This window comes from Erinaceus europaeus, chromosome 2 (assembly GCF_950295315.1).
Source record: "Erinaceus europaeus chromosome 2, mEriEur2.1, whole genome shotgun sequence".
Lineage (NCBI taxonomy): Eukaryota > Metazoa > Chordata > Mammalia > Eulipotyphla > Erinaceidae > Erinaceus > Erinaceus europaeus.
Genome location: NC_080163.1, coordinates 120,899,816 through 121,042,589, shown reverse-complemented (window position 1 = coordinate 121,042,589; position 142,774 = coordinate 120,899,816). Strand labels below are relative to the sequence as shown.

General features: G+C 47.5%; 3 protein-coding genes across 19 annotated transcripts in view; 1 reads left to right on the top strand and 2 right to left on the bottom strand.

Annotated features, from left to right (window-relative positions):
* Positions 1-22,182, top strand: part of GSE1 (Gse1 coiled-coil protein) — a 392,245-nt gene extending 370,063 nt beyond the window's left edge. For 14 of the 15 annotated variants that reach the window (XM_060185067.1, XM_060185066.1, XM_060185065.1 and 11 more), the window contains 13 exons: positions 2,064-2,236; positions 2,469-2,666; positions 2,919-3,110; positions 3,364-3,698; positions 4,833-5,160; positions 7,573-8,186; positions 9,019-9,131; positions 9,354-9,624; positions 11,542-11,655; positions 12,418-12,789; positions 14,309-14,593; positions 17,983-18,086; positions 18,545-22,182. In XM_060185067.1, coding sequence (XP_060041050.1) covers positions 2,064-2,236; positions 2,469-2,666; positions 2,919-3,110; positions 3,364-3,698; positions 4,833-5,160; positions 7,573-8,186; positions 9,019-9,131; positions 9,354-9,624; positions 11,542-11,655; positions 12,418-12,789; positions 14,309-14,593; positions 17,983-18,086; positions 18,545-18,679 — 3,234 coding nt within the window. In that variant the 3' untranslated portion in view covers positions 18,680-22,182. The remainder of the gene's footprint in view (positions 1-2,063; positions 2,237-2,468; positions 2,667-2,918; positions 3,111-3,363; positions 3,699-4,832; positions 5,161-7,572; positions 8,187-9,018; positions 9,132-9,353; positions 9,625-11,541; positions 11,656-12,417; positions 12,790-14,308; positions 14,594-17,982; positions 18,087-18,544) is intronic. The other variant, XM_060185063.1, reaches the window with a different exon arrangement.
* Positions 22,183-24,571: 2,389 nt separating this feature from the next.
* Positions 24,572-47,133, bottom strand: GINS2 (GINS complex subunit 2). The gene is made up of 5 exons (XM_007531569.3): positions 46,997-47,133; positions 46,736-46,850; positions 40,812-40,911; positions 25,293-25,419; positions 24,572-25,090 (listed from the first exon to the last, which is right to left on the bottom strand). The coding sequence occupies exons 1-5, from the start codon at positions 47,084-47,086 to the stop codon at positions 24,965-24,967; spliced, it is 558 nt and encodes a 185-aa protein (XP_007531631.1). The 5' UTR covers positions 47,087-47,133; the 3' UTR covers positions 24,572-24,964.
* Positions 47,134-60,410: 13,277 nt separating this feature from the next.
* Positions 60,411-117,196, bottom strand: C2H16orf74 (chromosome 2 C16orf74 homolog). 3 transcript variants are annotated; one of them, XM_060185059.1, is made up of 4 exons: positions 116,934-117,185; positions 92,716-92,765; positions 63,429-63,572; positions 60,411-60,932 (listed from the first exon to the last, which is right to left on the bottom strand). In XM_060185059.1, exons 2-4 carry the CDS (start codon positions 92,741-92,743, stop codon positions 60,874-60,876), a joined length of 231 nt encoding a protein of 76 aa, XP_060041042.1. In that variant the 5' UTR covers positions 92,744-92,765; positions 116,934-117,185; the 3' UTR covers positions 60,411-60,873. The 3 variants fall into 3 exon arrangements, 2 of the variants coding, with proteins under 2 accessions (XP_060041042.1, XP_060041044.1); XR_009548240.1 differs by having other exon boundaries at positions 60,919-60,932; positions 63,429-63,550; positions 116,934-117,196; XM_060185061.1 differs by lacking the exon at positions 92,716-92,765 and having other exon boundaries at positions 116,934-117,192.
* Positions 117,197-142,774: the final 25,578 nt, after the last annotated feature.

Here is a 142,774-nt window from a genome sequence, read left to right as displayed (position 1 = left end):
CCTCCAGCCTGAGGTGGAAGCAGCCCCTGGGGGGTGGGGGGCAGTGTGATGGCTGAGCTGGTTCTGGGGTTGACATGTTTGACAGGTGGGCAGACTGAGACATCAGACAGTTATGGGGCAGGTCTAGGATCTCCAGACATGTCTCTTGAACCTCGATGGGAAGCCACTCTGTCGTCCACTGGTGTCTTCCCTTGTAGAGAAGTATCTGGAGGAGCAGGGAGGTAGCTCACCTTGTAGAGAGCCCTTTACTAAGCAGGAGTAGCCCCTGACGCCATGTGGGAGGCGCACCATGCACTGTTAATATTTTTTAGATTTAAAAAATGCAGAGCCAGGGCCCAGGAGGTGACACAGTGGATAAAGCATTGGATTCTCAGCCATGAGGTTTCAAGTTCGATCCCCGGCAGCACATGTACCAGAATGATGTCTTGTTCTTTCTCTCCTCCTATCTTTCTCATGAATAAATAAATACTTTCAAAAAAAAATAGAGTCCTCCAGGAGAGGTAGAATCATGAAAATGCTCTCTCACCTCTCCTGCACACATAGCAAAAGTAGAAGTTTCTGGAATGCTGGAAGCTGGGGTGGGGGGGTTGTTCTTGGGCTCCAGCTGTGCCCAGGTCCTTGCTGTGTATCTCGCCACTTGCCAGGAATGTCCCCTTTGGGAAGGGCAAGATGGGGTGGTAACCTAGCCCACTCACCTCCTGAGTTCACCCCCTGCACCCCAGGAGTGGGTAGCAGATGCTGCTTCTGGAGGAACAGGTGGTGAACCATAAGTCATCCCCCCAAAAAAGCCACACATGAAAGAAGTTGGGGTGCTATATGCCCCCTGCATTTTCTTCTCTTAGTACTTTTTAATGCTGCAGGGGCCTTGTGCCTGCATGATTCCACTGCTCCCGGTGGACTTTCATTTTTCTTTCAAGCTTAGATAGAAAAGGAAGGAGAGTACCCCCCATCCATAGCATAACTCCCTTGTTTGTGGACACCACACACACACGGTCCTCAGGTTCCTGGTTAGGTGTGTGCTCTACAGGCTAAGCTATCTCTTGGGCCCCTGCTCTGTTTGGGGGTGCTTGGCACTATGTGGCAGGTGGAAAGGCTGTGGGTTTTGGGCAGGCAGGCTGATCAGGTCTGAGTGCCACATGATTTCTCCCTGCTTCAGCTTCCCGTAGGTTGCCTGCCCTGGGCTGGGCTCGGGGTCACCCTGTGGGTGTGTCACAGTGAAGGTGCCTCCAGGCTCCTCAGGAAGCACTGGGTCAGGCTGGGTGGTGTCCTCACTGTAGACCAGAAGGGCTGTTACAGTGACAGACTCACACACACACACACACACACACACACCACCACCACCACCACCACCACCACCACCACCACCACCACCACCACCACCACCACCACCACCACCAGTCGCGAGCCCTCCCAGCACTGTAAACCTGTCTGGATCTGAAGCACATCACCCAAGGGCTGGGAGTGGGGACCTGCCCCCTCCTGTCTTGAGGGAGCCCCAAGCAATGCTGCTTTCCAAGGATCTACCTACCCTTGACTGCTTTGAGGAGGCCCATCCTGTGTGTGGAGGGCTCCCTATGAGTGCTACCTGTCTGCATCATAGCTGCTTGCTGCTGGTCAGGCTCTCCCCAGGGCCTTGCCCTTCCTCCTCCAGGAGCCCCCATGTCAGTAGTGGGGGTGGGTTGGGGCTGGGCACAGCTGACACCTTCACCCCCCACCCTCACCCCCTAGGACACAACTGCCCAGCAAGGGTAGAGACCTGCTTCACCCTGCTTCATTGGAGCTCTCCTTCCGGGAGGAGTAGAGCTGACCTGGCTCCTGCACCCCAAATGTGGAGCTATGCCACTCTGTGTCCCCACACTGGCACAGGTCTTGATGACCGAAGCATACCTGGTTGGAAGGGTGGGGTTTAAGGCCCAGGGCAGAGAGGAGGCTCTGTGTGCTCCCAAGATGTCAGGGAGGCTGATTCTAGGGCATGGCGGGAATCTGGAGTCTATGGGAGCACCACCCCCAACTGTGCCCGCCCCTCCTGCTGCCCCCTGACCCCCACACTGTCATTCCCACAGGATGCCGGCTCTCGGGGCAGCAGTGGTGGGCGAGAGCGTCTCATCGTGGAGCCCCCACTGCCCCAGGAGAAGGCCGGGGCCCCAGCCATCCCCTCCCACCTGCTCAGCACCCCCTACCCCTTCGGCATCACCCCTAGCTCAGTCGTGCAGGACTCCCGCTTCCCACCACTGAAGTAAGTCGGAGGAGGGGGTGGGGGAGACCATTCAGGGGCAAAGTCTCCCCTGAGGCTTGGTGGCCATGCCTACCGGCCTGCCTCGATCTGGTCAAGGCTGGGAGACCCACGGGTCTGGAGGCCCTGCTTCTCCTCCCTCAACCTCACCTTGGCTTCCCGGGCCTCCTGTTGGGATTGACCCCTTGCCCAGCTCTGCTCATTTGCCAAAACTCCCCACTCACCTCACCCACAGCCTCCAGCGGCCTGTGCACCATGTGGTGCCCCCCAGCACAGTGACCGAGGACTACCTGAGGAGCTTCCGGCCCTACCACACCGCAGATGAGCTCCGCATGTCCTCCCTGCCTCCTCTGGGCCTGGACCCAGCCACCGCTGCCGCCTACTACCACCCCGGCTACCTGGCCCCACACCCCTTCCCCCACCCAGCCTTCAGGTGAGTCGTACCTGTCCCTGCCACAACCCCCACCCCAGCCTCCCAGAAGGGCCGAAAGAAGCATCCCTGGTTGGGAGATCCCCCTCCATCATGTCTGAGCTGTCCCACCTTCTGTTCTGCTGGTGGCCCAGAGCTGCTGGGAGACAGGCCTGTGAATTTCCAGGGGCAGTTGGTGGGGCCTGGCTCCACCTCACCCTACTGTCTCCTCTTCCCTCTTCCATCTGAGTTGATGGCCCCATCTTCTCTGTATAGGATGGATGACTCCTACTGTTTGTCTGCCCTGCGGTCACCCTTCTACCCCCTGCCTACTCCTGGCTCCCTGCCCCCACTGCACCCGTCAGCCATGCACCTGCACCTGTCGGGCGTGCGCTACCCACCCGAGCTCGCCCACTCGTCCCTGGCCGCGCTGCACTCGGAGCGCATGTCCAGCCTCAGCTCCGAGAGGTGAGTGTCAGCCAGGAGGTCGGGTGGGGTGGGCTCTGTCTCATCTCCCCATCTCAGGATGGACTGGATGTGGACACAAACTTGTGCGTGGGTGGAACACATAGTTCACACGTACTGCGGCCCTCATTCCCCCTGGGTCCTGGAAGCACCTGTGCCTCTTGTACCTCTGCTGAGATGCGAGCACAGCTGGTCCCCACAAGCTAGGGCCTGCCGTGCCTGCCACTTGGGCTACCCCTCGCTCCCTTCCCCCCAGACTGCAGATGGATGAAGAGCTGAGGCGGGAGCGTGAGCGTGAGCGTGAGCGCGAGAGGGAGCGGGAAGCCGACCGGGAGCGTGAGCGGGAGAAGGAGCGAGAACGGGAAAAGGAGCGTGAGCGTGAGCGGGAAAAGGAGTTGGAGCGTGAGCGTGAGAAGGAGCGGGAACGAGAGCTGGAGCGGCAGCGGGAGCAGCGGGCCCGCGAGAAGGAGCTGCTGGCCGCCAAGGCGCTGGAACCAGCATTCCTGCCTGCAGCAGAGCTGCATGGGCTGCGCACCCATGCCCCAGATGAGCGGGTGAAGCCCGCAGAGCAGCTGACCCCCACGAGAGCAGGTACATGGGTGGGAGGTGTCAGCTGCCCCGGGGGGAAAGGCCTGACAATCAGGTGCATGGTGAGACAGATTTCATGGTGATACCCACCCAGATTACCTGGGTGGAGGCCACCTCGGGACACTCAGTTGGTCAGGCAGGTAGCTCAGTGATAGAACACATGTACAGGGCCCTCATTCCCAGCACTCCGAAAGACAGCGTACACAGTATTAGAGTATAGCCAAAGTGTTAACACTCTTTGTGCACAGCATTAGAGTGTCTATCTGTGAACCGTGAGTAATGTATTCAGAAGCGCTGAGGTTTGAGTGAGTCTTCACCTCTGTTGGAACCTGTCTTGGGTCTCCGTGACAGCTCAGTCTGAAATCTTATTGCCTGCAGCACCCCACTGGTACAAGAGCAGAGCCTACCAGCATGTCACTGTGACAACAGGGATGAGATATGCTCCCCCCCACCAAAGCTTCTGCAGGCCCCTTTTTTAAATTCACTGAAGAGTAAACCTCATGCATGGGTAGTGCTGCTGAATGACTGCCTTGAGCCAGACATTTGATATACAGGTGAGAGGGAGGGAGGGAGGGAGAGACCTGCAGCACTGCTCCACTGCTCTTGAGGCATCCCCCATGAAGATCTGAAACTGGGTCATTGTGCATGGTAATGTGTGGGTGCTACCACGTGAACCACCACCCAGCCCTCAATTTTTTACTATCTATACTTGGAGAAGGGAGCACACTTAAGCACCACTCTGTATCATGGTTGCTCCCATGTGATGCCAGGGCTCAAACCCAGGATCTTAGATAAGACAATCCTTGCTCTACCCACTGAGCCATCTCCCTTGCACATTTCTTCTGTGGCAGCAGGGAATGAACCCAGAGCTTAGCACTGTATGATACTATCAGCATGCAGCTGATTTTCACTGCTTCAGAGGAGGGGACAGGGCAGAGGAGAGACTACAGTACAACTCCACCATTCAGGGAGCTCCCCCTGGTGCTGTCCATAGTGCTCCCATGTTGGTACTGGGGCCTCATCACAGTAGAGAGTTTGCCAGGAGAGGTACCTCCCAGCCTCCCCTAGGGCAGCCTGGGCAGGAGGAGCTGGGCCCAGGTGTCAAGGTCCTGACCTGACAGCCTTTCTCCCCCACAGAGAAGCTAAAGGACACCTCAGGTCTACAGGCTCCCAAGCCCGTGCAGCATCCCCTGCACCCGGCGCCCACGCCCCACCACGCAGTTCACGGCCTCCTCTCCAACCATGGGCTCTTCTCACTGCCAGGCAGCAGCGCTGCCACAGCCCTGCTCATCCAGCGCACCAACGAGGAGGAGAAGTGGCTGGCACGGCAGCGGCGGCTGCGGCAAGAGAAGGAGGACCGGCAATCGCAGGTGTCCGAGTTCCGGCAGCAGGTGCTGGAGCAGCACCTGGACATGGGCCGCCCGCCCGTGCCTGCGGAGCCCGAGCACAGGCCTGAGAGTGCCAGGTAGGGGGGGGTGCAGGGTGCAGCGGGGCGGGGGGCTTAAATCCCGCCAGCCTTGAAGATGGTGGGTGCTGGCTGCTCTGCTTCCCAGGCGGGCAGGTGTGTGGGCTGTCCCCCCAGCTTGTATCTGTGGAGTGCCCTAGGTTAGCACGTGTGTCTGGGGCAGAAGCCTTGCTTTCTTACTCTTCTTAAATTTTATTACTGTTTTTATTAGGTTTCTGTTTGTTTTTATATTTATTTGTTTTTCCCTTTTGTTGCCCTTGTTTTTTATTGTTGTAGTTATTGTTGTTGTTATTGATGTTGTTGTTAGATAGGACAGAGAAAAATGGAGAGAGATGGGGAAGACGGGGAGAGAAAGACACCTGCAGACTTGCTTCACCACCTGTGAAGTGACTCCCCTGCAGGTGGGGAGCCCTGTGGAGCCGGGGGCTCAAACTGGCATCCTTATGACGGTCCTTGTGCTTTGTGCCATGTGCTTAACCCGCTGTGCTACTGCCCGACTCCCACTGTTTTTATTGTTATTGTTGGGGCTTCTCCACTTTGGAAATGATACATATGGTTTTAGTTTAGTCTTGTGTTTTTTTTTTTTTTTAGTTTAGTCTTGTGAGTGTTGTGTGTATGTGTGTGTGTGTACAGTTCATCCCTTCCACCTCCAGAGTCCCCAATACTTATCCCCCATCACCCTTCTTTGTGTCCACTGATGACCATCAGTGGCTTCCACAGGCAGTTGTGGCTTTTTGCTTTGCAAATTTGTCCGCTGTCTATTCCATTCACATGTGAAACCATCCAGTAATTGTCTTTCATTTCCTTGTGTCAGAGCGTCATTGTCTCCACCTAGGAGGCAAAAGTCTTAAAGCTGCAGTCTGTCTCTGACCTCCCAACTTTTGGCTGACCACTGGCCTTTTCTCTTGCTGCCCCTCCCCCTCCCATTACACCCTCTCCCCCAAAACAGGGTGCCCTGTGCTGAGTGGCAGTGCAGGTTAGCTCAGCTCAGCAGCCTAACCGGGGTAACTAGCCCAGGCCCCAGCATGCTCTCCCCATAGCTTGCTGGGCCACACACAGCCTGACTTGCTTCCCTCTGCTCCACTGCCTCACTCTCCACTCCAGTCCACTCTGAAGCCACCCTAAGGCTCAGCTTTGTCTGCTGGGAAGGTATTCTCTCTGCCCCACTATACTCATCCCTGCACACCTAGGGGGCTGGGCAAGCAGCCAGCATGTCTTAGGTCCTACTGATAAAATCTCTGGGCACAGACTCCTAGGTGACTGGGTTGGGGGGGGGGGAGATTCTTCCTCTGGGATCCCAAGGCAGCCTCCAGGATCTGAGTTTGGGGTGGCCTTGCCACAGCACCTCACAGCCCTCTAATGCCTGGTTTTGGGGCTGGGATATGCCCTGGCTCCCAGCGGCAGCCGGTGGTGCACTCGACCCATGGCAGTGTGAACTTGATGTTCTAGCAGGCCCTTGTGCTCCAAGGGAGAAAGCCATGTGGCAATTGGCTGCAGTGCATGAAGTATTTATTCTGCTAACAGGTATCATGCCTGGTTGTTGACTCATGGACACAAAGCTTCTCCACAGGGGCCCCTTTTTCATCTGCCAGAGGCACAAGGGCATGAGCTTGTCTCCCCGCCTTGGACTGGGGCATAGCTCAGAGCAGCCATGGCAGCTGTGTCCAGTATCGTCACTCCTCCACCCCACCCCACCCACCCACTTCTCGCTTCTCCTAAAATAATAGACCAATCAGCTTTTTTTTTGGGGGGTGGGGGGGCAGATAATCTTTGGAAGGTGTGATTGGTTGGTTTGACCTGTGGTGGGGCCTCTTGTCTGGTGGATGTCTGCCCAGCTCCCTGCCTTCTTGCAGGTGAGAGGAACCCAGCCGTGGCGTAGTCTGGGCTAGACTTTGAACCCCTTTGGGTGTAGCTGCTGCTTTGGAGCCACATGGCATCCAGGGCCCCCTAGGGGTCAATCCTCATCTTGCTGGGCTGGGCAGGCACCAGAAGCGAGGTCACAGTGACACGAGCACTCCTTACTAGGAGCCCTGCCTTTCCCCCCACCCCCCCCACCCCACCCTCCCCCCCGGGATAGGCCTACTGCCTGAGGAAAACAGGACCCTTGTCCTTACAAAAGCTCTAAGCATCCAGGAAAACATTCCCACTTTGGCGGTGGGTGGTAGAGCCAGAGGGGTTTGGAGGTGAGAGAGAAGGTGGAAGGAAGGCAGGTCTGCTCCCCACACCCTGGAGCAGGCTCACACTTGCCTGTCCAGTTAGTTGGTTGGAGAAGTGGCATCACTTGAGTGGGCATTCTTTGTGTCCCTCCGGTCCTGACTTCTAGGATTCTGTGTGAGCTCCATTGCACCAGACAGGCTGTGGTATTCAGGTACCCGCTCGCAAGTCTGATGACCTGGTCTGCTCTTTCCCCAGGCCAGGACCCACGCGTCACGAGCCTGGCAGCCGAGACCCCCCACAGCACTTTGGTGGGCCACCGCCCCTCATCTCACCCAAACCCCAGCACCACTCAGTGTCCACGGCCCTCTGGAACCCCGTGTCCCTAATGGACACCCCCCTGGAGCCGCGAAGAGCCCCAGAAAGCCACCCCTTGCACAGCCACCCCGCCCCATTTGAGCCCAGCCGGCCCGCAGCTGTCCCACTGGTGAAGGTGGAGCGGGTCTACTGCCCAGAAAAGGCAGACGAGGGGTCCCGGAAGCGTGAGGCCACCCCTCTGGACAAGTACCAACCACCGCCCCGGGAGGCAGGGACCCTGGAACACCCGGCCTTTCCCCATGGGCCTGGGCCCTTCCTGGCGGAGCTGGAGAAATCCACCCAGACCCTGCTGGGCCAGCAGCGGGCCTCCCTGACGCAGCCAACCACCTTCGGGGAGCTCACGGCCCCCCTGAAGCCCGGCTCGCCCTACCGGCCCCCAGCACCGCGAGGCCCTGATCCCGCCTACATCTATGATGAGTTCCTGCAGCAGCGCCGGAGGCTGGTCAGCAAGCTGGATTTGGAGGAACGCCGCAGGCGGGAAGCCCAGGAAAAAGGTGGGTTCCAGTTGCCTTCCTCATCTCCCTCGGCTGCCTCCTGCCCTGGAGCCCTGGCCACTCCTGGGAGCAGGCCCCCAGGTTCCCTCAGATACCTCCTACAGCTGCTGAGATAGAACTAGGGCCCCAACCCACCCTGCTGCAATGCCATTTGTCCCCAAAAACCAAATCAAAGCTTGTCTGCGAGACACACATGATTAATAAATGATGAACTGAGGCTAATAAGATAGTTTTAAATATTAATAGCGCAGTAGCATGAGGAGAGCTGGCCTGGGCCCAGCAGGGGTCCACACACACTGCTGTCTTCAGTAGGGGTGGGGGAGTACCTATCAGCAGCTCCCCAGAGAGCCGAGGCTCCAGACCAACTTGCTTTCTGGACTCCTTCCTCCCAGAAATGGGGCCAAGGCTGGGTCTTCCTGGGTTATTGGTCTCCACGAGCTGTAGTTCTCAAGGATTTTTCTCTGTTCCTAGCCTGTGAGTTTGCGTGCCTCTTAGAAGACCAGGACCTGACTTTACCTGTCCCCTCCAGGGTGATGGGCCCAGATGGTCACAGTGGGGGGGGGGGGGAATGGATGTGCAACACATAGCCTGTGGTTGCTGTGGATGCAGGCCCAGGCCTGTGTTGACAGGTCCCTTGGCAGAGGACCAGTATCAGCCTGGGAATTGCCTTGCTGTATAGGGTCATTTGGTCTAGGCAGGCCTGCTGCCAGCCCTGAAAGGCCTGGGGATCAGGACTCTTGCTCTCCCCACTTGGGTTGAAAGAAACCAGGTTTGAGGGTGCTCAGGACTCTTCCCTCACACATCCACTGAGTCAGCCCATTCTTGCCGGCAGGGTACTACTATGACCTGGATGACTCTTACGACGAGAGTGACGAAGAAGAGGTCAGGGCCCATCTGCGCTGTGTGGCTGAGCAGCCGCCCCTCAAGCTGGACACATCCTCTGAGGTATCTGGGCGTGACTGGCACTGTGGGACTGCAGGCCAGGCTTTGGGGCTGGCTGTTTGGCTTTTGTGCAGTGCCAATTGCAAATACACTTGCTGTGCAGCCACACTTACTATCCAGACCCCTTTGGCACCCTGAGCGCCTCGGGAGGGTCCACCAGGGACAGTGGAAGCATGCCGCCGCCGCCAGTGGTTTCAAACCCATTTGTTTTCTTTCCCAATCTAGAAGCTAGAGTTTTTGCAACTTTTTGGCTTGACCACCCAACAGCAGAAGGAGGAGTTGCTGATCCAGAAGCGGAGGAAGCGGCGGCGGATGCTGAGAGAGAGGAGCCCGTCGCCCCCGACGATACAGACCAAGCGGCAGACGCCTTCCCCGCGCCTGGCACTGTCCACCCGCTACAGCCCTGACGAGATGAACAACAGCCCCAACTTCGAAGAGAAGAAGAAGTTCCTGACCATCTTCAACCTGACCCACATCAGCGCTGAGAAGAGGAAAGGTATGCCCCCAGCACGGGCCAGGCAGGGGCGGGGTTCTCACAAGGATGACTCAAAGCTTCAGAAGCATCTGGGCATGAACGGGAGCCAGACCTCAGGCAGGATCTGGAGAACCAGCAGTGGGATTCTCTATAATTCTCTGGGATCTCCAGGCAAGCAGCACTGAGGACAGGAAAAGAGTCTATGGACGGAGTGTGTGTGCCTTGTCATGTGTGAGGCCCTAGGTTTGAGCACCAAGGGAGTTCCATGGATGGTAGGACAATGTGCTGATCTCTCTCTCTCTCTCTCTCTGCCACTAGGGTTATCTGAGTCTCGAAGCCTATACAACGAATCTATTGCTCCATTTTAATAAGACAGAAACAGAAAGGGAGGGGAAGAGACACTTACAACCCCGCTTCACTGCTCTTGAAGCTTCCCCTCTACAGTGGGGAGTAGGGACTTGAACCTGGGTCCTTGTGCATGGTGGCGTGTGCAGTCAACTGGGTCCCTTCTAACCGGAGCACTGGTCAGCTCTGGCTTCTGGATGGTACTGGAGATTGAACCTGGGCCTTTGGATCCTCGGGCATGAAAGTCTTTTATATAACCACTGTGCTATCTCCCCCTTCCTCATTCTGAGTGCACAGAACTAAAAATTGGGCTGGGGAGGCCACTCCAACAGCACTGCGTTTCTTGATAAAGGAAGGCACTCTTCTGTTTTCAAGACCTTGTCCCTGTTCTGTTCACCACTTCAGCTTTCCACCCCACACCAGTTGTCTTTTGTGGAGTCCCAGGTGGAAATGAAGGCTGGCCAGTGTCAACTCTGAGTGTTGCATGTACCTCGGCCTGTCAGCTGTTCTAGTCATTTGTAGGGTCTCCTTGTGCTGGAGGAGGTGGGTATGGTGACTCCCTGGCACAAGCCTATATAGTGGGAGGTGCTTTCTCTTGGTAGTCCACCCACGTTCCTGCTCTAAAGGAAGAAGGGGCAACAATCTGAAGCCCCACCCCCCTACTCCCCAGCACTGTGTGAGCGGGTGGCTTGTGAATAGTGCTTCTGGTTTGGTCAGACTACATAGGGGCAGGCACATTGGGTTGAGTCTGGGGCAGGAATCCATCATGCCGAAGAGCAGTACTCTTGGAATTCATTTCCTTGGTCTGTTGTCATTCCCCCCCCCCACACAGGCTGAGTTTTGGGGTGGTGGCATAAGTGAGGACCTGCCCCATCTGGATGCTCATCTATACATGCTTCTAAGTCCCCCTCCTGCCCTGTGGCTGCTTGTCTCAGGAAACGAGTCAAAAGTGAAAGTGTCCGTAGGTTGCTTAGATGTTTCTGCCCCTTCCACCACTCAGGCATCATGCCAGGTTGCTTTTTCTGACTGGTGAACTCAGATTCTTGCCCTGCCTTTAAAGGACTGTGATGTGGATAGCTACCCTGGACGTGGTTGTTTGCGAAGGACATCTCTGTGTCTCACTGAAATATCTAGAGGAAGCCACCAGTGGCATGACCACTTCAGTCCCAGTCCTTTAGTGCCACTGCAACAGCCAGCGGTGGCATGTGTTCCTTCTTGGCAAATGACAGCCGTGGTGGGAACTGTGCTCAGGTGTTGGAGCCCACACTGAGATGCACCTGTGTGTACAGGTGGTGTCGGATCTGTGGGGCGGTTTAACCCGTATGGAAGCCAGTTTCTTCTGTCTCCTGATTAAGATCTCACCTGGAAGGGTTTGCAGATGCCCCTCATCTTCTGTTAAGGTGTGGCCATTGTAGGCAAAAGCAGAGAGAGGAACCTGGGCTATCTGTGAAACACAGAGCCCTTACTCTGAGCACCACCTGTTCCTGTGTCCACATCTCCCTTGGGTAGAAGGGCTTGCACCTGCATCCTGCCCTCCTTCCCTCCGGGAAGCCATGCAGCTGCGCTGGTAACCTCGGGCTGCTTTTCTCATAGAGAAAGAGAGGCTTGTTGAAATGCTCCGTGCCCTGAAGCAGAAAGCACTATCGGCAACAGTGGCAGACTCACTCAGGAGCTCTCCGAGGGACAGTCCTGCTGCCTCCCTGAGTGGTAAGGCCCAGGGTGGGACGGACAACCCCACCCGCCACTGCCCGGGACGGTCCTGTGGGCTTCTTGGATGTGAGGTGACCACTCAAGGCCTTCTTCATCCTGGATCTTTGCTCTTGGAAACGGCACTTCTCCCCATCCTGCTTGTTCAGCTTCCCCTGCACTATGGGGAAGGTTATCTTCAGGAGACTCACAGGAGTTCAGTCAGGGCTCAGAGTTGGGGTGGGGTCCTGGCTTCCACAGGGCTGTCTAGCAGTCATCGTTCCAGCGCTGCCGCCTGCTCTGCCTCTGCCTCACGCTTCTCTCTGGCATCTTCTGTTTTGCTCTTTTTTTTTTTTTTTCTGCCTTCTGGGTCTCTGACACACGCTTTCTTTCACACCTTGTCTCTGTGATGGCTCTGGTCCCACCTTGCTATGCTGCTCAACAGTGCAGGCACTCCTGGTCCTTATCCCTGACTCCTAATTTGGGCTTTCTTGTGGGGTTGGGCTACCCAGCTTTCCTGCCTTTCTGGTGGCCTGAAGTCACTTGCTTCATCTTTAGCTTCTTTTTCTTCCTAGCTGCCTGCCTGAGGGCACCTTTCAAGGATGGACTTGCTGCTAAAACACACCCGCCTGCAGACCTCACAGCACACACTGACATTTAATTAACTGTCCTTTGAGTCTTGGTTCTTTGTACTAGCTCTTTGTGAAGTGGGAGCTCTGGAGGTCAGGATCTGCCTGTTCGCTTGCAGTGCTTAATGCTCCCTTTGCTTTATGTCTCTCAAAGAGCCTGCCACGCAGCCAGCCCCTCTGGACACAGAGAAACCTGTGGGAATTGCTGCTTCTTTGTCTGACACCCCGAAGGCCACAGAGCCTGGGAGACTAGAACATCTCCGGCCCCAGGAGCTCTCTCGGGTGCAGGAGCCGGCTCCTGCCAGCAGCGAGAAGGCCAGGCTGAGCGAGGCTCCCGGGGGCAAGAAGAGTCTGAGTATGCTTCATTACATCCAGGGCCCAGCGCCCAAGGACGTCCCTGTGCCGCTGTCCCACAGCATCAATGGGAAGAGCAAGCCGTGGGAGCCTTTCATGGCAGAGGAGTTTGCACATCAGTTCCACGAATCGGTGCTGCAGTCCACCCAGAAGGCCTTGCAGAAGCATAAAGGTAGGGAGGCGGGGGCTCATACTCCTGTCCTGTCCCACAGTGTAGCACTGACTTCACCCCTCTGCCACCACCATGTGCACCAGGCTCCTGGCGGCTAGTTAGAGGCAGGTTAGACTCAGGGGGGGGCCTGAGACTCTACATCTCAGTCCGGTTCCTGGGTGATACTGATGCTACCAGTTGGCAAACACTTCCAACCAGCAGAAGCACTTCTCTAGTTAGGTCAGGTGAGTGAGGTGCCGCTCCAGCAGACACAGGATTTACACTTTCTACAGATGAGTCATACGCACACACCCCAAGAAACCTTTTCATGCAGGTGTGTGTGTGTGTGTGTGTGTGTGTGTGTGGCGGGGAGGGGGCTTTAACCCAGAACCCTGCACATGTGCAGTATCACTGAGCAGCCATCCCCCATCTTACCCTGAGTCAGTTCTTTTACTTTATTTTTTTTTTTTTGAGAGGAATTAGAGAGGGGGGAAAACACCACAGTACAGCTTTCCATCCACAGGGCTCCCATATAGTTCTCAAACCCAGGACCATAAGGTAGGTGAGCTATCTTCCACACCCTAGCAAACCCCTGATGACAACAGTTGCTCCAGTTCCACCCTGAGCCCCCAATTCCATTGCCCTCTTGCATTTTAGTGGGAGGTCACTAGAAGCTGGAGGATGTTACATTTCATGCCAGCTGAGTCAGGAGTTGGAAACTGATTAGAAAACAATCCTCGTCTTAATTACTGAGTTAAATTACTGGCCAACAGCCAGAGCACAATTGTACCAAAGCCACTAAAATATCTAAAAGCTAGAAGAGCTGGGTAATGTTTACTGAAGCAGGTATCTTTCACGGAGGTGAGTGCTATAGCAGAAATGAAAGGGGAGTAGGATTTTATAGTACTTGAACAATCCCCTCCCCTATCAGGAGTACTCTTGACACAAGAAGTTAGGTGTTACCACTAGATGACAAGGCTTCACCCACCTTGCATGCCTTTTCTGCGGCTCTAGACCACATTTTCCCTGTCTTGTTTCATTTTTATCCCTTTTCTGGCATTCCCATGGGACTGCAAGGTCACCCTGCCTGTACCAACCTGAGAGGTACAAAGCAACAAATTGAAAGATAGGCTATTGGGCTCCCCCAGAGGCTGTGGTCTACACAGGGAGTCGGTGTGCTTCAGCTAGAACACTTCTGGCAGCCCCCAGAGACAGCAGACACTGAGAGGGGACCAGTAGAACTTCTGAGAGCAGCTGCTAGATCAAACTCAACCGGTGATTTTACAGAACCAGATGTGGAGGCTCAGAGATTAATTTAGCTGCGATCACACACGGGATAGATTAGAAGCGATGGGCTTTTCTCGCCATTCCTCACGATGCCATCTTTCATCTCTGAATCAGGCCTGGCCCAGAGCTTCTCAGCAGCTCTGCCCTCTCCCTAGTCTTTTCCTCTGACCTGCTGCAAGCCTTGACTCTCACCAAAGACAGGGCAAGCCAGTCCTTGCAGGCCCTGTGACCAGCTGGTGCTCTCTCCCCATAGGGAACGTGGCCGTGCTGTCTGCGGAGCAGAACCACAAAGTGGATGCATCTGTCCACTACAACATTCCTGAGCTGCAGTCCTCCAGCCGGCCACCTCTGCCCCAGCACAATGGGCAGCAGGAGCCCACTGCTGTGAGGAAGGGCCCCCCGGCACCTGAGCTGGACCAGGACTCAGAGGAAGAGGAGGAAGACGACGAGGATGACGACGATGAGGAGGAGGAGCCCCCCAGGCGCAAGTGGCAAGGGATTGAGGCAATCTTTGAAGCGTACCAGGAGCATATAGAAGGTACAAAGGGGAAGGGCTGGGCTGATTTAAAAAAAAAAAAAAAAAAGGACAGGACTTCCCTTGCCAGTTGTGGCGTTGCTTCTGAGTGACCATACTAGTGCTCAGATTTCCTGGGGTGCAACCAGGCGCAAAGACCAGAAGATAAGTGTTATTCAGCAACTGTTCACCCAGGGCTTATGTACAAATGGAAATTCCTTGTAAACAAACCTGAGGCCTTCTCAGTGGAGGAATTCAGGTGCCTGTGCTTAGCAGTGCTGTGACTGGCACATTTTATTCCCTACTCCAAGTGCACAGACTTCCTCCCTGTGAGAGAGGCAAAGCCTGGGGACCAGCAGGCTTCTGGCCTCATCAGGCTGCTTCCAGACACCATCTTTTCTTCTGTGAGGGCTTCCTATACTATAGAGGCCGCCTCCTGGCCATGACAGAAACTGCGTTGCCACCCTTGGATTTCTTGTGGGAGAGGTTGGAGTGCCCAGCCTTTGCCTCTAGTGAAACAGGCAGAGGAACTTCCCACAAGAGCCTCTTGGGAGCAGAATGGTGACAGAGGCTCTTCTCTTGAGCTCCTGGCTCTCTGTCACTGCCAACTGAGAGCCCTCTACACTCCCCATTTCATGAGTTGGCAGCAAGGCAACAGCTTTTAACTGAAGTAGGAAGTGCCAGGCACAGCTAGCAAAACCCAGGCCAGCACCTCCTAATTCTCTCATTCATTACCAGGTCACAAAGGAGTTTTAATTTCTGTTATTACCATGTTATAAAAATATCAAGAGCTGAATACATCATTTACACATAATACTTTGTAACACGCACTCTAAAAACCAGAGGAGTTTAGATGGAGGAAAGAAGTGCCCATTTAAGCAATGCACAGCATTATTTCTTTTTAATGGAGTGAAACATTGCCATCTTTTCTGCGTGGTTTTTGGTGGCTTGTTTTAGAGTTTCTTCTCTCCCATAAGAACTTAATGACGCTCCTTGGCATTTCCTTCTGCAAGTCTTTCAGTTCTGCTTCTGACCAGAATTCAGTCTACAGAGTGAGGTGGCGGTTGAACACCCAGAAGAGCTAATAACGGGGCAATCCGCTCTTGTTTCCCTTCTGGATTTCAGAATCACCTTGTTAGTTCCATCCAAAGGTTTCATAAGAAATTTCAGCTCCAGGAGTCAGGCGGTAGCGTAGTGGGTTAAGCGCCAGGAATGGCGTAAGGATCCCAGTTTGAGCCCCGGCTCCCCACCTGCAGAGGAGTCCCTTCATAGGCGGTGAAGCAGGTCTGCAGGTGTCTATCTTTCTCTTCCCCCTCTGTCCTATCTAACAACAATGACATCAATAACAATAATAATAAATAAATATCAAACCATTTTCAAAAAAAGAAATTTCAATTCCATCCAATATACAGATTGGGGGGGTGGGGAATTCACCTCTTTGATAGTGATTGTTTAAGACTGATTTAGTAACATGAGAGAGAGCACTACTCAGGCCTAAGCTAAGCACCCGGGGTAAAACTGAGCCTCCCATGCAAGTCTGGCACTCCGTCTACTACAGAATTTCCAGGAATGCTTTGAGAGTGACATTATTCCCTTTATGAACATGGCCTAAAACCATAAAATAGTTTTGCTTTTTAAGTTTTGCTAATCGTACATGGCCAGATCTTTTACAAGTTTGGTTCTTCTGGGGTTTTTGTTTTAAATATTTATTCCCTTTTGTTGCACTTGTTTTATTGTGGTTATTGAATAGGAGAGAGGAGGGGAAGACAGAAGGGGAGAGAAAGATAGACACACCTGCAGACCTGCTTCACCGCCTGTGAAACAGCTCCCTAGCAGGTGGGGAGCTGGGGGCTGGAATCCTTACTCCGGTCCTTGTGCTTCATGCCACGTGCGCTTAACCCACTGCATTACTGCCCGACTCCCTCTTTTGAGTTTTTACACTTTTTAAAAAATTTATTTATTTATTCCCTTTTGTTGCCCTTGTTTTTCATCGTTGTTGGACAGGACAGAGAGAAATGGCGAGAGGAGGGGAAGACAGAAGGGGAGAGAAAGATAGACAGCTGCAGACCTGCTTCACCACCTGTGAAGCGACTCCCCTGCAGGTGGGGAGCCGGGGGCTCGAACCGGGATCCTTATGCCGGTCCTTGTGCTTTGCGTCACATGCACTTAACCCACCGGACTCCCTGTTTTTACCCTTCTTGTTCTACCTTGCCGGGACATCTAGTGCCATTAAAGAGGTGCACTAATGGGACTCTAGTCAGGTTTGTGAGACTTGTGAAGCATCTACTAAAGGATGAAGTTTTTCCTGTGCTGATTTTGAGGTTATGATGCATGATCTTTGGAAGTTAATTTCTAAAGATTTTATTTATTTATGAGAAAGATGGGAAGGAGAGAGAAAGAACCAGACTCAAGATCTCAGGCATGAGAGTCCAGTGCTTTATCCACTGAGCCACCTTCCAGACCACAGAAGTTGATTTCTCATACCAGTTGCAGTGAAGACCTTTTCAGTGTTTGGCAATGGCTCCTCACTAAACTTCACTTCCCAATATGTTCAGTCTTTGTTCTTTTGCTGTTAGGGTTGCTGCATAAAAAACAAAAATTCTAAGTGTGCTCTGATTTTGTATGCAGCTTTCAATAGTTGGCAAGCCTTAACCCTATTAGAAAACTGCATTTTGAAGCTCTAGGGTTACAGAAAAGGCAGTAATTAGGTATAAATTTAAATTGTTTTTCCTTCCTAGACCCTTTTTCATATCTCCTAGTATAATTTAAAGGCTGGCAACACTAAATAGAACAGAAATACCAAGGCCTGTGGCCCCAATGTTCAAAACAATACTCAACATTGGTCTGGAGAAAATAGCTGGGTATTGTAACACAGGACTGAGACACGCACCTGCCCCCTCCCTCCCAAATTAGGTTCAATCCTCAGCACTACCATTTGCCAGAGCAGAGTTCTTGCGTCTCCTCAGAAAAAAAAAAATTAATTACTTTTATTAGAGACAGATATTGAGGAGGGGGACATATGGAAAGAGACAGATACCCGCAGCCCTACTTCACCACTCATGAAGCTTTACCCCTGCAGGTGGGAACCTGGGTCCTTGTGCACTGTATTGTGTGTGCTTAACTAGGTGTGCCACCACCTGGCCCCTGAATTTTTTTTTTTTTATATTTATTCCCTTTTGTTGCCCTTGTTTTATTGTAGTTATTGATGTTGTTGTTGTTGGATAGGACAGAGAGAGGAAGAGGAGAGAGAGACAGACACCTGCAGACCTGCTTCACCGCCTGTGAAGCGACTCCCCTACAGGTGGGGAGCTGGGGGCTCAAACCAGGATTCTTACGCCAGCCCTTGCACCATCTGCGCTACCAACCAACTCCTGAAATTTTGTTTTTTAATACCCAACATCACTTCTTTTCAGAGCAAAATGTGGAACGGCAGGTGTTGCAGACACAGTGCAGAAGACTGGAGGCCCAGCATTACAGCCTCAGTCTCACAGCAGAACAGCTCTCTCACAGCATGGCGGTGAGTTGGGGTCCTTACTGACTTGAACTTGAGTTTGGGTTTAAGAGCACCCATACAAATGTAGGGGGGAGGAGTTGGCTCACTTGTTACCATGTGCGAGGACTAGGTTCAGGTACCCCCAACTACAGAGGTTAATTACACACTGATGGTACCTAGTCTTGATGCTAGAGTATGGATTCAGAAAAGGGAAAGAAGGTACTTGTCTATCCCTATGGTGTAGTTATTACATATATTGTCTCTATCGGCCTTTGCCAGCTAAGGAGGAAGGGTCTTGAGACAAACCAGACTATCTCCTGCCTACCTGTGGCCCAGACCCACATGATTAGCCCCAGTGGCTCTGTCTCAGCCTCCCCCAAAGCAGACACTGGTTCTAAGAGATAAAGAGAATGGGTTTTTAGAGAATCTAGGCATGGAATGAGTTTGGTTTGTTTTTACATGGGTCTCTCTCCTCTCTCTAGGAGCTGAGGAGCCAGAAACAGAAGATTGTTTCAGAAAGGGAGCGCCTCCAGGCGGAACTGGATCACTTACGGAAGTGCCTTGCGTTGCCTGCAATGCATTGGCCTAGGGGTTACTTTAAGGGATATCCTAGGTGACGGTTTCCCTTGCACTAGGCCGAACCTATAGTATAGAAATATTATCTATTTTATTACAATGAATATTTAATATTTTTCACTGGGAGGTTTGAAGCTTAAAATTAATGAGAATGTGCCACATGAAGCAAAGGATTCCAGGCTCCAGAAAAAGAAAGAAAACAAAAAACAAAAAAAAACTCACTTTGACTTCAATGCAATTGATCACCTTTGTCATTCAGCGAGCAACCGTGTAGGACACCCATAGTTTCTATTTTTAAAGGTGGTTTTGTTCTCTCTTCCCCCCCTCCCCACCTCATCATTACTTTTGAACCCTGAAACTGAAGGCTCCATTACCAACACTAAAACTCGGTCACTTGTAGCCCCTGAGTGTGTAAGTTGGATCAGACCCTCTGTTCTGTTTGTTGGTTGCCGTGTTACTTACTGTGCCTCAAGAACTATGCCTGTGGGTGGGGCTGGCCGTAGTCCTCCCCAGGAGGGAGTGAGACCTGCCTCCTCTGAATGAAGGTTGGGAGCATTAAGTAAAGGGCTTGTTTCAGTTACTTTTCTTCAAAGCAACAGGTCCTAGGAGCACACACAAAGCAACAGGACTGAAGCCTCATCCAAAGGCTTTTCCCTGCAAAAGCGCTTAAAGAGGAAAAAAAAAAAAAAAAAAAAAGCAAAAAGCAACAAACTGAAGGTACCTTTTTATTACTTCATGGGGGGAAAAATGTACAGAGCTCTATATATACATATATTCACACCCACCAAATTGTTACTGCTGTGGGTGGTGGTTTCATACAAACGTAAAATTTTGAGAGAAAAGTCAAAGGTGCTTCAGCCTTGTACTGTGTATATATATTAAAAAAACAAAGTTTTGTATGTTTTTATTACTTTAATTATTGTTATAAAAAGCCTGCCATTTTTAATATGTGGTTTTGGGGGGATTTTTTTGTTGTTGTTGTTCGTTTGTTTTCTTGTTTGGGGTTTTGTTTTGTTTTTCTTGGGCAAAAAAAAAAACTTGCTTTTAGTGTTTGTACTGCTGCTGGTCAGGACATTAAAAATACTGAAGTGTTTTTTTTTTTCTTTTAATTAAAAGAAGAAATGTAAAAGAGCTTACCACTGGCGCCTATGCGATCACTTCATTTTTGAGTTGCACCAGGAAGCAATGTAGAAAGCCATGCATTACTTACCTCCTCTGCTCCCTCTCTCCCCAGCTTCTGGACAAGCTGACAGCAAACCTAACTCAGCCATTGCTATTAAGTGAGGAGGGGCTAGCCTCTGGTGGGAACAAGGTAGCTAGATACTATGTGTGCGTCTCCACACACAGACCTACACGGGGCTTTTTCTTTTTTTTCTTTTCCCCCCTTTGGAAAGAACCTTTCAGGAAAGTGAGCGATTTCTGTGCTAGAATTCTAAGGTGTCTTACAGCGGTCTGATGAGAGCAGGTGCAAAGTAGAAATTTAGAGGCTTTATTTAGATGCAAAGCTTGGCAAGAGCCTAAAGTAGGGTAAAATGACGTCTGAGCTGAACTTCTCTCCTCCTCTTGAACTTACTGTGACAAACACCGGAGCTAGAAATTGGCATGCAAAGCAATAGGGGACGTGTCTCCTTCTTGATCCAGTTCCTGCTCATTCAGGCAGGGTTTAATGTAGATTAAGAAGGGACTCTTGCCCCAAAGGGCCCTCATTAGAGGCCAAAGCAGCTAGGGGCTCTGAGGGGAAAGGGGGCAACTCCTCACCATGCCCCCCACCTTTGCCAGGGAGGGGCTAGTTGACCTTTGCATAGGCTCCTCACTGTGAGTGGGGGCTGTGCCCTCAGCCCCAGACCTTAGCTGTGCAGAACAGCTTGCTGGCAGATGGCATTGTGTCGCTTTATCTGTTCCCACACAGTTTGCTTTGTCTGTCTGCCAAGAATCTTCCAGTTATTAGCAAACTCTGACAAAAAGTGCCACCAGTATTATCAGCAGTCAACAAGCCGCCTTCCTCTCCCCAGAAATGACCTGTAAAGAACTAAGGGCTGCTCTGGGGGCCTCGTCAACAGCCAAGGCGAAGTGTCACTGAGTTCCTGTCTAAAATCTACTTGCTCTTTCTGGTCTAAAGGCTTAAGTTACATCTTAGCCCTTCACTCCCTGTCCTCCTCCACGGAAGAGGTGTGGGTGTTCTGGGTACTAGCCTGGGCAAGTTGATGGGAAAGAACTCGGCCCATTCCCTGGCCATCAAAGGGGGGTGGGGGGGGCTCCTGTGGGAGGAGTTTTGGCTACAGGAGGATGACGACACTGGGCAGGTCTCTGCTGGGCAGCAGTTGTGTCGCAGTATCAGTAATAACTGCTTTCTCCTTCCCCTGCCTGCCAAGATCACTCAGTACTCTTGGGCTCAAGAAGTAATATGACAATCAGAATATAATGTAGACCGGTTAGACGGCATGAGTAAGCCAACAGTCAAAAAGCACTTGCTGAAAACACAAGTGTACCACTAAGGCATAGTGCCCAATAATGGCTTATCCCCAGTAGTTTTGAAACACTTATTTAAAGAGGATTCAGAAAGAATACAGTAGCATCTGAGTCTTGGTCAGTTTGGGCTTAACAAAAATTGACATGGGCATTCTCTGAAGTCTTTTGTTCAGCTGTTTCACCTTGAGGGCAAAAAGACCAAGTCAACAAATACACCAAAATGTGCTCTAAGATTGACTCTGCAACCTGTGTGTCAGTATTTCTATGAAGATGTAGGGCTTCCTGGCCTCGTGGCTGCCTTCCAGAACTGAATGTGTGGCTCCGCCAGAAACCAGAGCTCCTGCTGCATGCCCCCCCCCCAGACTTGGCACTTTACAAATATGATATTTGCAAAGAGCTGTCTTTGTCTCATATTCAGAGCCTAAAGGACATGATCAAACACCAAGAACAAAAACATTCTAATAAACTGCCCCCAAGGACGCTAAAAAGGAGCCCACACCTTCACCAGTAAAGAATCACAACACAGAGCGCCTTAAGTTTATACTCAGAGTGGTATTGTCCCTCGGGTAGTTCACAACAGCTGCCATGTTTCAAAAGCTGGGGTAGATACCCTCTTCCCCTCTTAAGTCATGTTTTCAAAAGATAAGCAATTCCCAGAAGCCACCACCAGAGGGAGATAGTAAGCCCAAGCCAATTCTGTCTTTAAAATAGTGTGACTTAACCACTTAGCAAACCCTCCACACTCTTTCAAGGACCCAGTGAGTATCCAGACTCCATGACTCTGCCTTGACCTGGGAAAGATTCTGCTCATTGGTTGTGTCACTCTGTATGTGCCCTGTGCTTACTTACTAGAACAGTGAACCGTTCATGGGAGGGAGGAGAATGGTGCCTCGGTCACTCTAGGGGCAGTTTAGATGCTGTGAAATTAAACCTGTTCTTAAGTGTACTTGTTTGAATTAATTGTATTGTAATATTATTTGTTGAATGTAGTAATTAGGTATTTATGAATATATTGCTGTAATTTCTGACAACATCCAAAAAAAAATAAAACCTTGCTAAATCGTATTAAAGAGAATGTGTTTCATTTGTTAGATGGGGGCACCAGCCATGGTGGTGGTGCGCCCAGGAGAGTACACATATCACCATGCACAAGGACCTGGGGCCTGGTCTCCACCTGTTGTGTGTGTGTGTGTGGGGGGGGGGGGTTTCAAAAGCAGTAGAAGCAGCATAGGTGTCTCACTCTGTCCAAAAGAAAGAAAATGGCGGGGGTGGCACAGTGGGTTAAGCGCACATGGCACCAAGCGCAAGAAGCGGCATAAGGATCCCAGTTCAAGCCCCCGGCTCCCCACCTGCAGGGGAGTCGCTTCACAAGCGGTGAAGCAGGTCTGCAGGTGTCTTTCTCTCCCCGTCTTCTCTGCCTCCATTTCTCTGTCCTATCCAACAACAACGATAACAACAAGGGCAACAAAAGGGAAAAAATGGCCTCCAGGAGCCATGGATTCAGAGTGCAGGCACCAAGCCCCAGTAATAACCCTGGAGGCAAAATAATAATAGTAATAAGAAAAGACTAAAAAAATAAAAGTAAATGGCTGCTGGGAAAGGTGGAGAACTTGTGCGGGCTCTAAGTCCCAGCAATAACCCTGGTGGCTAAAGAAAAAAGGTGGAGGGACAGTCAGTCTACATTTACAGATAAAACAGATTCAACGGCACCTGTACCGGGTTTTACTAGAGTATCAAGGTATTAAGGAGAGAGATCTGAACTCCTTAACCCGCACAAGAATGTGTGGGTTTATTCTAAAATATTCTTCTGATTGGGGGCTGGGTGGTGGCGCACCCAGTTAAGCACACACAGTACTATGTGCAAGGACCCAGGTCTGAACCCACTCCCCACCTGCAGTGAAGACATTTCACAAGTGGTGAAGCAGGTCTCCAGGTGTCTTACCTTTGTCCCTATCTCCCCCTCCCCTGTCATTTTTTCTCTGTCCTACCAAATAAGATGGAGGGGAAACTAGGAAAAAATGGCCACCAGGAACAGTGGGTTCAGAGCCAGCACCAAGCTTCAGTGATAACCCTGAAGGCAAAAAAAAAAAAAAAAAAAGATCCTTCTGATTAAACCTGAAGGACTGTGAGAGAGGGATAGAAAGCCAAGTCCTGGCATCTGAAAACCAATCCTCTACAAAGTGGCATATGAGCTGGGAACCCTTTCACAATTCAAACACTGGTCATTGGCCCCTTGTTGGAAGGGCAATGTGGAAAACAGTGCCGGGGTGTCCGGGTGTCCGGGTGTGTGTGTGTGTGTGTGTGTGTGTGTCAGGCGGTGGTGCATACCAGGTTAAGCGCACATAGCACAAGTGCAAAGACCTGCAGAAGGATCCCAGTTTGAGGGGTCCCTTCACAGGCTGGTGAAGCAGGTCTACAACTGTTTAGCTTTCTCTTTCCCTGTCCTCCCCTCTTAATTTCTCTGTCCTATCCAAAAAATCAAAAAAAAAAAAAAAAAAGGCCACAGGGGCAGTGGATTCATTATTCAGGCACCAAGACCCAGCAATAGCCCTGGAGGCAAAAAAAAAAAAAAAAACAGTGCCCAGTTAACTCTAAGTTTGGGTTTTAAACACTGAAGGGTAGACACCAGAAATACTCAAAATACTGAAGCTCAGCTGATTACATCTTCTTGAAAAAATCTCGAGGGACTGAGAGATGGCTGGCCCAACTGAGTGTACACTTTGTCATGAATAAGGACCCTGGTTTGAGCCCCCAACCACCACATGAAAGCACCATGCAAAGGAAAAGCTTCATAAGTAGTGCTGTGGTGCTATTCCTGGGTCTTGGGTCTTGGGTCTTTCACCTGCTATGGTGGGCAGAGAGGGAGTCCTGCAGGCATGAAGCCCTGTCAAAGCCCTAGTTGGAGGTGGGGGCAAGCTTGATAGCAGGCTACTGCTGATTACAGAACAGTGAACAGAACACTGACTCAAGGTAGGCATTTCCTCTCCTGATGTAATTTCTACAAAGAGCCTAGAATTTACAAAATGCTACAGCTGATTTTTTTTTTCCTTCCCCCTTATATGAACTGCTGTTACCTCTAACAAAGGATCTGTTCCCTTATGTCACCAAGTCGCCTTCTGCATCCTGTTCTATCTTCAGTCACTCACCAACTAACTCTGGGCTGACAAGCAATTCTTCTGCCCTTAACCAGAAGCCACCAAGACTCACCCCGGCTCCTGGTCTGAAGCCCGTCACTGCCCACTGTCCTAGCCTACTGGTATGGTCTATTAGACCACTTTAGCCATGCACCTTACTCCTTTGATTTGGGGACTCTTACAGGAAGAAGAACCCAAAAGATTGGGGCTGGTTCCATCTTTATTATGTATCAAGGCTTAGGTGGTCAACAGGCCAGCTTCACTAGCCATTTACTTGCTTTCTGAGTATGAACAGCATCTGATTCTAAATGTGGCCCAAGAATAAGATCCAGAAGGGACTCTTAGCACTCCTCCCCTCTACCTTTTAAAAGGAACACCTGACAGTAGGGAACACTAGTCTGCACCACAGTCAATATAAGACCTGGGGCTCTGCTAAAGAAAATCACTTGTTTTGCCTAAGGTCTTTTCTTTCCCCCATAAAAGAACAACTGGTTTTTAGAAAGAGATGTGGAATTAAAGAATGTCCCGAAGAATTGCTCAGCACATATCTGTAGCTTTCCGAAACTGCAGGAACGCATTCGTTGCTTCATGACAGGAATGTAAAGTTCACAGATGGTTTTAGAACTGAGTGCCTTGCTCCTGTCCTAAGCACTCGCACACCAGCCGGCAAGCCTCCTGCCCCTGGACCGCAAGGTCACTGACAGATCAAGCAAAGGTCTTTTTCTAGAAGTCCTGAGACTGGGTGCTCTGGGAAGGCTGCAGGTTTGTGCGGAGTTTGTACATGTGATTGAGCGCTTGTGTGAGGAAAGCCCCACTGGTGTTGATCTCCATCAGGGTCAAGTTATCCAGCTAAAACACAAGAGAAAATAGACGGGGTTGGCTTGGCAAGTTGGGCTTTTGAGAAAACAGTGAGGCGACTGAGTGAAAACAAGCCAGCGAGTTGGGGAGGGAGGGAGAGCGCATGCATTCATGGCACAGCGAGTGTGGCCCCTACTCCGTCAGCCTGGGCGCACTGAGCATGTGCAGGTGTGGGAGTCGCGTCAGGACCCACCTTGGCGTGAGCCTCCTGTTGCCGCACAAAGCTGTCAGCAGACACCCGGAGTTTGGCTATGCGAGTGTCCCACATATCCTTGACCAGCGTCCGGATCTCATCTGCCTTCGGGATGTTGTCTGAAGCGCTAAAGGAAACAAGAGGCGAAAATAAATAAGGAGGTACTTCTCAACTATAGCACCGTCCAGCCAGAAGGAGCTGTGCCTTTCTTCCATTTTTCTTTTTCTAAAATCTTATTTTTTGGATGAACTTTAGCTTATGGTGGTGTTGGGGATTGAACCTGGGGACAACAGAGCCTCAGGCATGAAAGTCTATTTCATAAACTACTGTGCTTGCTCTTCCCCTCTCTCCAGTTCTGTTTTTTCAAAGATTTATTTATGGCAGCTGGGGAGGTGGTACAATGCTAGAGCCCTGGACTTGCATAGTTTGATCTCTAGCACTGTGTTTGTCAGAGTGCTGCCCTGGTCTCTAGCTCATGAAATATTTTAGTTATTTATTAACAAATCTAGTTAGTTTTGAATTTTCTTTCTGCTTTTCTTTTGCTAGAACACTATTCAGCTCTTTCTTACGGTGTTGCCAAGGACTGAGCATGAGACTTTGGGAGTTTTAGGCATGAAAATCTAGTTGCATACCATTCTGCTATCTCCTTGGCCCTTTTTCTGTTTTTGTTTGCTTGTTTTGTTTTGTCTTTGTTTTTTTTTTTTCCATGTAGTACCAGAGAATAAACCCTGGGCTCCCACATATGCAATCTCACTGACCTTCCTGGCCCATTTTTTAAAAAATTTTTAAAAAAATATTTATTCCCTTTTGTTGCCCTTGTTTAATTGCTGTAGTTATTATTGCTGTTGTTACTGATGTCATTGTTGTTGGATAGGACAGAGAGAAATAGAGAGAGGAGGGGAAGACAGAGAGGGGAAGAAAGACACCTGCAGACTTGCTTCGCCGCTTGTGAAGCAACTCCCCTGTAGGTGGGGAGCCGGGGGCTGGAACCCAGACCCTTATGCTGGTCCTTGCGCCTTGTGCCACATGCGCTTAACCCGCTGCGCTACCACCCGACTCCCCCCTTTTTTTTTTATTGCAACTGGGGCTCAGTGCCTTTGTGACAAATTCACCATTCCTGGTGGCCACTTTTTTCTTTTGATAAGGCAGAGAAATTGAGAAGGAAGGAGGAGATGAAAGAGAGAGAGAACTGTAGCACTGCTCCATCACTCGTGAAGTTTCACCCCTGCAGATGGGAACCAGGAGCTTGAACCCAGATCTGTGCACATGGTAACTATGCTCGACCAGTCACACTACACCACTGTTCAGGCTTGTGGCCCAAACTTTTTTTTTTTTTTTTTGCTTCCAGCGTTATCACGGGGGCTCGGTGCCTGCACCACAAATCCACTGCTCCAGGAGGCTTTCTTTCTCCCTTTTGTTGCCATTGTTGTTTCATCATTGTTGTGGTTATTGTTGTTGTTATTGATGTTGTTGTCGTTGAATAGGACAGAGAGAAATCGAGAGAAGAAAGAGACGGGGAGAGAAAGATAGATACCTGCAGACCTGTTTCACTGCTTATGAAGCAACCCCCCCCTGCAGGTGGGGAGCTGGGGGCTCGAACCAGGATGCTTATACCAGTCTTTGTGCTTTGTGCCATGCACACGTAACCCACTGCAACACTGCCCGACCCCCTGGCCTAAACTTCTTACATGTTTAGAGAGAAGAGGGATGCCATAGCACCACTCCACCATCTGTGGTGTTCCCTTGATGCCATCAATGGTACTCCCATGTGGTGCCAGGGTTTGAGCCTAGTGAGAAGCTCATGCATGGGAAAGTGTGCAATTTACGTGCTGAGCTATCTCCTGTGTCCCTGGTTTTCAGCTTTAAAATGTAAAAAAAAAAAAAAAAAAAAAGTAGTAGTTTACAGTTTGGTGACAGGGGAACAGGGCAGTGGCAAATTCAGTTAAGCACACATGTTACCATTTGTACGGACCCAGGTTCAAGCCCCTAGTCCCCACCTGCTGGGGGGACATTTCACAAGTGGAGAAGCAGGTTGCAGATGTCTCTCTATTATCTCCCCCTCCCCTCTCAATTTCTCTGCCCTATCAAGGAAAAAGAAAAGGAAAGAGAAGAAAAGAGAAAAAAGAAGAGAAAGAAAAAATCTGGGGCAGAGGGTAGATAGCATAATGGTTATGCAAACAGACTCTCATGCCTGAGGCTCCAAAGTCCCAGGTTCAATCCACCCCACCACCACCATAAACCAGAGCTGAGCAGTGTGCTCTGGTTAAAAAAAAAGAAGATGATTTCCGGAGGCGGAGCTACGAGCAGCAGATCGCTTTCTCTCCTCTCCTCTCCTCTCCCGGATCAACTAGGAATACCAAAGGAGACCACCCGGACCGAAACAAGACAGGACTAGAATGACCACAGGAACCCAGTAAATCACCCGTGAGTACAAACACGCGTGGCTGGTGACAGAGAGGAGAGAGGGGCCTAAGGAGAGATTAAGTGACTGCTAACAGTTCAGCAGTTTATCAGTTGAGACACCACCTCCAGTCTGCACCACCAACAAGGGGACAGCTGAAGGGAGGAAAGGACTCCCCAGAGACTCACCAAGTGCAACTCTGAGTCTCCATTGCTACTACCCTCAGAATCTGGAGCAGCAACAGGGAGGGACACCAGGGGACAGAGATCTAACCGGAAAACTCAGGAGAAGACCTATACCTCGGTGGCATAGCTGAGGGGCTGTGAAAGTCTCTTTGCATAACCACTGGATTATCTCTGCCACACCCTGCTTTATCTCTTGGTCAGGAGTCAGTGATTAAGCTAAGAAGCCTATTGATAGTTTAAAAGCCCTCAGGCTCCCATAGCCTACAGGGAAGAAAAAAAAAAAAGAGGCTTTTACACCACTGAGCTCCAACTCAGGGATTGAAAAAACTGTTAACATATATAAAATGGTTAAAACAACAAGAAAAAATATTGGAGACTCGAACCAGGACAAGAGTCCAGCTAAAAGTCCTCCAGAGGGTGAAGCACAAAACAACGAGTTCAACATCCAAACATTAGCTAAGGAAATAATAATAGGAGTGAGTAAAGAATTTGAAAAAATTGTAATCAGAAATGCAGGAACAACAAATGAGAAAATGGAAGAAAATTCTAATTATCTCATGGTTATTAGAGAGCTGAAAGCTGAAATTGCTGAGCTAAGAAGGCAACTAGCTGGACAAGCTAAAACAGTATCAGAGCAGGGCAACAAAATAGATGAACTCCAGAAAACAGTAGAGGGCAGAGAGAATAGAATCTATGAGGCTGAAAACAGAATTAGCAAGATTGAGGATGAATTAGAGACAACTAAAAAAGAAGTAAGAGATCTCAAAAAGAGATTAAGAGATGCTAAAAACAACAACAGAGTCCTATGGGATGACTTCAAAAGAAACAATATACGCATTATTGGCTTACCAGAGGAAGAAAGAGAAGGGGAGGAAGAAAGCGTTCTCCAGGCCATAATAGCTGAAAATTTCTCTAGTCTAGACAACACCAAAGACATAAAGATTCAAGAAGCCCAGAGGGTCCCAAACAGAATTAACCCAGACCTAAAGACACCAAGACATGTCATACTTAGATTGGAAAGGAATAAGGATAAAGAAAGGATCCTCAAGGCTGCAAGAGAAAAACAAAGAGTCACCTACAAAGGAAAAATCCATAAGATTAGCAGCAGACTTCTCCATACAAACACTACAGGCCAGAAGAGAATGGCAAGATATCTATCGAGTGCTCAATGAGAAAGGCTTTCAGCCAAGAATACTACATCCTGCTAGACTGTCATTCAGACAAGATGGAAGCATCAAAACCTTCTCAGACAAGCAACAGTTGAAGTAAGCAACCATCACCAAGCCTGCCCTGAAAGAAGTTCTGAAAGGTCTCCTATAAACAACCAGACCACCACAAATAGGACATATATCAAAACACTCTAAAACTCTACAAGAATGGCGTTAAAATATCTTCAATCTTTGATATCAATAAATGTCAATGGCCTGAATTCACCTATTAAAAGACAAAGAGTAGGAAGATGGATCAGAAAACACAACCCAACAATATGTTGTCTACAGGAAACTCACCTAACTCAACAAGACAAACACAGACTTAAAGTGAAAGGATGGAAAACTATCATTCAAGCCAATGGCCCACAAAAAAGGGCAGGAACAGCTATTCTCATATCTGACATGATAGACTTTAAAATAGATAAGATTAAAAAAGATAGGAATGGACACTACTTAATGCTCAGAGGATCAGTCAATCAAGAGGACTTAACAATTATTAATATCTATGCACCCAATGAGAAGCCATCTAAATACATCAAACTTCTACTGAAAGAGCTACAGCAATATATTTACAGTAACACAATCATAGTAGGAGACTTCAACACCCCACTATCTCAACTTGACAGATCATCCAGGCAGAAAATCAGTAAAGACATAAGGGAGCTAAATGAAGAGATAGATAAACTAGAACTATTGGACATTTTCAGAGTCATTCATCCCAAGAAACTGGAATACACATTTTACTCAAATCCACATGGGTCATTCTCAAGGATAGACCATATGTTAGGCTACAGAGACAGCATCAGCCAATTCAAGAGCACTGAAATCATCCCAAGCATCTTCTCAGACCACAGTGGAATTAAACTAACACTTAACAATCAACAAAAGATTAGTAACAGTGCCAAAATGTGGAAGCTCAACAGTACACTTCTTAACAACTTCTGGGTCAAAGAGGAAATCAAGGAAGAAATCAAAATGTTTTGAGAGTTCAATGAAAATGAAGACACAAGCTATCAAAATATTTGGGACACAGCTAAAGCAGTCCTAAGAGGGAAGTTCATAGCTATACAAGCACACATTAGGAAACAAGAAAAGGCACAAATAAACAGCCTGATTGCACATCTTAAAGACCTAGAAGAAGAACAACAACAAAGGAATCCTAAAGCAACCAGAAGGACAGAAATCTCTAAAGTTAGGGCAGAAATAAATAACACTGAGAATAGGAAAACCATACAAAAGATCAATGAAAGTAAATGTTGGTTCTTCGAAAGAGTAAACAAAATCGACAAACCTTTAGCCAGACTCACAAAACAAAAAAGGGAGAAGACCCAAATAAATCGGATAGTAAATGAAAGAGGAGATATCACAACAGACACTGCAGAAATTCAACATATCATGCGAGGCTTCTATGAACAACTATATGCCACCAAGCTAGAGAACCTGGAAGAAATGAATGATTTCCTAGATACCTACCAACTTCCAAAACTAAGTCAAGAGGAAGTGGATAACATGAACAGGCCCATCACAGCTAATGAAATTGAAACAGTTATCAAAAATCTTCCCAAAAATAAAAGTCCTGGGCCAGATGGTTTTACAAATGAATTCTACAAAACTTTCAAAGAAGAACTAATACCTCTACTTTTAAAAGTCTTCCAGAAGATTGAAGACACTGGAATACTCCCTGCCAGCTTCTATGAAGCCAACATCACCCTGATACCAAAAGCAGACAGGGACACAACCAAAAAAGAAAACTACAGACCAATATCTCTGATGAACATAGATGCGAAAATATTGAACAAAATTCTAGCCAACCGGATACAGCAGTATATCAAAAAGATTGTTCATCATGACCAAGTGGGGTTTATCCCAGGCATGCAAGGTTGGTTTAATATATGTAAATCAATCAATGTGATCCACCACATCAACAAAAGCAAGACCAAAAACCACATGGTCATATCAATAGATGCAGAGAAAGCCTTTGACAAAATACAACATCCCTTTATGATCAAAACACTACAAAAAATGGGAATAGATGGAAAATTCCTGAAGATAGTGGAGTCTCTATATAGCAGACCTACAGCCAACATCATACTCAATGGTGAAAAACTGGAAGCATTTCCACTCAGATCAGGTATTAGACAGGGCTGCCCACTATCACCATTACTATTCAGCATAGTGTTGGAAGTTCTTGCCATAGCAATCAGGCAGGAGCAAGGAATTAAAGGCATACAGATTGGAAGAGAAGAAGTCAAACTCTCCTTATTTGCAGATGACATGGTAGTATACATGGAAAAACCTAAGGAATCCAGCAAGAAGCTTTTGGATATCATCAGGCAATACAGTAAGGTGTCAGGCTATAAAATTAACATTCAAAAGTCAGTGGCATTCCTCTATGCAAACACTAAGTTAGAAGAAATTGAAATCCAGAAATCAGTTCCTTTTTCTATAGCAACAAAAACAATAAAATATCTAGGAGTAAACTTAACCAAAGAAGTGAAAGACTTGTATACTGAAAATTATGAGTCACTACTCAAAGAAATTGAAAGAGACACAAAGAAGTGGAAAGATATTCCATGTTCATGGGTTGGAAGAATTAACATCATCAAAATGAATATATTACCCAGAGCCATCTACAAATTTAATGCTATCCCCATCAAGATCCCAAGCACATTTTTTAGGAGAATAGAAAAAATGCTACAAATGTTTATCTGGAACCAGAAAAGATCTAAAATTGCCAAAACAATCTTGAGAAAAAAGAACAGAACCGGAGGCATCACACTCCCAGATCTCAAACTGTATTATAGGGCCACTGTCATCAAAACTGCTTGGTATTGGAACATGAACAGACACACTGACCAGTGGAATAGAATTGAGAGCCCAGAAATGAGGCCCCACACGTATGGACATCTAATCTTTGACAAAGGGGCCCAGACTATTACATGGGGAAAGCAGAGTCTCTTCAACAAATGGTATTGGAAACAATGGGTTGAAACATACAGAAGAATGAAACTGAATCACTGTATTTCACCAAATACAAAAGTAAATTCCAAGTGGATCAAGGACTTGGATGTTAGACCAGAAACTATCAGATACTTAGAGGAAAATATTGGCAGAACTTTTTTCCGCATAAATTTTAAAGACATTTTCAATGAAACGAATCCAATTACAAAGAAGACTAAGGCAAGTATAAACCTATGGGACTACATCAAATTAAAAAGCTTCTTCACAGCAAAAGAAACCACTACCCAAACCAAGAGACCCCTCACAGAATGGGAGAAGATCTTTACATGCCATATATCAGATAAGAGTTTAATAACCAATATATATAAAGAGCTTGCCAGACTCAACAACAAGACAACAAATAACCCCATCCAAAAATGGGGGGAGGACTTGGACAGAATATTCACCACAGAAGAGATCCAAAAGGCAGAGAAACACATGAAAAAATGTTCCAAGTCTCTGACTGTCAGAGAAATGCAAATCAAGACAACAATGAGATATCACTTCACTCCTCTGAGAATGTCATACATCAGAAAAGGTAACAGCAGCAAATGCTGGAGAGGGTGTGGGGTCAAAGGAACCCTCCTGCACTGCTGGTGGGAATGTCAATTGGTCCAACCTCTGTGGAGAACAGTCTGGAGAACTCTCAGAAGGCTAGAAATGGACCTACCCTATGACCCTGCACTCCCCTCCTGGGGATATATCCTAAGGAACCCAACACATCCATCCAAAAAGATGTGTGTACACATATATTCTTGGCAGCACAATTTGTAATAGCCAAAACCTGGAAGCAACCCAGGTGTCCAACAACAGATGAGTGGCTGAGCAAGTTGTGGTATATATACACAATGGAATACTACTCAGCTGTAAAAAATGGTGATGTCACCGTTTTCAGCCGATCTTGGATGGACCTTGAAAAAATCATGTTGAGTGAAATAAGTCAGAAACAGAAGGATGAATATGGGATGATCTCACTCTCAGGCCGAAGTTGAAAAACAAGACCAGAAAAGAAAACACAAGTCGAACCTGAAATGGAATTGGAGTATTACACCAAAATAAAAGACTCTGGGGTGGGTGGGAAGAATACAGGTCCATGAAAAATGATGAATGAAATAGTGGGGGTTGTATTTTTAAATGGGAATCTGGGGGATGTTATGCATGTACAAACTATTGTATTTACTGTTGAATGTAAAGCATTAATTCCCCAATAAAGAAATAAATTATTTAAAAAAAAAAGAAGAAGAAAAAAATCTGGCCACTGGGAACACTGGATTCGTTGTACAGGCATTGTGCCCCAGTAATAACCCTAGCAGCAATAAAAAAAAAAAAAATGATGGCAACAGAATTCTGCTATAAGCCCTTCTCTTCACCCAAAATGCTAGGTATCTGAAGGTAAGCTCTAGGTGGTATAAGGGTCTCAGGACAGATGAGTGTTCTGGGCTTCACTGGACTGAATTTCTCAAGGACTGTCACAAGGACACTTTTTTTTTAAAAGATTTTATTTATTTATTAATGAGAAACATAGGAGGAGAGAGAAAGATCCAGACATCACTCTGGTACATGTGCTGCTGGGGATTGAACTCAGGACTTCATGCTTGAGAGTCCTGTGCTTTATCCACTGTGCCACCTCCTGGACCACAGGTTACGATTTTTTTTTTAAATTTATTCATTTACTTATTCCCTTTTGTTGCCCTTGTTGTTTTATTGTTGTAGTTATTATTGTTATTATTGATGTCATTGTTGTTGGATAGGACAGAGAGAAATGGAGAGAGGAGGGGAAGACAGAGAGGGGGAGAGAAGGACAGACACCTGCAGTTCTGCTTCAGGGCCTGTGAAGCGACTCCCCTGCAGGTGGGGAGCCGGGGGCTTGAACCGGGATCCTTATGCTGGTCCTTGGGCTTCACACCACGTGCGCTAAACCCACTGGGCTACCGCCCGACTCCCAGGTTATGACTTTTGTGACTCATGCTCCACCGTTTATTCAAAGGCTTATGAACTACCAAGGAAAGAAGATGACAGTTCTACTGGGCACTGCTCTGCGCCTCTACCCTCAACAAAGCCCTGAAGGACAGGTGATGTCCCACTGCGTAGACGAAGCAAAAACACATTTACATAAATCGCAGAACAAATTACAAAACTGCATGAACTAAGCGTATCAAAATCAGTTAAGTCTAAAACGGGTGAGAATGAGAGGCAGTAAGAACCTTCATATGGGAGACAAGTTTTCAACTAACCTTTGATGGAAGACAAACTAGAAGATAAAAGCCAAAGCCCTATCATGCATTGCCAGGTATTCCAGGGCAAGCTGACAGTTGTCCCTATGCTAAAATTAGCTCGTGATTCCTCAATGGAAAAATAGTGGTATAAAATGTAGCTAGTGGATTTCATTTCAGGCCCAAACATTTGGATCTAACACTCTGAACAGCACAGTCAACAACAAAGGACCCCAGCTTCATGTTAACTGAACTGTAGAACAAAGGTGAAATTAGACCCTTTGGCTCACTGAATTATAAAGAATTAAAAAACTAGGTTTTCAGTAGGAACTGCATACATAATGACTGAGCTTCCAAAGCAAAAGATGGGCCCTCACCTCTGCTTCTAGATTCTCCCCACCGCCTTCCATCCAGCAGGCTCTCAGTTCCAGCAGCTGACACTCCCAACCTGAACACCTTCCACAGAATCCCTCACATCCTCCTCTGTGTGCTCAGTCAGCTCTGCCAGACACCTCGCAGTGCTGTCACACCTCCACGCGTTCTCCAGACCCAGTCCACTCCCCTAGTCACATTCCCCCTTCGCTTTTGGAGACAGGGATCCACCAGGCACTAGGGCTGCATCCTGTGTATTTGAAACAACATTTTCCACACTGCAGCAGAACCACTACTGGTTATCAAGATCGTGTCGCACCTCTACAGGGAAATGGGAGCTCAAGTCTATGTGGCTTCTCCAGTGAAACGCCCTGTGCACTGGAAACTGCAGCCTCAGAGCATCTTAAGGATAAGGCCATGTTCTGTGCCCCAGATTGTCTCTTGAAACTAGCAGTACCCACCCTTGAGTCAGTCTTGGCCTATCCTATCCTCTCCAATAGACAGTAGGGATCCTCCCAATTTTATTGTAGCTATGCTCTTGAATCCATCAATTAAACAGTGTTCAGGGGGTCAGGAGTTGGTTCATCAAGTACAGGAGACACGTTACAATGGACTAGAACCCAGGTTTCAGGCCCTGATGCACCACATAAGATAAGTATGTCGACGGGCAGTGGGGAGGGAAGCTTCACTTGTGGTGGTGCAGTGCTGTGGTATCTCTCAGTTTCTCTTCTCTATCAAAAAGAAAAAAAAGGAGGTTGCCAGGAGTGGTGAAATTATGCAGGCAATAATCCCCAATGATAACCTTAGTAGAAAAAAAAATTCAGGGAAAAAAAAAAATCACACAGGAGATGGCTCACCCAACAGAGAACACACTTAACCATGCATGCGAGCCCCCAGTACCACATGGGAACACCAAGAAGGGGGAAGCGTCACAACAGTAGAGCTGCGCTGTGGTGTCTCTATTTCTTTCTCTCACCCTCTATATTGGGGCGGGGGGAGTATCAGGTACAGTGGGATCACACAGGCAAGAAGCTTCAGCAAAAACAAACAAACAAAAAACCCCACAGTAACAAAATGGGGGCTGGGAGGTAGCCAGTGAGAGAGCATAATGGCTATACAGAGACCTTCACGCCTGGGGTTCCAGGGTGCAGTTCAATCTCTGTTACCACGAGAAGACATAACCAAGCAGTGCTCTTGATATAAGGGGCAGGGGGGAGTGTTCAGGGACCATGGGTGGGAGAAGGGTTGGTGAAGCAGTGATAGGGTACATGTGTAAGGCTCTGAGTTCAACCCCTATCAGAGCACCAAAAAAGCATAAGGGCTGAAGAGACAGCACAGGATAACAGAGCACAGGATCTGCATGCCTGACGTCCCAGGTTTGATTCCTGGCACTGTGTATGCCCAAGATGAGCAGTGCTCTGGTTTCTCTCTGTGTCATAAAAAATAAATGAGGGGGGAGTGAGGCGGTAGCGCAGCGGGTTAAGCACACGTGGCGCAAAGCGCAAGGACCGGCATAAGGATCCCAGTTCGAATCAGGCTCCCCACCTGCAGGGAGATCGCTTCACAGGCAGTAAAGCAGGTCTGCAGGTGTCTGTCTTTCTCTCCCCGTCTTCCCCTCCTCTCTCCATTTCTCTCTGTCCTATCCAACGACGACATCAATGACAACAACAATAATAACTACAACAGTAAGACAAGGGCAACAAAAGGGAATAAATATACAAAAAAGAAATTTAAAAAATTGTTGGTATGCATGAGACCCCTTCTGTTTCATTTGGTTTAAATCCCCCCTGCTTAACACTATTCTATTTACATAACCACTTCATTCTATTTATATAACCGCTGTTAACAAGCACCTCCCTCCAGGGCATTGGTTCAATCCCCACTGTTTCATGATATGTTTTTGCTCCACCCCCCCTCCTTGTCACACCCTGATCCCCTCCTTGTCACACTCTGATTTTTACCAGTCACTTTTCTCTCCACCCTCTCTATGTCACATCCTGTTTCCACCCTACTTGGCAAGTATATATAAAGACAGCATTGTGAGTTTTAGAGTACTTTACCTTGAGTTTAGCTTAGCTCGTCTTAGATTGTGCTGCGTCCTGCATGAATAAAGATACTGCCTACAGCTCAACTATGAGTCCCTGGTCGTCTGTTACCTGCCCGTGAAGCCAGCCCGGAGAAAACAACATAACCCATCGAAAACAACAAAAAATAAATAAATAAATGAGGGGTCTAAGAGGTGGTGCAGTGAATAAAGCACTGAACTCTCAAACCTGACAGTCCTAAGTTAGAGCTCCAGGGTCAAGTGTGTGCCAGAGTAGTGCTCTGGTTCTCCTTCCCCTACTCTCACTAATAAATTAGTCAAAACAACATACATCTTAAATTAAACACAGCCTTGGAAGTGGTGCAGCAGGCAGCAAGATGGGAATCCTCAACTCTATCTCTGGCACAGACTGATGCTCTGGTTCTCTCCTTCTCTAGCAATAAAAATATAAATGAGGGGCTAGGAGAAAGCTCACCTAGTAAAGCACCCACTTTACCACACACAAGGACCTGGGTTTGAGTCCTTGGCCACCACACTGCAGTACCTGCATGGGGAAAAGCTTCACAAGTGGTGGAGCAATGCTGTGGGATCTCTCATTTCTCTGTCCCTCTCTTCCTGCCTCTCACACTGAGAGAGAGAGAGATTGAGATCACCAGGAGTGAAATCAGGCAGACAGAGGCTCAGCAATAGCACTAATGGCAAAGAAAAAAAAAAAACTTTTAAAATTTTGGATACTTTGCACATTACATTGTAAGTATCCAAACAAAGTTGTTTTTTTTTTTTTGGGGGGGGGAATATTTTATTATTTTATTTATAAGATGGAAACATTGACAAGTCCATAGGATAAGAGGGATACAACTCCACACAATTCCCACTACCAGAATTCATATCCCATTCCCTCCCAATAGCTTCCCTAGTTTTGTTTTGTTTTTTTGCCTCCAGGGCTATTGTTGGGGCTGGGTGTCTGACCATGAATCCACTGCTCCTGGAGGCTTTTTTTTTTTTTTCCCTTTTGTTGCTCTAGCTTTTTTATCCTTGTTGTGGTTATTATTGTTGTTGTTATTGATGTTGTTGGATAGGACAGAGAGAAATGGAGAGAGGAGGGAAAGACAGAGAGGGGGAGAGAAAGATAGACACCTGCAGACCTGCTTCACTGCCTGTGAAGCAACCCCCCTACATGTGGGGAGCTGGGGCTTGAACTGGGATCCTTACGTTGGTCCTTGTGCTTTTGCGCCACATGCACTTAACCCGCTGCGCTACCACCTGACCCCCTTTACTATTCTTTAACCCTCTGGGAGTATGGACCCAGGGTCATTTTGGGGTGCAGAAGGTGGGAGGTCTGGCTTCTATAGTTGCTCCAAGAAAAGTTCTTATCCACACCTATCTGCTTCCTGCACTGACTTCATCATTCATTCAGCAAACATCTGAGTCCAGGCACTATGCTAGTGCACACAAGACAGTCCCTGCCAGTCAGGGCAGGCAGCAGGGGGTCAGGAGGAAGAACAGAGGCAGACAAGTGATCAGAAAACTACAACTGACAAATACTGTGAAGGTATAGAGGTAGCAAAAGGACAGATACCCTTTGGTGGGAGAGCAGCAGCCCTGCTGAACCAAAGGAGAGATCAGGAAACCCCGAGGAATGTGCTAAATGTGAAGACTTAAAGGAGGCCTGCGTGAGCCTAGGACAAGAGAGTCAGAGGGATGCATAGTGAGAGAGCTGAGAGAAAAGAGGGGGAAACCAGGCTGTGCAGTGCTTTGAATTCCACGCTCAACACTTCAGACTGAACCCTGGAAAGGTTCCAAGGAGCAAGAAATCCCAAGTTAGCTTTATCTTGAAAAGACCACTCCTGCTGAAGGACAGGGATGAATAAGCAGCTGCAAGGGACCTAGACTGGATAGAGAGAGACAGGAAGTCACTATGCTTTTGCCATGAGTGGGCTTTTCCTATGGCTTAAAGTCAGAGGTATAAGAAAGGCAGAGGAGGGGGTCGGGCGGTGGCGCAGTGGGTTAAGCGCATGTGGCGCAAAGCGCAGGGACCGGCATAAGGATCCCGGTTCGAGCCCCCGGCTCCCCACCTGCAGGGGAGTCACCTCACAGGCGGTGAAGCAGGTCTGCAGGTGTCTATCTTTCTCTCCCCCTCTGTCTTCCCCTCCTCTCTCCATTTCTCTCTGTCCTATATAACAACGAACAACATCAACAATGGCAATAATAATAACCACAGTGAGGCTACAACAACAAGGGGAACAAAAGGGGGAATAAATGGCCTCCAGGAGCAGTGGATTCATGGTGCAGGCACCGAGCCCAGCAATAACCCTGGAGGGAAAAAAAATTAAAATTAAAATTAAAAAAAAAAAAAAAAGGCAGAGGCAAGAACTACAGTGCACACAGACTCAGAGAAGGGAAAGGGGTTAAGCCATCCTAATAGAACATTTGCAATTAAGAAAAAGAATAGAGAGGCCAGATTGTGGGTAACTCACCTAGCAGAACACATGTTATCATTTGTTAGGGCCCAGAAACTTCGAAAGTGATAGACCAGTGCTACAGGTGTCTTTTTATCTCTCTCCTTCTCTATCAAAAAGCAAAAGGAAGGAAATAATGGACACTGGGAGCAGTGTAGTCAGGCAGGCACTGAGCTCCAGTGTTTTGTTGCTAACTCTGGTGGCAACAGGAGGGAGAGGGAGAGGGAGAAAGGGAGGGAGAGAGAGAGAGAGAGAGAGAGAGAGAGAGAGAGAGAAAGGAAAACTATGCAGTGATCCAGAAGGTGGCACAGTGGATCCAATGTTGGACTCACAGATATGAGGTCCCAAGTTTGATCCCTGGAAATACAGGTACCAGAGTAATACTTCATTTCTCTCTCCCTTTCTCTCATAAACAAATACATCAAAGGGAAGAGGAGGGGAGGAGAAAAAAAGAGAAGAGGAGAAGAGAGGGGAGGGGAGGGGAGGAGAAAAAAGAGGAGAGAAGAGAAGAGAAGAGAAGAGAAGAGAAGAGAAGAGAAGAGAAGAGAAGAGAAGAGAGGGGAGGGGAGGGGAGGGGAGGGGAGGGGAGAGGAGAGGAACAGCAGCTGGGGAAATGACTCAACTGGTAGAGTGTCAAACCTTCATGCCTGAGGTTCCAGTTTAGTCCCTGGCACCACATATACCAGAGTGATGCTTTCTTTCTCACTCTTATATGTAGTAAATCTGTATTTTATTATTTTAATAAGAGAGATAGAGACCAGAGCACTGCTCAGCTCTGGATTATGGAGGTATTGCGGAATTGAACCTGAGACCTCAGAGCCTCAGACATGAAAGTCTTTTGCATAACCATTAGCCTGTCTCCCCAACTGTAATAAATAAATCTTCAAAAAAAAAAAAAGGGGGGGGAATACTAGTTAAGCATACACCATGGGGAAGCGTCCAGGTTAGAGCCCCGCTCCCCATTTGTAGGTGGGACACTTCACGATCAGTGAAGCAGGTCTTCAGGTGTCTATCTTTCTGTCTTCCTCTCCTCTCAATTTCTCTGTCATATTCAATTTAAAAAAAAAAAAAAGAAAAGAAAAAAATGTTTTTAAAGATTTTTATTTATTTATGAGAGACACAGGAGAGAGAAAGAACCAGACATCACTCTAGCACATGTGCTGCCGGGGATCGAACTCAGGACCTCATGCTTGACAGTCCAAAGCTTAATCACTGAGCCACCTCCCGGACCACAGAAAAAAAATTTTAAAAAGGCTGGAAGCAGTAGATTCATAGTACTGGCACTGAGCACCAGCGATAACCTTGGAGGCAGAAAAAAAAAGGAGACAGTTGGAGATGATGGCAGAGGCTCACACTGGACTCCAGTGGCAAGTGATAGACAAGAGAGCAAATGAAAAGAATCTGATTTATTTTAGGGGTGGGGAGCATAAGGAGAGCAAACGAAAAATGAGAGGATATGTCAGGCACATGTTTGTGTGCACACCGAGGGTTGTCAGATTGCCAATCTGAGAGACCAAATGGCCAGGGTACCCTCTATCCCTGTTATGGCCATAGAACGAAAAAGGGTCAAGGTACTGGGAGTGAATCGGGAGTTTGCTCTTACACATGCGCATTAAGAAGTGAACTGTACTTACTGATTTAACAGGAGTTTCGTAAGTTCCATGTAATAAGGGCTGGGCATTGGGGTGAAAGTTTCCTCCTTCCGCTCATGATCCCTAATCTTCTCCAACTTTTCTGAAATTTATAAGTGAATATGTTTTACCATCACCGAAACTAAAATGCTTTTTCAAATTATCCAAGTTTATCAAGTGGCTACAATTGCCTATTCAATCAACTAGCAAATACATAGGAAGACAAAAACAGAGCAACAGATGATTCTGGTGACCTGGGAGGGTGGTAGTGGCAGTGTATAGGATTTGCAAGCACAGAGTCCTGGCTCCAGATATGCCAAGTGGTGCTCTGGTTCTCTGTCATTCTTAAACATTAGAGGTCTGGGATGTTGCATTCTTTCTCAATTTCTGTCTCTATCAACAACAAAAATGTGGCCACCGGCACAGGAAGCAGTAGATTTGTCATGGCATCAAGCCCCAGCTATATCTAGTGGTAAAAAAAAAAAAAAAAAAAAAATCAATGTTTATTAGGGGGTGGCTGGTGGCTCAACCCATAGAGCACACATTGCCATGTGCAAAGACCCAGATTCAAGTCTCAGGCCACCACATGAGAGAACCTGCTGGGGAGGGGTGGGGGGGTCATGGACTGGTACTGCGTACCAGTCTGCCTGTCTCCCTTCCTGTCTCCCTTCTGCCTGTCTCCCTTCCTCTTCTGCCTGTCTCCCTTCCTCTTTATCCCACTGTGGTTTGTTTGTTTGTTTGTTTGTCTGTTTACCAGAGCACTGCTCAGTATTAAGCTCAAGGAACTGTGCAAGGGCCTGGGTTTGAGCTGCTGTTCCCTACCTGCAGGGGGTGGGGGTGGAAGGGTCAGACACTTCACAAGCGGTAAGGTAGGTCCGCAGGTGCCTATCTTTCATTCTCCCTTTATTTTTGGGGGGGAGTCGGGCGGTAGCGCAGTGCTCTCCCTTTCTGTCACCCCCTTCCTTCTCAATTTCTCTCTGTCCTATCAAATAAAAAATGGAAATAAAAAAAAATGGAAAAATGGCCACCAGGAGGTGTGAATTCATAGTGTCAGCACTGAGCCCCAGCAACTGGAGGCAAAACAAACTGCAGTATTTAAACAAAAACAGGCAGTTAGACCAATGGAACAGAGTAGAGATTCCCAGAAGCAAGCCAAAACTATTCTAATGGGGGAAAAGAAAGGAAAGGAAAGCCTCTTTGGACAGGGGGTGGGGGGTGGGGAATGGGGGGATGGTGTCTGGGCAGTAGCACAGTGGGTTAAGCATACATGGCACGAAGCGCAAGGACTGACACAAGGATCCTGGTTTGAGCCCCTGTCCCCTGCTCCCCACCTGCAGGAGCATCACCTCACAAGCGGTGAAGCAGGTGTCTATCTTTCTCTCCCCGTCTTCCTGTTCTCTCTACCCAACAACAATGACAACAATAATAAACAAGGGCAACAAAAGGGAAAAAATAGCCTCCAGGAGCAGTGAATTCACAGTGTACACACTGAGCCCCAGCAATAACCCTGGAGGCAAAAAAAAAAAAAAAAGCCTCTTCAATAAATGGTGCTGGAAAAACTGACAACCATGTATAAAAGAATGAGACCAGATCATCACTTAACACCATCCATCAAAATTAACTTGAGGCCCAGGAAGTACCAAAGTGGATAAAGTATTGGAGCCTCAGGCATGAGGTCCTGGGTTTAATCCCTGATATTGCATGTGCCAGAGTGTTGCTCTGGTTCTCTCTCCTCTATCATAAATGGATAAATCTCTTAAAAATAAACTCAGGGGGGCCAGGTGGTGGTGCACCTGGTAGAATGCACATATTCCCATACATAAGGACCTGGGTTCAAGTCACTGGTCCCCACCTACAGGGGTGAAGCTTCATGAGCAGTGAAGCAGTGCTGCAGATGTCTCTTTCTCTTTCCCTGCTCCCCCTTTCCATCTCAATGTCTGTCCCTATCAAATAAATAAGTATTTTTTTAAAAAAATGAACTCAGATTGGATAAAAAGACTTAGATACTGAACCTGAAACTATAAAACACAGGTTAAATACTTCAGAACCTTAACAGCAAAGATGTATTTTAAGACTCAACCCCGTGGGAAATAGAAACTAAAGAGAGAACAAATAAATGGAACTACATCAGATTTAAAAGCTTCTACATGTCAAAAGAAACTTCCACAAAGATACAAAGGCAACCAAGCAGTGGCAGAATACATTTGCATATCACACATCTGACAAAGGATTGACATAAAAAAATGTATAAAGAAATCATGCAGCTCAACAACAACAAAAGCAAGCATCCCAGTTGCTTAGACAGTCAGGTGACCCACAGACATATGAAAAAAAGTGTTCCACAGAACACTAGAGAAATGCAAATTAAAACCACAATGAGATACTGCCTTATACCTTTCAGAACGCTACACCAACAAAACAGGAAATAACAAGTGTTGGTGAGAATGCAGAGAAAAAGGAACTCGGATACACTATTGGGGATGCAAACTACTGTAGCTCCTACAGAAAACAGTCGGGACAGTCCTTAAATCAAAATGGAAATATCAAGTAAGCTAACAGTATCACCCCTAAGCATATAGCCAAAGGTCCTATAGGCAAAGAGCGGAAGCAACCTAAATGCCCATCAACAAATGACTGAATAAAGAAGCTATGGGAGAGGCCGGGTGGTGGTGCACCTGGTTGAGCATACATGTTACAATGTGCAAGGACCCAGGTTCAAGCCTCCGGTCCCCACCTGCAGGGGGAAAGCTTTGCGAGTGGTGAAGCAGGAAAGAAGCTATAGGATATATATTCAATAGAATACAACTCTTCAGTAGTCAGGCAGTAGTGCACGGGGTTAAGGGCACATGGCGCAAAGCACAAGGACCAGAATAAGGATCCCGGTTCAAGCCCCCAGCGCCCCATCTGCAGGGGTGTCACTTCACAGGTGGTGAAGCAGGTCTGCAGGTGTCTATCTTTCTCTCCCCCGTCTTCCCCTCCTCTCTCCATTTCTCTGTCTTATCCAACGACGATATCAATAGGGAAAATAAGTATTTTTTTAAAAAGAATACAACTCTTCAATAAAAATAAAAACATGAGATTGGGGCTGGGGAGACAAAATAATGGTTATGCAAAAGACTTTCATGCCTGAGTCTCCAAGGTCCCAGATTCAATCCTCAGAGCCATAAGCCAGAGCTGAGCAGTGCTCTATTCCCTATGTCTCTCTCTGTATCTTATTAGGGGAAATTATATACATGATGAAATTGTATCATCTGGGATAAAATGGAACTGTAGGTGATTATGTTCGGTGAAATAAAATAAAACGTGAAGGACAACTACAACTACCAAATGGTCCCACTCATATATGGAATACAGAGGACTAAAGCAATGAACTTGCAAAAAAAAAAAAAAAAGTAACCAAATTGTCTACTGGACTTTGTGAGAACTATGATGGTAAGGGGCACAGACCTTTGGTGAAGGGTGTGGGAATTTTCACTGAACATGTGTGGGTATGAAGTTGTACCCCCTAAAATCTTAATAATTTTATGAAACACTTAAGTCACTAATAAAAATAAAGTAAGTAATTCACTATTTTCTAACAACAACAAAAGTACAATTCAGGACCCATGGGGTAGCGACATAGTGGCAGAACACAGGACTCGTAGACATGTGGTCCTGAGCATAATCACCAATATCACATGTTCCCAAGTAATGCTAGCTCTCATTAGTAAAGACTTTTTTTTTTTTTTTAGGTAGATACCTGCAGACCTACTTCACTGCATATAAAGCTTTCCCTCTGCAGGTGTTTTTTGTTTTTTGTTTTTTTGCCTCCAAGGTTATCACTGGGACTTGATGCCTGCACCACAAACCCACTGCTCCTGGAGACTATTTTTTCCCTTTTGTTGCCCTTGTTGTTTATTATTGTTGTTATTATTGTGGTTGTTACTGCTATCATTGTTGGATATGACAGAGAGAAACCAAGAGAGGAGAAGACAGAGAGGGGGAAAGAAAGACACCTGCAGACCTGCTTCACCACCTGTGAGACGACACCCCCCCTTGCAGGTGGAAAGTTGAGGGCTTGAACTGGGATCCTTAGGCTGGTCCTTGTGCTTCATGCCACGTGCACTTAACCTGCTGCTGCGCCACCACCCAACCCCTGCAGATGGGTTTTTAAAAATATTTTTTTTATTTATTTATGACAAAGATAGGAGAAGAAAAAGAATTAGATATCACTCTGGTACATGTGCTGCGGGGGACAGAACTCAGGACTTCACGCTTGAGAGTCCAGTGCTTTATCCACTGTGCCACCTCCCAGATCACCATTTTTTTTTTTACATGCACTAGTCGGTTTTTAGTATATTCAGAGCTGTACAACTATCACTTTATCTCCCAAGAAAGGAACCCCATGATCTCTCTGCCATCTCCTAAACCTCCATCCCTAGGCAACCACTAAACCACTATGTCTGCGGGTGTGCTTGCCCTGTCTGTTCAGAATGATACATCATGTAGCCTCTATTATCTGGCTTATTTCAGTCAACAGTGTCATCAAGACCCATCCATGTTGTAGTATGATCAAAACTTCATGCATTTTACCAGGTGTGCTACCACTTGCACCCCAAGAAGGCTCGCTCTTTCTTCCTTTCTTTCTTTCTTCCTTTCTTTCTTCTTCTTTTTTTTTTTTTTTTTGACTCCAGGGTTATTGCTGGGGCTTGGTGCCTGCACTACAAATCCACTGGAGGCCATACCACTTTTGTTGCCCTTGTTATTATCGCTGTCATTGTTGCTGCTGTTGTCGGACAGGACAGAAAGAAATCAAGAGGAGGGGAAGACAGGGGGAGAGAAAGATAGATACCTGCAGACCTGCCTCACCACTTGTGAAGCAAACTCCCGGCCCCTTGCAGGTGGGGAGCCAGGTGCTTGAACCAGTGTGCTTGAACTGGGGTCCTTAGGCCAGTTCTTGTGCTTGGCAGCCATGTGCGCTTAACCTGCTGCTATTGCCCGCCCCACCCCCAATGGTTTTTTGGGATACAAGCCTGCCGCCTTCTCAGGAGAAGCTACCCACCTGATTAAAAACTGTTTTTCTTGCATCAGTCCTGGATGCTTGACTTAATTGGCCCTTTGGGCAATGAGCAGGGACCTTTCATAACAAATTCCCCATGGAAGAAAGGAGAAATGAGCCACCACAGCACTGACCCACCACTAGTAGGGCCTCCCCAGTACAGGTGTTCATAGACCAGAGGGCTCAAACTTGAGCCCTTGGACATGTTAAAGTACATGCTCTACCAGTGACTCATCTCATGAACTCCCCCTCACTTTTTCTTTTCTTTTCTTTTTGGAGGGGGCGGGTACATGAAAACAAATACCTCTAGTGTGGTTGGAAAAACAGCTCAACTGGTAATGCACAGGACATGCCAGTCTGAACACTCCTGGTTGGATCCCAAACATATGTACCAGAGTAGTGGTTTGGTTTTTCTGTCTCACATGTGAAATTCTTTATGAAAAACTCTCTCTCTCAGGGTCAGAACCGTGGCACACCAGGTTAAGTGCACACATTACAGTGCACAAGGACCCAGGTTCAAGCCCCTTGTCCCCACCTCCTGTTGGAAAGCTTCTCAGCCTCTTTTCCTTTCTATCTTCTCCTTCCCCCTCTCAATTTCTTTCTGTCTCTATCCAGTAAATAAATAAAGCATACAGTGAATATAAAGGAAGGAAGGAGGAAAAGAGGAAGGAAAAAAGGAGAAATTCCCTCCTATGCAGCTCTCAGGATGCAAGCCTGCACAAACACTCCCCCCCACACACACACACACCTTACACACCTAAGTCACCTTCATCGTCACGTGACCTCAGCTGCAGTGGCTGCTGCCTGAGAAGCGACACTAGAATCACCCAGTTTGTAGAGCGCAGAGGGAAGCCAAACGGAGCGCTTATCCAGGCGCCCCCAGACTTACCCACATCCATCCAGTCGGGAGGCAGGAGCCGGCACTTCTGTCTCTGCTTCAGGTTGATGGCCAGCCAAAGAGGCACCTGCACCGGGAGCCCGGGGTTGAAGGGGCCCAGGTCTCCCTGCCCAGGAGAAAGGGTCAGGTCAGAGGAGCGGCGGCAACAGCACCGCGCGGAGCCTCCCCGCGCCTACCTGTGAGCACCTGCGCCGCCCACGGACACACAGATTTGCCCCACCCGCCCACCTGGGCGCTCACTCCAGAGCTCACCCCGATGAGGTAGATCTTGTCCAGACTGAAGTTCGGGATAATGGTCACCAGCTCCTTCTCAGCCAAAAATTCCACTTCTGCCGCGTCCATAGTCCCAGGACAAGACACCAGAGCTACTTTCCCGCCACCAGTTTGAGGCCCGCCCCCAGCCGGAAGGAGCCACGGCAAACCTATCGGAGAGCGGAGCTCTCGTAGGGCGCCTTACGGCCGCTGAGAAAAGCTCGCGGATTGGCAGACTGCCGCAGCCAGCCGGTCCCTCCCCTTCCCACGAGCCGGGTTCTTTCCCCTAGTGTCGGGGCTCCGCCCCTCCCGTGCGCCCGCCTATCCCGCCCCGCCCCTCTCGGGCACAGACCCTGGCTCCGCCCCACTGCCCCGCCCCCATGGGGCCGCGCACCTGAGTCTGAGGGGCCTAGCTATCTATCATAATACATTCATGTCCTTTTCTCTTGCCCCAGGAGGAGCGTACCCGTCAACACCCAGAATCAAGCTGAGGGTGGGGATCAGAACCATCTATACAGGTGTTCCTCACCAAGCAGGAGTGAATTATGCATCTATTGAAACAAGTGATCTAGTTAGATAAAAGGGGACCCTGTGGAGAAAGGAAGCATAGTGCCCTTTATTTCCCTTTAATTTCACACTTTCCTCTGTACTGTGTTTATTGCTTTAAAATGCATAAGAAGGGCGGAGGGTAGATAGCATAATTGTTATGCAAACAGACTCCCATGCCTGAGGCTCCAAAGTCCCAAGTTCAATTCCCCACACCACCATAAGCCAAAGCTGAACAGTGCTCTGGTTAAAAAATAAAAATAAATAAATAAATAAATAAATAAGAAACAGACCTCAATTGTGGTCTGGGGCGCAGTGATAAAGCTTTGGACTCTCAAGCATGAGGTCCCCAATTCGATACCTGGCAGCACATGTGCCAGAGAGATGTCTGGTTCTTTCTCTCTCCTCCTATCTTTCTCATAATTAAATAAAATCTTAAGAAAGAAAGAAAGAAGGAAAGAAAGAAAGAAAAAGGAAGGAAGAAAGAGACCTCAATCAAGAAACTACAGGAGGAGGTCCAGTTTGGGGGGCTTTACAATGAACCCTGGTGAGATGTATGATGGGGAGTTTGCAGGGATGTCAGGAGAATGTTCAGGTATGTTCACCCAATGGGGATAGCAATGCTTTCCAGACATTCAGCTCCTTAAGAATTGCCACAGCAGTGGTTCTCACACTCCCTTGTTTCAGAACTCCCTCTGGAAGATTCTATATAGATTTCACTCTTGGAGAATTGTGATTCTGATCCAACACGGAGTACGGGAGCTGAGCAGTAACTAGGCCCAGGTGATTTGATGGAATGGTGACTGACCTGAAAAAACTTCTTGGGAGGTGAAGCAGCTAGTAAAGTGCAGGTGTAGAGGACAGACAAGAGGTCAAACTCAGATTTGAAGCCCTGCTCATTAGGCCTTAAGAAAGAGTGGGGGGAAGGGGGGCAGGAAGATTGCAGGGTTCTGTATCCCAACAGGGAAGCTGCCACATCTCTGATCAGCCCAGGCTTCCTCTCCTCCCCCACCCCCTTTAAACCTGCCCTGGTAGGGATTTTTGGAGATGACACAAAGCCATAATTAAGTTCATCCAACTCACATAATATGGAACATGATGTCTGTTGTTTATTTGCACTGGACAGAGTCATTTATAGATCAGGAAGTCACCTTCTTTGGATGTCTATCATTAAGACAAATACTAACCCCCTTCCCCATCTTCCTGCCAGGGCTTTGCTGGGGTTTCAGGTCTGCATGATTTCACCACTCTCAGTAGACTGTTTCTCTTTTTTTCAGGTAGAAGGTGAAAGCCAGAGAAGGAGAGAGAAAGAGGAGAGACACCACACCATTGCTTCACAGCTTGTGAAATTTCCCCTCTAATTGGTGTTCCCACGTGATAATCAGTGGCTCAAACCTGGGTCCTTCCTTGCACATGATAGAGTATGTGCTGTACCAGGTGAGCTATCTTTTGACCCTTAAGACAACTGCTTTTAAAGAAAATAAATAAAGAATGGTCTAGGAGGTGGCACAGTGGATAAAGCAAGTACTGGGCTCTCAAGCATGAGGTCCTGAGTTCAGTCCCTGGCAGCACATGTACCAGAGTGATTCTAATTCTTTCTCTCTCTCCTCCTATATTTCTCATTAATAAATAAAATATATTTAAGAAAAGAAAAGAAGTGGTCCGGAAGGTGGCACAGTGATAAAGCTTTGGACTCTCAAGCATGAGGTCCTGAGTTCGATCCCCGGCAGCACATGTGCCAGAGTGATGTCTGGTTCTTTCTCTCTCTACCTATCTTTCTCATTAATAAATAAATCAAATCTTAAAAAAAAAAAAAAGAAGAAGAAGAAAAGAAGTAAAGGGTCTCACCAGATGCTCTGTGACTGAGGTCAGGGAACCACTCTGAACTTCAGACTCTCCACCTACCATGCAAGGTGGGAAGAGCAGAAGCCCAGTGTTTGGGGAAGAGGGGAAGCTGGGGCCACCTGGCCCCTCCTAAAATAGAAGTTCCCTCAGGCATCTGTGGAGAGTATATGCCAACTTGTCTGGGGTTTGATTGATGGAGAAGTGTTTTCCTGACTGGCAAATATTTGTGTTGCAAAGTTGGCAAGTCTTCCCTCTCTGATTTCCACAGCCTGGAAAAGAGCAAGGGAGAAGAGCTGGAGGGAAAACTGAAGCTCAGACAAGCTGCTTGGATGAGCAGGAGAACAAGCAGAGCCTGGAGGCCATATCACCCGAGTGCCCTCATCTGAACAGGGGACAGTGTTGCTGCCCTCTGTACTGGGTTGTGGGGAGGACAAGTGACAGCTTAAAACACTGCATCGTGGAGGCAGCAAAGGCTCAGACTCCAAAAGGTAGACACCACCTAAATATCCCTCAGTGGAAAGATGCGTAGACCACAGTGGAAGAGTATTCTATCCTAAGCAGAAATGAAGCACTGGATCATACTAGAACATTGATGAACTTTGAAAATAAGATGCTACTGTAGGGAGCCAGGCAGTGGTATACCTAGTTGAACACACACTTTACCATGCACAAGGACCCAGGTTCGAGCCCCTGCTCCTCACTTGCGAGGGGGGGAGAGAGGACACTTCACAAGCAGTGAAGCAGACCTGTAAGTGTCGATCTCTCCTTATCTCCCCTCCCCTCTCAATTTCTCTCTGTCCTAGAAAATAAAATAGAAAGAAAATAAATGGCTGCCAGAAGTGGTAGATTTGTAGTTCAAGCACCAAACCCCAGCAATAACCCTGGCAGCAATTTAGAAAATAAAAATATCATGGGCTGGGAGGTAGTTCAGTGCATAAAGCATTGGACTCCCAAGAATGACATCCTGAGTTCTATACCCAGTTCTGCATATGCCAGAGTAATGCTCTGGTTCTCTCTTATTAATAAATAATAAAAGAAATGTTTTCAAAATATATGATGTGGGAGTCGGGTGATAGCGCAGCGGGTTAAGCACATGCGGTGCAAAGCACAAGGATTGGCGTAAGGATCCTGGTTGGAGCCCCCAGCTTCCCACCTGCAGGGGAGCCGCTTCACAGGCGGTGAAGCAGGTCTGCAGGTGTCTATATTTCTCTACCCCTCTCTGTCTTCCCTCCTCTCTCCATTTCTCTCCTAACACCGATGACATCAATAACAACAATAATAACTACAACAATAAAACAACAAGGGCAACAAAATGGAATAAATAAATATTTTAAAAATTAAAATATATATGTGTGTGTGTGTGTGTGTGGTCCAGGAGGTGGCAGAGTGGATAAAGCATTGGATTCTTAATCATGAGGTCCTGAGTTTGATTCCCAGCAGCACATATACCAGAGTGATGCCTGGTTCTTTCTCTCCTATCTTTCTCATGAATAAATAAATAAATTCTTTAATACATACATATATATGATGCCAGGGGCTAGGTGGTGTTACGCTTATTTGAACACATGTTACCATACACAAGGACCCAGGTTCCAGCCCCTATTCTCTAGGTATAGGTAGGAAGCTTCCCAAGCAGTGCTGCTGGTCTCTCTCTATATATATATCTCTAACTACTCCCCCCCCAATTTCTCTCTCCTATCAAATAAAAATAAAAATAATAAAAAATTTAAATGATGCTATGGGGAAGAAGCCTGTTACCAAAAACCATATATGATTTCCTTTCTACAAAATGTCTATGATAACTAAATCCATACAGATAGAAATGAGATTAGTGGGAGATGGGGCTGGAGGAAAGGGAGTAGCTCCTGATGAGGAGTTTCTTTTAGGAGTGATGAAAATGTTCTGGAATTAGTTAATAGTGATTGGGGGGCTGGGTGGTGGCGCACATGGTTGAGCACACATGTTACAATGCGCAAGAACCCAGATTTGAGCCTCTGGTCCCCACCTGCAGAGAAAAGCTTTATGAATGGTGACGCAGGTCTATAGGTATCTGTCTCTCTCCCTCTCTATCTCTACCCTTTTGATTTCTGACTGTCTCTAAACAATATAAAATAATAAAAGAGTGGTCTGGGAGGTGACGCAGTGGATAAAGCATTGGGCCCTCAAGCATGAGGTCCCAAGTTCAATCCCCAAGCAGCACATGTACCAGAGTGATGTCTGGTTCTTTCTCTCTCTCCTCCAATTTTTCTCATAAGTAAATAAAATAAAATAAAAGGAAAAAAGAAAAGAAAAATAAAGATAGTAGTGGTTGTACACCTCTATAAATATACTAAAAGCACTGAAAGGGATAGGGAGATAGTTCAGCCTGTTCGAGCACAGAACTTGTATGCCTGCAATCACAAAAGCTGCAGGTTCAATCCTCAGCACCACCTTATGCCAGAGTTGGGCAGCACTCTGGTTCTCTCTCCTTTATCATTCTTTTTCTCTAATAATAAGTAAATATAAAAATCCTTTAAAAAAAAATGAATTGCAGTCCTAGGTTCAATCCCCCACACCACCATTAACCAGAGCTGAGCAGTGCTCTGGTAAACAAAACAAACAGGCAAAAGAAAAAAATGAATTGCACACTTTTATTTTTTTTAATTTTTTTATTAGATAGAGACAGCCAGAAATCGAGAGGGAAAGGGGTGTTAGAGAGACAGAGACACCTGCAGCACTGCTTCACCACTCGTGAAGCTTTTCCCCTGCAGGTGGGGACCAGGGGCTCAAACCTGGGTCCTTGCACATTGTAACATGTGTGGTCAACCAGGTGCACCACCACTAGGCCCACTTTATTATTTCTAATGTATTTATTAATGACAGAGAAGAGAAAGAGCCAGAGCATAATCCCGTCGTATGCAATGCCAGGGGCCAAACTCATGCTTGTAAGACACTCCTGCCACAGTGCCACCCCCAGACCACTTTTAAATTATTTATTTATTTATTATTCTTTTAAAATATTTATTTATTCCCTTTTGTTGCCCTTGTTTTATTGTTGTAGTTATTATTGTTGTTGTTATTGATGTCATCGTTGTTGGATAGGACAGAGAGAAATGGAGAGAGGAGGGGAAGACAGAGAGGAGGGAGAGAAAGACAGACACCTGCAGACCTGCTTCACTGCTTGTAAAGCTTCTCGCCTACAGGTGGGGAGCCGGGGACTCAAACCGGGTTCCTTACACTGGTCCTTGTGCCAGTCCTTGCACTTTGTGCCACCTGCACTAAACCACTGTGCTACTGCCTGACTCCTTATTTATTTTTCTTGCGTGCATTTGATAGGAGTGAAATGGGTGAGAGGGGGAGCAAGCGGAAGAGAAAGGGGAGGGGGAACGGGAGAGGAGAGGGGAGGAGGAGAAGAAAAAAAAGCGAAATGCAGACCTGGTGGTGGAGCACCCAGCTAAGCACATATAGTAGGAAGTGCAGGGACTTGTAGAAGGATCCTGGTTCAAGCCCCCGGCTCCCCACCTGCAGGGGAGTCACTTCACAGGCGGTGAAGCAGGTCTGCAGGTGTCTTTCTCTCCCCCTCTCTTTCTTTACCTCCCCTCTCAATTTCTCTCTGTCCTATTCAATAAAAAGGAGGGGAAAAAAGGCCTCCAGGAGCAGTGGTACTGACCGAGCCCCAGCAATAACCCTGGAGGCAAAAAAAAATTTTTTTAATTAAAAAATAAAAGGTACACTTGGATAGTGTGTTAAATTACCATGTGAGCAACCCAGGTTCAAGTCCAGCCCCCACTACATTGAAGGAAGCTTCAGTGCTGTCCTTGCTCTCTCTCTCTCTCTAACTGAAAAATAGATAGATAGATAGATAGATAGATAGATAGATAGATAGATAGATACCTCCCCTAGGAGACTGGAATGACCACACAAATTCAAGGTGCCAAACAGAATTGGTTTTTGTTTGTTTGTTTGTTTTTTAACAGCCAGAGAGCCAGCTCCTGGGAAGATGATGAATTATAGAAAGGAAGAGGCTGAGAGCCACTACTCTGACCAAATGACAGCCCAGGCTCCCTCCTGCATCTCTGGGGACTTGGGACCAGCAGTAACTTACAGCTGGTAGTGTCACCTAGCCAAGGAGACACTGGGATCACAATCACAGAGGCTGAACAGAGATACCGAATGGAAGACACCAGTTATGCAAAGAGACTCGCAATTGAACAGCAGGTGGCTGAGGTCCCAGCACTGGGCACTGCCCAGTCCAGCAGCTGCAGTTGAGGATGACCTGGAGCATGAGCCGCGGCCAGTGCGGAAGAGGGGGTTCCAAAGTCCCAGGTTCAATCTCCCAAATCACCATAAACCAGAGCTGAACCGTACTACTCTGGTAAATCATACATACATACATACATACATGCATGCATGCATGCATGCATGCATGCATGCATACATACATAAATAAGGAAAACATTTTCTCCAGGTAACCCTTATCTCAGCTGATACAAATCAGAGGAGAGGTCAGCAGAAGTTTTCATAGCAAAACAGATGGCTGGGATAGGAAGCAGCTCACTGGGTAGAGCATGCCCCTTAGCATGCACAAAGCCCTGACACCATGTGGCGGGAGCACCATGAAGGGTGGAATGCTTCTTCCTTCCTGTCCCTCTTTAAAGATATAGAATATATATACATAAAAAAATGGTGTTGCACCAAAGTAAAAGTCTGGGGGGGGTATGGGGGGAAGGTCCTGGAAAAGGATGACAGAGGACCTAGTGGGGGTTGTATTGTTATGTGGAAAACTGCAAAATGCTATGCATGTACAAACTATTATAATGTAAAACATTAATCCCCAATAAAGAAATTTTAAAAAGAAAAAATGAGGCCAAGGAGGTCACTCCCTTTGTTATTTTGTATGTACAAGATTTTGTATATACATGGAGTTCAAAAACAAAACAAAACAAAAACAAAATAACAGCAGGCAGGGAAATTATCTCAGCTGGTAGAGCACAGGACTTGTGTGCCTGAGGCTCATGGCTCACTCCCTAGAATCACATATGCCAGATAAGTGCTCTGGTTTCTCTAAGGGGAATCAGGAGATAGCATAATGGTTATGCAAAAGACAAAAGTTCCTGAGGCTCAGAGGGCCTAGATTATATCTCCCCCTCCAGTCTCCAGCCCTCCTGCACCAGCTGAGTCAGAGCTGAGCAATGCTGGGAAGAAACAAAAGATCACTTCCCTAACTGGACCCTGAGAGTGGCCCTGGAAGCCTGGACCCCAGTTCCTATTGGGCCTGAACCCTACCTGCACTTGTCCCTGAGGTGAGAGTTACAATATGACCTCCCCCAAGGCTAACCTGGGATGAGGTCTCTGGTTGGGCAGGAAGCTCTAATAGGCAGGGCCTCTACCCACACACACCACCACCCCACCCCACCCCCACACACCCACAGTTCCCTTCCTGCAGCGGTAGCTCCATCTTCAGCTGTTCTCCTGGTGTTTTCAAGGCCTGGGGGCTGAGCAGGCACAGCTCTCAGCTACATGAGGCACAGCTATGCTCAGGTTATGCTTTGAGAAGCAGCAGCAATTTTGTTCCCACGACATCCCCACGAGGTGTCAGCTCCCTCCACTGAGTGTGCTGACAAGTGAGGCGAGACAGACAAGCAGGGCCAGCTCTCTAGGGTCTGCTTGGTAAGCTGCTTACAAGAGCTCGGCTATGCTCCCCAGTGCAGTGGAAGCCCGTGTCAGGGATGCAGGGCTCAGAATGATGTATCTAGGTTTGCATTTTGGAAAAAGACACAGGGGGATAGGATGCCCAAGAGACTCACCTGCAGGCTGGAAGTCCAAGTGAGTGATTCCACAGGCCTGGGCAGGGGCCGCAGCTATGGGAACAGGAGGAGAGACTGCCTAGACCTGGAGTTACCAGCTTGTGTCCAAAACACCCAGCACAGGAGTGCTTTCAGACCCCAACCAGGTAGCCATGGGTACTTTCCCAACCTCTCCGTGGCTCTGAGACCTGACAGTGCACCTACCTGCCTCCCTACAGCTCTGGCTTCAGGGCTGGGGGTGGGGGGCATCACATCCCTGTCCCCCGCACACCATGGCTGAGCTGAGTGCTCTCAAATGGCTCCGACATGGTGCGAATACACTCTTGTGTCTTTTTGCCATCTGCTGCTGTCATTAAAAAATTACATTTCCATCTGTTTTCACACTTTCCTTCCCTCCCAGCCTCCCCTCCTGGAGCCTGACAGCACGAATCCCCAGTTGTAGACCGGAATGTTCTCTCACCTCTTGGAAGCTGGGAACGGCTGGGGACACCCCAGAGTCAGGGTTAAGGTGCTCTGTGGCCACCAGAGCTGTTAGCAGCTCTCCTCCTACATCATGCATGGTGGCCTCCTGTCCCCCTCCCCCACATACACTTTGTAGGAGCCACTTACAAAGCTTTTTGTTGTTGGTTTTAATCAGTATGAGTGACTTTGGCTTTAAAAATAAATGGAAAATACAACACAGACTTTCACAACCATCAGTTCTCCACCCCAGGGGGAAAACAAGACTCAAGGACCAGGGAGCTATGTAGTGGGTTCAAAATAAATTGTCATTCTAGCCTAGTCCCAGAGAAGCTCCCACTCTCACTTATAGAGTAGTCCCACCTTTAAGGCTCAGGCCTACATAGAACTCAACATCCCCTCAAGGTCAATCAGGTGGATCTTCTCAAACACAGCTTGGCAATATGAGCATCATGGCTGACATTCTAGAGGAATCTATACCCTAAGCCAGGCCTTATTCTAAGTTTCATGAATGAGATCATTCACTTGCTATTTCCAGCCAACTATTACCCCTAGTAATAGTTTGAAAACTGAGTCTGAGAGAGGCAAAGTAACTTCTTCAAGGTCACCCAGCTTATACAGGGGGTGGAGGGACAGGGATGAGGATGAGGAAACAGAACCAAGAAAAGCTTCAAGAGAAAGTGGTTTCTTCCAGGGTAATCCCAGGGAGCTTCAGGAAGGGATATATCCTGAAGATACCTCATTCCAAAGCAGACAAGTCTACAAAGCCTTGGGTCCGGGGATCAGCAGCATCAGATCCTATAGGTGGAGGAATGAATCTAAGACCTCATGCATGTGTGACACACAGAGCAGCCTCTCTGGATCAATTGTTTTATTCTATAGTCTTAGCAGAGGGGGGAGGTGGTTGGAGAAGACAGACACAGAAAAGACAGGTCACAGCACTACTTCTCATTCCTCATTCGTGGAGCTCGCCCAGTGCCATATGTGTTGCAGGGACTTGAAAATGGCAATGCATGTGCTCTACCCACTGAACTATCACCCAACCCCCAGAATCTGCATTTTTTTAAGTTTTCTTTTTTTGCCTCCATGGTTATTGTTGGGGCTCAGTGCCTGTACCATGAATCCACTGCTCCTGGAGGCTATTTTTTCCCCCTTGCTTTTTTTTTTTTAATTGTTGTTGTGGTTATTATTATCATTGCTATTGATGTCATTGTTGTTGGATAAGATAGAGAGAAATGGAGAGAGATGGGGAAGGCAAAGAGGGGGAGAGAAAGATAGATACCTGCAGATTTTCTCCACAACTTGTGAAGCAACCCCCCTGCAGGTGGGGAGCTGGGGGCTCAAACCCAGATCTTTACAACGGTCCTTGTGCTTTGTGCCATGTACGCTTAACCCACTGCACTACCACCTGCCCCCCCCCACCTGCCAGAATCTGCATTTGAATCAGATGCCTCCCTAAAGCAAAGGGAAGTTTGAGAAGGGTTTATTCTCCAGAGAGGCCTCACCACCAACAACAACCACAAGGGACAACACAGTGGAGTGATTGTCTACTAACTTCCACCCATGATGAAGGAGAGGGTGAGGGATTCCCAGAGGTGTCAACTCCCTGGTACTTTCAACCAGCCTATGAGCCCCCACCCACCTGGCCCTGCACAAAGAAAACCCTTGAAAAGAGGATGCAGGGGCCTGTGGCAGGTAGCATGCACTTGCTACACAAATAGGGGTGCGAAGTAGCACCCACTGCAGTCTGATCCTAGTGGTCAGTTCAGAGCCACTGCTTAGTTTCCCATCCCACATCCTTCCCCTCAAGTCCACAGACTCCTCAGGTCCCTGTGGCATGGTCCTTAATCCCCAGAGGAGCAAACAGAGGTCCAGGGAGTCTGGTGACTTGCCCATCACAGCCACACCATCTGTGCTAGGGACCCTGTCAGTTTGCATAGATTTGTTTTTTTTTACTTCAATGGGCTCCTGTGGGGTCAGCCCTGCTTTTGTTCTGTTTTTGTTTTTCTTCTAGGGCATGAAGCTGGGGCTTCATGCCTGCATAATTCCACTGCTTCTGGAGACATTTTTCCCTTTTTGCCACCTGGTTTATCATTGGGGCATAGTGTCTTTTTTTTTTCCCCTCATCTCTCTCTTTTTTTTTTCAAACAGTACAGAGAGAAATAGAAGAGAGAGGGGAAGAGATAGACATGTGCTGCACTGCTCTACTGCTTGTGAAGCTTCCCCCTTGCAGAAGGGGACTGGTGGTTTGAACCCAGGTCCTCTCACAGGATAAGATGTGTACTCTATTGGATGCACCAATGCCCACTTCTTTTAAGAGGGTGAGAGACAAAGGGAGACTCATAGAGAGACCATAGCACTGTTCCACTGCTCATGAAACTTTCCATGTGCATAATGCTCCTATGTGGTAGGTGGGGGCTCAGATCTGGGTCCTCACACACAGTAACGTGCACGCTCTGCGGGCTGAGCCATCTCCCGGCTCCCATCAGTCTTGTTCCTATGCTCACTTTCTGGGTGAAGGGAAGGTTCAGAGGGGTTGAATGACTTATCAAGGGCACACAGCACGATGGGGCTTTGTCTGACACCAAAGCCCTTGCTCATACCCATTTCCTCTCTTCTTTCGCACAGCTCCAAAGAGAAGCACTGGGGCTATAGTAGGGTGCTCTGCACTCCACTTTCATGACCTCCTTGGGCCAGAGCTTGCACTGAGCAAGCACCCTGCCCCCAAGCCACCCTGTGGGGAGATGGAAGTTCAGATACAGGTGCTGGCTGGTGAGCAGCATCTTGGGGGCTCTGCTGCTTGGGGTACACCAGGTGCTGTCTCCCTCCCCTCAGTCAGCACACCACTCTTGAGTGACACCACATTCTTGCTGGCATCACCAGGGATGAGACTACAGTTGCAGGAACTTCAAAGTCCAGGGCTAGTTTGGACGCTGGGGCTCCAGGAGGTTCTCAGGAGAGCAAAGGAGCTCACGGGGGTCCCGCGATAGTGTAGCAGGTTAAGCACACATGGTGCAAAGCACAAGGACTGGTGGAACTCCCATAGCCCTGAGAGCAGGCAGCAGAGTTGCTGGTGTGTGGCTCACAGCGGGGGACCTAGTTGCCATGGGCACTAAAAGCCAAGGATAGAATGGTGATTAGTCTTGCTGGGTTGCTGAGAGTGCTGAAGGCCTCAAAGCAGGGTCCAGGGAGAGGAGGGAGCCCCTACCCTGACCTGAAGCAGGGAGGGATTCAAGACAGTCACCCAGCCCCAGCTCTGATTGGGGTTACTATCCAGCAACCCCCTGGCTTCTGGGAGGCGTAGGACTGGGACAAAGAGTCAAATGTCACTTCAAGCAGACATGAGGGGCTCTGAGAAAGCTGGAGCTAAGGGCTGGTTTATTTCTCACAGAAATGTGCTCTGGAAGAGTGCATGCCTTGCACATGTGAGGCCCTGGGTTTGATCCTTGGCATCACAGGGGAGCGTCATGGATGATGGAACACTACTGTGATGTTTCTCATGTCTCTCTTCTTTCTCTGTACCACTCTCTCTAAAATAAAGAATAAAAAAAGATTTGACCCTGGGAGGCTGTTCAGTGGTGATATAGCACAAGCATAAGCACAAGCATAAGCATAAGGCTCTGGGTTTATTCCCTAGTGTTGCCAAAAAAAGAAAGAGGGTCAAGCAGTAGTATATCCAGTAAAGCACATATGCTACCATGCACAAGGACTTGGGTTCAAGCCCCCGTGCCCATCTGTAGGGAAGAAGTTTCACAAGTGCTGGAGTAGTGTTGCAGATGTCTCTCTCCCTCTCTCTCTTGCTCTCTATTTCTCCCTGTCTCCTGTCCTTTATCAGAAAGAAAGGGGGAGGGCACCTGGGATGTTAGAGCCATGCAGGTGCTCATCCCATTCTCAAGGCTTTAGCATGTGACTTAACCACATCCCCAGTGGTGCACCTGGCTGAGTGCATATGTCACCATAAATAAGCATCTGGGTTCAAGCCCCTGGTCCCCACCTGCAGGGGTAGGAAGGGAAGCTTCATGAATGGTGAAGCAGGTATCTCTTTCTGTCCCTTTCTACATCTCCATCCCCTCTCAATTCTCTCTTCCTGAAAATAATAATAATGATAATAATAATAGTAATAAAACACAAACAGGCACCTGCACATAGTAGAGCTATGGAGATGAGGTGTGAGGGAGCTGGGGGACAGCTGCCCTCCAGCTGCGAGGCTGAACATGGAAGAATAATTCTGGCAGAAGGGCAACTAGCATTTGTCAAGGTCTCAAGGTTGAGGAACTGCAGGGAGGAGGTACCGGTTGTAGCTGAAGAAATGGCAGCAGCAACCCCCAACCTTCATGCAGACCCTTCTGACAACAAGCCTCTGACATGGTCCCCATAGTGAAGCCCTGCTGCCTCAGAGTAAGATTTCATGGGCAGGGAGACAGCTCAGGCTTAGCTCCTTGGATTTCTGTAAGTGAGGCCCCAAGGGTCCCAGACTGTCATACTGTAGAGCTGAACAATACTCTCTTCTCACTCCGAAAAATAGATACATCTCAAAAATATACAAATAAAATGAAGAAAAGATTATTTCAGATAGCAGGGGCTAGGCAGTGGCAGACCCAGTGGAGTATACATGTTACCATGTGCAAGGACCCACTTTCCACTTGCAGGGGGATGCTTCAGGTGACTCTAGAGCCCCGCCCTGGGCTCTCACATATTTCTGCAAACTGAGGGGCCCAGGCCCTGCCGGCTGACGCCTCCTTTCCTCCCACCACCAGCCCAAGGACCAGGGCTTGCCATTCATTACAGAGGATCTTTATTTAAAATGCAAAAAAGGAAATTATAAACTGCTTTTGAGACAGTTTCCATATCTGTAAGACAACATATAAAAAATGCTTTGCAAGAAGTTCTCAGGTGTGCTGGCCTCCTGATACCTGTCTGTAGAGCCCAGGATTCCTGCTAGGAGGGTTTGTCCATCCAGAAGAGAGCCTCCCCCTGGCACCCTGAAAACCACTGCCAGGACCCTGGGGGGCTGAAAGGATGTGTCAGAGGTCCCATCCACTCACTGGGCCTGGGGAGCGATGTTCTGGACTCAGCCAGATTGATTCCTTACTCATCTAGCCTGGTGGAGCACTGAAATCTTCATCCTCCCATCTCACGTCCTCAGCACATCTGTCCCAGGCAGTTGGACCCATGAACACATGGAGGGAGACGTGGCCCGAGCAGGTACGGCGGAAGAAATAGCTATCCTGTACCTCCTCCTTAGGCTTCAGGGTCAATTTCTCCATCCTCAGGACATGACCCCGTCTCATCCAGCCAGGCTAGGAGGAAGAAGAAGGAAGAAGAAGCATGATGATCTGGGGCCCTGTCCCCTGCAGACCCGTTATGGGAGCTCCAAGGCTGGGGGACTCTACTTCCCCTGCTGTGTGGACAGTGGTGTCTACCAATGCTGAAGGAGGACCCCAAGGCAGTCCCTTGGCACCCCTGCCTATGCTCAAGTGCAGAGTGCCCTGGCTATCTGGTAGAGGTCGCTGGGATTGGACTGCCTGGGTCCCCCCCTCCCTCATATCTATGTTAGAGATAGAAGTTAAGACCCAGTCTGGAGGCCCAGTTTACAAGCAGTAAAGCAGTGCTGCAGTGTTTCTCTTCTCTACCTCCCTTTCCTTCTCAATTTCTCTGTCTCTAACCAAATTAGGAGAGAAAAAAAAAAGCTGCTATGGCTTACAAAGACATCACCCCAGGGATAGGTGGGGGGGAGGTCGCATAATGGTTATGCAAAAGGCTTTCATGCCTGAAGTTCTGAGGTATCAGGTTAAATTCCCATGGCATGTCACATCATCTATCCCTTTGCCAGTGGCCGGGGTGTAGGGGGGCGCCTAATGGCTAGCACTGGGTGGGCTCACCAAATGAGTGACAGATATGTCACCCCTGTAGCCAGGGAAGCTGCTCCATCTTGCCAGCCACAGCCTCAGCTAGACAGCACAGGCTGGCAAATGCAGCCCTGGACAGGTGGGCCTCCTGGACGCAGCTGGCTGCAAGGAGGGGATGGAACTGTTCCTAGAGAAAGGGCAGGAGGGACAGGCCCACTCAGGTCTCCCCAGCTGCCCCTTCCAGGGTAGAATGGGAGTGGTGGGACGTATTGTTTGTTCATTCATTAGGTAGATTCCCTGAGTCAGGCCTGGGCTTGGTGCCTGGCGCCCAGGCTGTTGTGCATGTTAGTAGCCTCTCTGACGGAGCCTGTCCTTAGTAGCCAGAGCCCTCAGAAGGGACCTGCTTTCATCCCTGTCTGGTGGGTAGATGGGGGCCAGGTGGTGACATACCTGGTAGAGCTCACGTTACCTACTGAGTGGGTGGGTAAACTGAGGTTCAGAGAAGTTGGGATGCTTGTCATATGGCTGAAGACAGAGTTGACATTCAGATCCAGGCTGTGTGGTCTGAGCTCTCCATGTCCCCCCTACACACATTCCAGGCCTCATCCCTGAGCCCCCAACGAGGTGCATTCCATGGGGGCGGTCCATCAATCAGTCCTTGTAATGTGTGATGTGTGCCTCTGGAGGCTCTTGCTGGGGACACAGGTGCACAGAGCAGATGGGGGCGCATGGTGGGAAGTCTCTTCCAGAAGAGCTGAGTTTGGATCTCAGCTGGCTCAGCAGAGTGAGTCCCCTAGAGAAGGCCACTGGATCCCTGTGGACTGTGCTCTGCTGGGCCTGGACGCTGCTCCTGATGACACTCTCCACCCGCGTGCCAGAGGGCCGAGTGCTTCTCAGCATCTACTTATCACTTTACCTTTTGGGCCATGAGCACTGTCCTTAGCAGTTGTTTACAGATGGGGAGACTGAGGTTTAGAGAGCTGGTGACTCACCCAAGAGCACACAGCAAGGTAGCAGAGGAGCTGGGTGTCCTGTCAGAGAACTCACTGTGGCACCTTCCCTGCTGCTGGGCCAGGGTGGGGACAAGAGACCCATGGCTTCTCTAGCCTCTCAGAACCAATTTTTCACTTTTTATTTTAGGAGAGAGGGAGAGACACAGAGAAAGGAGAGGCACTGCCGCACTACTCTACCACCCACAGTGCTCCCATGTGGTGGCAGGGATAGAACCCAGGACTTAGTGCCAGGTCATGTATGTGCTCTAACTGGTGAACTATCTCCTAATATTTATTCTTTTGTTTGTTTATTTGATAGAGATAGAAATCAAGAGGGGAAGGGGAGACAGAGAGGGAAAGAAAGACATTTGCCGGGAGTCGGGCTGTAGCGCAGAGGGTTAAGTGCAGGTGGCTCAAAGTGCAGGGACCAATTTAAGGATCCCGGTTCAAGCCCTGTCTCCCCACCTGCAGGGGGTTGCCTCACAAGCGGTGAGGCAGGTCTGCAGGTGTCTATCTTTCTCAGGAGTCGGGCAGTAGTGCAGCGGGTTAAGTGCACGTGGCTCAGGTGTCTATCTTTCTCTTCCCCTCTCTTCTTCCCCTCCTCTCTCCATTTCTCTCTGTCCTATCCAACAACTACAACAAAAAACAACAAGGGCAACAAAAGGGAATAAATAAATCAATTAAATTAAATAAAAAAGAAAGACACTTGCACCACTCATGAAACTTCCCTCCTACAGGCAGAACCAGGGACTTGAACCCAGGTCCATGCACATTGTATCATGTATGCTCAAACTAGGGGCACCACTGCCTGCCCCTCCCTACCAGCATATATTTCTAATTAAGCTGTAGGGGAGGAAGGGACCCAAACTGAGATCCACAGCATGGGAGGAGGTCTCTCCTGTGAGCTGTCCTGGCCAGACCACCACCCCAGACCCAAGGGGCTAGGTAGCCTTACCTGTCCGCCGGGAGTCACGGGGCAGCATCATGCCAGTGGGGGTTGGAGGGGTGATGATGATGTTGGGTACATCCAGGTGCTTGTCATTCAGGACAGGGGCCTCATCGTGGCTGCTGCCACTGCTGCTGACACACATTTTAAGGCCTGAGAGGGCCGGCCGCACCATACACACATACACACAACAAAGAGAGGAGCATGAGAGGCTGCTACCATGGCTGGGGGTCCCAACAACTTTCAGAAAACAGGTGGGACTGCATCCCCACTTCTCAGATGGAAGCACTAAGGCATGGGACTGTCTGGTAACCCGCAGAGCTTACCCAGCCTGCTGAAGGCAGTGAGAGTTGTCTGTGATGTCTCTTAATCTTTTTATTATTTTTTTTTTTTTTGCCTCCAGGGTTAGCACTGGGGCTTGGTATTGGCACTACGAATCCACTGCTCCTGGCAGCTTTTTTTTGGATAGGACAAAGAGAAATTGAGAGGGGAGGGGGAAATAGAGAGGGGAGAAAGACATCTGCAGACCTGCTTTGCTACTTGTGAAGTGTCTCCCCTACAGGCGGTGAGCTGAGGGCTCAGACCCCAACCCTTGCACATGTGCTTCGGACCATGGTGTGCCACTGCCCAGCCCCTATGTCCTCTCATCTCAAATGAGGGCCCAGGATACAGACACACAGTAGATCCTCCACACAGAACTCTAGATGGTTGGCAGCAAACTGGCCCCATACAGTTTTCTAGAAGTTTCTATGAGATGGGTGCTGCTTCAGTGTTCGATTGAATGCATCAGTGTAACTGTGGACCTAGTATTTTTATCTTATTTATTATTTTTTTTAATTTAATTTAATTTAATTTATTTATTCCCTTTTGTTGCCCTTGTTGTTTTATTGTTGTAGTTATTATTGTTGTTGTCGTCGTTGTTGGATAGGACAGAGAGAAATGGAGAGAGGGAGGGGAAGACAGAGAGGGGGAGAGAAAGACAGACACCTGCAGACCTGCTTCACCGCCTGTGAAGCGACTCCCCTGCAGGTGGGGAGCCGGGGTTCGAACCGGGATCCTTATGCCGGTCCTTGTGCTTTGCGCCACCTGCGCTTAACCCGCTGCGCTACAGCCCGATTCCCGGACCTAGTATTTTCTTTCTGCAAAGAGGGTGGATTACAAATTCAATTTCTTTCCAAGACCTGGGGCCACTCAGATTTTCTGTTTCTTCTGGGATCAGTCTAAACAAGGGATACTTTTCAAACAAGGAAGATTTTCTTCCTTCTCTCTCTCCCCATCTCTATCTCTTTTCTTTCTCTCTATCTTTTCTTTCTTTCTACCCTTCTGAATATGACACCGGGGAATACATGATAGCTTGTATATGCACGATACCTCCACTGAGTCATCTCCTAGGACCAATTTTTTTCATTCTTATTTTGGTCATCGCTGGGGCTTCACCATTCCAAGCCAACTTTTCCTTACTTTTCTTTCTCAGATAGAAAGATGGTAACAGAAAAGATGATATTGTGTCCTTTGAGATAAAGTGGATGGAATTGGAGACGATTATACTTAGTGAAGCAAGTAAGGAGGTGAAGGACAACTACAGAATCAGTTTACTCATATGTAGAATATAGAGAATTGAGTATAGGAATGTGGGAAAAAAAAAAAAAACTTATTTCCAAGACTGGGGGAACTATAGTGGTTATCTATGGGGGTAGGGATGGGGACACAGACCTTTGGTGATGGGAGTGGTAAACAAACAAACAAACAAACAAACAAAACCAAAAAAAGCCAGAAACAGTGATAGAGTAAAAGACACCACAGCACTGAAGGTCCCCTCAGTATAGCGAGGGGCAGACTTGAGCCTAGGTGGTACCCACGACTTAGCAAGTGAACTACCAAAGTGAGCTATTTTGGTGTCCTCCCCCAAAGCATTTATTGATTCACTAATGAGAAAGAGCTAGGAAGAGAGAACCAGAGCATCATTCTGGTGGCTGAGGGTCCAACACTTTATCCACTAAACCACTTACTGAGGCCACGTTTTCCATTTTTAAATATATATATTTTTAATTTTTAAAAAATATTGATTTATTTATTCCCTTTTGTTGCCCTTGTTTTTTATTGTTGTAATTATTATTGTTATTGATGTTGTCATTGTTGGATAAGACACAGAGAAATAGAGAGAGGAGGGGAAGACAGAGAGGAGGAGAGAAAGATGGACACTTACAGACCTGCTTCACCACCTGTGAAGTGACTCCCCTGAAGGTGGGGAGCTGGGGGCTTGAACCGGGATCCTTTTGCCGGTCCTTGTGCTTTGCCCCACTTGCGCTTCACCCACTGTACTACAGCCCGACTCCCTTTAAATATTTATTTATGTGTTTGTTTATTAATTTATAAGAGAAGAAGGAGGAGGAGGACAGAGAGTCAGAGGAAGATGGGATGCCAGGGATAGAACTTGGCACTCCACATGGATCCAGATCAGATCAAATCGATGGGGTTTACAGTCAACAATATTTATACACCTTTCCCATATTTGGGAGCTACTCTCTTCCTAGATACAGCTTTCTAGTCCTTTTTCCAGCCATGACATCATCTCCCCAGACAATAACTAGGATCCACCTGCACATCAGATTTCAGGCTCAGGGAAAAAAAAAAAAAAACTAGTATAGCCACAGGCCCTTTGGAATATAACTAAAATATGCTGCCTACTAAAAAAAAATAAATAAAAATAAAATATGCCTACTAGCCATCTACAGAATGGAGACCCCCCCCACCTGCAGGGGAGTCACTTCACAGGCAGTGAAGCAGGTCTGCAGGTGTCTATCTTTCTCTCCCCCTCTGTATTCCCCTTCTCTCTCCATTTCTCTCTGTCCTATCCAACAACAATGGCATCAATAATAATCACAACAACAAAAAACAACAAGGGCAACAAAAGGGAATAAATAAATAAATAAATATTTTAAAAATAGGAAAGCTATGAAGGGAGGGTATGGGATACAGAGTTCTGGTGGTGGGAATTGTATGGAATTGTACCCCTCTTATCTTATGGTTTTGTCAGTGTTTCTTTTTTATTAAAAAAAAATAAGAACTTGACACTTCAACACTCCATGCTTAAAAGTCCAACACTATCAACTGTACCACCTTCTGGGGCCATTTTTAAAAAACTGTTTATCTAGGGGGGAAAGAAAGTGAGAGAGAGAGATATGAAGAGACATGGCAGGGAGGCTGGCACAGCAAGTTAAGCACACATGGCATAAAGTGCAAGGGCCAGCAACTATCCTGGTTTGAGTCCCCAGCTCCCTACCTGCAGGAGTGGGTGGGAGGAGGGAGGAGAGAGCTCACTTCACAAGTGGTGAAGCAGGTCTTCAGGTGTCTATTTGTCTTCCCCTCCTCTATTTCTCTTGTCCTATCTAACAACAAGGGCAACAAAATGGGAAAAAAAGGCCTCTACGAGCAGTGGATTCGCAGTGAAGGCACTGAGCCCCAGTGATATAACCCTGGAGGCAAAAGAGGGAAGGAGGGAGGGAGAGAGGGGGAGAGAGAGAGAGAGAGAGAGAGAGAGAGAGAGAAGCACTGCTTTATTAACCATGACATTCCTATATGCTGCTGGTGCTTTTAAACCCAGGGTTTTGTGCACAGCAAGGTACATCCTCTACTGGGTGAGCTATCTCCTAGCCTCCAACTTTGTTTCTTCGAAGCTATTCAGTCCACCATGTTGCTGTTCCCATGCACTAACTGCAGGAGCCAGAGTCCAGCTCAGTGACAGATCTTTGCTGATTCTAAAAGACCCACAGCAGCAGCTCCACCGAATCCCTTCCTTCATTTCCCCAGCTGAGTCAAAGATATCGCCTGCCATCTGCTGGAAACCAGAGCACTTAGAATTCCTCCATTACACACACACACACACACACACACACACACACACACACACACACACACACACTACAACAGATATAATTAATCATGGATACATGAACTCTACTCTTCCTGCACCTTCACTGATACCCTCCAGCCAGAAGCCAGAAATTGCCATACCCCCTGGTCACCTCTTGAACCTGCTTATAACACTCACAGTTCTGGACAAGGATCTGAAAACAGCAATTCCCAAAGTGTGTCCCATGGAACACTGGCCTCCTAGGGATCCCTTAGGAAGGAGAGTCTATGGTCAAATAAGATCGGGGATCCCAGCAGAAAAGACCTAGAATTGCCAAAACACTCTTGAGAAAAAAGAACAGAACCGGAGGCATCACACGCCCATATCTCAAATTGTATTACAGGGCCATTGTCATCAAAACTGCTTGGTACTGGAACATGAATAGACACACTGACCAGTGGAATAGAATTGAGAGCCCAGAAGTGAGCCCCCACACCTATGGACATCTAATATTTGACAAAGGGGCCCAGACTATTAAATAGGGAAAGCAGAGTCTCTTCAACAAATGGTGTTGGAAACAATGGGTTGAAACATGCAGAAGAATGAAACTGAACCACTGTATTTCACCAAATACAAAAGTAAGTTCCAAGTGGATCAAGGAATTGGATGTTAGGCCACAAACTATCAGATACTTAGAGGAAAATATTGGCAGAACTCTTTTCCGCATAAATTTTAAAGACATCTTCAATGAAACGAATCCAATTATAAAGAAGACTAAGGCAAGTATAAACCTATGGGACTACATCAAATTAAAAAGCTTCTTCACAGCAAAAGAAACCACTACCCAAACCAAGAGACCCCTCACAGAATGGGAGAAGATCTTTACATGCCATACATCAGACAAGAGTTTAATAACCAACATATATAAAGAGCTTGCCAAACTCAACAAGACAACAAATAACCCCATCCAAAAATGGGGAGAGGACATGGACAGAATATTCACCACAGATGAGATCCAAAAGGCAGAAAAAAACATGAAAAAATGCTCCAAGTCTCTGATTGTCAGAGAAATACAAATAAAGACAACAATGAGATATCACTTCACTCCTGTGAGAATGTCAGACATCAGAAAAGGGGACAGCAGCAAATGCTGGAGAGGGTGTGGGGTCAAAGGAACCCTCCTACACTGCTGGTGGGAATGTCAATTGGTCCAACCTCTATGGAGAACCTACCCTATGACCCTGCAGTTCCTCTCCTGGGGATATATCCTAAGGAAGCCAACATATCCATCCAAAAAGATCTGTGTACACATATGTTCTTGGCAGCATAATTTGTAATAGCCAAAAGCTGGAAGCAACCCAGGTGTCCAACAACAGATGAGTGGCTGAGCAAGTTGTGGTATATATACACAATGGAATACTACTCAGCTATAAAAAATGGTGACTTCACTGTTTTCAGCCAATCTTGGATGGAGTTTGAAGAAATCATGTTAAGTGAAATAAGTCAGAAACAGAAGGATAAATATGGGATGATCTCACTCTCCGGCAGAACTTGAAAAACAAGATCAGAAAAGAAAACACCAGTAGAACCTGAAATGGAATTGGCGCATCGCACCAAAGTAAAAGACTCTGGAGTGGGGAGAATACAGGTCCATGAAAGATGACAGAGGAGGTTGGGGGGTTGTAGGTTAGTGGGGGTTGTATTGTTATATGGGAAACTGGGGAATGTTATGCATGTACAAACTATTGTACTTACTATTGAATGTAAAACATTAATTCCCCGATAAAGAAATTAAAAAAAAAGATTGGGGATCCCTCATGCTCAATCTTTCTCCTGGACATTCCTGCGTATGTTAGGCAAATAAGCCTTTTAGGTATCTGCACTAAGAAAGCTGCTCTTGTGCCTAGTCCCAGGCTTCTTAAACTTTGAGAAACTTGGGTCTTGGGGGGCTAGGCGGTGGCACACTGGGATAAGTGCACATAGTATGAAGTGTAAGGACCTATGCAAGGATCCTGGTATTCCCACCTACAGGGGTGTCACTTTACAAGAAGTGAAGCAGGTCTGCAGGTGTTTATCTTTCTCTCTCCCTCTCTATCTTCCCTTCCCCTCTCAATTTTTCTCTGTCTTATCCAAAAAGTCAGAAAAAATGGCCACCAAGAGCAGTGGATTCATAGTGTAGGTACCTAGCACCTGCGATAACTCTGGAGACAGAGAGAGAGAGAGGGAAAGATAGGGAGAGAAAGAGAGAGAGAGAAACTTGGGTATGTTTTTGGAGGCACTCCTTTTAACAACTCACAGAACTATGAGTCATCAGCTGCATTTCAGAAAGTGCTGATCACAGACAAGAGTCAGTCTCTTAGCCCAGATTCAATTCAGTCTGACCCAAACTACCTGCAGGCTCATCCCCCACTATCTGCCCACACTCCCCAAACACAGGATCTCCCACCCCTTCCTTCCTTGTTTAAAAAATAAAGAACACAGTGGTCCGGGAGGTGGCGCAGTGGTAAAGTTTTGGACTCTTAAGCATGAGGTCCCGAGTTCGGTCCCCGGCGGCACATGTGCCAGAGTGATGTCTGGTTCTTTCTCTCTCCTCCTCCTCTCTTTCTCATAAATAAATAAAATCTTTAAGCAAAAAAAAAAAAAAATGCAAATGAGAGACAGAATCAAGAGACAGAGAAGCCAGAGCATCACTCCAGCATGTGTAATGCTGGGGATCAAACAGGAACCGTAGGCATATAAGCTCAGTGTTGTACCAGGAGAGCCCTTTCCCCAGTTTCTCCCCATCTTTCTTTCTAGGCTTTCTTCATTTGGCAGGGCAATGAGTTCCTATGCACCTTCAAAGCCCACACAATGGGCAGCAAATCTGATGACACCTTCCTCTGTCCATCCACCCTCATCCATTCCTAGTCTGTCCTCAGGTGCCTACCACACTGGGTAGAAATGACTGGCTTTTAATTCTCTAAAGTCAGTCTCCCTTTACTGTGTAGTCTGGAGGGCAGCCAGACTCTATCTCATCTATGTTTCTGCTGAGCTGAATTTAGTACCTGGGGCAGAAGAGGAAAAAAGCTTTACATTTTAAATGAAACAACCTTAGAAGCCATGGAAGTGGTGTTAGCATTCTCTAAAGGTCTCTCTGTAGCACCACTATTGGTTCCTCTCCCCACCCCACCCCCACCCCCCATGGACAATAGCAAGAGGGATACAGGGACAAGGCAGACCTACAGGGTCGGTGGACAGTTCTCAGAGAGTCTGCAGGGCTGAAGTCTGTCCCTGGCCCTTCTGTACAAGATAGACTTAAGAGTGTGATCTACAGTACAGACTGCTTAGAATGGAAATAAAAACACTGCAGGGGCGTGGTCTAGGAAGTGGCACAATGGATAAAGCACTAGACTCTCAAGCTTGAGGTCATGAGTTTGATCCCTGGCAGCACATGTACCAGAGTGATATCTGGTTCTTTCTCTCCTCCTATCTTTCTCATAAATAAATAAATAAAATCTTTAAAAAAAAAGACACTGCAGGAGCCAGGTGGTGGCACACCTAGTTGAGCGCACATGTTAAAATGCCCAAGAACCAGGGGCTGGGTGGTAGTGCAACAGGTTAAGCACATGTGGCATGAATCGCAAGGACAGGCATAAGTATCCCAGTTTGAGTAAAAGCAGGTCTGTAGGTGTCTACCTTTCTCTCCCTCCTCTGTCTTCTCCTCCCTCCTCTCTCCATTTCTCTCTGTCCTATCCAACAACAATGACATCAATAATAATAATAACTACAACAACAATAATAAAACCAAGGGCAACAAAAGGGAAAATAAATATTTAAAATAAACTATCTCTCTCTGTCCTATCCAACAACAACAACAGCAATGACAACAACAAAAAAAATAAGGGCAACAAAAGGGAAAAAATAGCCTCCAGGAGCAGTGGATTCCTAGTGCAGGCACCGAGCCCCAGTGATAACTCTGGAGACAAAAAAAAAAAAAAAAAAAAAAAATTCAAACCCCATTGCAGAGGCTGAGCTTTGCAAGTGATGAAACAATGCTGCAGCGCTACCTCTCCCTCTCTCTCTCTTTCTCTCTCTCCCCTTTCCCTCTAGATTTCTAGCTGTTTCTATACCAAAAATAGATAGCATAATGGTTATGCAAACAGACTCTCATGCCTGAGGCTCCAAAGTCCCAGGTTCAGTCCCCCATACCACCATAAGCCAGAGCTAAACAGTACTCTGGTAGAAAAAAACAAACAAAAAAAGTCACTGCAACTTTCTCCTGTAGTCTTGGCTCCCTGGCTCTGAGCCTCCTAGGGAGCCAACCTCAGGTGGGTGGCCTTAGGCCTCCCACCCACAGCCGGGTGTAAACAGGTCCCTAGCCCACTCAAACCTTAGGATGAAACCACAGCCCCTGGCTGACAGCTTAAATGTATCTTCACATAAGACTCTGCACCAAGCCCTCCCTCAGGCCAGGCCATTCCTGACCCACAGACACTGTGAGAGAATCAAATTCTCAGCTACTGAATCGTAGTGCTACTTGTCACACAGCAGTAGCTCCTCATTACTATAGATCCACACAGCTTCTCATCCTAGGAACCCCAACCTGCTTCCCTGGGAAGCACCAGGGTTCCTGAATGTGCCATACTGGTTAGTTCTGCAAGAGGGGACCAACTCTCTCCGCACAGAAGCACCCACCAAGGCAGCCGCCACCTTGGAGGAAAGCAGTGGTTTCTACCTCAAATGCAGCACAGCTGTCGTTCCTGTCATCATGCACAGGGAAGCCAGTACGTACAGCAAGTTAAAGGAAGCCACTGGCAGGTAGCCTCCATGATCACTCCTAACAGCCAGTGCTTGGCAGCATCGTCTCCTTGAACTCTGCTTCTGGAGAGAGGCCCTATCTCCAGAAGCAGAGTCTAAGAATTTGCACACAAGGGCTGAGGAGAGAGCACAGTGCTTACGCTAAAGACTGCTATGCCTGAGACTTTGAGGTCCCAGGTTCAGTCCCTGCATCATCATAAGCCAGAGATGAGCAGTGATCTGAAAAGAAAAAGTCTTTCTTTTTCTATCTCTTCCAGTCATTAAAAAATAAACAACAACAACAACAACAATAATAAAAAGAACATGCACATGATTGAGCAGTATGTATGTGAGAGAGGAGAGAGACCCAGAATCTGAGCGTGAGCCCAAATCACTCCAATTCCCAAAGGCAGTGCTTCCTATACCTTCAGTTCTATAACCAGAAAAACATTCTGAAAAGGGCCAGGTGGTAAGTTTTTTTTATATTTATTTATTTATTCCCTTTTGTTGCCCTTGTTTTGATGTTGTAGTTATTATTGTTGTCATCATTGTTGGATAGGACAGAGAGAAATGGAGAGAGGAGAGGGAGACAGAGAGGGGGAAAGATAGACACCTGCAGACCTGCTTCACCACTTGTGAAGCGACTCCCCTGCAGGTGGGGAGCCAAGGGCTCGAACCAGGATCCTTACTCTGGTCCTTGTGCTTTGCGCCACTTGTGCTTAACCCTCTGTGCTACCACCCAACTTCCCAGTAAGTATTTTTGAACTTGTGGGCCATGTAGTTTCCTTTATTTATTTTTATAACGTTTTTTAATATTTATTTATTCCCTTTTGTTGCCCTTGTTTTTATTGTTGTAGTTATTGTTGTTATTGATGTCGTTGTTGTTGGATAGGACAGAGAGAAATGGAGAGAGGAGAGTAAGACAGAGAGGGGGAGAGAAAGATAGACACCTGCAGACCTGCTTCACCACCTGTGAAGCGACTCCCCTGCTGGTGGGGAGCCAGAGGCTTGAACCGGGATCCTTATGCCGGTCCTTGCACTTCATGCCACCTGCACTTAACCCGCTGTGCTACCACCCGACTCCCAATTTATTTATTTATTTTAATATATATATTTACTTATTATTGGATAGAGGCAGAGAGAAATTGAGAGGGATGGGGGAGATAGAAACAGAGAGACACCTGTAGTCCTGCTTCACCACTTTAACTTTCCCCCTGCAGGTGGGGACCAGGGGCTTGAACCTAGAACCTTGTACACTATAATGTGCACACTTAACCAGGTGCACCATCACCTGGCCCCTGGCCATGTGGTCTCTATTGCAACCACTCAACTCTCCCACCATGATGTGAAAGGGGTCAGTGGATGGGGGGGCTAGGGTGGGAGTGGGTTGTGTGCTAAGGAAACATTGACAACAGGCAACAGAGGGCTGGGTCTGGGCCCAGGAATGTAGCTTGCCAGTCCTGCTCTCCAACATCCAGGAAGAGAGGAGCCATATGTGCTAGCAGATGGTGAACAGAACCTTAAAAGCTGGAGGCTCGTTAGTGCCCACCACAAAACCCAAATTCCAAACCTGGGTACTGTTGCACTGTGGTTGTACCTGCCTGGAATGGCTGTGGGCGCCAGGAAAGGAGCAAAGTCACACAAAGCTCTTTGCCCAGTGCTCAATTCCTGGAGCCAGCATGCCGGCTTTCTCTGTAATCAGCCATAAAGAGCCTGTCGCTGGGCATCCAACAAAAGGAAGCTCTGATTATCCTTATCTCTAACAGGCGGGATCCTCCCAGCTCAGTCAGCAAGGCCCTGCCTCCTGGGTGAAGATTCCAAAGTTCTATAATAAAATGCTAATAGAGAAAAGCCACACTTCTCCCAGGGCCCCCGCATTTGCATTTTAACATGTTCTGGGAGCTGGCGACATAGCCCATACCCTTAATCGGGAAGCATCAGGTTCACTGAGTGGGCCCAGGAGAGAAGATGATGGTGGAGGAAAGGAGCGGGGAGGGGTGCAGGAGGAGAAGGTGGAGGGTGGGAAGGGGCACTCCAGCGCCTCTCCAATCTCCCTGGGGGTGCCTGGCCTGGAGCAGAGGTGGCTGGGTAGAGGCAAAGGCTCTCAGGAGATAAAGCTGACTGTGGGGATTAAAAACAAATGCCAAGCCTGCCCCAGACAAGGAGCTCATTTGTGCTAACGCCAGGATTGTTATTTGTTAATTATGTGCCTGCCTCGGGCCATTAAAAGCCGATTTCCTGAGGGGACGAGCTTGGCTGGGATTCCAGGGGGCCAGGCCCCAATGAGAGAGGGGAGCAGGGAGCCATCTCAGCATCCCAGAGATTTCAGGGTGACCCAGGGAACTGGTATGGGAAATCTTTGGGGGTAGTGGCTGTCCCCTGGGCCTTGAATGAGCTCTGCTGGGGACACACTGTTCCTGGAACTGGAGACACAGAAGTCAGACAGCAGAACTCAGCCTCCAGGGCAGGGTAAGTGGGAAGCTGTCAGATGAGGTCAGACTTCCTCTCAAGCCTGGTCCTGCCCCTTCCAGCTCCAGGGTGGTAGTTTTCCATCTTGGTTGCCCCTTCCAACTGTTTGAGATGTTTAAAAAGTACCATCACTGGGAGTCGGGCGGTAGCACAGCCCGTTAAGTGCATGTGGCGCAAAGTGCAAGGACCAGCGTAAGGATCCCAGTTCCCCCTGCAAAGGAGTCGCTTTACAAGCGGTGAAGCAGGTCTGCAGGTGTCTGTCTTCCCCTCCTCTCTCCATTTCTCTCTGTCCTATCTAACAATGACGACATCAGTAATAACTACAACGACAATGAAAAACAGGGACAACAAAAAGGGAAAATAAATAAATATAAAAAAAGTGTTTTAAGAAAAAAAGTACTATCACGGTTGGGTGGTGGTGCACCTGGCAGAGCACAGACATTACTATGTGCAAGGATCTGGGCTCAAGCCCACCTGTAGGGAGGAAGCTTCACAGGTGATGGAGCAGTGCTACAGCTGTCTCTCTTCTCTCCCCGCCCCATCCCCATCTCTCCCTCTCTCGTAACCTTTATCAAAATAAAGGCCCCTGGGAACAGTAGAGTTGTGCAGGCACTATGCCACAGCAATAACCCTGGTGGCAAAAAATACAATAAAAACTATCATGGGACATCCACTCCCTCCTCCCCCTAGAGGGCCCACACTCACTGCTCTATGAGGTCACCAGGATTTCCACAAGTTTCAATCTGGGACCTCCACACTAGAGTGACTCTGAGAGCATGTGGTTTTATCCCAGCTGTAAAAAGGATGAAGTTCCCAGTGATGGTCACAGGACTTTCAGGTGTGGGGGCAACGATCAGGGGCAAGTCAGCCAGCTGGAGACATGAGGGGTGGTGAGAACCATTGCTGTTACCCTGTGAGCCCAATGGTCCTAGTAAGCAGCCCCCTGGAGGCTCTGAGCTGCCCACTATTGTATCAATCCAAGCAGCATCCTCTGGAGTAGAGACTAGGATGCTGGCCATGCTCCAGATGAGAGGTGATGTGTCTGAGAACAGGTGGAGGAGGGGACAGGGGAGGGGACACAGGCTTGAGTGCCTGCGTGGCTCTGCTGGTATCAGCCACTATGTCTCACCTTCCAGAAGCCCTGAGTCGCTAAGGTCTGTCCTCTGCTCAGTATGCCCCAGACCCCTGGGAATCAAGCACCATTCACTGTGCCAGCTCTCAGCCACCTGGGTTGAAGCCAAGCTGGTGCCCAGGTTTAAGGCTCATAGCTGATGGGCGCCCTCTGCTGATTCTTTTAAAAATTTTCTAAAACCTAAAAGGGAGCAAGCACTAGTTTTCTTTCATTTATTTGTTCATTTATTGCCACCAAAATCATCCCTGGGTCTCGATGCCTGTGTGACCCATTGCTTCTGGCAGCCATTTTTTTTCCTTTATTTTTCCTTTTTTCTTTTAATTTGACAGGACAGAGAGAAATTGAGAGGGGAGGGGGAGATGGTGGAGAAAGAAAGATACCTACAGACCTGCTTCACCACTTGTGAAAGCTCCCCCCTATAGGTGTGAGAGGGAGGATTCAAACTTGGATCCTTGCACGTGGTAACCAGGTGTGCCACTGCCTGGCTATGGCCCCCTTTTCTCTTTTGCCTTTTCTGTTGCTTCTTTTTCTTTTTTTCCTCTAGGGTTACTGCTGGGACTTGGTGCCTGCACTACGAATCCACTGCTCCTAGAGGCCATTTTTCCTATTTTTGTTGCCCTTTTTTAAAAAATATTTATTTATTTATTCCCTTTTGTTGCCCTTGTTTCATTATTTTTAAAATTTTTTTATATTTATTTATTTATCTTCCCTTTTGTTGCCCTTGTTGTAGTTATTATTGTTATTGATGTCGTCATTGTTGGATAGGACAGAAAGAAATGGAGAGAGGAGGGGAAGACAGAGGGGGAGAGAACGACAGACACCTGCAGACCTGCTTCACCACTTGTGAAGCGACTCCCCTGCAGGTGGGGAGCCGGGGCTCGAACCGGGATCCTTATGCTGGTCCTTGCGCTTTGCGCCACATGCGCTTAACCTGCTGGCTACCGCCTGACTCCCGTTATTGTTGTTATTGATGTCATCGTTGTTGGATAGGACAGAGAGAAATGGAGAGAGGAGGGGAAGACAGAGAGGCGGAGAGAAAGACAGACACCTCCAGACCTGCTTCACCGCTTGTGTGTCCCCTGCAGGTGGGGAGTGGGGGGAGGCTTGAACCGGGATCCTTATGCGGGTCCTTGCCATTTGTGCCATCCATGTGCGCTTAACCGGCTGCGCTACCACATGACTCCCGTTTATTTTTTTATTATTATTTTGCTACTAGAGTTATTATTGGGCTCTGTGCTTGTGTGATTCCACCACACCCAGCAGACCTTATTTTAAAAAGTGAGAGAGAATGAGGGGGAGGGGACAATAGCATTGCTTAATTCCACTATTAATGAAACTTGCCCATAGCAGGTGCTCCTTTGTGGGAACCAAGGCCTTAAAGCCTGGTCTTGAGTCTAAGAATATGTGCTCTACTGGGTGAGTAATCTCTCTGCCCCTCTACTGGTTCTTTCTAAATAGCTCTTGAGGTTACTGACAATCTTACTCAGAAGTGTAACTTAAGAAACAAAGGAAAGGAAGCACAGGGTGACACAGAAACTGGTTATGGCCCACTGCAGAAAAGCCAAGGACAAGAGTCAAGGCAGGAGGACTTGGGAGGGTGTTAGGGACCCAGTGCACAGTGACACAGGAAGACATCATTTGGTGGTGGGTGTGGTGTGCGGACACCTATTATGGGGTTGAGGAATAAGAAATTGTACTCCTGCAAACCATTATTCTTTCAATAAAGTGATTTGCAAAACAAAGCCAGGAGCCAGCTCTGAGGGCTGGGCTAGTGCTGAACCCCGGGACTCTTCTGCAAGGCACAGCTACATACCCAGGGGCCCCACTGGCAACCAGAATGGAGAGATGAGCCTCTATCCACCTGGGCAGTGGCTCCCCAACTCTCGGGCTTTCCTCACTTGCACCTAAATAATAGCACCTCCTAAAGGAGGGGTGGAGAGAACTGGGGGAGAGGCACCCATCCTCACTCCAACCCAGGTGGGCACAGTCATGGCAGTGAGCTGGGCTTGCAATGCATGCCAGATGATTCAAATCTCAGCTTGGACCACCAACACAGCCCACTGGGCTCAACAGCTGCTCCTCTACCCGCTCCCACCCCCAAATACTTCACTGCACTCCACCTCCCACTCCTGCCCCAAGAGCAAATAAAGGCTCCAGAGATTTCTGGGCTGTCTGGGAATAAAGAAGTTCTCCCAATGACCCTAGTTCTCTGTAAGGAGGAGACCACAGGAGGCAAGGGCTTCCAAGGATGCTGTCACTGCCAAATGCCCACCTTCCAGATGGGTACACTGAGGCACAGGGCAGCCATGGGCCTGTTCTAGGGCCCATGAAGCTTAATTTGACAAGAAACCTGTCCTCCTGAGGACCAGGAAGCACATTAGATGGTCCCCTCACCTGCTCAGGAGTAAGAGGAGCAAGGGGCAGAAGGTGGGGGAAGTAAGAATAAACCACAGGGCACATACAAAGGCCCTGGGGCAGGGAAAAACCTGGGTGCTGGGGCTGGGGCTGGGGAAGGCTAGCCACACAGATTCCTGAGATGACTGGGCATTTGGCTTTAGTGCATGTCTTTCAAAAAAAAACAGACCGACAAATGCAGCTGAGGATTCAGATGCACTTAATCTTTTTTTTTTTTTAATTCCAATTAAGGGGAAAGCTCTGCATTATTGTGGATGAGGCCAGGGCAGTCAGGCGTTTTTACCTTTTCCAGGCAGCCAGGGGCCCGATGGAGCTGGCAGTGGATGTTTTAAATCTCTTTTTAATTAAGGAAAAAGCCCATTTGCGTCAGGGATGAGAGCTGGGGAGAAGCTAAGGGAGGAGCCAGTGAGGAGATGCTCCAGGGTGGGGGCATGGGGGGGTCTATCCTCCTTCCTTCACACACATACATTCCCCATAAGATGGGCAGTGCCTGCCACCCCGCCTGTGCTGCCCCCTGCCCCAGTGCTGTCCTCTGAGGGCTCAGGGCTGAGCCCCTATCAAGACTGACCTCTCCCTAAGAAGCTTCCTGTGGGATGGAGGTCGGGGAGGGGTCTGTTTTGGGACATGGTTTACAGAGACACTGGTTCTGAGGTGGGGAGATGGCTCAGAGGTAAAGCACACGACTTGCCTGGGTAAGTCTTGGGGTTCAGTCTTTAGCACCAATTATATCAGAGTGACACTCTGGTTTTCTCTCTCTCTGTTCATCTTGCTAAGAAATTAATCTTTGTGGTCTGAGAGGTGGCACAGCGGACAAAGTGCTGGGCTCTCAAACATGAGGTCCTGAGTTCAATCCCCAGTATATGCATCAGAGTGATATCTGGTTCTTTCTCCTATGTCTCTCATTAATAAACAGAATCTTTTTAAAAAATAAATTAATCTTTGTTTTTAATTTTCTTTTGCCACCAGGGCTTTCCTGGGGCTACAGAGATGTATAATACCACTGTTCTTGGCATATTTTTTTTTTGGCCATATAGTGGGTAAAAGTCAGAGAGGGAGAGACAGAGAGGAGACATAGTACAGACCACTGCACTGGACATGAAACTTTCCCTTTGAGTGGTGCTCTCGTGCTGGTTCAGGGGCTCAAATCTGGGTCTTCACAGGTGGTAAAGTGTGTGCTATGAGTGCTATGTCTGCTGGGTGAGCTAGTTCCCAGGTCCAAATTAGTAATAAATACATTGAAAGTTTCAGAGACTCCTTCCCCAGCTGCCAGAAACAGGCATGTGCCTCGATCCCCTTGTCCATCTCACTTCTACCCAACTGTACCCCACCCACACTCCACAGACAGCCCCCCCCAGCCAACAAAATGGGTGGGCACAAGGTCTGCCCCATCTAGGACAGTCTATAAGTTCCCCATTCCAGGGCTTTTATCACCAGCCCAGCTTTCCCCACAGTGGATGAGGGTGCAGGCCCAGGGAAGGCTAAGAACAGCGGGCTGCTTGTGTGCTGGGCTCGCAGCCCAGTTGGTAAGTGGCCTCCTGGCTGTCATTGGGATCTTTCACTATGGCTCAGGCCACTGGAGGTTTAGCCCACACTGCAGAGACTTCAAATGGGAATTGAGATTGTCGTTGCAACCTAGCATGGCTATGGGCCTCAAAGTGGTTTCTTCTTTATTTTTAAATTTATTTATTTATTTATTCATGAGAGAGGTAGGAGGAGAGAAAAAACCAGACATCACTCTGGTACATGTGCTGCTGGGGATCAAACTCAGGACCTCAAGGTTGAGCATCCAATGCTTTATCCACTGCACCACCTCCCGGACCTGGTTTCTATGCATGCTGCCTCCTGGTCCCACTGCCAGTTTCCTTCACCCCAAGTGCCTGGGGCCCACACAGGGCAGCACCATCTCCAGAAAGCACTGGATCCCTCAGTAGGCTTGCACACACTCAGTCCCTCCATGAGGCTCTCACGCCGTGTTACAGGCCCAGCTGAGGCCACAAAGCTGGAAACAAACTAGAGGGGATATAGCAGCACATCTGTAGGCACCCTGGAAATAGGATGGGGCTGGGGGTGCAGGATTGCTGGGTGGCTGGGAGGTGGTGGTTCAGCCTGACAGTGTGGTCCTGAAAGGTGTGAAGCCAGGGGGCCCCTCCTGGGAAGCAGGAACAAGACTGTGAGTCCTGGCCTCTCTACCCCCTGTGCCCACCCCATAAAGGGCAATCCAGCTGTCACTCACTACACAGACACTTCTGGAATGCTTGCCCATGCCAGATGCAGAGCGAACTGTGAACTGAAGAAGGAGTGGGGTGGTGATAGAGGGTGTGTGTGTGTGTGTGTGTGTGTGTGTGTGTGTGTGTGTGTGTGTCTGTGTGTGTGTCTTTCTCTTTCTAGGCTTCTTGGTCAGCTCCAGGCCCTCCAGTTCAGCCCCATCCTGTATTTTCTTCTTTTTCTTAATTATCTTTATTTATTTATTATATAGAAACAGGCAGAAATTGAAAGGTAAGGGGGTGATAGAGAGGGAAAGAGACAAAGAGATACCTGCAGCCCTGCCTCACCATTCCTGAAGCTTTCCCCCTGCAGGTGGGGACCCAGGGCTTAACGTGCGCTCAACCAGGTGCGCCACCACACGGCCCCCTATTTTCTTCTTTTTCTAAGATGGGTAGGGGAGATAGAGAGGGAGAGATAAAGAGAGATACCTGCAGCATTTCTTCACAGTTCAGTCATGAAGCTTCCCTCCTGCAGGTGGGGACTAGGGTCTTGAACTAGGGTCTTTATGCATTGTAACATGTATATTCAACCAGGCTGGCTACCACACAGCCTCTGCCACTAGAATGGGGCAGAGGACCAGCACCTGTGCCTCAGTTTCTTCATCAGCAAAATGAGGGTGAGGAGAAGCTCTCCGGGGGGCCTTGCTGAGCAAATTGCAGGGACCCAGCAGGCAGGACACCTGGCTCCCCTCCTCTCTCCCCTTGGGGGGAGCTGTGTGGGCAGTGTTTGGCTAATCCCCAGAGGCAGGGGGTAGTGAGGGGAGGCCTCCACACCTGGGCCAGAGTTCAGAGCATCCTGCACACAGTAACTGCCCCACCCGGGTGTGTAGCTTCAGGGTAGGGTGAGTTCACAGCATGATTCTTGGACCCCATGGGAGCAGAGCATGAAGAGGAGGCAGAGGATCATGGGAACAGCAGGTCTAGTCCTGCCTGAGACCAGCTGGGCCACTAAGGCCGGGTGAGAGGCCACCTCCCCTCCCACAGCTGGAACCCTACATGCTGCTGTGCCCCCCACACCCAGTTTTCGGGGAACAGCAGGTGCTGGAGTTTAGCTTAAGCACCACAGGAGATAAATCCTTGTAGTGTGCTAGGAGGGTGGCCACTGTCCCTGGGGGTTGGTGGGGACAAATAAAGCCATCTGCTAATAGGCTCTGGTTCTCACCATCCCAGGAACAAGCTGGGGGCTCCCAGATAGGCTAAGCAGTCCCCTGCTACCATGGCAGGCCAGTGCACATGTCAGGCCACAGCTGAAAAGGACAGTGGCTCTCACCCAAGCTGCAACCAGGAGTCACCTGGAAAGATTCACAGACACATGGCCTGCATTGAAGGAAGTTTTGGTGCTGTAGTCTCTTTCACTCAGACACAAAGCCTCTCCCTGCCTGTCTCTATTTTTAAAAAGATTAATGAGAAAGAACTGAAGAACCACTGGGGGTCACCCAGTAGAGTAAACATATTACTATGAACAAGGACCTAGGTTCAAGTCCCCAGTCCTCACCTTCAGGGCAGGAAACTTCATGAGTAATGAAGCAAGGCTGCAATTGTCTGTCTCTCTTTCTTCCTGCTGATTTTTTCCCTTCCCTCTCAATTTCTCTGTCTCTATTGAGAGAGAGAGAGAGAGAGGAGAGGACAAAGGAGAGAAGAGGGCAGAGGAGAGGAGAGGAGAGGAGAGGACAAAGGAGAGGAGAGAAGGGGAAAGAAGGGAAGGGGGGAGGGAAGGGAGGGAAGGGAAATGGCTACCAAGAGTGATAGGATTCATTATGCAGACACTGAGCCCCAGTATAACCCTGATGGAAAAAAAAAGAAGGAAGGAAAGAAAGAGTGCAAGGAAGAACTAGATACACCTCAGCTCCTAGCCCTGCTTGCTCCAGAGACCTCAGCATCGTTGCTCAACTCTATATTGCCAACATTGTCTCTGACTCCCCAAACTTGTTCCTGCCTCCAGGCCTTTGCATCTGCTGTTCCCTCTTCCTGAAACACTCTTCCCCACATTTCTGGGCCAGCTCAGAGGCCTCCACTGCAGAGAGGCTGATCCCTGGCTCATCCTCTAATGCACTGCCTTAGCTCAATTTCTCCTGCAGTTCACAGTCAGTCCGTGTTCACACACCTGTTTCTGTCTCCCCACGGGGGGTGGAAGCTCTGGGCCCATCCCTGGGCCTAGCTCCATGCCAGGCAAGTGGCAGGTACAAAAGGCCTGTCCACCCAATGAGAGGCTCCCCAGCAACACAGCCCCTCCATCCCCACAGAACACTGGGCTCTGCTCTAGTAGGTGTAGGTGAGCAGGATGGGCAAAGCTCCCTGTTCTTGGGCAAAGGTCAGGGTCCTCCCCCAGCGGCTCTGTGGTGGGAAGTTCACAGAAGGGAGTCTTAACTCTGGTAATTAAGACATTTAACCTTGACTGCTACCATTTGGTGTGTTCTACCAGGTGTGTAACCTCCCTTCATGCGTTTTGAAAACTCACAATGAATCAGACCCTTTTCCTGGGGTTTCAGTCCCCGTTGGTGTAAACCCCCAACTCCCTGTCCTCCCACCTGTGTCTTTTCATTGCTTTACCCAACATGGCTCCTTTCTGTGGCCTGGCCTTTGCCCCAGTGCACCACCTCTCCCCACTCTTTCCATGCTGACTCTCCCAGGAGCCATCTGCAACCTGTGTAGGCCTAGCTGCAGGTTTCACCCTGGCCTACAGTTCTGCTTAACCCAGTCCCACCTCCCCTCACATTTAATGGTAAGCCGTGTTGCTGGCCTGGATGGGCATCCCATAGGGAAGCAGCAATGTGTGTGAAATGATCCATCTCTGCTTCCAGCCTGGGTGCCACTGACTGGCAGCTGGGACCAAGTGTTTCCACGAGAAAGGGTTAAACAGAAGGACCTGCTTTCTTTTATTATTATTTTTTCTAATGTTTATTTATTCTCTTTTGTTGCCCTTGTTGTAGTTATTATTGTTGTTGTTATTAATGTTGTCGTTGTTGGATAGGGCAGAGAGAAATGGAGAGAGGAGGGGAAGACAGAGAGGGGGAGAGAAAGATAGACACCTGCAGACCTGCTTAACCACTTGTGAAGAGACTCCCCTGCAGGTGGGGAACCTGGGGCTTGAATCAGGATCCTTAAGCGAGGCCCTTGCGCTTTGCGCCACCTGCACTTAACCCGCTGCAATACCGCCCGACTCCCAGGACTTGCTTTCTAAGTGTCCCAAGACTCCAAATAGTAGTTAGAAAAGAAGGTGTCGGGGATCTGGGCGGTGGCGCAGCGGGTTAAGCGCACATGGTGCAAAGCGCACGGACTGGCATCAGGATCCTGGTTAGAGCCCCAGGCTCCCCACCTGCAGGGGGTTTGCTTCACAGGCTGTGAAAACAAGTCTGCAGGTATCTATCTTTCTCTCCCCCCTCTCTCAATTTCTCTCTGCCCTATCCAAGAACAATGACAGTAATAACAACAACAATAAACAAGGGCAGCAAAAAGGGGGAAAAATAGAGGGAGTTGGGCGGTAGCACAGCAGGTTAAGTGCACATGGTGTAAAGTGCACGGACCGGGATCAGAATCCCGGTTCGAGCCCCGGCTCCCCACCTGCAGGGGAGTCACTTCACAAGTGGTATAAGCAGATCTGTAGGTGTCTATCTTTCTCTCCCCCTCTCTGCCTTCCCCTCCTCTCTCCATTTCTCTCTGTCCTATCCAACTACGACAACAATAAGAACTACAACAATAAAAAACAGCAAGGGCAACAAAAGGGGATAAATATATATAAAAGAAAAGTAGGTGTCATGCAAGGACCAGCGTAAGAATCCTGGTTCAAGCCCCTGGCTCCCCACCTGTAAGGGAGTCACTTCATAGGCGGTGAGCAGGTCTGCAGGTATCTTTCCCCCTCTCTCTCTTCCCCTCCTCTCTCCATTTCTCTCTGTTCTATCCAACAATGATGACATTAATAACAATAACAATAATAACTACAACAATAAAACAAGGGCAACAAAAGGGAATAAATAAATAAATAAAATAAAATATTAAAAAAAAAAAGACTTCTCAAGTAGGCTGCTCAGTGGTATCATGCAAGTGTGAGGCCCTGGGCCCACTCCCTGGCACTGCATTAAACACACACTCACACCACCCATCTAGGACAAGGTCTTTGCCTCTGGGCCTTTCTCACCTGGCCCAGGCTGCCCCAGGGGTCAGTCTGCTGGCATCAGCTCCATCCATCCTGGAATCCCATCTCCATGGTGATGCTGGAGTGGGGAGGGGTTGGCATTGTCCTCATAGCCCCAGAAATGGGTCAAGCAAGATAGTTCACTTGCTTTGTCATGGTATGACCTTGGTTTGAGACCAGTTCCCACTATACTGAAGGAAACTTCGGTGTTGTGGTATATGTTTATCTCTCTATGTCTGTCTTTATCTTTTTATTTTATTTATTTATTATTAGATAGAGACAAAAGAAAAATTGAGGAGGGGATGATATAGAGGGAAAGAAATGGAGAGACACCTGCAGTCTGAACCCAGGTCCCTGAACCCTGTAATGGGTGCTCTTAGCCAGGTGTGCCACCACCTGGACCATATATCTGTCTTTTTCTACCAAGGGGAAAAAAAGTTGGTTTGCAACAGTAAAGTCCCAGTGGTAACCAGAAAAAAGAAAGAAAGAAAGAAAGAAAGAAAGAAAGAAAGAAAGAAAGAAACCCTGGCATTTACACAGGCCCCAGGTGGCCCCATGGGGACCCCCCAGCTTGAGTTTAATTTGCCTTGGGGTTACCTACACATACCTGAAGCTACCACAGAGCAGGAACATACACATGCCAGGGTGGATGGAATATTCTGTTGACTGGGCACCCACCTTCAGATAATTTTCAAAATCAAGCTCACAAGATGTCCCTGTTCACCATTCTGGGTGAGAGGTGGGGAAACTGAGGCTTGGACATTTGATTTACCCAAGATTGCCATTATTGAGGGGGGTGGGGCTGGAATCTAACCTCTGGTCTGCTCTGACCCCAAAGTCACAGCATCACTGCTTCTTGAAGCAGCCACTAGAATCCTAGGAGGTTCATTAAAAACAAAACAAAACAAAACAAACAAAAAAACCAGTCTAATCACACATAGTATGAAGTACAAGGATCCTGGTTCTAGCCCCCAGCTCTTCACCTACAGTGGAGTTGCTTCATAAGTGGTGAATCAGGTCTGCAGGTGTCTATCTTTCTCTCCCTCTCTCTGTCTTCCCCTCCTCTCTCCATTTCTCTCTGTCCTAGCCAACAACAACAGCAACAGCAACAGCAATGGAAAAAAGATGGCCACCAGGAGCAGTGGATTCTTAGTGCAGGCACCAAACCCCAAGATAACCCTGGAGGAAAAAAAAAAAGGTGGGGTAGATAGCATAATGGTTATGCAAAGAGACTCATGCCTGAGGCTCTGAGCTCCCAGGTTCAATCCCCTCTCCCCAACCCCACACACACACCACCACCATAAACCAGAGCTAAGTAGTGCTCTGGTAAAAAAAAAAAAAAAAAACACTTCTGGAGGCTAAGTGGTTCACCCAGCAGAATGCTCACATTACCATATGTGAGGATCTGGGTTCAAGGCCCCAGTCTCCACCTTGGAGGGGAGCTTTGCTGTAAGTACAGCTTTGCTGTAAGTGGAGCAGTGCTGTAAGCATCTCTCCTCTCTGTCTCTGTTTTTTTAAAAAATACCAATAGAGTTCTGGACCCCTGGTGATATGACGCTGGAGTCCCCTGAGCCACACACAGTTCTATTATGTGGTTTCCTGGTAATAACACTCACTACTGGCAGAGACAGACAATTTAGGAAGCAGGGAAATCCAGCCTTGCCTGCCACCTGCTGTGCCAGCCCCTCTTGGCTGTGACTATGGACCATAAAAGTCCCCCACCTGGGCAAGTGCTCTATCCCAGCTGAATAAAGGATAAGAAGTGGACTTGAAGGGGAGTTGGGCGGTAGCACAGCGGGTTAAGCGCACGTGGCATAAAGCACAAGGACCAGTGTTAAGGATCCCGGTTCGAGCCCCCGGCTTCCCACCTGCAGGGGCATTGCTTCACAGGCGATGAAGTAGGTCTGCAGGTGTCTATCTTTTTCTCCTCCTCTGTCTTCCCCTCCTCTCTCCATTTCTCTCTGTCCTATCCAACAACAACATCAATAACGACATCAGTAATAACTACAACAATAAAACAAGGGCAACAAAAGGGAATAAATAAATATTTTTAAAAAAGAAGTGGACTTGAGAAATTCTGGGGGAGATAGCATAATGGTTATGCAAGGAGAGACTGAAACCTAAAGCTCCAAAGTTCTAGGTTCAAATTCCCATACCACTGTAAGACAGAGATGAGCAGTGCTCTGAGAAAAAGAAAACATTAATAAGAGAGAGAGAGATGTTGGGGGAGCAGAGTCTGGACACAGTGATGCTAACACATGTCATCCCTCATAAGGGGACACTGTCACATGTCACCACTGCTATACCCAGGCTCTGAGCAAAAGGACCTTCCACTGGCCACCAGCCAATGGCCACCAAAACAAAGGATCTGGGGTTCACACTCCTGGGCCCACTGACCCAGGCTGTCTTTCTTACCAGACAGGTAAGCATGTCCTGCCCTCCCAGTCTGGAGGGCTCAGATGAAACAATTTATGCTGGGATGAATGGTGTCACCCCCTAATCCATGTTCAACCAAAACCTCAGAATGTGACCTCCCTTGTAAATAATGTCTCTGTAGATAGAACTAGTCAAGGGTTGTGTGCTGGGTCAGACGGGAGTTGAGGTGACTCTGAGTACAAAGTTGTAACAGTCTTTATTTCCTCCTTATACTTTATTTTACTTACTTAAGATAAAGACAGAAATTGAAAGGGAAAGGGGAGATAAAGAGGGAAATAGACATCTGCTATACTTCTTCACTGCTTGTCAAGCTTCCCCCTTGCAGGTGGGGACCAGGGACTTGAACCTGGGTCCTTGTGTGTTGTAATATGTGTGCTCAACTGGCGCATGGCCACCCAGCCCCAAGCGGAAATCTTTAAATGAGAAGGGAGAAAGACACACAGGGAAAGACTGGGGAAGCATGGAGGCAAGAATGGAGGGTTGTGTAAACAAGCCAGGGACACCTGGAGCCCCCAGGGACTGCAAGAAGAACACTCTCCTTAAGCTCTGGAAGAAGCACAGCGCCCTGTACACCTAGATTTAGACTGTGACCCCCAACAGATGCTGTAACATATTTCTGTTGTGTTACAAACACTCCCCCATCTGTAGTGGTTCCTCCTCACACACATGCTCCCAGTCTGGGGTCTTTTGTAATTTAGCCATGGGGATTTGAGATGTTCTCTTATGAGCTAATGTGTACATCTGACAGGATGATGTGGATAAAGTCTCTGGCTATAGTAGCTTCATCAGTTATATTGAAATGTCTTCCTCTCAAAAGGCCACATGTAAGGCTGCTGAATCCAGGCCTTGCAATATGTCTGTTTGGGTTCAGATTCTGAGTCCCACCTCAGTGTCAGCTGGATGCACCCAGGGAAACTTCACTGCCTCTCTGAGTCTATGTGGGAGCTGGGAACTTAGCAGCACCTGTTCCTCAGGAGAGGAGAGGTGGCTGACCCAGAGGGATACACAGAGTAGGGTCCCACCCCAGCCAAGTCCCCCTAGTACTGACCCACTCATCCAACTATTAGCCAGACTATTATGATCTCTGGAATTTATCCCAAATGAAACCACAAAAAACCAGGAAGCAAATATGTTCAAAGTCATGTTGCCAACAAAAATAGCACATTGCAAACAAACAACCCAAAGACCACTGTCAGTAGAATCAGACATAATTAAGAAAAATTTGTTAAGTGATACCAGTCTGATCTTAACATGATTCCCTCAACTTTCATCCATGATGAGGCAGCTGTGGTCTCAGTCTCTCTCTGCCTTTTAAAAAAAAACACGGGAGTCAGGCGGTAGTGCATTGGGTTAAGCGCAGGTGGCGCAAAGCAAGGACCGGCTTAAGGATCCCAGTTTGAGCCCTTGGCTTCCCACCTGCAGGGGAGTGCTTCACAAGCAGTGAAGCAGATATGCAGGTGTCTATCTTTCTCTCCTCCTCTCTGTCTTCCCGCCTCTCTCCATTTCTCTCTGTCCTATCCAATAAGAAGATGACATCAATAACAACAATAATAAAACAACAAGGGCAACAAAAGGGAATAAATAAATAAATGTTACAAAAAACAAAGAAACAAACAAAAAACAAATAGGGAGTTGGGCGGTAGCTCAGTGTGTTAAGTGCACGTGGCGCAAAGTGCAAGGACCAGAGTAAAGATCCCGGTTCGAGCACCCGGCTCCCTACCTGCAGGGGAATCGCTTCACAAGCAGTGAAGCAGGTCTGCAGGTGTCTATCTTTCTCTTCCCTTCTCTGTCTTCCCCTCCTCTTTCCATTTCTCTCTGTCCTATCCAACAATGACAACAGCAATAACAACAGCAATAACAACTACAACAATAAAACAACAAGGGCAACAAAAGGAAATAAATATTAAAACAACAACAAAATAGGGAGTTGGGCAGTAGCACAGTGGATTAAGTGCACGTGTCGCAAAGTGCAAGGACCGGAGTAAGGATCCCAGTTCAAGCCCCAGTTCTACCTGCAGGGGAGTCACTTCACAAGCAGTGAAGAAGGTCTGCAGGTGTCTATCTTTCTCTCCCCCTCTCTGTCTCTTCCCCTTCTCTCTTCATTTCTCTCTCTCCTATCCAACAATGATGACATCAATAACAACAACAATAAAACAACAAGGGCAACAAAAGGGAATAAATAAATTAATTAATTGAAAAATAAAAAAGCAAATAATGGGTAGGGGTAGATAGTATAATGGTCATGCAAACAGACTCTCATGCCTGAAGCTCTAAGGTCCCAAATTCAACCCCCCACACCACCATAAACTAGAGCTGAGCAGTGCTCTGGTAAAAAATAAATAAACAAAAATAAATAAATAAATAAACAAATAAATAGGGAGCCGGTTGGTAACACACCAGCTAAGCTCAAATAGTACAAAGCACAAGGACCGTGCAAGGACAGGGATTTGATTCCCCAACTCCCCACCTTCAGGGGGTACATTTCACAAGCAGTGAAGCAGGTCTGCAGGTGTCTATCTTTCTTTCTCCCTCCCTCTCCCCTTCCTCTCTCCATTTCTCTCTGTCCTATCTAGTAAAATGGAAAAAATGGCTGCCAGGAGCAGTGGGTTTGTGGTGCAGGCACGGAACCTCAGCAACAACCCTGGAAGCAAAATAAAGAAATACACTGAATAAAACAAACAAAAAAAATGCCAGTAATACAGCACAGAGAACTGCATATTCCAGGTGACAACCAGGTAGAACCACACCTGCAGGTAACAAGGGATAGGAGGGCACAGAAGGCTGGGAGCTGCCTAGGGAAGGGGGCCAGGTTTGTGGTTCCCTGGGATGTGAGGTGAGGTAGCCTGGGGGTGGGGAGCAAGGAGCACATGTCTGGCTCTGCTGTAGAGGAGGGCCTGGGGGTCCTGGGCTGGTAGGCCTGGGCTGACTTAGTTTATAGCACAGGGAGGGGCTCTCCACCCCTCCCCAAGTCATACCCAAGTTTGTGCTGGCCTCGTCACCTCCGGAGGTGGGCAGACAGCCAGGATGAAAGATGCATGAGCAACCTCGCTCCAGCTCCTCATTCATCAGCACTTAGCTCCTCCAGGGCCTGGGGTCATTTAAAAATCTCCCAGCCTGGGAGCACTCAGCCTTTCAGACCCACAAGGGTGGGGAGATGGGTGGGGAGGGCTCATACTAATTCCCAGGAACATTCCTCCCAGAAAGTGCTTCTGAGTCTCCTCCCTGGGCTGAGCCCTCAGTCTTGAGTTGAAAGTGGCCTCAGAGGACCCTGGGGGGTGTGATGCCTTTATTAGAGATGTGTGATCACATGGGCCAAAGTGGAAGCAGCCCCAGTGCTCATGAAAGGTTGGATGGGTAAACTAGGTGTGGCATGTGTGCATGGAATATCATGCAGCCCTGAAAATAAATAAAATCTGACATAGGATATATACAGAAGGACCATAAGGATGTTATGCTAGTCTCAAAAAATGCAAACACAGTACGATCTACTCTAAGGAAGCATCTGGAATGGGCAAGTTATTAAGAGACAGAGAGCACATCCCTAAGTGCCAGGGCCTGAAGAAGGAACATCTTACTGGGAAAACAGTTTTCATTGGGACAAATGTTCTGAAGGATGGACATAATGCCAAGCACTGGCTACTTAAAAGCAGTGATGGTAATATATCTTTTTTAATTATATTTATTTATTGGAGACAGCCAGAAATCGAGAGGGAGGGGAGATAGCGAGAGAGACAGGGAGACACCTGCAGTCCTGCTTCACCATTTGTGAAGCTTCCCACCTGCAAGTGGGGACCAGGGGTTTGAACCCGGGACCTTGTGCACCGTAACGTGTGCACTTAACCAGGTGCACCACCACCTGGCCCCTGATGGTGGTATATCTTATGTGACAGATATATGACCACAATTAAAACAAAATCCCAGGTCAGGTGGTGGCACACTGGGTTGAGTGTACACATTACCATGCCCAAGGATCTCACTTGCAGAGGGAAGGACCTCACTCCCCAGCAGCAGAGGGAAGCTTCATGAGCAGTCAAGCAGGTCCGCAGGTGTCTCTGTCCCTTTCTGTCTTCCCTTCCCCTCTCAATTTCTCTGTCCTATAAATAAAAATAGAAAAGAAAAAGAAAAAAAAAGAAAAAGGGAGTCGGGTGGTAGTGCAGTGGGTTAAGCACACATGGCGCAAAGCGCAAGGACCGGCATAAGGATCCTGGTTACAGCCCCCGGCTCCCCACCTGCAGGGGAGTCGCTTCACAAGCAGTGAAGCAGGTCTGCAGGTGTCTATCTTTCTCTTTCCCTCTCTGTCTTCCCCTCCCCTGTCCATTTCTCTCTGTCCTATCCAATAACGATGACATCAATAACAACAACAATAGTAATTACGACAGTAAAACAACAAGAGCAACAAAAGGGAATAAATAAATAAATTTTTTTTTAAAAAAAAGGAAAAGATGGATGCCAGGAGCAATGGATTCACACTGTGGGCACAGAGCCCCAGTGATAACCCTGGTGGCAATTAAAAAACCCGAACTCCAAAGCTTATCTGAACACTCACTGTATGCTGGGTCTGAGAGGGAGATCTGCAGTAAAATCAAGGGGAAGAGGGTACCTGGGCCCCCAGCTCTAAGGGTCTGACACCCACTCTCTGGAGGCTACCAGCTCTGCAAAGACCTCCTTCCACTCCCATGTGGTCAGTGAGAGGCTCAAGAGCAGCAGGCCCGTAAGGGAAAGTAGGGAGCACATGTCTCTGGATGCCCACCCCACTTTTTTGTACCCACCTGTGTGGGCATCTCTGAGGCTAGATGCCAGGAAGGGAAAGAGGAGGGGCTGGGAGGTCTGAGCCAGGGGATGGGAGAAGCATCCAAGGAAGGTTTTTCAAACCTTTTCAAAGTCCTTGAAACACAGGACTTTCTCTCTGGGGGGACCACTACTCCCTGTTTGCATGTAGTCTTGGAGGAGCTGCCCATCAAGGTGCCAGCCCTCAAGAAGGGGGGGGGCTTTGGCATATGCCCTGAGCAAGGCCACTGCAAGGAGCTCCAGGGCCCCCTTCTTCTCAGTGACTTGAAGGATGGACAGATGGAGCCTGGTTTCCTTTCCCACCTCCTGGCTTCCAACTGCTGGCGGCAGGCACAGAGCTGCAGGCAGGCCCAGATGTGGTGGGCATGCCACCCTTGGGCCAAGGACACTCAGAATTCAAACTGGGGAGCCACGGGAGCCTTGGTTCTGAATGGTGGGCTTCAAGGGGAGATGGCTGTGTGGGCCCAATTGGTCCCAGGTGTCCCAGGGTCATCAGACATTGGACAGAAAGTTCTAGAGTACAGGACAGAGTTCTGGGCAACCTTTAACAAGGCCTCCAACACCTTCAGTGAGTCTGTGTCCTTCCAGAATTTTCTCCTGCTGGCTAACCTTGTCTCCTAGCCCGTCCTCCCCAGTGCCTGGCAGGCTGGCCCTCCTATCTTAGTGATAACAGACCTGCAGGGTGAAGAGCAAACATGCCTTGGTGCCTGGCACCTCCGCCAAGTGCCTCTTACTCCTGATTCCCTGCTGATGAGGGCTAATGGCGCTGAGGGGAAACAGGCCTGAGGGAGTTTAGGCTTAACGAGGTCCCTGGTCACCAAGCCTGGAGGGATACTCAGATACAGAGTGAATGTGGAAAGGAGCCTACTGAGCAAAGGTGCTGCTGAAAGGGGGTGTGTCCCCCCAGAACAGTGACCCTGGGGTCTAGACTCCACTGTTTCCTGTCTGCCCTTGCATTTCCCTCTCCAGCTCCCTCAACCCAGCCCCCCAGCCCACCCAGGGAGACAATGATGGACACTTTGTGGACTTACCTTTCAAGCAGGACAGCTTCAGCCCCATGTCTACACCTCCCTCCACGGGCCTGTGGAGAGATCAGAGGCTTGTTTTGTATTGGCCACGTGTGGCCAGGCCCCCACCTCCAAGTCCCCTATGGGTGCACAACAGGAAGTTGTGGTGGAGAGCAACCGCAGCCCTGAGGTCACAGTGCCTGGCAAATACATCTGGGTTGCATTTGCTCAGAGATGTGGCTGCATTGGTGGAAAGGAAAAAACTCACAGGCACCTCAAAGCTGAGCACACTGGAGGCCGAGCAAGGCCGGGCCCCCACCGAGGCTGAAAGTGAGGGCATGGCTAGGGTGCTGGCATGAAGCTAATACATCCAAACTGGCCTTTCAGGGGCTGCCATTGTGGCTTTAGGGGCAGAAGCAGCGCAAGGGGAGGCCAGACGTCTGCAGGATGGGTGTACCTCAGTGAGAACCCTGCCCTCTTTGAAAATGCAGACTCTTGGTTGACCACACAGATCAAATTCCTAGGAGCACAGTCCCCAGCCTATGGAGGTAAAGTCTGTCTCACCCAGCAGCCTAGTCCCCACCTTATTCCTGCAGAGAGTTGACAAAGTCGGCAATTGACCCTGCCTGTTCAGTCAGTCTGTCCTCAGTAATGACCCCTAACTCCCAAGCTGCATTTGCCAGCCCCACTTTAAGACTTGGAGAACGAGGTTCAGAGTGGCGTGTCACAAGCCCAAGGTCACCCAGCACACTGGCTGAGAGAGTAGAGTGGGGATTTGAACCCAGGACTTCCCTTTCTGTAGGGTCTACCCACAGGCCCTTCTAGGGGAGAGGTGGGGGCTTGCATGCAGCCCTTATATGAGTCAGCTATGTGAGCAGGATAGATGGGGGAAGGGCAGGATACAGGTGTGACCAAGCAAGGGCCAGCCCTGTCTCTCAGTCTCTGGGCCTCTTGTCCTGTTCAGAGACTGGATGGAAGGTGGCCCAATGGGGGGAGACATAGGACACCTCCCCATACACACACACATACACACACACACACACACACACACACACTCTCTCTCTCTCTCTCTCACACACACACACACACACGCACGCACACGCACATGCGTGCGCGTGCGTGCGCCAAGCAAACCATCCTTGGATGCTTCTCCTATCCCCTGGCTCAGACCTCCCAGCCCCTCCTATTTCCCTTCCTGGCGTCTAGCCTCAGAGGTGCCCACACAGGTGGGTACAAGGTCAAGTGGGGGAGTGGGAGCTACCTCTGAGTTCAGGTTGTTCAGATTAATAGGGAAGATGGACAATCCACTGCTCCAGACAGGGAGAGGCTAGCTTCAGCAGGGATCAGAGGATAGGTGGGCAAAGAAGGGTCCTACCCAGCCCGGGAAGTCTAAGGACCTTGAGCCTTGAGACAAACAGGAGGGGACCAAGCAGAGAACAGCCTCCCAGGAGGGGGGAACTGAATGTGGAAAGGATAAGAAGGGTGGGGTCCACAGATAGGTGGGAGTCAGGGCAAGAAGAGGGTAGAGTGAGGGGCCAAAGGAACACTTGAGACCTCCTGGGGATGGGGTAATAGCGGGGGTGGCTACAGAGTTCAGATGCTGCTCTGAGGGCACGGAGGAGCAGTGCAGGCCAGAAGAAGTAGGGAATCTGAGTCCTACAGCCTGCACATGCCATCCATGCAGGGGCTGTGCTGGAGGAGCCACACCTTGCATGAGGAGAGCCCCCAGCAGTGCAGGATTGTGGGAGCCCCCAAAGCACCGAGCCTGGTGGTATGCTGGCTAGGGTCATGGAAGCTCAGCTCTGCATCAGAAATTGTGCCACCTGGGCATGGAAGATAGGGCTGCAGAGGAATCAGCAGGTGGAGCTCAGGCTGTCAGGCAGGTGGGGGAAATGGGGGCACCTCAGGAGGAGGAGAGGCCAGTCTGGAGGTGGGTTCTGGAGAAAGTGTTCAGTTTTAGGCAGGTGGGCTTTGTGGAATGCAACTGGGACAAATACTAAGAGGTAGACTAGGAGTGGGGGATAGGGTAGAATGGGGAGAGAGAAAGTGGGGAGACAGGCAGGCACACACTGATGGAAAGACATTCAGGCCAGTGGGGATAGATGGGATTTCTGACCTAGGAGCTGGCCCTGAGCTGTCTGCTTCCTGGGGCAGAGCCTGGCTCGGCCACATAATGGCAGAAAAGGTCCTAGACTCTCAGACCCTCTTTTTCCTCATCTTTAGAGAGGGGCTGAAGCCCAGCATCCCAGTGAGGCACACTGAGCATTGAGCATTGAAGGCGAGTTCTGTCAGGTCTGTGCACCAGGCTGGGAGTTCAGCAAAGGCACAGGAAGTGTGTGTGGGTCCCTTCTGCATGCTGCCAGTGATGGGAGGAGGGCACATCAGCAAGGAAGTCCCTCCATCCCCAGGCCAGGCAAAGGCACTTTAACCAGCTGGAGGAGCCTGGGAAGGGCATCTCAGAAGTGCTCTCGGGTGCTTCCAAAGCATCTGCTGCCTGGGTCCCACCCCTGAGAGTCCTGGATAATTGGTCTGGGTGTGGTCTGGCACTTGGGCTTTTAAAAGCTCCAGGGAGTTGGGGAGAGGTGGTTCTCTTGCTGTGCAGGATGAGATACCAAGAAGCGTGCTTCCTTCTTGGGAAAGAGAGAAGGGGCTTGGCCTGGAGAATGAGAGCACCCCAGACTAGGCCCCTGGGAATAAAGGAGCTATTCTGAAGCATTCACTGGGCACTCAGCATCATCCGAAGCCTGCCCCAAGAGGCTGAGAACACCCCTACAACCATTTTAAAGATGGCGAAACTGAGGCACAGATAGGGTCATTAAATCACAAGAAGCTGGATGGATCATGAGTGGTTGGGTCAAGATTCCAGAGCCCATTCCTCTCTCCATATATTTATTTTTATTGCCACCAAGGTTATTTCTGGCGCTCAGTGTATGCATGATGAATCTACTGCCCTGGAGGCCATTTAAATTTTTTTTCTTCCCCGCCCCTATTTTTAAATAAAAAAAAAAAAATTCTTTTTAGGGGGTTGTGGGGGAGCGCAACAGGTTAGGCACATATGGTATGAAGTGCAAAGACTGGTGTAAGGATCCTGGTTCGAGCCCCCAGCTCCCCACCTACAGGGAGGTCACCTCATGGGTGGTGAAGCAGGTCTGCAGGTGTCTATCTTTCTCTCCCCCTCCTCTCTTGATTTCTCTTTGTCCTATTCAACAACAACAGCAATGGCAACAATAGCAGTAACAACAATAGCAAGGGGAACAAATTAGGAAAAATGGCCTCCAGGAGTAGTGGATTCAGTGCAGGCACTGAGCCCCAGTCATAACCCTGGAGGAAAAAAAATTCTTGTTAATTTTGATAGGACAGAAATTGACGGGGGGGGGGGGGGGTGAAACAGAGATGGAGAGAGAAAGAAAGAGACCAGTAGTCCTGCTTCACCACTGGTGAAACTTCCCCTCTGCAGGTCGGGAACAGGGGCATAAACCTGCATCCTTGTTCATGGTAATATGTGTACTCAACCAGGTGTACCACTGCCTAGACCCTACTGTCCACACTTTCAACCAGAGATTGGGGATACATAGTGGTGCACTCTGTCTCTCTTTCTTCCTCCCATAATGAGTGCCCCACAAAGTCTGGATCATCAACAAATTATTCTAGAACCCCCACTGGCCACTTTATTCTCCTTGGGTTAGTCCTTCTCAGAAAGTGCCCACCCCAACCCACCCAATAGATTTTGCCACAGAGCCCCTCTTTGGGGAATAACAATTTGTGCTGAATTCCTCAGAAGTAATCGACATAAACAATCCACTAATCTAATACTCCAGTGAAACGGCAATCACCAAAGTGGCACGGGATGGGATCGGGAGACAGCCCACCCGGTAAACTGTATGCATACCTCCATTACTGAGGTCACGCGTCCGAGTCCCACTATCACATGGGAGCACCGTGGACAGCACCCGTGGATGATAGGGCAGTGCCGATGTCTCTCCTCTCTCTTCCTTCTCACTCTATGTGTTTCTCTCTCAAAGGAGATAAAGATGAAAAGCTGGGGGAGTTGGGCAGTAGTGCAGCGGGTTAAGCACAGGTGGCGCAAAGCACAAGGACCCACAGAAAGATCCTGGTTCAAGCCCCCAGCTCCCCACCTGCACGGGAGTCGCTTCACAGGCGGTGAAGCAGGTCTGCAGGTGTCTATCTTTCTCTCCCCATCTTTGTCTTCCCCTCCTCTCTCCATTTCTCTCTGTCCTATCCAACAACGACAACAATAACTACAACAATAAAACAACAAGGGCAACAAAAGTGAATCAATAAATAAAAATTTTTTAAAAAGATGAAAAATTGGGAGATAGGACTTCCGGAGGCGGAGCTACGAGCAGCAGATCGCTTTCTCTCCTCTCTTCTCCTCTCCTCTCCCGGATCAACTAGGAATACCAAAGGAGACCACCCGGACCGAAACAAGACAGGACTAGAATGACCACAGAAACCCAGTAAATCACCCGTGAGTACAAACACGCGTGGCTGGTGACAGAGAGGAGAGAGGGGCCTAAGGAGAGACTAAGTGACTGCTAACAGTTCAACAGTTTGTCAGTGGAGACACCACCTCCAGTCTGCACCACCAACAAGGGGACAGCTGAAGGGAGGAAAGGACTCCCCAGAGACTCACCAAGTGCAACTCTGAGTCTCCATTGCTACTACCCTCAGAATCTGGAGCAGCAACAGGGAGGGACTCCAGGGGACAGAGATCTAACCGGGAAACTCAGGAGAAGACCTATACCTCGGTGGCATAGCTGAGGGGCTGTGAAAGTCTCTTTGCATAACCACTGGATTATCTCTGCCACACCCTGCTTTATCTCTTGGTCAGGAGTCAGTGATTAAGCTAAGAAGCCTACTGATAGTTTAAAAGCCCTCAGGCTCCCATAGCCTACAGGGGAAAAAAAAAAAAGGCTTTTACACCACTGAACTCCAAATCAGGGATTGAAAAAACTGTTAACTTATATAAAATGGTTAAAACAACAAGAAAAAATATTGGAGACTCGAACCAGGACAAGAGTCCAGCTAAAAGTCCTCCAGAGGGTGAAGCACAAAACAACGAGTTCAACATCCAAACATTAGCTAAGGAAATAATAACAGGAGTGAGTAAAGAATTTGAAAAAATTGTAATCAGAAATGCAGGAACAACAAATGAGAATATGGAAGAAAATTCTAATTATCTCATGGTTATTAGAGAGCTGAAAGCTGAAATCGCTGAGCTAAGAAGGCAACTAGCTGAACAAGCTAAAACAGTATCAGAGCAGGGCAACAAAATAGATGAACTCCAGAAAGCAGTAGAGGGCAGAGAGAATAGAATCAATGAGGCTGAAGACAGAATTAGCAAGATTGAGGATGAATTAGAGACAACTAAAAAAGAAGTAAGAGATCTCAAAAAGAGATTAAGAGATGCTGAAAACAACAACAGAGTCCTATGGGATGACTTCAAAAGAAACAATATACGCATTATTGGCTTACCAGAGGAAGAAAGAGAAGGGGAGGAAGAAAGCGTTCTCCAGGCCATAATAGCTGAAAATTTCTCTAGTCTAGACAACACCAAAGACATAAAGATTCAAGAAGCCCAGAGGGTCCCAAACAGAATTAACCCAGACCTAAAGACACCAAGACATGTCATACTTAGATTGGAAAGGAATAAGGATAAAGAAAGGATCCTCAAGGCTGCAAGAGAAAAACAAAGAGTCACCTACAAAGGAAAACCCATAAGATTAGCAGCAGACTTCTCCATACAAACACTACAGGCCAGAAGAGAATGGCAAGATATCTATCGAGTGCTCAATGAGAAAGGCTTTCAGCCAAGAATACTATATCCTGCTAGATTGTCATTCAGACTAGATGGAAGCATCAAAACCTTCTCAGACAAGCAACAGTTGAAGGAAGCAACCATCACCAAGCCTGCCCTGAAAGAAGTTCTGAAAGGTCTCCTATAAACAGTCAGACCACCACAAATAGGACATATATCAAAACACTCTAAAACTCTACAAGAATGGCGTTAAAATATCTTCAATCTTTGATATCAATAAATGTCAATGGCCTGAATTCACCTATTAAAAGACACAGAGTAGGAAGATGGATCAGAAAACACAACCCAACAATATGTTGTCTACAGGAAACTCACCTAACTCAACAAGACAAACACAGACTTAAAGTGAAAGGATGGAAAACTATCATTCAAGCCAATGGCCCACAAAAAAGGGCAGGAACAGCTATTCTCATATCTGACATGATAGACTTTAAAATAGATAAGATTAAAAAAGATAGGAATGGACACTACTTAATGCTCAGAGGATCAGTCAATCAAGAGGACTTAACAATTATTAATATCTATGCACCCAATGAGAAGCCATCTAAATACATCAAACTTCTACTGAAAGAGCTACAGCAATATATTAACAGTAACACAATCATAGTAGGGGACTTCAACACCCCACTATCTCAACTTGACAGATCATCCAGGCAGAAAATCAGTAAAGACATAAGGGAGCTAAATGAAGAGATAGATAAACTAGAACTATTGGACATTTTCAGAGTCATTCATCCCAAGAAACTGGAATACACATTTTACTCAAATCCACATGGATCATTCTCAAGGATAGACCATATGTTAGGCCACAAAGACAGCATCAGCCTATTCAAGAGCACTGAAATCATCCCAAGCATCTTCTCAGACCACAGTGGAATTAAACTAACACTTAACAATCAACAAAAGATTAGTAACAGTCCCAAAATGTGGAAGCTCAACAGTACACTTCTTAACAACTTCTGGGTCAAAGAGGAAATCAAGGAAGAAATCAAAATGTTTTGAGAGTTCAATGAAAATGAAGACACAAGCTATCAAAATATTTGGGACACAGCTAAAGCAGTCCTAAGAGGGAAGTTCATAACTATACAATCACACATTAGGAAACAAGAAAAGGCACAAATAAACAGCCTGATTGCACATCTTAAAGACCTAGAAGAAGAACAACAAAGGAATCCTAAAGCAACCAGAAGGACAGAAATTACTAAAGTTAGGGCAGAAATAAATAACATTGAGAATAGGAAAACCATACAAAAGATCAATGAAAGTAAATGTTGGTTCTTCGAAAGAGTAAACAAAATCGACAAACCTTTAGCCAGACTCACAAAACAAAAAAGGGAGAAGACCCAAATAAATCGGATAGTAAATGAAAGAGGAGATATCACAACAGACACTGCAGAAATTCAACATATCATGCGAGGCTTCTATGAACAACTATATGCCACCAAGCTAGAGAACCTGGAAGAAATGAATGATTTCCTAGATACCTACCAACTTCCAAAACTAAGTCAAGAGGAAGTGGATAACATGAAAAGGCCCATCACAGCTAATGAAATTGAAACAGTTATCAAAAATCTTCCCAAAAATAAAAGTCCTGGACCAGATGGTTTTACAAATGAATTCTATAAAACTTTCAAAGAAGAACTAATACCTCTACTTTTAAAAGTCTTCCAGAAGATTGAAGACACTGGAATACTCCCTGCCAGCTTCTATGAAGCCAACATCACTCTGATACCAAAAGCAGACAGGGACACAACCAAAAAAGAAAACTACAGACCAATATCTCTGATGAACATAGATGCGAAAATATTGAACAAAATTCTAGCCAACTGGATACAGCAGTATATCAAAAAAATTGTTCATCATGACCAAGTGGGGTTTATCCCAGGCATGCAAGGTTGGTTTAATATACGTAAATCAATCAATGTGATCCACCACATCAACAAAAGCAAGACCAAAAACCACATGGTCATATCAATAGATGCAGAGAAAGCCTTTGACAAAATACAACATCCCTTTATGATCAAAACACTACAAAAAATAGGAATAGATGGAAAATTCCTGAAGATAGTGGAGTCTATATATAGCAGACCTACAGCCAACATCATACTCAATGGTGAAAAACTGGAAGTATTTCCCCTCAGATCAGGTACTAGACAGGGCTGCCCACTATCACCATTACTATTCAACATAGTGTTGGAAGTTCTTGCCATAGCAATCAGGCAGGAGCAAGGAATTAAAGGCATACAGATTGGAAGAGAAGAAGTCAAACTCTCCTTATTTGCAGATGACATGATAGTATACATGGAAAAACCTAAGGAATCCAGCAAGAAGCTTTTGGAAATCATCAGGCAATACAGTAATGTGTCAGGCTATAAAATTAACATTCAAAAGTCAGTGGCATTCCTCTATGCAAACACTAAGTTAGAAGAAATTGAAATCCAGAAATCAGTTCCTTTTTCTATAGCAACAAAAACAATAAAATATCTAGGAATAAACCTAACCAAAGAAGTGAAAGACTTGTATACTGAAAATTATGAGTCACTACTCAAAGAAATTGAAAAAGACACAAAGAAGTGGAAAGATATTCCATGTTCATGGGTTGGAAGAATTAACATCATCAAAATGAATATATTACCCAGAGCCATCTACAAATTTAATGCTATCCCCATCAAGATCCCAAGCACATTTTTTAGGAGAATAGAAAAAATGCTACAAATGTTTATCTGGAACCAGAAAAGACCTAGAATTGCCAAAACAATCTTGAGAAAAAAGAACAGAACCGGAGGCATCACACTGCCAGATCTCAAACTGTATTATAGGGCCATTGTCATCAAAACTGCTTGGTACTGGAATATGAACAGACACACTGACCAGTGGAATAGAATTGAGAGCCCAGAAATGAGGCCCCACATGTATGGACATCTAATCTTTGACAAAGGGGCCCAGACTATTATATGGGGGAAGCAGAGTCTCTTCAACAAATGGTGTTGGAAACAATGGGTTGAAACATGCAGAAGAATGAAACTGAATCACTGTATTTCACCAAATACAAAAGTAAATTCCAAGTGGATCAAGGACTTGGATGTTAGACCAGAAACTATCAGATACTTAGAGGAAAATATTGGCAGAACTTTTTTCCGCATAAATTTTAAAGACATTTTCAATGAAACGAATCCAATTACAAGGAAGACTAAGGCAAGTATAAACCTATGGGACTACATCAAATTAAAAAGCTTCTTCACAGCAAAAGAAACCACTACCCAAATCAAGAGACCCCTCACAGAATGGGAGAAGATCTTTACATTCCATACATCAGATAAGAGTTTAATAACCAATATATATAAAGAGCTTGCCAGACTCAACAACAAGACAACAAATAACCCCATCCAAAAATGGGGGGAGGACATGGACAGAATATTCACCACAGAAGAGATCCAAAAGGCAGAGAAACACATGAAAAAATGCTCCAAGTCTCTGATTGTCAGAGAAATGCAAATCAAGACAACAATGAGATACCACTTCACTCCTGTGAGAATGTCACACATCAGAAAAGGTAACAGCAGCAAATGCTGGAGAGGGTGTGGGGTCAAAGGAACCCTCCTGCACTGCTGGTGGGAATGTCAATTGGTCCAACCTCTGTGGAGAACAGTCTGGAGAACTCTCAGAAGGCTAGAAATGGACATACCCTATGACCCTGCAATTCCCCTCCTGGGGATATATCCTAAGGAACCCAACACATCCATCCAAAAAGATCTGTGTACACATATGTTTCTGGCAGCACAATTTGTAATAGCCAAAAGCTGGAAGCAACCCAGGTGTCCAACAACAGATGAGTGGCTGAGCAAGTTGTGGTATATATACACAATGGAATACTATTCAGCTCTAAAAAATGGTGACTTCACCGTTTTCAGCCGATCTTGGATGGACCTTGAAAAAATCATGTTGAGTGAAATAAGTCAGGAACAGAAGGATGAATACAGGATGATCTCACTCTCAGGCCGAAGTTGAAAAACAAGATTAGAAAAGAAAACACAAGTCGAACATGAAATGGAATTGGAGTATTACACCAAAGTAAAAGACTCTGGGGTGGGTGGGTGGGTGGGGAGAATACAGGTCCATGAAAAATGATGAATGAAATAGTGGGGGTTGTATTGCTAAATGGGAATCTGGGGAATGTTATGCATGTAAAAAAAAAAAAAAAGAAGTAGAAACGCAAAGCAGAAATTGACTGAGTTTGGAGTATGGCACCAAAGTAAGAAAGCAGAAGTATACTAGAGTTTGCAGTGAGTACCTCCCTAATACTTCCTCTCCACTTTTCCAAGCTTTGGGTCCATGATTGCTCAACAATTTGTTTGGCTTTGTATGTTAACTCTCTTTTCAGTCACCAGGTTCCAGGTGTCATCAGGATGCCGGCCAGACTTCCCTGGATTGAAGACACCACCAATGTGTCCTGGAGCTCAGCTTCCCCAGAGACCCATCCTACTAGGGAAAGAGAGAGGCAGGCTGGGAGTATGGACCGACCAGTCAACGCCCATGTTCAGCGAGGAAGCAATTACAGAAGCCAGACCTTCTACCTTCTGCAACCCTCAATGACCCTGGGTCCATGCTCCCAGAGGGATAGAGAATGGGAAAGCTATCGGGGGAGGGGGTGGGATATGGAGATTGGGTGGTGGGAAAAAAAAATAAATTAAATTAAAAAAAAAAAATGAAATGGAATTGGAGTATTACACCAAAGTAAAAAACTCTGGGGTGGGTGGGTGGGTGGGGAGAAAAAAAAAAAAAAGATGAAAAATTGGGATGGGGAGACTATTGCTCAGCAATAGTGTCACACATGCACAAGGGTCTGGGTTCTTTCCCTAGAGTGGTACTAAAAGAAGTATCCCAGGTTCAAGCCCCTAATCCTCAACTGCAGGGTCTGGGAAGCTTCATGAGCAGTGGGACAGTGCTGCAGGTGTCTCTCCTTCTGTTTCTCTCCCTTTCTATCTTTTACCCTCTGTCAAAGGGAGGGGTGTGACACTGGCAACTGGAGTTGTGCTGGCACTGAGTCTCAGCAATAACCCTGGAGGCAGAAAAGAGTGGTGTGGGGGCATGAGAACACCCTCAGCTGTGGCCGTGGGAGCTGGGATTTCCAGGTAGGAGTTGATTACATATGTTTGTGTTGCTGTGAAAAGTAATAAAATGGATCGGGGTCTGGGAAGTAGCACACTCAGTTGAGTGCACACATTACCCCCTTTCCTCACAATTTCTTTCTGTCCTATCTGATAAGTAAGAAAGGGGGGAGGAAAATGGCCACCAGAAGTTGTGGATTTGTCCTGCAGGCAATGAGCCCCAGCAATAGCACTGGTGGCAGTCAAAGAAGGAGGGGAGAAAGAGGAGGGGGAAGAGAACAAAGAGGAGGAGAAGAAGGAGAGAAAAAGAAAATGAGGCTAGCAAAATGGCTCACCTGGATTGTTTTGTCATGTGCATGTCAGATTCATGACCCAGGTTCAAACCTGGCCCCCACTACATTGGAGGCTGCTTTTAGTGTTATGATGTCTTTCCCTCCCTCTCCCTGTCTATCTAAAAAGTTCATCCTGGAGTGGTGGACCCATGATGACCAAAATAATAATAATAATAATAATAATAAAATGGTCAAAAGGAAGACTCCTATTAGACTGAGACCAATGTTTAACTTTCTGATGTGATCACTACACTGGGTTTTGTAAGAGATTTCTCATCTTAGGAAACATACACTCAAGTGTTTAGGGTCAAGAGTCATCATTTTTGTAACTTAACTCACTTAAGGGTTGGCCAGAAATCCCTAACACCTACATGTGTATACAGAGTGGACCAAGCAAATGTGGTTATAGGCCTATCTCTGGGGAGGGATGCACTGAGGACTTTGTGTTCCTGCAGCCGTGCTGTGAGCTAGAGACTGAAGTGAAGCAACCAACAAAAGACAGGAAAACAGGCAGAGAGGAAGTCTGAGTTACCTCCTTCTGTGCCCTTGTCTGCCTGCAGCACACAGGGTATATGGGACATCAAGTCCTCTCTACCAAAAACTTATGGATATGGATGGAGTTACGTCTGTGGTGTCTGAGGCCCACAGGTCTGAGCCTGGGGGAGGCTTGGGATTATTTGTGCCAGGTGACAGTACCTCCCAGAGAGTTGTCCTGAAGTGGGAGGTTTTGTTCCCAAAGTCAGATCATAGTTATGGAAAAATCCACCTCAAAACACTCAGAGAAGGAAGGGTGGGGGAAAAATAAAGAGAGAATGAAGACGGACCAGTGAAATAGCTCAGGGGGACTGTGTGCCGCTATGCCGCGTATGCAGCCCAGGTTCAAGCCCAGCCTCCATCAAACAGAAGCTTCAGTGTGATGAAATCTTTCACTCTCATTCTGCCTCAATGAAAGAGAGAAAGACAGGGGGCCAGGAGGTGGCATGCTTGGTTATAGTGCATACATTACAGTGTCCAAGGACTGGGGTTCGAGCCCTGACTCCCCCACTTGCAGAGGGGAACACTTCATGAGTGGTGAAGCAGATCTGCAGATTTCTATCTTCTTTCTCTCTATCTCCTGCTCTCCTCTCCTCTCCATTTCTCTCCTCTGTCCTATCAAATACAAAATAGGACCAGAAACTATCAGATACTTAGAAGAAAATATTGGCAGAACTCTTTTCCGCATACATTTTAAAGACATCTTCAATGAAACGAATCCAATTACAAAGAAGACTAAGGCAAGTATAAACCTATGGGATTACATCAAATTAAAAAGCTTCTTCACAGCAAAAGAAACCACTACCCAAACCAAGAGACCCCTCACAGAATGGGAGAAGATCTTTACATGCCATACATCAGACAAGAGTTTAAATAACCAACATATATATAAAGAGCTTGCCAGACTCAACAACAAGACAACAAATAACCCCATCCAAAAGTGGGGGGAGGACATGGACAGAATATTCACCACAGAAGAGATCCAAAAGGCAGAGAAACATGAAAAAATGCTCCAAGTCTCTGACTGTCAGAGAAATGCAAATCAAGACAACAATGAGATACCACTTCACTCCTCTGAGAATGTCAGACATCAGAAAAGGTGACAGCAGCAAATGCTGGAGAGGGTGTGGGGTCAAAGGAACCCTCCTACATTGCTGGTGGGAACGTCAATTGGTCCAACCTCTGTGGAGAACAGTCTGGAGAACTCTCAGAAGGCTAGAAATGGACCTACCCTATGACCCTGCAATTCCTCTCCTGGGGATATATCCTAAGAAACCCAACACATCCATCCAAAAAGATGTGTGTACACATATGTTCTTGGCAGCACAATTTGTAACAGCCAAAAGCTGGAAGCAACCCAGGTGTTCAACAACAGAGGAGTGGCTGAACAAGTTGTGGTCTATATACACAATGGAATACTACTCAGCTGTAAAAAATGGTGACTTCACTGTTTTCAGCCAATCTTGGATGGACCTTGAAAAATTCATGTTATGTGGAATAAGTCAGAAACAGAAGGATGAATATGGGATGATCTCACTTTCAGGCAAAAGTTGAAAAACAAGGTCAGAAAAGAAAACACAAGTAGAACCTGAAATGGAATTGTCATATCACACCAAAGTAAAAGACTCTGGGGTGGGTGGGTGGGGAGAATACAGGTCCATGAAGGATGATAAATGACATAGTGGGGGTTGTATTGTTAAATGGGAAACTGGGGAATGTTATGCATGTACAAACTATTGTATTTACTGTTGAATGTAAAACATTAATTCCCCAATAAAGAAATAAAAAGACATTAATTCCCCAATAAAGAAATAAATTAAAAAAAAATACAAAATAGGAAAAAAAAAAAAAAGAAAAAATGGCTGCCAGGATCAGTGGATTTATAGTGCTGGCACCACGTCCCAGCTATCACTTTAGTGGCAAAGAAAAAAAAAAAAAAGACAGAAGGAGGGGGTTGGGCGGTGGTGCAGTGGGTTAAGTGCAGGTGGCGCAAAGCTCAGGGACCGGCGTAGGGATCCCGGTTCAAGTCCCCAGCTCCCCACCTGCAGGGGAGTCGCTTCACAGGCGGTGAAGTGGGTCTGCAGGTGTCTATCTTTCTCTCCCCCTCTCTGTCTTCCCCTCCTCTCTCCATTTCTCTCTGTCCTATCCAACAATGAACAACATCAACAGTGGCAATAATAATAACCACAACGAGGCTACAACAACAAGGGCAACAAAAAGGGGGAAAAATGGCCTCCAGGAGCAGTGGATTCATGGTGCAGGCACCGAGCCCAGCAATAACCCTGGAGGGAAAAGAAAAAAAAAACAAAAAACAGAAGGAAAGAAGAATGGAGAAGGGCTGGGAGACCGTTCACCCAGCAGAGCAGGCACCAAGCTGCCCATGATGTCAGGGTTTGAGCCCAAGCACTACCTTGGAGCACTAGCAATGGCAAGAGGAGGTGGTGAAGTAGTGCTTCGGTGTCTCTCCCCCAGTTTGTTTGTTTTTCCAATGTTTTTTATTTTAATGATAGAGCAAGATACAGAGAGAAAGATAAACACAGTGAGAGACCAGAACGTTACTCAGCTCTGGCTTATGGTGGTGCTAGGGATTGAACCTGGGACCTCAGAATCTCAGGCATGAAAATCTTTTTCATAACTTTGGTGTCTCTCCCTTAAAGAAAATAAATTTTTAAAAAAATTGGGCGAAGTGGAACACATGTGGGCAGCCCTGCGTTTATCCCTTGGCATTGCATTGAATAAAGAGAAAAGGATGGAGGAATGAAGGAAGAAAGAGAGACAACAAAAGGATGAGGACCAGCAGAGTTCCTGTTTGGATTCAGGGAGTTTAGACTGAACCAGGGTCAGGCACATGTCACATAAGGGACCAGGCCTATGCAGAATGCATCTATTTCAGGTGGTTTGCTGTTATTTGTTTTTGCTTTCTTCTACTGTCATCAGGGCCCCACTACTTCAGGTCAACTTCTTCAGGGGGAGGGAGAGAGAGAGAGAGAGAGATAGAGACACCACAACACAAAAACTTTCACCTGTGTAGTGGGGGACAGGTCACATGCATGGCCAAGCAGGTGTACTCTCTTGGTGAGCTATCTTGCTGGGCCTATTTGAGGTATTTCAGCTGTATTGAATAAAACACTATTATTACTGGGGGTTGGGAGATAGCTCATCTGGTAGAGTCCACACTTCACCAAGTAGAATAACTCAGGTTCAAGCTCCAACCGCCATATGGGAGCACCGTGCAAAGGGGAAGCTGTAGAGTAGTGCTGTGGTGTCTCTACTTCTCTCATCTTCTACCTAAAAAGAAAGTTCATCAGGAGCAGTGGAATCATACAGACACAAAGCCCCAGCAAAAAGAAAAAACAAACAAACATGAGTTGCCATTACTATCTAGACAAAGTGGCCACAGGAGCAGCCAAGGCAGAGAAAGAGTTCTTTGAGGAGTTGTGTGACCTTCCAGGTATGATTCCATTCTCTGAGCATAAGGCACTCAAACCTGCCTCTTCAGTCAGGCTGAGTATGTTCCTCTGCAAAGAAGGCTCCAGCACCCCACCTCCAGGAAAGGGCCTGGGAAAATCATCACCACCACCACTGGCGCTATGACACCACACCTGCTGTCACATTATTAGGCTCCAGGAACCCTCACAGAGAGACCTCTCCATCCATTCCCAGGTGTGGATGTTGTCTGAGGAGGAAGCACATTCAGAGCACCCACTCTCCACCTTTGTGATGGGGTTATGGGCTGGGGGAAACTCCCAGAAAAGACCACTGATGCTCTCCTGGGAGAGCCCCCCCCCCCCACACACACACACACTATTTGTAGGGTGCAGTGTTTGCAGCAGAGGAGTTGAGGTTGGATTCTGAGTCCCACCCAGCTGCACAGAGCCAGCACAGGACCACTTCCTCAGCAGCAGCTCCAGGCAACTAAAGCTGACAGATCCCCAGCTAATGCTTTCAAGAGGCTGAGGCCTGGGCCACGTTCATTATCAAAATGACTCCATGGAACCCTAAGATTCCCCAGGGGAAGAGATATCCCCTTTTTACAGAGGAGCAGTTTAAGCTTAAAGGAACCCAGTGGTTCTTAGAAGTGGCCTGGCCTGAAGTGGCCTGGGCCCAGGCCCAGCTCCCCTACACTGAACTCCTGTCATCACCCTACACCCTACAAATTTACAGGTAAATTTGTTACAGAGATACCTGGCTAAGCAATAAGAAAGAAAGGATTGCATGGCAGGAGGAACAGACATATGGAGAGGGGCCCTCAGAGCCAGGCTGGCTGATGGGAGACCAGTGCTCCCCCCACCCAGCACTGCTAGTTTAGGTATGAATGTTCTCTCTCTTTCACACGTTTGTAGGGTGTGAAAAACCTCCCTGCATATGGAAGCGGGCTCTGTTTATGTTCCCTTTGAAATATCAGATTGTTAATTATTGGCACAACAGCTTGAAGGAGAACAGGTTCTTTCTTGCACTGGGCATAAAAATGTTCCCTGTCATCAAATGGCCACAACAGGATCCTCTCTGGTGACAGAGACTTGGACGGGCAATGATAAAAACTGACTTCCTCCCACAGGGCCTACACCCACCTCCCTCCCCAGTGTGTGTGTTGGGGAGTCACTTGCTCTGCATGCCACACTTTTTACTCTATTTCTCTCTCTCTCTCTCTCTCTCTCTCTCTCTTTTTATCAGAGCATGGTTCAGCCTTGGTTTATGGTGGTATAGGGGATTGAACCTGGGACCTTGGAGCATGAGTCTCTTTGCATAACCATTAAGCTATTTATCCCCCATCTCTCTTTTAAAGATTTATTTATCTATTTATTGTGAGACAGAGTGAGAACCAGAGTGTCACTCTGGCATGTGCAATGCCAGGATTGAACATGGGACCCCATGTTTTTAAGTATAACAATATAGCCACTATGCCACTTCTCAGGCCATGTTTTTTTTTTTTATTTTTTAGTTTTTAAAAAAATTATCTTTATGGGAGTCAGGCAGTAGCGCAGTGGGTTAAGTGCAGGTGGCGCAAAGCTCAAGGACCAGCTTAAGGATCCCAGTTCAAGCCCCTGGCTCCCCACCTGCAGGGGAGTTGCTTCACAGGCGGTGAAGCAGGTCTGCAGGTGTCTATCTTTCTCTCCTCCTCTCTGTCTTCCCCTACTCTCTCCATTTCTCTCTGTCCTATCCAACAACAATGACATCAATAACTACAACAATAAAACAACAAGGGCAACAAGAAAGGGAATAAATAAATATAAAAAAATCTTTATTTATTTATTTGGATAGAGACAGCCAGAAATCGAGAAGGAAGGTGTGATAGAGAGGGAGAGAGATAGAGAGACACCTGCAGCCCTGCTTCACCATGTATGAAGCTTTCCTCCTGTAGGTGGGGGCCTGGGGCTTGAACCCAGGTCCTTGTACATTGTAACATGTGCGTTCAACCAGGTGCGCCACCACCCAGGTCCTTAGGCCATGTTTTTTATATTTTATCTTATTTTAGATATTTTATTTATTACTATGAGAGTGAGAACCAGACCTTCACTCTGGCATATGCAAAGCTGGGGATTGTACCAGGGACTCCATACTTGAGAATCTGTTGCTTTATTAGCTGCACCACTGCCTCCCAAGCTGCTGTATTTTTCTTTTAAATATATGTATTTATTATGAGTGAGAAACTGAGACATCAGTGATACTACTTAGCTCTGGCATAAGGTAGTGTTGGGGATTGAACTTGTGGCTTCTGGGGCCTCAGACATGCAACTTGTATATTCTAACAAGCTGAGCTAGCTCCCTGGTCCTCTACATTTCTTTAGAAACAGGGAAATAAAAGGTAGAGAGATATCAAAGCATCATTCCACCATCCATGAATTTCCATCAGAGCTGCCCAAGGTGGTGCCAGGGTATAAACCCAGGGCCTGAGCATGTGCTCTACCCACTGAGCCACTCGTTGGCTGTGTATTTGTATTTGTTAGTCTGTTACCCCTCTGTGGAGGCTGTCTTTGCTCTAACACCTAGGTTCCCAGAGGAGGCCCTATTGGAAAAGATGGGATGAGGATGGAGGTCTGATGTGGGTCTACACAGGACATGACTCACTTTATTTTTGTTTTTATTGTTGCAGTTATTATGTTGTAATTGATGTCGTTGTTGTTGGATAGGACAGAAATGGAGAGAGGAAGGGAAGACAGACAGGGGGAGAGAAAGATAGACACCTGCATACCTGCTTCACCTCTTGTGAAGAGACTCCCCTGCAGGTGGGGAGCTGGGGGCTCGAACCTGGATCCTTATGGTCCTTGTGCTTTGCAAAACCTGCGTTTAACCCGCTGTGCTACCACCCGACTCCCCATGACTCACTTTCTAACAAAAACTTCACTTTAGGCCCAAGGGGTAGCGGGGAAGAATCAGAACTGAAGGATGTGACTGGGCACCCAGGTGGGTGGACCAACCAGGTGAGGTAGAATCCAGTTCCATGATCAGATAGGGGGGATTTGGGATGGCTCCAGCCAGTTTTCTTACAGCAAACATGGGAAAGAAAGGCCTAACAAGCTCCCAACAATAACACACTGGGCATCTTGCCTTTTTTCCTTCTTTAGAAAAGGCACTTTAGTTTCGCACCAGGATTAGAATTCCTGCAATTCCAGCTAGAGAGACTGTGTTGGGAACAGATGCTCTAAGTGATAACATGCCTCCCATCCTGGGACAAAGTGACAACACAACCATCTCCCCTCAGCTTCAGCCCTTGGAGCTGCAGGAGGCCTTGAGCACTTGGGGGCATTCCTTAGTTCACAGCTCACCAACAGGAAGTGAAAGGGTGGGGGAGAGGCAGGGCACCCACCCAAATCTCCACCTGCTTTTCTGTCACCAGGCAACATGGCCCATTGGGGCTCAGCCTGGGCTTCCCATTGACTGGCCACATAATCCTGAGCAAAGACTTGCCACTGTCCCTCTGAGACTACTTGATCCAGCTTAGTACTAAAGATGTGCACACTTTTTTTCATATGTTCCATGCTAATAAATGGTGATTGGCAAGTAAGGGGGTGGGAGGCCAGCAGAGTGCACCCAGTAGGGCACACATGTTACCATGCACAAGGACCTGGGTTCAAGCCCCCTGTCCCCACCTACTGGGGGAGGGGAAGCTTTGCAAATGATGAAGCAGTGCTACAAGTGTCTCTTTTCTCTATCTCGTCTTAGCTCTCAATTTCTCTCTGCCTCTATCAAAAAAAAAAAAAAAAAAAGGCCACCAGAAGCAGTGGGTTCATCTTATAGGTACCCAGTCACAGAAATAACCTTGGAGGCAAAGAAAACAATAACAAGGGGGGTAGGGCCAGGGGATAACTTACCCAGTAGAGCACACACTTTGTCATAACTGGGGGGCCTGAGTTGAGCCCTCAGCCAATACAAGGGAGTGTCTACATGGGGGAAGCAGGGAGGCCTCTCAAGCAGTAGAGTGGTGCTATGCCTCTCCCTTCCCGCTTCTCCTTTTCTGTCTGACTCCCTCTATATGGAAAAAAGAAAGAGAGGAAAGGGGCACCCACCAGGAACGAAGGAATAATGCAGGTGTGGAGGCCCAATGAAGACCCTAGTGGAGTTAAAAAAAAAAAATAGTGGTCTGGGAGATGGTGCAGTGGATAAAGCATGAGACTCTTAAGCATGAGGACCTGAGTTCAATCCCCAGCAGCACATGTACCAGAGTGATGTCTAGTTTTTATTTCTCTCCTCCTATCCTTCTCATTAATAACTAAATAAATATATTTTTAAAAATGAAAAGAAATGGAATAAATAAATCTTAAAAAGAAAATCTGGACCAGCAAAATAGCTCATCTAATTTGCCATGTGCATAGCCCAGGTTCAAGCCCAACCTTAACTCACTGAAGGAAGCCTCAGTGCTGTGGTCTCTTTTATTCTGTTACTATCTAAAAAATGAGTAAGTAAGAAATAAGTAGATCTTGGGAGTCAGGTGGTAGCACATCAGGTTAAGTGGACTTGGCATGAAGTGCAAGGACCGGCTGAAGGATCCCGGTTTGAGCCCCGGGTTCCCCACCTGCAGGGGAGTAGCTTCACAGGTGGTGAAGCAGGTCTGCAAGTGTCTATCTTTCTCTTCTCTCTGTCTTCCCCTCCTCTCTCTCTATTTCTCTCTGTCCTATCCAACAACGACATCAATGACAACAATAACTGCAACAATAAAACAACATCAATGACAACAATAACTGCAACAATAAAACAACAAGGGCAACAAAAGGAAATAAATAAATAAATATTTTAAAAAAAGAAATAAGTACCCCACACCTATGGACATCTAATCTTTGACAAAGGGGCCCAGACTATTAAATGGGGAAAGCAGAGTCTCTTCAACAAATGGTGTTGGAAACAATGGGTTGAAACATGCAGAAGAATGAAACTGAACCACTGTATTTCACCAAATGCAAAGTAAATTCCAAGTGGATCAAGGACTTGGATGTTAGACCACAAACTATCAGATACTTAGAAGAAAATATTGGCAGAACTCTTTTCCGCATAAATTTTAAAGACATCTTCAATGAAACGAATCCAATTACAAGGAAGACTAAGGCAAGTATAAACCTATGGGACTACATCAAATTAAAAAGCTTCTTCACAGCAAAAGAAACCACTACCCAAACCAAGAGACCCCTCACAGAATGGGAGAAGATCTTTACATGCCATACATCAGACAAGAGTTTAATAACCAACATATATAAAGAGCTTGCCAGACTCAACAACAAGACAACAAATAACCCCATCCAAAAATGGGGGGAGGACATGGACAGAATATTCACCACAGAAGAGATCCAAAAGGCAGAGAAACACATGAAAAAATGCTCCAAGTCTCTGATTGTCAGAGAAATGCAAATCAAGACAACAATGAGATACCACTTCACTCCTCTGAGAATGTCAGACATCAGAAAAGGTGACAGCAGCAAATGCTGGAGAGGGTGTGGGGTCAAAGGAACTCTCCTACACTGCTGGTGGGAATGTCAATTGGTCCAACCTCTGTGGAGAACAGTCTGGAGAACTCTCAGAAGGCTAGAAATGGACCTACCCTATGACCCTGCAATTCCTCTCCTGGGGATATATCCTAAGGAACCCAACACATCCATCCAAAAAGATGTGTGTACACATATGTTTTTGGCAGCACAATTTGTAATAGCCAAAAGCTGGAAGCAACCCAGGTGTTCAACAACAGATGAGTGGCTGAGCAAGTTGTGGTATATATACACAATGGAATACTACTCAGCTGTAAAAAAATGGTGACTTCACTGTTTTCAGCCGATCTTGGATGGACATTGAAAAATTCATGTTAAGTGAAACAAGTCAGAAACAGAAGGATGAATATGGGATGATCTCACTCTCAGGCAGAACTTGAAAAACAAGATCAGAAAAGAAAACACAAGTAGAACCTGAAATGGAATTGGTGTATCGCACCAAAGTAAAAGATTCTGGGGTGGGTGGGTAGGGAGAATACAGGTCCAAGAAGGATGACAGAGGACCTAGTGGGGGTTGTACTGTTATATGGGAAACTGGGGAATGTTATGCATGTATTGTATTTACTGTTGAATGTAAAACATTAATTCCCCAATAAAGAAATTAAAAAAAGGAAATAAGTAGGTCTTTAGAATAATAATAATGATGGGCTAGCAAAATAGTTCACTTGGATAGTATACTTTTCCATGTGCTTGGCCCCCATCGTAGAGTTGGAAGCCTTGATGTTGTAGAGTCTCTGTCTCTGACTCTACCTGAAAAAGTCAGCCAGAGCAGTGAACCCCTGGATATGATCCCCTAGTCCCTCCACCCCCCAAGTAAACTGTAACCTGGAAGGTGGCACAGCAAGTAAAGAGAAAAACTTACAGGTATGTAGCCCTGAGTTGTATTCTAGGTACTGCATATGCCCAAATGATGCTCTGGTTCTCTTGATTAATAAATAATTTTTTTAAAAATATGGAATTGTCCCTTAAAAATAAAAATTAGGGGGTGGGGTGAGTGGTGGTTCAGTGGGTAAAATGCGAGCATGCCTTACCATGTGTGAGACCATGGGTTTGGATCCAGGTACCACACAGGAATACCATGGAGGACACTGGGGGAGCTCCCTGGGTGGTAGAGTGATGCCATGGTCTCTCCCTTTCTTTCTCTCTCTCTCTCTCTCTCTCTCTGCTTCCAGGATTATCAATGGGGCTTGGTGCCAGCACTATGAATCCACTGCACCTGGAGGCCATTTTTCCCCCCACATTTTATTGGATAGGACAGAGAGAAAGTGAGAGGGGATGGGAAGACAGAAAGACAGAAACCTGCAGATTTGCTTTGACTCTTGCACAAGCATTCCCCCTGTGGGTGGGGAGCAGGGGCTTAAACCTGGATCTTTGTGCCACTCCTTGAGCTTAGTACTATGTGCACTTAACTAGGTGTGCCACCAACTGCCCCCTCCCTTTTTCTGTCTCTCTAAAATAATGAATGAGAAAATTACCCTAGGGAGGCCTCTCAGTGGTGATCACACAAGGCCTTCTCACACAAGGTCTTGGCAAATGCACTTAAAAAAATACTGTAATAATAACTATGGGGCCTGGCTCAGAGGTCTAGCACATGTCTGAATCCCTGAGTTCTGGGTTCAATTTCTGGCCCCCCATTAAAAAATGTTGTTACTCTGGGCCGGTGGAATATCTCACTTGGATAGCATATTGTTTTGCCATACACATGACCCAGGTTTGAGTTTGGGTCCCCACTGCATTGAAGGAAGCTATAGTGCTATGGTTTCTGTCTCTCTGGTTCTCTGTCTCTATCTAAATAATAATGACTATTACTATTATTATTATTATTATTATTATTATTATAATAAAAAGTTACTCTGAAGTGACCTGTATAGCTAGAAGGGGCACAAGAGGCTCCTAGGAAAGTCTGGCTTCTGGGTCTGGGTGGACACTATTAGGGTGTTAAGACCTTAATGATCTTTTTCATGGGAAGGGAAGTGGGGGGGTTGCACCTAGTGGCTCCACAGGTCTGACCCAGCCTCAGAGTATTCAAGAGCATTCACTGGGAGGTCTTCAGATTCTAGGCCTGGATTTGCTACATACCAGCCACTGACCTTGGATAGGTCACTTGACCCTTACAAGCCTTTGTCTTCATCTGTAAAATGGGAAGGCAACATCAAGAGATAACACAGGTGCTGGCCTTGGGCACTTAGATTAGTACTGGACACAAAAGCGCCCAGCAAACATCGGGTACAGCACTCTGCTGTCCACTGGGGAAGGTCCCCCTGCAAGTCTCATCTAAGCTCAGGCTCAGGAGACCACAGCTGCCCCACCAGAAGAGGACGATTTCCAGGGAGAAGGGATTAGCTGAGTGAAGTGCTCAGCCTCCTTGGGGCTGGTGAAGAGATTAAGTCTTTCCATAAATACACCACCTCCCTCCCATCCCCGGAAGGAGGGTTGAAGTGGGGACTAGGAACTCAAGGTGGGTGTGGTCCACAGAGGTAAGAATCAGGTAAGGAGTACTTTTTAGAGTTAACCCAGCCAGGGACGATGGGGTTTGCTTTCCAAGCTTTTCTGAGGGCAGGGCGGGAAACTGCAGAGCCTATCATCCAGGTGTTCAATTCTGAGCCTCAGTTTCCTCATCTGTTTCATCTGTTTCATCTTTGTTTCACAAAGCCTGAACCATCTCAGAAAGTTTACAGGGCTTCCTCCATGATTCAAAGGCCACTGAGCCTGCACAGGCTTTTCTCAGAGCCAGGGGTCTGGGAGAAGCCCCAACCGCCCTTGACCCTGCCCACCACATAGCGCAGGTGCCCCCCCTTTCAGTGAATGATTCCCCACCCCCCACACACACCCCACGCCCAGTTCCGTTCAGCTCCCCCAGCCGGGAGAAGTCAAGCCGGTGTTCATACTGGTCGCCCTTTGCGGTTGCAAACCAGCTTTGATGCCCTGGGAGCGAGGAGGGGGGGCTAAGTGAGGCGGTTCATAAATAATAAATTTTTAAATACTCGATAGAGGGGAAATGGTTCCTCTGGAGGCCTCCTGCCCTCAGCCCCCACCCCCGGGCTGGGCTCCTCTCCAGCTTTCAGGAATGGCGGTCTGGGGCATACCCAAGGAACTCGTGACAGCGCGGGATATCAGGTGGAGAGTGGGGGGCCAGAGGCTTCCCTGCGCGGGACACACCCCCATTCACCGGATGGAAGTTGCAACACGGCCAGAGGGGGCCCAACTTTCCCAAATCCGGGTCTCTGCAGAAAAGTCTTGGACAAGTTGGGGAGGCAGTCGGGCACGCGAGGTCCCCCACCACCACCGCGTCCCGGGGTCCCCCCCCCATTAGCCCCCTTGGACGTGCACCTCCCTCAGCGCAGCGGGGCGTGCACGCCCCTGGCGGGACTGCGGAGGACTCCCGGAGGAGCGGTGCTTCCCGCCGGGGTGGGGTGGGCACGGCCATGCCAACGCGGGGGCGAGGGGCACTCACGGCTTCTTGGTGGGCTCACTGCGGAGCCGCGCCCGGGGCGCTTGGGGCCCGCCCGGGCGTTGGCGGCTGCGGCAGCAGGGCTCCGGGGGCGGCGGCGACGAGCCTGCAGGAGAAAGCAGCCGGGGTCATGGCCCGGCCCGGCAGTGCACGGGGGCCGCTCCGCCCCGGCAGGCGCTCGGGGCAGCCGCCGCTCACGCCTCCCGCCAGCCCCCTCCCCCGGCCCCTGGGGGGCGGAGCCGACCGCAGCCCCACCCCGCCCCGCCCCGCCCGGCCCGCGGGTGCCGGGAGCGGCAGGGCGCAGGGGCGGAGCGGGCTTGCCGCCTCCTCCCTGGGGACTGTGCCAGGGGCGCAACTGGCGCCCACATCGCGGTCCTCTCGGACTTCCCCTGCCCGCCTCAATTTCCTCTCGCTGGCCTTGGGATCAGCGGGGAAAGTTTCTGCTTAGGTCTGGGACTCGGGGGTCCCCGCAGCAGCGCACCCCAGTCCTGGATGGTAAAACGGGACGCTCAGGTAACTCCATAGTGGGTCGCCATGCTCGAGTGGATTCCACCTCCTGGCAAGAACTGGGAAAACTCAACTACTTCTCCCTGTCAGCCCCCACCTGGAGAACTTGAATTGGACCCAAACGAATGTCACCCCTGCCCCGCCTTCCCCACCTCCCCCTAGTTTGTGCTGGAGCTCTGGGGCTTCTGATGAGCTTGGCGATTAAAAGGATCTTCCAAGATATCAGGGTGCTGTGGCCTTTGGGTACTCTGCAAATGTCTTTGCACCCCTCTTCTGGGAGTGCCACCCCAGAGGAGTGTGAAGAATTGCCTCCCCACCCACTGGGCCTGCCTGAGGTTTTTGCTGATGCCCAGCTGGAAGTAACTCCCCAGCTCCCCACCATGTGGGTGCAGAGGCCTATTATTCAGATGGGCTTGTCACAGGGGGCCTGTGAGGTGAGGAGGAACAAAGTCCTCCATCCCCTACTGCGTGCTTTTTCTGTCCTTGTCACAGCCTTGTTACACTGGCTACACAAGCCAGCAGAGTCTCCACACCCTGTGCTCTGTGCCCTTTCTGGAAACATGAAAAGGGAAACTGAGTCACAGAGCAGGGCAGTGGCTCTTCTTTGCTGAATGCAGGAAAGAGCTGAGTTGCAATAGTGAGCCCTCTAAGAAAGCATCCTCTGTTTGCTGCCTGGAGTCACTCCTAAAATTGTTGTAAGTAGTGTGTCTACCCTCAACCCCCCAAAAAGGAGGCAAGCCTACCCCCACTCTCTCCCTTGGGAGGGAGGATGGCCACCAACGGTTCCCTGTTCTCATTCTTCCTGAAGGGGCATTTTGGGGTTGGCTACTTCAAGTGGTCTCCTCTAACAGGAGCCTCATGGGAACCATGGGCCCCTAGCCATGCTTGTTCTTGTTCTGGAAGAACTGGAGGAGCATAGGCCCCAAGGAGAGTGCACCTACACTGTGACGCCAGCCTGCCTCTGGGCCATGGTTTCTGCAAGGAGTAGTGGACATTCACTAACACTTTTTGAGCACCTGCTCTGCACTAGGCACTGCCCTGGCATGAACAAGATAACTGGCAGTGACCAAGCCTCCTTGTCACACAGCTCTGTGTTGCCACCTGCTCAGCAAGGCCCTGCAAGGGCAAAAGGGTCATTTTCTCCATTTCCCAGTGGCCACACAACACAAATCACCCAGTCAGGGGTGGTGTGATCTGACCTGTGCCCCAGTCTTCAGTCCTGGGCCCGCCTGCCCTGCCAGTCCCCATGAGAGAGGACATGAAGCGAATAGGCTGTGCCAGCTGCATGGGGTGGAGGTGCAGCATGGAAAGAACCAGGTTTCACTTGCTTCCTCCCCCAGCAGGCCTCCTCACCCCTTGAGGGTAGTGGGGTTTGTGCTTCAGGGTCAGAACTAACCTATAATAATAGCATCTGGGTCTCAGGGGCAAGGCCATTCTTTGTCTGGTGGGTAGAGGGGCTGCAGGGTGCTGAGAAGCATCCCAGACCTCCATCCACTTCATGCCAGCATCACCATCCCCCTCTAAGATATGACAAGCAAAACATCTCTAGACACTACCAGCTCTCCCTGGAGGGCAGAATCACTGGTGTAGGTTGAGAACCCCTGAGAATATTCCAGTGGTTCCTGCCTCCCTGCAGTATGCAAAGAACACCCTGGGGGATAAATAAATAAATAAATAAATAATGAATGAATGAAGCAAACAGCAAACAGCGGGCTGGCCTCACCCCAGGGACTCAGACCTGGTCCAGGTAGGGCTCAGTTATGGGTGTTTTGTAACAACTCCCAAGGTGATATCATTTAGCTGCTTATCACAGAGAACCTCAAATACAGAATCAGAATCCACTTGGAAAACTAAAGACAAACTAACCAAGTGTAATGTATGAAAGCTGTATAGAATCTGTATAGAATCAGATCAACTAAAAAAAAAAAAAAAGGACTTGTGAAATAAAAAAATATGTATACAGTTGGAGTCAACTCAATGATTTAGCCACTGTGTCACCTCCTGGGGCTGAGAATGGTAATTTCTTTATTTTTTTTTAAATCTTTATTTATTGGATAGAAACAGCTAGAAATTGAGAGGGAAGGGGGTGATAGAGAAGGTGAGAGACAGAGAAACACCTGTAGCTCTGCTTCACCACTCTCAAAGCTTTCCCCATGCAGGTGGGGACAGGGGCCTAGACCCGGGTCCTTGCACATTATAACATGCGTGCTCAACCAAGTGCACCACCGCCTGGCCCCAAGAATGGTAATTTCTTTTTTTTTTAATTTTTAATTTTTTTCCTCTTTTTTTTATTGGAGAATTAATGTTTTACAAACAACAGTAAGTACAATATTTTGTACATGTATAACATTCCCCAGTTTCCCATATAACAATACAACCCCCACTAGGTCCTCTGAATCCTTCTTGGACCTGTATTCTCCACACCCACCCACCCACCCCAGAATCTTACTTTGGTGCGATACACCAATTCCATTTCAGGTTCTACTTGTGTTTTCTTTTCTGATCTTGTTTATCAACTTCGGCCTGAGAGTGAGATCATCCCATATTTATCCTTCTATTTCTGTCTTGTTTCACTCAACATGATTTTTTCAAGGTCCATCCAAGATCAGCTGAAAACAGTGAAGTCACCATTTTTTTACAGCTGAGTAGTATTCCATTGTGTATATATACCACAACTTGCTCAGCCACTCATCTGTTGTTGAACACCTGGGTTGCTTCCAGCTTTTGGCTATTACAAATTGTGCTGCCAAAAACATATGTGTACACAGATCTTTTTGGATGGATATGTTGGGTTCCTTAGGATATATCCCCAGGAGAGGAATTGCAGGGTCATAGGGTAGGTCCATTTCTAGCCTTCTGAGAGTTCTCCAGACTGTTCTCCACAGAGATTGGACCAATTGACATTCCCACCAGCAGTGTAGGAGAGTTCCTTTGACCCCACACCCTCTCCAGCATTTGCTGCTGTCACCTTTTCTGATGTCTGACATTCTCAGAGGAGTGAAGTGGTATCTCATTGTTGTCTTGATTTGCATTTCTCTGACAATCAGAGACTTGGAGCATTTTTTCATGTGTTTCTCTGCCTTTTGGATCTCTTCTGTGGTGAATATTCTGTCCATGTCCTCCCCCCACTTTTGGATGGGGTTATTTGTTGTCTTGTTGTTGAGTCTGGCAAGCTCTTTATATATATGTTGGTTATTTAAACTCTTGTCTGATGTATGGCATGTAAAGATCTTCTCCCATTCTGTGAGGGGTCTCTTGGTTTGGGTAGTGGTTTCTTTTGCTGTGAAGAAGCTTTTTAATTTGATGTAGTCCCATAGGTTTATACTTGCCTTAGTCTTCTTTGTAATTGGATTCGTTTCATTGAAGATGTCTTTAAAATTTATGCGGAAAAGAGTTCTGCCAAAAAAAAAAAAAAAAGAGTTCTGCCAATATTTTCTTCTAAGTATCTGATAGTTTGTGGTCTAACATCCAAGTCCTTGATCCACTTGGAATTTACTTTTCTATTTGGTGAATTACAGTGGTTCAATTTCATTCTTCTGCATGTTTCAATCCATTGTTTCCAACACCATTTGTTGAAGAGACTCTGCTTTCCCCATTTAATAGTCTGAGCCCCTTTGTCAAAGATTAGATGTCCATAGGTGTGAGAATGGTCATTTCTTTCTTTTTTTTTCTGCCTCCAGGGTTATTGCTGGGGCTCAGTGCCTGCACCTCTGCTCCTGGAGGCCATTTCCCCCATTTTGTTGCCCTTGTTGTAGCTCTTAGTGCAGTTGTTATTGCTATTGTTGTCATTGCTATTGTTGTTGTTGGATAGGACAGAGAGAAATGGAGAGAGGAGGGGAAGACAGAGAGGGGGAGAGAAAGACACCTACAGACCTGCTTCACAACTTGCAAAGCGACCCCCCCTACAGGTGGGGTCCCAGGGGATGGAACTTGGATCCTTATGCCAGCTTTGTGCTTTGTGCCATGTGCACTTAATCTGCTGAGCTACCACCCAGCCCCCAGAATGGTAACTTCTTTCTCCTTTCTTTCTCTCTTTCTCCCTTTCTTTCTTTCTTTCTTTCTTTCTTTCTTTCTTTCTTTTCTTTTTTGCCCTGGTTGTTTTATTGTTGTTGTGGCTATTATTATTTATGTTGTTGTTGGATAGGACAGAGAAATCAAGAGGGGAGGGGAAGACAGAGAAGGGGAGAGAAAGATAGACACCTGCAGACCTGCTTCACCGCTTGTGAAGCGACTCCCCTGCAGGTGGGGAGCGGGGTCTCAAATTGGTATCGTTATGCCGGTCCTTGTGCTTTGCGCCATGTGCGCTTAACCTGCTGCGCTAATGCCCGATTCCCCTTTAAATAAATCTTAAAAAAAAAAAAAAAGGTGTGGTCCGGGAGGTGGCGCAGTGATAGCTTTGGACTCTCAATCATGAGGTCCTGAGTTCGATCCCCAGCAGCCATGTGCCAGAGTGATGTCTGGTTCTTTCTCTCTCCTCCTATCTTCCTCATTAATAAATAAATTTAAAAAATCTTTTTTAAAAAAAGGTGCAAAGAGTGGTGGAGGTCCTGTATGGGGGAAAAAAATCAAAAGAGTTGGATGGGGAGTCAGGCAGTATTGTGGCAGATAAGCACAGATGGCACAAAGCGCAAGGACTGGCATTAAAGATCCAGGTTCGAGCCCCCGGCTCCCCATTTTATTTCTTACAATGAAATAAAAAGGAGAAGATGCCAGGGAGTCAGGTGGTTGCGCAGTGGGCTAAGCACAGGTGGTGCAAAGCACAAGGCCTGGCCTAAGGATCCCAGTTCAAGCCCCTGCTTCCCCAGCTGCTGGGGAGTCGCTTCACAGGCGGTGAAGCAGGTCTGCAGGTGTCTATCATTCTCTCCTCCTCTCTGTCTTCCCCTCCACTCTCCATTTCGCTCTGTCCTATCCAACAACGACAATAATAACTACAACAATAAAACAACAAGGGCAACAAAAGGGAATAAATAAACAAATAAATAAATATTTTTTTAAAAGGATAAGGTGCATACACAGAAATTTGATAGTGGGTGTGGTGTGGAGCTATACAATCTTGGAAGCCACTACTAATTACAAATAAAAAACATAGAAAATAAGATAAAAAGAATAAAAGAAAGTTGGCCTGGGAGCAGAGGAGTTGCACTTGTGTGAGGTCCCATTATTTGGTGGGGGAAGGGAGGGGGCTGGGGAGATATCATAATGGTTATGTAAAAAAAGATTTTCATAGGAGGCTGGGCAGTGGCCTACTTGGTAATTTAACTGCAAGGATCTGGGTGTGAGCCCCTGCTCCCTACCTGTGGTGAAGCAGGTCTGCAGATGTCTGCCTTTTTCTCTCCCTCTTTAACTCCTTCCTCCCTCTCAATTTCTTCTTTTTTTTTTTTTTTTTTTTTTGTGCCTCCAGGGTTATTGCCCGGGCTCGGTGCCTGTACCACGAATCCACTACTCCTGGAGACCATTTTTCCTCCTTTTGTTGACCTTGTTGTTTTATCATTGTTGTGGTTATTATTATTGTTGTTGTTGCTGCTGTCATTGGATAGGACAGAGAGAAATGGAGAGAGAAAATTTCCCTCTCAATTTCTTTCTGTCCTATCAAATAAAATAGAGAGGAGAAAAAAAAAAAAAGGAAAAATAGCCACCAGGAGCAGTAGATTTATTGTACAGGCGCCGAGCCCCAGTGATAACCCTGATGAAAAATAAAAAAATATTTTCCTGCTTGAGGTAGGTTCAAACCCTAGCACTGCCATAAGCCAGTGTTGAGTAGTTCTCTGGTAAAAAGAAAATGAAAATAAAACAAAACAGAAAATAGTTTTTAAAATAATTTTTAAAAATTTCAATTATTTTTATTTTATTTAATAGATAGAGACAGCCAGAAATTGAGAGGGGAAGGGGTGATAAGGAAAGACAGAGAGACACCTGCAACACTACTTCACTTCACCACTTGCAAAGCATTCCCCCTGCAGGTGGGGTCTGGGGGCTCGAACTTTGGTCCCTGCACATTGTAACATGTGCACTCAACCAGGTGTGCCACCACCCAGCCCCAGAAAATAGTTTTAAAAGAAAGTTGAGTGGTCCGGGAGGTGACGCAGTGGGTAAAGCACTGGATTCTCTAGCATGAGGTCCAGAGTTCACTCCCTGGCAGCACATGTACCAGAGTGATGTCTGATTCTTTCTCTCTCTCCTTCTATCTTCATGAATAAATAAATAAAATCTTAAAAAAAAAAAAAAAAAGAAAGTTGAGGGGTAGAAAGCATGCCACTACTCAGCAAAGCATCTCCCTGAGGCTGCTCAATCCAGAGACAGGAAGGAAGCGCTTTTGTCCATGCCAGCACACTCACTTCTCCTTTGGCTGCCATAAAGGATGACATGAATGATGAAACAGGTGGTGTTTGAATGGGGGAGCCCCAAGAGAAGTGACCAGAGGAGGCAAAAAGGGAGCAAGGAACAGGCCTAACACTGGGCAGCCATGTCAGGACACTCTCTGGGCCTGGAAGGACGGCAGGGTCAGCTTAGGCCCGATGGGGACTGAAGACAGGCTGAAGGTCATCCCAGATCAGCACAGCCTGTGAATAGAAGCCCTTGGGTTCCCTCTACTTAGCAGTGAAGTGAAGAGCCCCCAACCCCCAGGCCATGTGATCTGAAGACCCTGGGTCTTTCAGATCACCATGGCATGATTTTCTCATACTCTGCACTGCTACCTGCCATATGCAGTTTTGCTGGGTTCAGGGGAGCTCCATGTAACATTGTGAAGATAAAGAGGGTGAGAGAGAAAGAGAGACACCTGCAACACTGCTTCACCACTCATGTAGTGCACCCCCCACCTGTCAAGCAGGTGGGGATTAGAGGTTTGAACCCAGATCCTGGCACATCATAAAATGTGTGTTCCCCTTTCCTATTGATTTCTCTTTGTATCTATCCAATTAATTAATTTTTTTAAAGTAGAGATTTTTTACATGGCCCTTCAGGGTGAATACTGTTAATACCACCACACACACCTCTGCCCCCACCCCCCACCACCACTAGGCTTTAACAGGCAAGAGACTAGAGCGTGGAGCATAGTTGTGCATGCCTCAGGTCTTTACTAAAGAATGAAGGAGTCAGGACCCAAATCTCACTGTGCCTGCAGCCCTCTCATACACAAGAGTCAGCCTAGGTGAGATATTTCAGTGGAAAGAGTACCAGATTTGAGTGCATTAGGGTCCCAGTTTGATCCCCAGTATATACCAGAGTGGTGTTTTGGCTCCTCTCTTTTTCTCTCTCATGTGAAAATTTCTCTCATAAGAAATAAAATAGTATATCATATGACATAAATAAATTTTTAAGAGAGTCAGCATGAGCATACAGCAATCTCCCCAATCAGTGAACATGAAGGGCTATTCATGTGTGAAAGAGACAGTGAGAAACAGCCCCAGGAAAGCTCAAGATGTCTCAGGCAGCAGAAAAGGCAGCAGCCACCAGCAGATGGAGAGCCATGAGAATTGATGGTCACTTCATCAAAATTAAAAACGTCAAAAGACACCATTAAGAAAATGAAAAGGCAGGGAGTTGGGTGGTTGCGCAGTGGGTTAAGCACATGTGGCACAAAGCTTGAGGACCAGTTAGGATCCCAGTTCAAGCCCCCGGCTCCCCACCTGCAGGGGAGTCACTTCACAGACGGTGAACAAGAAGGTAAAAAACTCAATTAAAAACTCACTCTGGGGGTAGTAGTTTTTTTTCCCTCCAGGGTTATTGCTGGGGCTCAGTTCCTGCACTATGAATCCACTGCTCCTGGAGACCATTTTTCCCATTTTGTTGCCCTTGTTGTTACCCTTGTCGTCGCTGTTATTGTTGTTGTCATTGCTGTTGTTGTTGCTGGATAGAACAGAGAAAAATTGAGAGACGGGGAAGACAGAGAGGGGGAGAGAAAGATAGACACCTGCAGACCTGCTTCACTGCTTGTGAAGCGACTCCCCTGCAGGTGGGGAGCTGGGGGCTCGAACCAGGATCCTTCCGCCGGTCCTTGCACTACACGTCATGTGCGCTTAACCACTGCACTACATGATTTGCAAATCAGTTGGTGGTTTGCCTTTTCATTTTTTAAAAAGATTTTATTTATTTGTGAGAAAGATAGGGAGAAAGAGAGAGAGAGAGAGAAACAGACATCACTCTGATACATGTGCTGCCAGGGACCAAAATCAAGACCTCATGCTTGACAGCCCAATGCTTTATCCACTGCACCAACTCCCGGACCATGCCTTTTCATTTTCTTTCTTTCTTTCTTTCTTTCTTTCTTTCTTTCTTTCTTTCTTTCTTTCTTTCTTTCTTTTTTATTTGTTATTGTATAGAGACAGAAAGAAATTGAGAGAGAAGGGGGAGATAGAGAGGAAGAGAGACAGAGAGACACCTGCAGACCTGCATCTGTCTTTCTCCCTCTCTATCACCTCCTTCTCTCTTAATTTCTGGCTGTTCAATAAAGATAATAAAAATTTTATTTATTTATTTATTTATTATTGGATAGAGACAAAGAAAAATTGAGAAGGAAGGAAGAGACAGAAAGAGAGAGACACAAGGGCCAGCTGGTGGTACACCTGGTTGAACGCACATGTTACAGTGTTCAAGGACACAGGTTCGAGCCCCCAGTCCCTACCTGCAGGGGGAAAGTTTTGAGAGTGGTGAAGCAGTGCTGCAGGTGTTTCTCTGTTTCTTTCCCTCTATACCTCCCCCTTCCTCTTGATTTCTAGATGTCTCTATGAAATAATAAAGGTAATAAAAGTTTAAAGAGAGAGAGAGAGAGAAGGAAAGGCATCTGCTTCACCACTCGTGAAGCTTTCCCCCTGCAGGTAGGGACCAGGGGCTTGAACCTGAGTCCTTATGGACTGTAATGTATAATGCTTAGCTGGGTGCACTACCACCTGGCCCCTCCCTCCTTTTTTCTTTCTCACTTTACTCCCCTCTTCATCTGATAAAAAAAAAGAAAGAAAAGAAAGAAAGAAAGAAAGAAAAACTAGGCTTGGGAGAGGTGAAATTGCATAAGTATGAGACCCTAGTAGCATAAATAAAATTGGTGACTCAAATAGATATTTTACCAAAGACTGTCAAGAAGCACACCATGTCAAAAAAGCTCAACATCACTAGTCATTAAGGAAGAGCAAATCAAAACCACAATGAGATAGCATGTCACACTCATATGATTAAAAAAGAAGAAACCAACGGAAAATAACAAATGCTGATGAGGATGTGGGGAAACTCAGATTACCACTCAGAATGTAAAAACAATGCAGCACCTTGGAAAATAAGGTATGGGTATTACATAAAAAGTTAAACATTTATTTACAGTGTTCTCCATCAGTTCCAGTTTTAGATATTTACCCAAGAGAAAAGAAACTATATGCCCATACAAAGACCTGTCACAAATGTTCATAGCAACTTTATTCAAAGAGAGTGGAAACAACCCAAAGGCCCCCTCATTAAAGAAGGGATAAAGCCAGTATGGCCTATCCATACAGTAACTAGTACTCAGTTCCAAGAAAGAAGGAAACACTGATTCGTGTTCCACCGTGAGATGGTTTAAGCACCTCAAGCCATCACACTTGAAAGAAAGACCTAAAGACATATGTTCCATATCCAGTAAACGTCCAGAATATAAAAATCCATAGACAGAGAGCAGATTAGTGGCTGCCAGAGGATAGACTGGGCTGGGAATCAAATAAGATTAAGAGTCAAGTCTTGGGGCTCGGTGGTGGTGCACCAGGCTGAGTGTACATGTTACAATGCATAAGAACCTTGGTTCAAGACCCCGGCCCCCACCTACAACGGGAAGGCTTTGCAAGTGGTGAAGCAGTGTTTTAGGTGTCTCTCTGTTTCTTTTCTTCTCTATTTCCCCCTTCCCTCTCAATTTCTGGCTGTCTCTATCCAATAAATTAAGATAATTAAAAAAATATTTTTTAAAAAAAGTCATTTGGGGGCTGGGTGGTAGTGCACCCATTTAAGTATACATAATGTGAAGCACAAGGACCGGTGCAAGGATCCCTGTTCAAGTCCCTGGCTCCCCACCTGCAGGGAAGTCGCTTTACAAGTGTTGAAGCAGGTCTGCAGGTGTCTGTCTTTCTCTCCCCTTGTCTGTCTTCCTCTCCTCTCTCAATTTCTCTCTGTCCTATCCAACAACAACAGCAACGATAGCCACAACAACAACAGTGGAAAATAGATGGCTGCCAGGAACAGTGGATTCATAGTGCAGTCACTGAGCCCCAGTGATAACCCTGAAGGCAAAAAAAAGGTCAAGTCTCTTGTTTCCTAGCATACCTTAGTGGTGGACAGGATGAACTAGGACATTCATTGATTCATTCACTCATGCAACAAGTTACTAATCACCCACATGTCTGTACACTCGGGAGCTGACAATATGGGGATCAGAAGCCAGTTGTACAGCCTCACAGAGTCTGCTATCAGGAGAACCTAGAACCTTGACGCAAAGCAAGGTTATTAGGCATGGCAAGCATATTAGGCATTATAGAAGCAATGTTTGGGGTAGAAGAGACAGGTAACAGGGGTCCAGAACAGGGAAGGTGTCACCAAAGAAGACAGGATAGTGTTGGTGATGGCTCATATGCTTTTTGTGGGCCTGCACAGGTCCCAGTTTTGCTTCCTTGAGCCCATGGAGGGGTTGCCATATTGAGTTGATGTTCAAGTTGTGAAATTTAGGAGTGGTACCTGATCTGACTCTTTCTTCCTTCCTTTCTTTCTCTTTTAAATGCAATGTTAAGTATTGAACCCAAGGCCTCACGCATGCAGAGCCATGTCCTCAACCCATAACCTTCTTAAAGACAAAACTGGGAAGTTGTCGGCTGTCAGGCATTTGTTGCTGTTGATAGGCATATATTTTTTAAAGATTTTATTTATTTATTAATGAGAAAGATAGGAAGAGAGAGAGAGAACCAGACATCATTCTGGCACATGTGCTGCTGGGGATTGAACTCGGGACCTCATGCTTCAGAGTCTAATGTAGATAAATGGTGCTTTATCCACAGTACGACCTCCTGGACCACAATAAACATTTTTGATCCATTTGGAATTTACTTTTGTGTTTGGTGAAATATAGTGGTTCAGTTTCATTCTTCTGCACATTTCAACCCAGTATTTCCAACACCATTTGTCGAAGAGACTCTCCCCATTTAATAGTCTGGGCACCTTTGTCAAAGATTAAATGTCCTTAGGTGTGGGGCATAATAGCCCATTATTATTCATATACTGATATGATACTTTTATATATATGTATCTCACCAGGGTTATCACTGGGGCTCAGTGCCTGTATGATGAATCCAGTACTCCCAGTGACCCTTTTTTTTTTTTCTCCCCTTTTTTATTTGATAGAACAGAGTAATTGTGAGGGGAGAGGGAGAGAAAGAGAGAAACTTGCAACACTGCTTCACTCCTTGTGAAGCTTTCACCCTGCAGGAGGGGCCTGGGAGCTTGAACCTGGGTCCTCGAATATGGTAACACATGTGCTCAATTGGGTGCACCACTCCCTGGCCCTCTGATATGTTTTTATAAGGATCGTAATGTCATTTACTCTGGGCTCATCTGAGCACCTCTTGCAGGCCTACCCCAAAGCCATGTGCCAAAGATACCCCTATGCTGGGGATCAGAGGCCAGACCTGTCCAAACCACTGGCCCTTGTTTAGTAAATGCTCCAACAGACTTGGCTCCTCCAGCTCCATGTAGCACAAGAGTCACCTCGAAGGGACTCTAACTGGGCCCAGGGGAAGTGTGACTGGTGAGGACAACTCAGCAGGAAGTGCAGGCTGAGCAAGGAGCCTGGTGACAGAGAAGAAGGAAGAAAAGCAGAACAAAGACCCAGACCTAGAGCATGACTGTTGTAGAGAGTTGGTGATAGGATACTCTTTTCTTTTTTTTTTTTTTCCTCCTCCAGGGTTATTGCTGGGCTCGGTGCCTGCACCATGAATCCACCGCTCCTGGAGGCCATTTTCCCCCCCTTTTGTTGCCCTTGTTGTAGCTTCGTTGTGGTTATTATTATTGCCCTTGTTGACGCAATTCGTTGTTGGATAAGACAGAGAGAAATGGAGAGAGGAGGGGAAGACAGAGAAGGGGAAAGATAGACACCTGCAGACCTGCTTCACCGCCTGTGAAGCGACTCCCCTGCAGGTGGGGAGCCGGGGGCTTGAACCGGGATCCTTACGCCGATCCCTGCGCTTTGCGCCACATGCGCTTAACCCACTGCGCCACCGCCCGACCCCCTCTTTTCTTTCTTTTCTTTTTTTTTTCATGTAGTACTGAGGCCTTATACATGTGCAGAACCAAGACTAAGCAACCTCCCCCAGGCCAAATTTCTCATTATTTTGGTGGGGGGAAGTAAATAGATATGAGAGGCAGAAAGTGAAAGAGGGGAGAGACAATAGACACAATAGCACTGCTCCGCTATCCATGAAGATTCCCCAGAGTTGGCATGGTGTTTCCATGTGCTGCTGGAGCTGAAATCCAGGGCTTTGCACATGGTACAGACCATAGCTGAGCTGTCTCCCAGTCCAGGAAAACTAAGCCTTTGGGCTCAAAAGACCCTGGGGGCATCACTGCTCAACAATCCACCCTAGAGACTAACAATCACCTGGTCACCTTATCACAGAGAAAAGGATAAATGTCCCCCAGACAATAATTAGGATCCACCTGCATATCAAATTTCAGGCTCAGGCAAAAAGAAACAAAAAGAAACAAACAAACAAAAACCACTAGTATAGCTACAGGCCCTTTGAAATATAACTAAAATATGCCTACTAGCTATCTACAAAATGGAGGACACCCCAACACTTCATCTGCACTATTCCAGCCTTTAGGTCCATGATTGCTCAACAATTTGTTTGGCTTTGTGTATTAACTCTCTTTTCAGCCACCAGGTTCCATATGCTAGCAGGATGAGACCAGACTTCCCTGGACAGACAACCCCACCAATGTGTCCTGGAGCTCCAATTCCCCAGAGCCCTTCCCCACTAGGGAAAGAGAGAGGCAGGCTGGGAGTATGGATTGACCTGTCAACGCCCATGTTCGGCAGGGAAGCAATTACAGAAGCCAGACCTTCCACCTTCTGCACCCCACAATGACCTTGGGTCTATACTCCCAGAGGGTTAAAGAATAGGAAAGCTATCAGGGGAGGGGGTGGTATATGAAGGTCTGGTGGTGGGAATTGTGTGAAGTTGTACCCCTCTTATCCTATGGTTTTGTCAATGTTTCCTTTTAATAAATAAAAAATTTAAAAAAGAAAAAGAAAAGAATAAGTGTCATCATTGAACATTACCCACCCCAGCAGTAAATAGTTTTAAAAACTATAGAGATAACTCACCAGGTAGGACTTATGCCTTGCCATAGGAGGTATGGAGGAAGCTCCAGTGCTGAGCTATCTCTCCCTCCCTGTATCTCTCTCACTCTGAATGAAAAAGTTAACCCAGGAGTGGTGTTAAAATTGCACAGGTGTAAGGCCCTGGATCTAACAATAGTCATAGTAATAATAGCATTTGTTTTAGGTGCACTGCCTAAAGGGCGAAGATTCAGTTACTAGAAATTCTCATATAATCTTTCCCAAAGGTTCCACAGGCAAGGCTTCCACTGGAAAGAAAGTGGATTCCACACCCAGAAAAGGGTGCTATGGATAAAGCATTGGACTCTCAAGCATGAAGTCCTGAGTTCAATCCCTAGCATCATATGTGCCAGAGTGGTACTCTGTTTCTCTATCCCCTCCCCCTATAGTAAATAAATAAATCTAAAAGAAAAAAGAGGGGGGAGGGAGAAAAGAAAGGAGGACCTGACAACTCCCATATGTTGTCCTCACAAATCAGTCAGGGTTCCCTCCTATTCAGGGGCAACTCTGCAGAATGCTAAAAGCCAGAAATCACGCTTTTTGTTTGTTTGTTTTGTTAGCCTGCTGGCTCAGTTGCCCAGACTGGCAGCTTCAAAGTTAACCTTTCTCAAGGCATCAAAGTGGGCGCCATGGTGTGCAGCCTGGGCACTGTGCCCAGAGCTGAGCCCCACTTGGCAGGCTCCCAGGAGGCCTTGGGCAGGCAGAGTTCTGGCCAGTGACACTGCAGCATAGTTCTAGCCTTCTAGGGGACAGTACCAACAGGGTGGGGTGTCACAAGAATTGGTAAGGAAGGACTGAAGGTACATACTAGGTCCCAAAGGGACTTGAACTATATTCCACAGGACACCGTTTCCCTGGCCAACATGGGGCTTTCCAAGAAACCCTGTACAAAGAAAGGCTGGCTAATGGATCCTAGTCTCTCTCCTCCATAGGCAAAGGCTCTCTCTGCTCAGCTCTCCTCATTCCTTTAGGAGCAGGAGTCAATGCAGAGGGTGTCAGGGCTCTATGGTCTTTCTCCCTTGTCTGAGAGCCCAGGGAGAGGACTTGAGGTATGCAGACCCATATGGTTCTATTCCCAAGCATCTGGCCATTCATTCATCAGATTTTCCCTGGGTATATCCACCACCAGACACCAGGATGACAAAATCTAGCACTGTACTGTCTGGCAAAAATTTAGTTTGGGAGAATGAGGTGGTTATACATCTGGTTGAGCATACACATTACCATGCAGAAGACTCAGGTTCAAGCCCCTGCCCTCATCCTCACCTGCAGGGAGGAAGCTTCATAAGTGGTGAAGCAGTATTGTAGGTCTCTCTTTCTCCATCTCTACCTCCCTCTTGCTTCTTGATTTCTCTGTCTTTACCCAAAACAAAACAAAACAAAATGAGATGAAATAGAAATTTAGTTTAAGTGGCTAGGCCGTAGCTCACCCAGTGGAACATACACTTTACTATGTACTAAGACCTGAGTTTAAGCCTCTGATACCATATGGGAGCACCATGAGCAAGAGGACACTTTCCTAAGTAGTAGAGCAGTGCTGTGGTATCTCTCCTCTCCATCTCTTTCCCTCTTTTTGTAATTGAAAGGGGGGAAGGAAAGATCCACTGGGGTGGTAGAATTGTGCAGGCATGAATACCTAATGGGAAAAAAAGAGAAAAAATAAAGAGAAAGAGAGAGAGAAAGAGAGGAAAAGAGAGGAGAGAAGGGGAGGTAGTATAGTGGTTATACAAAAAGACGTCCATACCCGAAGTTCCAAAGTCCCAGGTTCAATTCTCTATACCAGCATAAGCCAGAGCTAAACAGTGCTCTGGTAATAAATAAATAAATAAATAAATAAATAAATAAATAAATAAAACAAGCCATAAATGTCATTTACAATTTCCTAATAATTTTGTTCTAGTGTTGAACTGTCTGGTAAAAATCTAGTTTTGGCGGGGGGTAGGAGGCAAACAGTTGTGCACCTGAGTACACATTACCATACATGACGACCCAGGTAAATGGAAGGAAAAAGAACAGGTGGAGGACAGGGGTAGATAGCATAATGGTTATGCAAACAGACCCTCATGCCTGAGGCTCCAAAGTCCCAGGTTCAATCCCCTGCACCACCGTAAGCCAGAGCTGAGCAATGCTCTCATAAAAAAAATTAAAAAAAAAGAATAAGAATGGGTGGAATTCACTTAAATATCCTATCTCATTTTACCCAGTTTATCTAAAAATGGTCATTTTTAGATAAATAAATGCAGTTGATATAGTAATCATAACTAAGGTAGTTTACAGTCTTTCTTGTTTATGTTTTTTTTAGCTTATTTTTTTAAATTATCTTTATTTATTGGATAGAGACAGCCAGAAATCAAGAGGGTGATAGAGAGGGGGAGGGACAGAGAGACACCTGCAGCACTGCTTTACCACTTGCAAAGTTTTCCCCCTGCAGTTGGGGACCAGGGGCTTGAACCCAGGTCCTTGAGCATTGTAATACATGTACCCAGCCAGAAGCGCCACCACCCGACCTCAGGTTAGTCTTTCTTTCCATACTGTCTTCCAAAGCTGGTATGCCTCTCACCCAGAGTGAACAGAGCTTAGGTCAAACCAGTTACATTCCAAATGATGGAGAACCACATGTCAGACCTGGAAAGACTAATCTTGGTCTCTCTCAGACCCTTTCCTGGAGGGTATTACTGCCTGCTAGGGGCACCCATGTGAGTAGATGATGGTATAAGTCAGCTTGGTACATGCCCCAGGACAAAAGGGCAGGTGACATGTCTTGAGTCTCCTGTGTAGGCTGAGGAAATAGGGCTTCTGTTAGTCTCTGCTTTGTCACTTGGCCACTGTATGTGGTGCTGCAAGACACTGGCAAGCATTAGCTAGTCAGCCACAGGAGATGCCACCTGATACTCCATGCCTGACCAGAGTTGGTTCCATCACAGAACTTCAGTGGTAGGGGTGGTGTGAAAATATACATAATAGGGGCCAGGTGGTAGTGCACCTGGTTGAGTTTACACATTACAGTGCTCAGGACCCAGGTTCAAGTCCCTGATCCCCACCTGCAGGGGCAAAGCTTTGTTAGTGGTAAAGCAGTGTTGTAGGTGTCTCTCTGCCTCTCTCAGTCTATATCACCCCCTTCCCTCTTGATTCCTGGCTGTCTCTATCAAACAAAATAAAGATAATACAAAAATTAAAAAAATAAGTTCACAAAATATTTTTAAGAAAGAAAATATACATAGTAATCTTAAAACATTGTAGCCCAGGACAGGGGTAGATAGCATAATGCTTATACAAAGAGACACTTGTGCCTGAAGCTCCAAAATCCCAAATTCAATCCCCTGCACCACCATAAGCCAGAGCTGAGCAATGCTCTGGTTAAAAAAAAAAAAAAAAAAAAAAAAAAAAAAAACGAAAACACTGTAGCCCACTATTAATCACAAATAAAAAAATGGGAAAAAGGGGAGTTGGGAGGTAGCGCAGCAGGCTAAGCACACGTGGTGGTGCAAAGTGCAAGGACCCACATAAGGACCCGGGTTTTAGGTCGCCGCTCCCCATCTGCAGGATAGTCGCTTCACAGGTGGTGAAGTAGGTCTGCAGGTGTCTATCTTTCTCTCCCCCTCTCTGTCTTTCCCTCTTCTCTCCATTTCTCTCTATCCTATGCAACAATGATGACAACAACAACAATAATAGCCACAACAATAAGAAAATAAGGGCAACAAAAGGAAATAAATAAATAAATTTTTAAAAAATGGGAAAAAGAAAAAAAAAAAACTGGTCCCATAATGGTTATACAAAACAACTCTCATGCCTGAGGCTCTGAGCTCTCAGGTTCAATCCCTGGCATTATTATAAGCCAGAGCTGATCAGTGCTCTGGTTACAAAATAGAAAGAGCTGGCCTTCTCTCAGGCATGGATAAGCCTATCTGAAAGACTAAAGTTTCCTTTCCAAATGTAGTTTACTGTCATGTATACCAAAATCACTCAGCACATGGCGCAAAACGCAAGGACCGGCATAAGGATCCCGGTTCGAGCCCTTGGCTCCCCACCTGCACCAGGGTCGCTTCACAAGCTGTGTTGTTGGGATGTGGTCACCAGCTATAAAAAGTCATTGGGATGGGGGGCTTCACATAAAATGAGGAGTCCTGAGTCTGTGATCTGCCTTCAAGGTGCCCTGCCTCTCCGGGCAGTAGCTCCCTTCCTGGGAGTAAAAGGGTTTGCAGTAACCCTGCCCTCCTAGAGACAACCCCCCACCCCACCCCACTCCACCCCCAGGAAGCTTTCCGAGGAGGGAATGAATGTGGCACCAGATGAGCACCCTTTCCGCCAGGGTACTGCCAGTCAACAATGAGAAAATGTGCTTTCTTCTCTACCAGCCCTTTAATTTCAAAATTTCATTGAATTTCAGTCACAACAACTCACATGGAGCCATGGTGGTGGTGGTGGTGGTCATGATGGGTGAAGCACCAGTGCTACATGTCAAGTAAAAATCTTTTGCAATCTTTACATGAAACAAACCAACCAGACATAAATGTACTTTTGCTAGAAGGAAATAAAGAGCGACCCAGGAGGTGATACAGGGATAAACCATTAGACTCTCAAGCATGGAGTCTTGAGTTTGCTCCCTGGTGTCATATATGCCAGAGTGATGAGCTGGTCCTCTCTTTCTGTGTCTCTTCTCATCCCTTCCAAAAATGAGTAAGTAAATCATAAATAAATAAATAAAAGCGGGGAGCAGTAGCACACAGGGTTAAGCATACATAGTGCTAAGCACAGGGACTGTCATAAGGATCCTGGTTCAAACCCCTGGCTGCCCAACTGCAGGGGGTTTGCTTCACAAGCTGTGAAGCAGGTCTGCAGGTGTTTATCTTTCTCTCCCCTTCTCTGTCTTCCCCTCCTCTCTCTGTCTTATCCAGCAACAACAACAATAACAGCAACAACAATGGAAAAAAGATGGCCTCCAGGAGCAGTGGGTTTGTAGTGTAGGCACTGGGCCCCAGTGATAACCCTGGAGGAAAAAAAGCAGAGAGTCGGGTAGATAGCATAATAGTTATAATAGTTAGCAAAGAGACTCTCATGCCTGTAGCTCTGAAGTCCCAGGTTCAATCCCCCACACCACCGTAAGCCAGAGCTGAGCAGTGCTCTGGTAACATAAATAAATATTATTATTATTATGACAACAATAGTAATAGTAAACCAGAACCCAAGCAATTTATATTAAAAAGAAAAGAGGAATACAGACTTAGAAATTTGGGCGAGGTACCTGCTGCTTGGTACCCATCAGAGGCATTAAATCTGAGAAGCTGGATAGTGACAGAGAGTTCTGGGGCCAGGATGGGGGAGAGACAGGCTGTACTGAAGTGCTGCAGGGTTCCAGCTACCTTGCTCTTACCTCTAGGAGAAGTGGTCAGTGGCCATCTCACACCTCAGGCTGGGGAAAGTTGCACAGTCCTCTGGGGTGGCCATCTGGCTGTGCTCTCCTGGCAGGATGCTCCTGACTCTGCCCATTTGGACCAAATGCCTGGCCTTTGCATACAAGGGAAATTACCTTTAAGCTCATGCCTTCCAATTGCCCAGTGCTATTGGAAGCTTACCCCATGCCACTAATCCCCCACTCACACCCCTAGTCCCTGGCCTTGAGGTTAAAGGGAGCACCAAGCAGAAGACAGAAACCCAGGTGGTGTCAGGGATCTTGGGCAAGGGAGGGAGGAGGACATGTTCTGAAAGGCTCTCACTCTCTTTATGGTATCAGGGCTCAAAGCCAGATTCTCACACATAGCAAGATGTGTACTTTACCTGGTGAGCCATCCTAAGGCCCAAATCCAGTGATATGTAAGACATATTTACAGGCTGGGGAGATAGCATACTGGCTATGCCGGAGGCTTTGAGTTCCCAGGTTCAATCCCCAGCACCATCATAAACCATAGCTGAGCAGTGCTCTGGTTAAAAACAAACAAACAGACACACAAAAATAACACAACCAGTAAGCCATGAAAAGGCATATGAATTGCAAATGCATACTACTAAGTTCAAAGAAAAAAGACAGATTTGGGGGCCAGGTGGTAGCGCAGCGAGCTAAGCGCACATAGCACCAAGCGCAAGGACCGGCATAAGGATCCTGGTTTGAGCCCCTGGCTCCACGCCTGCACCAGGGTCACTTCACAAGCAGTGTATCTTTCTTTCTCTCTCTCTCTCTCTGTCTGTCTGTCTTCCCCTCCTCCCTTGACTTCTGTCTGTCTTATCCAACAACAATGGCAGCAATAACAATAATAACAATGATAAACAACAAGGGCAACAAAAGGGAAAAAATGGCCTTCAGGAGCAGTGGATTTATAGTGCAGGTGCTAAGCCCCAGAAATAACCCTGGAGGCAAATAAATAAATAAAATAAAATAAGACAGATTTATGAGACTGAGCAATCAGCAGTGCCAAATTTCAGAACATCCCCGCCACCCCCAAGAGAAAGCTGGTAGCTTCTTAGCCAACTTCCAGCCTCCTCTCTCTCCTAGCATCTGACAGCCCCAGAGCTACTATCTATTTCTGTGGATGTGCCTCTTCTGTATATTTCTCTCTCTCTCTTCTCTCTCATACACACAACCCTCCAGCTTGTGGTTTTTGTGACATCTTACTTGCTGAGTGTTTGCTTTCCGGTTAGTTCATGGGGCAGAGTGTGTCAGTATTTCACTTCTTTCTTGGCCCAGTATAATGCCTTGTATGGGTAGGGCACATTTTAACCATTCATGAGCTAATGGGCATTGGGTAGCCTCCACTTTTTGGCTATTGCCTATAGTGTTGCTGTGCTGTTTTTCGTGTGACCATGTGCCTTCATTCTCCTGGGTACAGGTCTAGGCATGGACGAGGCAGCTGATAGCTAATGGTCAAGACTGGTAGGGTGGGGGGTGGGGGGCAAAGGAAACAAGAAGTCAGGGCTAGAGATAAGGGAAACACGGAGAGTAAAAGCAAATACTACTGACTTGGGGCTGAGGGGGTTTAGCCATGTGGCTCTGGCTATGACAATTCCCAAAACAAGAGCCCCACAGAGGAAAGCTGGAAGAAAACCTTGACTGTGTCTGTTTCATCAGCTCCCTCCTGGAGCAAGTTGACATTTGTCCTAGTCAGGGAGCCCATTGCATCACAATCATAAGCATCCTCCTAACCCCCAGTTGACCATCCTGAGCCTTAGAGGACATTTTTGAGCTGGTCACTTAGCTGAGTTGCTCCATGAGCCCAGCCCAAGGTTCAGGAAAGCTGAATTAGGACTGGTTCTTGTTCAGTGTTGCTGGGCTGGTTTCGCAGGTCTGCAGGGAGGCTCACCTGGGAATTTACATTTTGCTACAGCTCCTGGGGGTGTTGCCACCCGCCTAGCCCAGTGGCTCTGGGGCCGCATAGCTCCTGTGAGAGTCCAGCCCAGAAGCCTGATCCTGGCCGGGATTTCTAATAGAAAGGGGCAGGTTCTAGACAATAGGTGAGTTGGTGTAGAGGGCTGCTGGGATGCCTTCACACATAGCTGAGCTGTGGGTAGGAAGTAAGACGGGCAGTACCTGCTGGAAATACTCCCTGGGTATTTTCCAGGTAGCTGATAGACTCAGGTTGGTGGAGCCCACGTGAGTGTGTCATTTTGTGTCTGTTCCGGGGAGGGAAGATGGCTCACCAGTATAGGAGCAGATGGGCCTCTTTTCTTAAGCATGTTTCTCAGGCTGCCACATGTATCCTGTGCCTTTGGGTCCACAGGATGCAGCTCTTAAGGGTCCAATTCTGATTCTCTCATGGGAAAAAATGGGCCTGGAATGAAAGGTGTGTGGGGTTCAAGACAGAGGCCACTGTGAGTTGTGGGGTTCCAGTGTGTTCTGGGCTGGCCTAGAACACAAACCCAGTCTCCCACACTGAGAAACCACTCAGCACTGAGTGGGAAAAACCTGAGGCCTGGGTTTTGGTGGCAGCCCCAGCTGAGAGTGTTCCTCTGTTCCAGGGCCAGGATTCAGTACAGAGGTGCTATAGACATGTTCTTGTCACCGCTAAGGGACAACCTTGGCAATCTTCCTTCCCAAAAACCTTTTTGCATCTTGTGGTTTGGAGATGGGGTCCTGCAATTCTGAATGTTTTGGAATTGGTGGACTGGGGAGACAGTATAATGTCTATGCAAAGAGACTTTCATGCCTGATCCAGTCTCAGGTTCCATCCCTAGCACCACCATAAGCCAGAGCTGAGCAGTGCCCTGGTTAAAGGAAAAAAAAATAATAATAAGGTTCTGGTATTAGTATTGGACTCTGGGGGTGGTGGTGTGCAATCCATGGCTCATTAATCACTGCTGACAGCAGAGCTTGGCCTCTGTCCATTCACCACTGCTTTGACCACTTCAATATCCAAACTGTTTTGTTATATGGGAATCAAAATGTGAATGCAGAGCTGCAGTGAATGATGGGATCTGGGAAGAGTGTTTACATGGGAGGGGCCCCCAGGGCATGTAGGGAGGAAACTGACATTGCGGCTGTGTCCTAGGCCAGTCCTGACTTTGAATTCTCTAGTCCCAAGCATCACAGTGCCGGGGAGAGCTCTAGCTCTGTCCAGCTCCAGGGCTCTCCTCAGTCCCTCTGCTTAGGGTGCAGGGGAAAGTAAAGAGGACTTACCCAGGGTCTAGGTGGGGCTGGTGAGGACTGTCCACTTGGGGGTGGGTGGTGGTGCACCTGATTAAGCACACATAGTATGAAGTGCAAGGACCTGCTCAAGGATTTGGGTTTGAACCCGGTTCCCCACCTGCTGGGGGGAGGGGACACTTTACAAGTGGAGAAGTAGGTTTGCAGGTTTCTGTGTTTTTCTCTCCCTCTATCTTCCCCTCCTCTCTCAATTTCTCTCTGTCCTATAAAAAAAAAGAAGAAGAAGATTAAAGGACTGTCCACTCTAACTTAAACCCACTTCAACCACAGACATCTGCTCTTATGTGTATACATTTTTTAAATTTTATTACCAGAGCACTACTCAGCTCTGGCTTATGGTAGTACAGGGGATTGAACCTGGGACTTCAGAGCCCCAGGCATGACAGTCTCTTTGCATAACCATCATGCTATCTATCTCTGCCTCAGACATCTGCTCTTCACCAGGAGTTCAAGTCCTGGCCCAAGCTGGCAGCAGCTGTGGCAGTGTGTGCTTGTCCTTGCAGGTGACAGGCATGGCAGAGGAGAAAGGCTGCTGTTCACAGGTGCATATCCTGATAGAGAATGGGTCTGGCCTATCCAGTGAGGGCTGGAGGTGTCATTTTTGCTGGGCTGGCTTCGCGGGCGGGAAACAGAGACGACCAGAGACTCATAGCTGAGCTGAGAACACAGTTCAATCTTTATTCAAGAGCGGGGATGTGGTTCAACAAACTAATCTAATCTAATCACAGCCCAATTCTGGTGGGGGGCGGAGGGAGGATGGAAGACCAAACCAATATCCCGGAGGCAGGGGGTTGCCCAGCCAACAGTGGACATGCAAACAGAACACATAGCAAGCAACACAAGCGAGCCCAATGTGATGATAAAAACAGAAGACTTCACAAGCAGAATCCAGAAGCATACCAACATGGAGGCATGCCAGGGAAAGATCCTGAGACTTCACCACCTCTTCTAGAACTGATCTGGGAGGCCCCACAACCAATGGACAGGTCAATGGCCACCAGTAAACAGGCTTGTCCTGGCCCTGAGTCTTTGTTGAGGGATCCTGGCACAGGCCAGGCTTCCAGGGCTGAAGGATGAATGGAGATGCTGTGAGGCTCCTTCCTCGGTGACTCAGTAGGCTTCAGTTGTTCTGAAGCATCTGGAGGGCCCAGAGGTCTTATCCCAGTTGACCACTCCCTTGAAGTGGGGACAGTAATTGACAAGTTTACTCAGTTCTGGTCTGAGCCAGTGACCCCTCTGTCTGCCACTCCAATTAGCCCCAGGATGAAACAGAAAGCCAGGCTGCTGCTAGAAAGGCTTGTTGGAGACAAGCATTTCCTGATGTCTCCTCTGCAGCATCTTTTCTGAAGGTCTGGTGCTTACTTTTGACAGCTGAGTGGCTCAGCAGGCTGGAACCATGAGAGTAGTTTCAGAGGAGAGTCTAGGCAAGCTGGGTCTGGGTGGGAAGGTGCTTGTGCTTTCCAAATCCACATACTCTCTCATCAAAGGCAGCCTTTTGTTCATTGGCACGGAGGAAAGGAACATGTGTGTACACTTCCTTTTCTTTAATTCACTAAGACAGACTTCCTGTCTCCTGGAGACTGTGCAGAAGGTTTGCCCCACCCCAGACAAGGTGGGTCTATGTTCTGTATGTTCAAGTACGTCGGAGGTGAACAGAAGTGATTGTCAGCCGTAAGCCTGGTCCCTCAGCAACAGACAGCAGAGTTGTAGGGAACCATGGAGTGAAGGAGAGGCAGTGGCCACAGACAGGAACCATGAGAGTAGAAAACCATGATAGAGTAGAGGAAAACCATAATTTTCCTCACTCAGAATCCCTGGGGCTCTTGCTCCCTGCCACTTTGCCTGGCTCTGCCCTGCAAATTCAATTATCTCCTGTAGGATGGGCCAGCACTTAGATAGTGGTGCTGCTTTACCATGCATGTGACCCAGGTTTGAGCCCACCCCTCACTGAATTGGAATAAACTTCAATGCTATGGTCTCTTTCTCTCTCCCTGAAGTGGTGAAGTCCCAGTGATGAGGAAATAAAATCTCCTGTAGGCATTTCTACCAGAGGTTTAGCCACTGGCTAATAACTCAAACTCTTTGTTACTTTGGTTGACGTTCTTTTTTAATCTTTTTATTGCCACCAGGGTTATTGTCAGGGCTTGATGCCAGCACTTTGAAACCACTGCTCTCGGCAGCCATTTTTTCCTTAATCTATTTTGTTTAATAGGACAGCGAGAAATTGAGAAGGGAGGAAGATAAACACCTGCAGATCAGCCTCACTGCTCATGAAGTGTCTCTTCTGCAGGTGAGGAGCAGGATCTCAAAGCCAGGTCCTTGTGCATGCTAATGGGGTATGCCCTGGCCCACTTAGGAGCCTGCTGTCAGGGCCTGTAGGTCACTTACTCTTTATTGTCAAATAGTGTCCAAAGGGTTGAAGAATGGACAGACAGTGAGTGAGTCTGGCTTAGAGCTGGGGATAGTTCCTAGCTGCACCCCATCCTCCTGTAGACCCACATTCAGGTAAGTTTCAACTTCCTTTGGGTCCTGGGCTTCTCCCTGTGGTCTTTGCTCTACTAGTCCAAACTCCCCCCCCCCCTTCCTCCCTGCTACTCCACTCACCCTAGCTCAGTCTTACCTGTTCCCTTCTTGTTGTGTCACAACAGCAAACCTGGGTGGGGGAGACAGCAAAATGGTTATGCAGAGACTTTAAAAAAATTATTTATTTATTCCCTCTTGTTGCCCTTGTTTTATTGTTGTAGTTATAATTGTTGTTGTTGATGTCATTGTTGTTGGATAGGACAGAGAGAAATGGAGAGAGAAGGGGAAGACAGTAAGGGAGAGAGAAAGACAGATACCTGCAGACCTGCTTCACTGCTTGTGAAGCGACTCTCCTGCAGGTAAGGAGCCAGGGGCTTGGACTGGGTTTGTTATGCTGGTCCTTGCGCTTTGTGCCACCTGCGCTTAACCGGCTGCGTTTGCACCTGACTCCCATGCAGAGACTTTCATGCCTGAGGCTCCCAGGTTCAGTCCCCAGCATCACCATAAGCTAGAGCTGAGCAGTGCTCTAGTCTCTCTCCCCTCTCTCTGTACCACTCATTAAAACAAACACACACCTAGTAGGGGTTGTATTGTTATATGGGAAACTGGGGAATGTTATGCATGTACAAACTATTGTACTTACTGTTGAATGTAAAACATTAATTCCCCAATTAAAAAAAAAAGAATATAGTTAGATCGGAAAAACAAACAAACAAAAAAGAGGCTAGCAAGCCTGCCGCAGTTGCTTCGGCCCACCTGGAAAAACATCCTCCCTTAATTCAGGAGCTCACCATCACTCCTGGGCTCTACCTGGCACAGAGCCTGCTCATCAAGACCTCC

Coding starts and splice junctions, on each gene's coding strand:
- GINS2 (XM_007531569.3), bottom strand. CDS start 47,086: ATGGACGCGGCAGAAGTGGAATTTTTGGCTGAGAAGGAGCTGGTGACC. Junction 25,420..40,811: donor ACGAAACTCCTGTTAAATCA/GTAAGTACAGTT, acceptor TGTTTCCTTTAG/CGCTTCAGACAACATCCCGA. Junction 25,091..25,292: donor AACAGGAGGCTCACGCCAAG/GTGGGTCCTGAC, acceptor CTTGTGTTTTAG/CTGGATAACTTGACCCTGAT.
- C2H16orf74 (XM_060185059.1), bottom strand. CDS start 92,743: ATGGGGCTGAAGCTGTCCTGCTTGAAAG. Junction 63,573..92,715: donor GAAGCTGTCCTGCTTGAAAG/GTAAGTCCACAA, acceptor CGGCCCTCTCAG/GCCTTAAAATGTGTGTCAGC. Junction 60,933..63,428: donor CCGTGACTCCCGGCGGACAG/GTAAGGCTACCT, acceptor TCTTCCTCCTAG/CCTGGCTGGATGAGACGGGG.